The sequence below is a fragment of the Pelophylax lessonae genome (genome assembly GCF_965119305.1).
Source record: "Pelophylax lessonae genome assembly, chromosome: 2".
In the NCBI taxonomy this organism is placed as follows: domain Eukaryota; kingdom Metazoa; phylum Chordata; class Amphibia; order Anura; family Ranidae; genus Pelophylax; species Pelophylax lessonae.
The window spans coordinates 128555270-128699448 of NC_138769.1; the positions used below are offsets into that span (position 1 = coordinate 128555270).

Here is a 144179-nt window from a genome sequence, read left to right on the forward strand (position 1 = left end):
AAATCAAGACTGGATGACTTTCCAGTAGGAAGCTCCTCCAAAGCTCTGAGATGTTGATTGGGAGATGAGACTGACAACAACCAAGTCCGGTGCATTGACAAGGTTCCCAGAATTGCTCCCCAGCTCAACAGGAGGCTGGTATCCATCATGAGGAAACAAAAATAAAATAGGAATTAAGGAAGGAAGGAAGGAAGGACTCCCCTGATTATTGAGCCACCAGGCCAGGGATAACCTGGTTCTTGGTACCAAATATCAAGGGACCTGATTGACTTGTCCCACAATGACAGAATGTTAGGTTGTAGAGGTCTGCAGTAGATCAAATGGAACTGCCTTGAAGGAGGACCAAGACTCTCATTCAAAAGTGGAGAGTTGAATGACTTACAGACTGGGGAGCTTGAATCTGAGATTGGAAAATCTAAAATTTCTCCTGTGAAAGAAACACGCTTAAACTGTGTCTAGTACTAGATCCAACTACTCCAAATGATGAGTTGGTTCCAGTGACGCTTTCTGAACCGGCTACACCCAACAGCTAAAGAGTCCTTTGATGATGGAATAGATTCTAGGAGCAGGAGGGCAAAATGATTGCAGAATGCAGACATGGGCACCCCCAGTGGGCATGCTGCAAGCCACTGGCAGCCAATAATAGAGTGAGCTGAGGCACTCAGTACAGAGGGATTTTCCTCCTGTGTCTAGAATCAGACATGTTGAGACCGTGTGGTGGTACGTATGTAAGGCTCAGGAAGAGAGGCAAGACCTCATGTATTTATAAAACCTGGGCAGATGGTAGCAGGTGAGAGTCAAAAGGCCAGAGGTGACCACTGTAGGCAGGCAGCAGCCATGGATCAAAGTTTCAAATTTCAAATGGCTCTTTGCATGCAGGAGCAGCAGAGGGGAGATGCCTCCTCTGCACTGTATGGCAGAAAAGAGAGAACAGGGAGAGTGTGACACATACCGTGTCAGCTGAGTCAGCATAGTGTTAACCCTGACTGTGGGAGAAACCGACAGGAAACAGGGAATTTTAAAGGAGCCCTCCAACCTCTGAAAATGAGGAAGCTATCCATGCTCGGCCAGACCAGCCTATTCCCAAAGTGAGTCTTCAAAGACAGAGCAAACACTGAGGCAATGCCAATGGCTCTGGATCTGGAAAGTGAGCTGCAGGTAACTTTTACCAGAACAAAGTTTGGAAAGCTTTCCACAGAGAACCAAGTTCCCAAAGGTCACTTCCAGGCTATCCCTGTATCGTCCAGTCCAGCGGGGTCCAGAGGCAGCATTCTGTGCCAGGTTGAAGTCCATGGCACTTGAATCTATAACTGAAGAAACAAGCTCTAGCAGCCATGTAGAGAAGAAAAGTTGATTGGAAAAAAAAAATCCAAGAGTAAGAAAAAAGTGCTAGCAAAAATCAATTAGTCTTTATCATAGCAGAGGTGAAGAAATTATGTCAATCCTCCTAGGACACTAGCATAAAACTGACACATGCAGGTAGTAGGAGGGGTTAACCTGGGCTGGCCTACAGTTTTTTATTTGTTTGCCAGTTCTTGTCAGTTTTTAGTTATTCATCCTCTCATAGGTGGCAGTATTACTTGAAGTTCAAAGACTTTCTGTGTCCATCAACAGACAATAAATAAAGAGCCAGTGTACTAAGGACTCATTTACACCTGTGCGTTTTGCAGTGATAAAAAAGCATGGGTCATGAAAAAACATTAATTCCAATGAAGTTGTTCACATCTGTGCACTGTGTTGTAAAAAAATGTCTGATTTTACAGGCATTTACCTGCTTTTTCTGTCCCATTGAAGTCTAATGGAAGCGCATGTAAAACACACTAAAAACGTGTGTTAAAGAACACAAACAAAATGCAAGGAAAAGTATGTTCAAATTTGTTATAGGTTTTTTTTTTTTTGTGTCTGTTAGAGATTTTCCCTCATTTTCTGTCCCTTTGATGTGCATGAAAGAAATGTGGATGTGGCTATACTGGGATACTGTAGGTTTCAGTTTTAACCTTTCCTACCTACAGTATACTAAAAATATGTTTTCATCTGTATCTTTCACGGACCTACAAAAAGCATTCACAAACAAATATTAACTAGACCCCCATTTGTACACTATAACACTGACATGAGGGTTACCACAGCCTATTCTTCAAGTCATTTTAGGCTAAACCAGAATCGACAAGGGCTGTCCACCATTTTTTCATTGGTTTACTCAGTTGTTTCAAAAATGAGTTCGTTTTTACTCTTCAGTTCTGAAGATATATGTCTGTCAGTGCATCTCAAGTCTCTTTAATATCATCCAAGTTGTAGTTCAGGCCTACTGCCCCTTTAGGGTATTTCCACAGATCTGGATAGTTTGTTCTTTGACTTGTAACAAACGGTGTGACACAAATGCTAGTGATATCTGGCACAAAGTGTTATGTCATCAGGCTCCTTATTGGAAGTGGTGTGTCGGAGGGAGTCTGCTGGGGACACCTATTTGATATTTACAGCTCATGATGTCTGTCTTGACGTCCTCCTCTCACACAGAGACATCTTCTATGCCCGCTGTAAATGTAATTGAAACAGTTAGTTCATGATGACACACAGAGAAGATGAGATATCTCCCACTGTGACTGAGGTAATAGCACATCGGTATCACTGACAAGCAGACTGAAAGGAGGATAATTCCTTGTATTGACCCTGTCTCTCCCTGCAAGACATGTTGTCCACATGTGACAAAGCAGCACTAATTCTCTGTACTATGGATTTTTTTCTTTTTTTAAGTCTCAGACCTCCTAAAGCCCAAAATGAAGGAACAGTTAATGTATGTCCTCTCTGTCCTCTACAAAAGCTGTGAATATATTTAAGTCTCTCGTTTTTGATTTATGAATATGCTGCTGAGAATCAAATAACTTATTTCACACATCATTCTTCACTTGACAAACAGTTAGGCACATCTCATTTATTGCCGTATTTTCTATCCACAACCAAGGTTTTTGTTTTACTATTTTACAATGATGAATAAAAATATTGGGGCACGTGAACCCCTATAATCCAAGTCCAAAGCTATACCTACGTAATAAAAGAAACTCTGAATACCCACTGTATATATAGTTTTGAATGTATAGATAAAAGTATTTTACTTACTGCAAGATAGTGGTAAATATTTTCCCTAGTTATATAATATATATTGTATATATACAGTCATGTGAAAAATTTGTACACCCCATGGGAATTGTTTACTTTTTCAATACATTTAAACAAGCAAACATGAGATCTTCATTCAAACACTGCCTAGAGATAAGGTGATAGTCTTGAATAAAACCACATGGAAAATTGGTCTTCTCAATCATTTATTCAAAAAAATATCACAAGATGTAATGGAGTACTGTGTCAAGTGTAATTACCCCCTAGGTCTCATAAGCTGAGATTGCCCTCTTTTGGTAGAAATGACAACTTCTGGGCATTTTGCATAATTGTTCACCTGTCTCTGAAATCTGACCATTTATTACTGCAAAATTCCTTCAGTTGCAAGATGTCCATGACCATGAACTGCCTGTTTCAACCTATTTGGATTAAAATCAGGGCTCTGTGTAGGCCAGTTTTATAACACTCAATTTTCCCTTTTTGTGCCATTCCTTAGTGGATTTGCTAGTGTGATTTTCCTTGTTATTGTTTTGAAAGACCCGTTCCCGGTTCAACTTTAAATTTAGGACAGATGGCCTCTCATTCTCATCAAGCACCTTTTTTTACATTCTTTAATTATGGGTTTTTATCATTACAGAATGGAAAAAACAAATGGTACAACCCATTACAAAATAGCCTAGACACCTCATAGGTTGATCAGACCATAGAAAATATCTTCAGGCCGGATGAGGGTAGGCTTGAACTCCAAGGATACAGTTGAAAAGCATTAGGTATAAGCAGTGGAGGTCATCAAGCACACTTTGATATGATGCGGAATTCATAATTGATTCAATGACTGCAACCTGCCTAGGTCTTGAAACAGCAAAGCAACCATAAACTATAACATGTCTACAACCATAAACTATAACAGGTATACCACCATGCTTCACAGTTGGTATGATGATCTTCTAAAATGCTGTCGCCAAACGTATCTATGTTTGGTCCATCAGTCCACAGCATATTGGCCTTTGTTTATATGTTCAATTGTAAACTGTTGTCTTGTTTTAATGCTCTTTTTAGACAGAAAAGGCTTCTGGCTGGCCAAATGCCATTCAGGTTAAACTGATGTAATTTCTATCTGATTGTAGATGCATGCATGTTCACACCAATTGTTGCTAGAGTTACTTGTGGATTCCAAAATTAAACTTTGGAGTTCTTGGAGACTTCTTTTAGCATTAGACGGCCATCTCTTGGGCTGAATTTGATGGGCAGTCCTGGGCAAATTAGCGGTTGTATAAAATTTATGCCACTTGTACATTATTTTCTTTACAGTGGAATGACAGATTTCAGATAAATTGGTAATATGTTTAAGTCCTTTGGCAGACTTATAGGCATCCATAACCTTCTTCTGAGGGTTTTACAGAGCTCTTTTGATCTTGGCATGATACCACCATCCACATCAATAGAACAGAGTACACCAGACCCTGGATATCTCAGGTTTAAAAAAAGACAGGTTCTACCCGCATACTCTCTAAGGAGATTCTAATGAATGACTTTAAAGTGGTGGTAACTGTATGGGTGTACTTAGTTTTCCCTTTGACATATCTGCATTTTTATTTATTTAGATTATGATAATAAATAAATGGTGCCATTTTAATGTCTCATTAGTTCAAGTATTTTCCCTTTATTCATAATGGCTGTTTGAATGAAGATCTAATTTTTGCCTTTTTATTTTCAGTGGGGTGGCTATTACTGAATCCCTATTATTTCAAAATGCCATTGCTTATATATTGTAGCACATACCATTTGGAAAGTCTAATTAAAATGTGTTGCACTGTAATAAATTTATTTGAAAAATAAAGTATATAAAGAACTAAAATGTCAATAGTTTGAATGAAACCAGTTTTATTTTTGCTCCCGCTTTTTATATGACTGGCGGAATACTACCAGGTGTAAATAGAGAATATGACAGTATGCAAGAAAAAGGAAACTGGACATGAGCAGGGATTGAATTTACAATGCATTTGTTTGTGTGAACTCTGAGAGCCAAACACAAGATGATCAGACAATGTGCAAGTTGAAACGAAGTATTCCCTTCCAATTCATACAATAATGCGTAACATAATTTCCTGTACACTGTGCACAATCTCGCCTGCACCTCCTTTCTTTATCCATTATGTTACAGAGACATGCAGAACTCTAAAACATGTATTCTATAGACACTACTGAGAAAAACACACAGCTTTGAACAAAATGTTAACCAATAGCTATCTAAGAGCACCTTCATATTTTTTTTAACACAATCCCTTTAAAGACAAAGTTCACCTTTATAGAAAAAAATTACATGCACATTTTTTTGCAGAAAAAAATGTGCATTTATTATTTTTTCCTGCAGGAGCCTGGAAAGCATTGCACTTACAATCAGTAGTTCACAAATGCAATGTGAGACCTGCAGACAAATCCTCCGACTTTCAGTCCATATCTCTGTTTGAAAGCCAGAGGACATATTAGTGGCCTATGAAAGCGCTCATCAGTACCCCTGCAGCTCACAGAATCTACAAGTCCATCTGCTGTGATAGAAGACTGTACTTGTAGTTTATTCATTCACAGGAATCTGTGAATGAATGAGTGGCTGTAAGGGTGGAGCCCCGAACCGCTGCACTGTTATTAAAAGGGGGGGGGGTAGGTGATCGGGGGGAGGAGCTGGAACATGTTACAAGTTCCACCCTAAATAAAAGGTGGAACATATAACATGTTCCAAATATGAAGGTATTCCTTTAAACGAAGTGGCTACCAAGTATGTGTGTATTTTTCTAGATAGAATTTTAAAGTTATACTTTACCAGACTGATCATAAAAACTTGATACAAAGAGGAGCACATGAGAAAAATGCAAAACCAAATCTGGTTTCTGTGTTGCACAGCACTTAAAAATGTAAAAGAAACTTTGACGTGCATGCTAAAAAGATAGCCTGTGGGAATCAATGCACCTTTCACCAATAAAACGAGGAATATAAATTACAGCAAGGCAGAGTTGTGTCTGAGAACCTGTGTGCAGATCGCTCCCAGTGTTAAAAATACTGAAAGCTATTGTATAAGCATCTAGCAGAGGAAAGAGATGAAATATCTGAGATGTCAGTGTAAAACCCCATCCATTCTTTACATAGTTTTTGACATTCTCTCTTGGACTCAGGCCAACAATCCTCTTCACTGCCAGTTTCTCCCGCAGATAATGGCATAGGATTATGATTGCAGGATTTATAGAAGGAGTACATATATAATGGCTTTCAGGGCTTATTGCAATCAGCATTATTGACAGGAAACCTGGCATAGCTGAAATGTCCCTGAAGGAACTAGCTCATACATATTAATATTCACATACATACTTGTGGCATACTTACGTTTTACCGCTAGGAGAGTGTTACCATGGCAACATGCCACTGAAGTTACTGTATAGGGGTGGCTCTCCTCCAGTTGAACCATTTTAGGTACCCCAATCCCCTCGTCTCTGCGTCCTAGTCGTCCTCTGGCTCCTTTCCCCCATGTGAAGACTTGGCCATCTGCACAGACAGTGTCTATAGGAGTTAGTTAGTGGAAATCACTGTACCACAACATAATGCAAACAGACAGTGCTGCTCCCATGTTGTCCCCATAAAAGCCTTACAGTCACATGTCAAGACATGAAAGCAAGGAAAATACAAAACTCTGCGGTAACACACTTGTCCAAACACTGTATTAGCTTGTTTTTGTGCATCTTCCAGGGACTGTTCACGCACATTTCACAGCTTAAAAGAACATTTAGAAAAAAAAATGGAGCTTTTCTAAGGGACACTGAGTGAGAGCATCTTGGGCTTCAACCTTTTAACCCTTTTTCAACCTTTTTGTTGCAATGAAATTACAACTCTCTCTCTCACTGTCTAAACCAGTTTTGTGTTGCTTTGTCGCTTTCCCCTTGCTAAAACTCAGTGTTTCAAATACCGGGTTTCCCCGAAAATAAGACCGGGTCTTATATTAATTTTGGCTTCAAAAACCACACTAGGGCTTATTTTCAGAGGATGTAATATTTACGGTATGTACAATGACTATCTTCAAATGATTGTAACCCTAAAATAAATATCCTGATCCTTTAAAGCATGATAGACAGCACAGTGCTTGTGCTGTGTCATTTAGCCCTCTCTATGTTCTAAAAAGCCTAGAATAAAACAATAAAATGTTAAAAAAAGTTCTCTCCCCCTGTCAGCTCAGAAATCAGCATTATGACATTCTGTCCAATGCTTATGTTTATTCATTCCCAAAAATAAACCTTGGATAAAGTCATTGTAAAATTATGTAATCGATTTTGTCAACTTTATTGTGGAAAATACCTTATTTACAGCGCTGCTGTGCGCTCACGTGACCCTCTGGAGCTCTACTTTCCCTCTCTGAATACTGCAGAGGGAGGAGCTGAGATCAAGGATTTTACTAGGGCTTATTTTCGGGGTAGGGCTTATTTTGCAGCCATCCCTGAAAAACATCCTAGGTCTTATTTTCGGGGTAGGGCTTATTTTCAGGGAAACAGGGTAGTAATGCCTGGTACACACGATGAGCTTATCGGACCATGTTTTTTTTTTTTTGCATGGTAATCTCATAATAGAAATGAAGAGTTTACTAAAGTTAAGAAAATTCTGGTATGACAGAATAAAAAAATCGGAAGTAATGTAATGTGTTGTAGTGTTCTTGTATTGCATTTTCGAATGACAACTGTACTGATTAAATGAAAATCCTACAATCTGATATCATACGAAAAAAAATGTCCTGCATGTCCAATCGGATAATATTGGATGAACTGTCATGACCGGCTCTCGAAAGCTCTGTAGCAACAATCAGATTATCGTGCCATCTTTCCGGAATCTGTGATTTTAATTTTCTGATCATGTGTACGGGGCTTTACAAAGGGGCTCCTACTGCACAAAGCGCACAGGCAATATCAACAGTAAAAAGCTTAGGGCACACAGAATATACAGAACACAGTTCAGATTACACAACATATACAATGAGCGCATGCAACATAGACAGTAAATAGATTAGAGCTCATCTGCCCTTTGCCTATCCATTATAATGCATGTGCTTCTACTATGGAGGCTCTCAACATTTATAGTAAGGACTGCAGACAATACTAGGGTGCCGTGAAGTGGCTCTGCAGCTTACACATGTATTTGCAAATGTGTTAAAAATGAAACCCCTGTTTTTAACGCATAACGTTAGACAGGATAATTTGGTTTGTTGCAAGCTGGTCGGTAAGTTGAGCTGGGAATTTTCTTTGGTTTTATTTGACATGCGTTGCCATTCCATGTGCTCCTTGCTGCAAAGGCCAGTTAAAGATGGAAGCAGTAGCCATCTAGGGCTTAAACCTTTTAACCCATTTTCAACCTTTTTTGTTGCAATGAAATTACAATAACTTACATGATCTTATCTAGTCTCTCTCTCACAGTCCATACCAGTGATGTGTTGCTTTATCTCTTTCACCTCGCTAACGACACTACACAGAGTACAGGCAACATCAATAAGCACACAACGCACAGAGAGCACACAGCATACGCAGAGCACAGGCAACATAAAGAGTGCACAGCTCGGAGCACAAAGTAGAGCTTACCGTCAACATAGCATACACAGCATAAACAGCAAAACACATACAGTATCTCACAAACGTGAGTACACCCCTCACATTTTTGTAACTATTTTATTATATCTTTTCATGTGACATCACTGAAGAAATTACACTTTGCTACAATGTAAAGTAGTGAGTGTACAGCTTGCATGACAGTGTAAATGTGCTGTCCCCTTAAAATAACTCAACACACAACCATTAATGTCTAAACCGCTGGCAACAAAAGGGATTACACCCCTAAGTTAAAATGTCCAAATTGTGCCCAATTAGCCATTTTCCCTCCCCGGTGTCATGTAACTCGTTGTGTTACAAGGTCTCAGGTGTGAATGGCAGGTGTGTTAAATTTGGTGTTCTTTCTCTCATACTGGTCACTGGAATTTCAACATGGCACCTCATGGCAAAGAACTCTCTGAGGATCTGAAAAAAAGAATTGTTGCTCTACATAAAGATGGCCTAGGCTATAGGAAGATTGCCAAGACCCTGAAACTGAGCTGTAGCATGGTGGCCAAGATCATACAGCAGTTTAAAAGGACAGGTTCCGCTCAGAACAGGCCTCGCCATGCTTGACCAAGGAAGTTAAGTACACTTGCCCAGCGTCATATCTGGAAGGTTGTCTTTGGGAAATAGATGACGTATGAGTGCTGCCAGCATTACTGCAGAGGTTGAAGGGGGGGTCAGCCTGTCAGTGCTCAGACCATACGTCGCACACTGCATCAAGTTGGTCTGCATGGCTGTCGTCCCAGAAGGAAACCTCTTCTAACGATGATGCACAAGAAAGCCAGCAAATAGTTTGCTGAAGACAAGCAGACTAAGGACATGGATTACTGGAACCATGTCCTGTGGTCTGATGAGACCAAGATAAACTTATTCGGTTCAGATGGTGTCAAGCGTGTGTGGCAGCAACCAGGTGAGGAGTACAAAGACAAGCATGGTGGTGGGAGTGTCATGGTCTGGGGCTGCATGAGTGCTGCTGGCACTGGGGAGCTACAGTTCATTGCGGGAACCATGAATGCCAACATGTACTGTGACATACTGAAGCAGAGCATGATCCCCTCCCTTCAGAGACTGGGCGGCAGGGCAGTATTCTACATAAGGACCCCAAACACACTTCCAAGATGACCACTGCCTTGCTAAAGAAGCTGAGGGTAAAGATAATGGACTGGCCAAGCATGTCTCCAGACCTAAACCCTATTGAGCATCTGTGGGGCATCCTCAAAGGGAAGGTGGAGGAGCGCAAGGTCTCTAACATCCACCACCTCCATGATGTTGTTATGGAGGAGTGGAAGGGGACTCCAGTGGCAACCTGTGAAGCTCTGGGGAAATCCATGCCCAAGAAGGCAGTGCTGGAAAATAATGGTGGCCACACAAAATATTGACACTTTGGGCCCAATTTGGACATTTGAACCTAGGGGTGTACTCACTTTTGTTGCCAGGAGTTTAGACATTAATGTGTTGAGTTATTTTGAGGGGACAGCAAGTTTACACTGTTATAAAAGCTGTACACTCACTACTTTACATTGTAGCAAAGTGGCATTTCCTCAGTGTTGTCACATGAAAATATATAATAACATATTTACAAAAATGTGGGGGGTGTACTCACTTTTGTGAGATACTGTACACAACACAAAGCATACAAAAACTAGGGGTGGCCCACAGTGCACACACAGGACACAGCAAACAGAGCACAAAGACTACAGAAAAAGCTAGTTACAGTTTGGCAAGCAAACAATATGAAGCGTTTTCAAAAGCCATATATGCAAGGGAACAAGCTATTACGAAATATTTGCTAACTTGGCATCTTACAAAATACTATTCATGATAGGAAGACCTGAGTATGTGATGCCAAAACCTTTTTTTGTGTTGGTAATAGTAAGAATGGGTTAAAACACCTTATTGTTTTGTGGGTTGTGTCCCACTGAAAAGACTTTCCTCTACTTCCTGTTCCGGAGACGCAACAGGAAGTGAGGGAAGATCACTACAAAGTGGGGAATATCCATTCTTGACAGTTCTTCTCATCAGACAATCACCAGGGGTTTTCATCCGCTTCCGTCAATATCCGTTTTTTTGAACGGATGAAAGGCCTATTTTTCTACTGTTAAAAAAACGGATCCGACGCAAAACGGATGTAAACTGACAAATGGTCCGTTTTTCATCCTTCAGCATTGGTAGTGAATGTAAAAAAAACGGATGAAAAATGGATGAATACTTCATCCATTTTGACGTGACTGTACTGATGAAATGAACGGTCCGTAATGTGTGAAAGGGGCCTTAGTCAGCTTGCTGTCTTCTCCAATCCAAGCCCCTCGCCCCAACACTTCATCCTTGCAGCCTCCTGGGGCAGGGTACATATTCCAGAGGCTGCAGGACCAGACTCATATGCTGCCAATCCTTGACATGTATAGATGGGAGCCGGCTGTGAGACTTCAGGAAGTCATCGCCAGCTCCCATACCCAAGGTGGTGCTGCTGGAGGGCCGGAACCCAGCAAAAAAATTTGCTCAGGAGAAGACAGCGCTGAACTTCAAGGTCTGTTAAGTGTCTGTTTCTTTAAAATTATAAGTTATAATATTTCTAGATCTTGACTTTTTTTTTTTTTTTTAACAGAGTGAAGTTTTTCTTCAAATAAACCATGGCTTTCCAAATGAACCATTCAAAGAATGAGCACGCTTTGCGAGTAACACAAATTTGGAAGTCACGTCTATTACCGCAGTTACAACCACAGCATATAGGGCCTAACATACACATCAATGAAACCTGTGGTTTTCCAAAACAGAAATAATCAGAAGAACATCAGTGTTGATTTTCTCACCAGTAATGACTAATGTGAGTTTGTTGGTACACAGTACTGCACATCATCAGCTACACACTACATGACACTTCAGAACTGCATGACCGCAATTTGAGTGGAATAATTGTATTTACATACAGTGATTCAATAGTGAAGCTGGAAAAAAAAGTTACTAGAGTTTAATGTCACTCCAGCATCAAAGTCTCACAGTATGAGTGTACTACACTGCAACTATTAAGTGATCAATTTCGAATCTCACGTACCCTTGTGCAACATTTAATTGGTCTTTTTAACTGTTTAGCAAAAATAAGTACCAGACAGGAGAGCTCTTTTTATTAACCAATTTAGGAATGAAAATAATAAAATCAATTGCTGTTCATATCTGTTCCAATAAAGTGCATGGAAATGAAGAACAAATGACGTGATGGTAAACAAACATACCACATAGATATCTGGCTATGGAATGATTGCATAGATATATGTGATTTCAATAAACAAATATACATACATACATACATACCAGACGGAAACTGGTGGTCATAAACCTTTTCTTTCTGCTTTTTATATAAAAATGCAATCCATTTTACCTAGTCTCTGTTAGCATATCTCCGTTGTACATTCCGATTTCTGGCTGCATGTATTATCGATGTTGAGTGGTTTTGCACAAGTGGGTAAATACTGAACTGCTAGTCATACCTTAAAGCTGAACTCCAGGGAAAAAAAATGTTTGCTGTTTGCTGAATTCAGCTTAGTTACCTCTAAATTTTGTTATACTACATGCAGAGGGTTGCTGTGGATGCTTAAAAGTTCCGGTGTTCATACAGTGATAATATGGGATTGTGTGTTCTTGAACGCGTCCTTTCAGAAGATATCTTGTATTCTTTCCGTTAAATACAAGGCTTTCCAGATCGACTTACCCAACTTTATGTCCTTCACCACGCTTACATCACACCACTCAGGCTCGCCAGATACAGGAGGGGCATTTCTACACAATGTCCTATGTGTGGGCGGGATGGGGGCACCTTTTACCATTTACTCTGGAGTTGAAAACGCCTTTGAAAACGTCATCTGTGACGAAACGTCGTCAGGGCACGGCGTACTTACGTCATCTAACAGCGACCTAGAGAGTGCGGGCGAGCGAAGCCGTCCGGCCGGCGGCTGCACATTTTCTGCCTGACTTTTCGTGCTACACTGTAAGTGTTACTCCTTTTTATTATCAATAAATTGTATGGTTTTACGCTATGGGAGCCTCTCTTCTTCTTTTTTGATTGGGCAAATCTATGGTTGAAAGCGAGGATCCCAGAATTCATGTTTGGACCCCGATTATTGATTTCCATACAAGCTTGACTGAGTGTAACATCTGGTAAGAGGCGACCCCTACTGGTGCTTATCTGGTATTGCATCCTGTGTCACTTGGATTGATTTCTACACACTTGCTTTAAACTTGTTTTTGGTAAGAGGCTGATCTAGTTGGTGATGGTCCAAACACATATCTTCAACACTTTATCTTTCACTTGGGCTTATAAGTTAATTTTGTCTGGTAAGAGGCAACTCCAACTGGAATATTTTTTGCACCTTATCCTGCATCTGTTTTGTTAGGGTTATTCACCCCAAAATTTTTTTTAATTTTTTTAAAAAATTTTTTTGTTTCACTCTGCTATCTTGGTGGCAGCCTTTTACACGTTTCCCAATCTCCATTTTAAGTCACATTCAAGGTGATATTATAAATTTTTTGTTGGGTTTTACGCTATTGCGTTTGTTTGTATTTTTTACATGATCAAATGACCTCCGAGTTCATTGCTCACACGGGCCTGGATCATCCATCAAAGTGACAAGATTAAGCATATCCGCTTTATTCTTACCTCAATCTGGTAAGCGTACACTCTTAAGGGAGTCGAGTTCAGGATCTTACCCAAGATTTTTTCCATCTGTCATTAATATTGGGACTTTGTGGACTTTATACCTCCATAGATCACATTAGCGCAACTTGATTTATATATATTCTTTAGGGTGTGGTCACACTTGAAGTTGCTGCTTGTTTGTTTTATTCCTTTAGCGCGGTTAATTCCCTAATTTACTACGATAATATGGGATTGTGTGTTCTTGAACGCGTCCTTTCAGAAGATATCTTGTATTCTTTCCGTTAAATACAAGGCTTTCCAGATCGACTTACCCAACTTTATGTCCTTCACCACGCTTACATCACACCACTCAGGCTCGCTAGATACAGGAGGGGCATTTCTACACAATGTCCTATGTGTGGGCGGGATGGGGGCACCTTTTACCATTTACTCTGGAGTTGTCCGGAATTACAGGGTTTCTGGTCGTAGATAGTCCGGTTCTTACATGATAACATGGGATCCCCCTTGACGCTGCTCCTTATGCCTTGTCTCCTGGGGATTTTCCCTGAAACTAGCTTGGATAAGTACACCACTCAATTGCTACAAGAGACACTGTTTGTTGCCAGAAAACTGATAGCACGCCAATGGATGCGTAATATGCCCCCCACACTCAATGACTGGCTTCCTGAAGTGAACATTACTATTCCATTCAAGAAATTACTCTATGCCCACAGGGGTTGTCCTACTAAATTCAACAAACTCTGGGATAGATGGTTGCAGACCCCGGAGACGTGTGTCTGATCATCCTACTCCTTTAGATTTCTGTGCTCCTGTTAGTCTCCATTCCAATAACACCCCTCTGCTCCCTGTACCAGGCCTCCCCGAGTCAGCAGCCCTTTCTGTAATGTACACTGCTCTATATGGCACCCTTTTTTTTTTAATCTCATGTCTATTTAATCTACCGATTCTACTTGTCACCATTTTACCAATTTTTTTTTTTATACTGTCTTTGCATTTGCTCCGTTGTATTACTTTCATTGTGATTTTTTCAATAAAGAACCTGTTTGATTTAAAAAAAATACAAGGCTTTTACTGAATGGATAAGTGGAGAAGTCAATGAACATCAGAAGCTCACCTTGTCCATTTAGAGAAAGCCTTGTACTCAGTGAAAAAAATACAAGATGTTTTCTGAATGGAGCAGCTGAAAAGGGAGTGACCCCCCCCCCCCCATCATCACTGTATAAGTGGTACTTACAGCAGCTGAGTCAGAAAATCAAACAGATGCCATCCGGAGGCTCCTAACAATGTCCCTTCGATAATGGAAGAGTAGAGTGGGTTTTGGCCTGTGACATAAAGGAAAGTAAAATAATAAATAGAACCGGCGCTCAATCACCCCAATATATATAAAAATCACAGGAATAAATATGAATACACATCTAAGAACAAGCAAAGCAACAGCAAATCAATGTAAATAGGTGAACTGTAGTGTGCACAGTGCACAGTTCACCTATTTACATTGATTTGCTGTTGCTTTGCTTGTTCTTAGATGTGTATTCATATTTATTCCTGTGATTTTTATATATATTGGGGGTGATTGAGTGCCGGTTCTATTTATTATTTTACTTTCCTTTATGTATGTGGAGACACTGCTAGGAATTGGCTGCTAATCTTTGGGCCCCTATTGTTTCAGTTATTCTTACTTTATTTTTACTCTATTTAATTTCTTTTATCCTTTTACTACATCCGGTTGATGGTCAGCGCATAGGCTTATCCTACTTTTTGGCCTGTGACATAGCTTCCAGTCTTTGGAACACATGCTTGCACAGGGAAAGTGACAACCTGTGGAATGGCATTCTACACAAAGATTAATCAGCTTATCTTGGTTCTAGTTCTAGGTAAGTACATGTTTATATATGTTTTTAATTTCTAATAAATGGTTTTACACTATGGGGGTCTATTTGTTTCCATCTGGTTATGAGGAATGATCTGTGGAGGTGATAATTAAGATCAGTTCATAATAAAGGGTCAGACCAGCTAAGAATCCTGTGGGGAACTCAAAGAGGAGGAAAAGGAGAGAAGAACCCACATCTGACTGCAAAAAACAACAGCTTTGAGACCTACCTAATAACTACTGAGGGGTCTAAACATCTGGTGAGTGTATTCTCCTAGGGGTCACGAAAAAGGAATTACACTTGATTTGTGAAGGTGTCAGCCACAAAATGTTGCTTATAATGTGGATTTAAAGGCACAGTGGGTGTGTTGGATTTATTTGAGGACACAGTTTCACACATTGTGGAATTTAAGCTTTGTCATTTTTAACCACTTCCATACAGGGTGATTTCTGGCACTCCGCACCTACATGTAAAAAATAATCTTTTTTTTTTGCTAGAAAATTACTCGGAATGGATACACAGAGCTGTGCCATAGCAAGCTGCTTGCTGTGGGGGCACTCAAAGAAAGGGAGGAGCATGGAGAGCTGAAGAGGGACCCGAGAAGAGGAGGATACAGGCTGCTCTGCGCAAAACAACTGCACAGAGCAGGTAAGTATAACATGTTTGCTCATTTTATAGAAAAAAAAATGAGAATTTACAATCACTTTAAATCTCAATTCATTCTAAATGAGCTTACCCAAGGTCTTTTTGTTAGACCTTGATCTACATCAACCTACATTCTGATTATAACCCATAAAAAACTGTGTAGCTTATTTTGTGTTTAAGCTGAATATCCTGTGGTCATAAAGAAGCAGTAAATGTAATGACTGCAATGTAAGCCTCACCTGCACAAACAGCCACCGTGAAGGCATCACCACATGCCACCATTGTCACCTTTAACCCTTGTGGTGCACTGATGAGATAGGGCACTCTACTGTTTCGGTGAGCACTGGTGCCTAGTTGTCCATGTTGATTGCTGCCAAAGGTGTAACACTGCCTCCGGGCTTTCATGGAGAAAGTAAAAAATAAAAAGGTAAGGAAATGAGAGTAATCTTTGCAAAGATTCCACACTCATCTTTCATGTCTTGGTGTATTTGCACATACAACAGCTTGTCAACACAAATGTTAGCTTTAGAATGTCAAAGTGAAAAACTTTCCTAGTCATTCACAAAAGCAGAGAACTGTTAGTCATTCAGCTCAATACAAACACAAAATCCCATTGTAAACAAGCTGTTCTCTCACTTTTCCTACACATTCTACACATTGCTTGTTCTCTGGTCTTCCTACTGACCTGTTACTACAGCGGAGTGGGAAGTGCCCACATCTGCGCACAGAATGGCCTCCAGGTGCAGAGGTGCGGATTGGACTGGACTGAAGGTGTAGACCTCTTCCACTTGATCCTCAGAAGGTGGTTCACTAACAGTCGTTATCTTATCTAAGCCAAGCTTGTTAAACCTGAGAAAACCAAAGTAGTACCTCAATTTTATATTTATTAGAAACAAGTAAGCCTGTGAGAAGCCACATATTTAACACAAATATATGTAGAATATAGACCCCGTTCACACTGGGGCGACGCTACTTGCCGGGGCGACCTCACAGGTTGCGGTGCGCAGATCGGCCGCAGAGTGGCCGGCACGGACTTCATATCATTGAAGTCAATGCAGGTCGCTCCAGGTCGCCCCAAAAAAGCTCCGGACCCTTTTTCTAAGTCGGAGCGACTTGTGTCGCTCCTATTAGAACGGCTTCTCTATGGCAGGCGACTTACGTGAACGGGGTCTTAAGATATTAAAAAATATATATCATTATACAATAACAGATCATACAATGAAATTCAAGTGCAGCTCTCACAGAACATAACACAAACACTCAATTATCAGCATTTAAAAAATGCATAGGATTAGAAATACACACTTAAAAATAAATCACGTTACCTTATCCTAACTATTTAATTTACTGAACTTAAAGTGGAACTTTACCCATAACCCATAACAACTTGCGAAAAAAATGTTCTTTAGCAAGGAACATACTTTCCACATTAATTATTATGCTACCAACATTAGTGTGTAAATTGCCTCCAGCATTGATCCCGTTTCTTCTTGCTGGAGGTTACCATTTTGCTGAAGCCCAGAACCCTCGAACAGTAGTAAATGTTTAGGCTGCCAGCAGATTGGCTTCTACAAATTCAGCAGTGCCTAAAAAGAGAGAGCACCTGAGCATGTGCGGAGCAGGGTGAGACCGTATGTTACTAGATTTTAAACAGTGTATGCACTTATTTTTAATGTTTTACACATAACTACAGCGGTTAAAAAAAGTATTGAACACGTCACCATTTTTCTAGTTAAATATATTTCTATTGACCTGAAATTTTCACCACATTTCGGTAACAACCCGTGCAATCCATACATACAAAGAAACCAAAGCAAATAAGCTCAGAAATTAAGTTAATGTAATAAAATGGAACAACACAGGGAAATAGAATTAAACACACTTACTGAAATGTATTTACAGTATATACTTGAGTATAAGCCGACCCGAATATAAGCTGAGGCACCTAATTTTACCACAAAAAAACTGGGAAAACGTATTGACTCGAGTATAAGCCTAGGGTGGGAAATGCAGCAGCTACTGGACCCAAATGGACCACCATGAGACCCAAAACAGGGGCTTGCGGGCATGGTGCAGGGGCTGTAGACATGGTACAGGAGATGCAGGGCTGTGGGCATGGTACAGGAGATGGTATAGGCATGGTACAGGGATGGTACAGGCATGGCACAGGAGATGGTACAGGCATGGCACAGGAGATGGTACAGGCATGGCACAGGAGATGGTACAGGAGATGGTACAGGAGATGGTACAGGCATGGCACAGGAGATGGTACAGGCATGGCACAGGAGATGGTACAGGCATGGCACAGGAGATGCAGGGCTGCGGGCATAGTACAGGAGATGCAGGGCTGCGGGCATGGTACAGGAGAATCTCCTGTACCATGTCCACAGCAATGAATCTCCTGAGGAGATGCAGGGGCTGCGGAGGAGTCTCACTTACCTTTTGGTGAGGCGCCTTACATTCAAAAATGGCGCCGCCCGGCGCCAACACGACACCGCGCATGCACCGTCTGCCCGGGAATAGGCAAAAAGTATAAGCCGAGGGGGGCTTTTTCAGCATAAAAAAATGTGCTGAAAAAGTTGGCTTATACTCGAGTGTATATGGTAATACTTCGTACAAAATCCTTTGTTGGGAATTACAGCTTCAAGACGCCTCCTGTATGGAGAAACTAGTCACATGCATTGTTTAGGTGTAATTTTGGCGCATTTGTCCACACTTCAAATCTAGAAGTTTCTGAGGGTCTCTTCATTGAACTCTGATCTTTAGTTCTTTTTCGCAGATTTTCTATTGGATTCAAGTCAGGTGATTGGCTGGGCCATTCTAACAGCTTTATTTTCTTTCTTTGAAACCAATTGAGTTTCCTTGGCTTTGTGTTTGAAATCAACGTCTTGCTGAAATGTCCACCCTCGTTTCATCTTCATCATCCTGGTGGATGGCAGTAGATTTTTTTCATTTTTCCATTCATCCTTCCTTCAATGACATGCAGTTTGCCAGTACCTCATGCTGGAGAAACAGCCCCACACCATGATGTTCCCACCTCCAAACTTCACTGTTGATATGGTGTTTTTGGAGTTATGTGCAGTGACATTTGACCTCCAAACATGGCATCCAAAGAGTTCAATTTTGGTCTCATCTGACCAGACTATATTCTCCAAGTATTTCACAGGCTTGTCTTAATGTTGTGCAGAAAATTTTAAATGAGCTTCAACATACTTTTTCTTCAGCAATGAAGTCTTGCGTGGTGAGCGTGCATATAGGCCATGGTGGCTGAGTGCATTACTTATTGTTGTCTTTGAAACAATTGTACCTGCTAATTCCAGGTCTTTCTTAGGCTCTCCTCAAGTGGTCCTTGGCTCTTGGACAAATTTTCTGATAATTCTTTTCACCCCTCTGTCAGAAATCTTGCGAGGAGCACCTGGTCGTGGCCGGTTTATGATGAAATTATGTTCTTTCCACTTCCAGATTATGGCCCCAACAGTGCTCACAGGAACATTCAGAACTTTAGAAATCCATCTGTAATCAATGTCATCTGTATGTTTTACAACAAAAAGGTTGCAAAGGCCTTGAGAGAGCTCTTTGCTTTTAACCATCATGGGATGTTTCTTGTGTGACACTTTGGTAATTAGACACCTTTTTATAGGCCATCAGTTGAAACTAAACCAGCTGATATTATTTTGCACTGACAAGGGGCAGGAATTTTTCTAATTACTGATGGATTTCAGCTGGTGTCTTTGCTTTCCATGCCTTTTGGAACCTCCCTTTCTTCATGTGTTCAATACTTTTTCCCTGTGATTCAATTTTATTACACATAACTTAATTTCTAAACTTATTTGTTTTGATTTCTCTGTATGTATGGATTGCATTGGTTGTTACCGACATGTGGTGAAAATTTCATGTCAATAGAACCCATAGAAATATATTTACCTAGAAAAATGGTGACGTGTTCAATACTTATTTTACCTGCTGTATACCTGCAAAAGGGGCCAGTCTGAGGTAATCTAGCATGACTTCATTTTCTGACTAAAGTTCCACTTTAAAAGCTGCACTGCCAGAGAGAAATAAATGTTTTTAACTATTTGTATGAGCCCTAATGCTCCTTTAACAATTTCCCAACTGTAGCATTGCAAAAAAAAAAGCAAAAGAGTAAAGTCATCTTTGTGCCTCACCTGATGTTTCACTGGCGGCTCCTCTTATATTTTTCTTTTTTTCCTTTCTAGCATCTTCTATTCCCTTTCTCTCTTCCTCTGCACTAGACTTCCTGTCCCATGTTTTTATTAATCTTTTTATGGACTGACAGGTTACCAAGTGCCGGGCTTACACTCACCAGATGATTACTAAAACACCTTTTTTCACACGGTAGCCCCTACATGTTCTATTCTACCAGTTTATAATAATAGTTACGCTTAGGCCTCTGCACTGAAGATGGTCAATATTTGCGTTTATTACAATCTTTAATGTATGATTATGATAAGTGAATGGGCTAAGCCAACAAGTTCTTGATGACACTTCAACTATGTACTTGGCTACATCATAGACGTTTGTTTTGCATTTTAGGTTGAGTTCACACTTATGTGAATTGGATGTGGGTTTCTCCGCATCCAATTCGCAGGACAGGAGAGTGTGGCCGCTTCTCAACGGAGCCGGTTCACACATCTCCATGGCTGCTGCGGAGCGGATTGCACAGGTGTCCTCTGCGTCTTTGGCTCCATTTCAGTTCCGAATTCAGCCAAAAAGTCGGGCCTGATTCCACCTGAAATGGAGAACAGGGATGCACCGGACCCCTGCTGTGAGCCGTATTCGTATTAGGTGTGAACCCAGTCTTATTGTTTTTCTTTATATGTCAACTGTCAGGTAACACTGAATCTATGTCTATTAATGTAAGTGACGCATGCTAACTCTTGTATGAATTGCCTCCTTACCGCTACTGTCAATGTACAATCAGGTTTTTTTTTATTTATTTAATACATTTTTTGAACAAGGAAAATCAAAAAAGTATATTTAAACAATGCCATTTGCAGTCTATTTAAGGTCTGGTTCACAAGATGTGACTCCAGTCACACAGAATCACATGACAAAGGAAATCACTATGGTGCCTGTTCACAGCAATGTAGCCCGGCAGATTTTTGGAAAAGGGTCCGATGCTACTTTGGTGTGATTGCAGTACGACTTTGGCCCCACAATGGAAACACACCAAAAACGCATGTACATGCATTTTTGACATGTTATTGTAGGTTATTATGGCTCCTTAACCCTTTCATGATGAGGGTAAAACAAATCCTAACGCCTGAACACGGTTTTGCAACTTTGACATGTGTTAGTAAAACTGTACATATCATCACAACTACTTATTTAGGTTAATTATACCTTGTTTTTCTTTCTTTAGAACAAATTGGGCATTTATTTGATGGTATATGGTGATGGATATCCCCTGAATTTTTTTTATTATCTCTGTGAGAGCCCGATCCCAGTTCTGGGCGCATACTGCAGCACGCTCTCAGCACAAACAAATGTATGCATACGTGCAGCCCCACAGAAGAAATGAGGCTGCATATATGTGTGTTTTAATGATGCTGTTATAGTCTTTGAATGGCCAAGTACATTATATTTATAAAGTAGTGGCACTATAGTACTGTATATAATTCAATATTATGAATAGGAGGTGGTGCTCTTGCATGTACACTCCTAAAAATAAATCCACTAATGAGTATAAATAAAACACAACAGTATTTTGAAAAATACATTTGAATGTATAGTATAGATCAGGGATATGCAAACTGTGGCCCTCCAGATGTTGCAGAACCACAAGTCCCATGAGACATAGCAAGACTCGACAGCCACAAGCATGGCTCCCAGAGGCAGAGGCCTGATGGGACTTGTAGTTTTGCAACAGCTGGAGGGCCACGGTTTGCATATCCCTGGTATAGATGTTAATTTAATTTAGGTAGATGAAATATTAAACCAATTATAAGGTCAGTCCACCCGAAACTGGGATTCAATTTTTTAGTTAGATGATGAAGGGATGAATCTCCCACTTCGGAGTCTCACCAGTCCTGCATTTTTCATAATGTGTAAACCTAATTAAAATGTTAGACCTCCAAACTATAGGGGAGACTTGTTGCTGCCACAGTCCTCCAGTGACATGAGACACTATTGCTGATTCAATATTAGTTTTGGAAATTTAAATAAATATTAGAGTCTCTAAATTACCCTTGGTATGGAGCACAATGCATGAAAATGATTGGAATGCAGAGATCTAGATCGGGTTGTGTTTTCTATACAGACTAGATCAGGGTTTCTCAACCAGGGTTCCTCCTGAGGTTGCTAGGGGTTTCTTGAGCAATGGGCAATTTCTGCCTCTCCGATAAGTTCCCAATGACACCATTGTTCCTTTTAGCCATCTGTAAGAGGGTAATTCTTCCCAATGATAACAAGAGTAAGGATCATTCTTCCCACTGACTGTCACACTAATGTGTCATGAGTTGTAGATTTTTAATATTTTGAAGGGGTTTCCCAAGACCAGAAATTTATTTCAAGGGTTGAAAAGATTGAGAAAGGCTGGACTAGATTATCAGAACACAAGGGGTGAAGGTGAATGAAAAAAAACGTATGCTTTAGGATTTAAAAAGAAGAAAGCACTTACCTGGATGTGCCTAAAATGACTGGCATATAAAAAAAATATAAACAGCAATGATTATTATTGTAAATAAGGTGCGCCATCAAACCTGTTTCATAAATAAGACCAACACTGCTGATTCTGCAAATAACTGAATATTATCATGAGCAGCAGAACTAATACTTAGGGGTTGATTTACTAAAACTAGAGAGTGCAAAATCTGGTGCAGCTGTGCATGGTAGCCAATCAGCTTCTAACTTGCATGCAATTCTTTGCAGTGCGATTTGTGCCCATTCATTTTGTAGGGATGCAAATCGCACCGCAAAGGTTTGGTTTCTATATTGGAAGCATTTTAAGAAGTACTCATGAAAATATTCAGTATCAGCACCGATACCGGTATCAGTGCATCCCTAATACTGACCTTTCTTTTACTTCTCCCCTTCCTCCATTCAGCTGTAAGTAGCAAAGAATGAAAGCCTGATGTAAGCTCCAAAGTGCCTAGATGCAACAGTTATTTCCTGCACTCCCAGCAAAGGCAATACACAGGTTTGCTTTAATATGGAACACATCAATTATCAAACTGTTTCATTTTCAGAAATTATTTTTTAAGAGAATTTCACATGATACACATTATGGTGACCATACTGCGGAGTCTATTTTCTTTAATCAGGGGCCTGAAAAGGAGGTCCTGCATGGCCTTAAAAAGGTGCACCCACACGATTTGTGATGTGATTATTTTAAATAATCAATTGAACTAATGTGAATGCATGTTGTGCTGGTGACATGTTATCTTTTTTTTTTTTTAATGGGATACATATAAGCTGACATTCGTACAATGTTTGGGGCAGATGAATATTAGGACACAAAAATCATTAAGCCAATTTGGTATTACAAAACCTCCACTCTCCTGCAAGATTTGTCTGAAGTATTGAAATTCATAAAATATATATTCCAATCTGAATTTGTTACATTGGTAACAATGTTAATGCCCTTTGTATGCTATGTTTAGAACATACAAACCTGTTACTGCCACAGGCCAACATCTGATTGCCCACGGTCAGAATCATAGAACTGTCAATGCCACATACAACTCTCTGGGGTTCATAGTCCTGTGGGATTACCACCTGCTGGGGGGAATTATGAGATTCCTGGCTGCCTAACCCCAGTCTTCCTGCAGTGAAGAAAGAAATAAGATCAGTACAAAAGGAAACCTTGGATTAGACACATTGGACTGATGAAAAATGTAAATGCCCCCTCACCCTTCTTCCCCAGTGTATGTGCATTACCAACAAAGGAAAACATAAGATATGCACCTATTACTACAAATCCAAAACTAGGGGTTTACTCTTTACTTTAATTTGTGGGCACAGAAAATAATTATCTTTCAACCCACCCCTCCCTCCATATGTAAGTGGCTACAACTGGTGAATCGAGTGTTACCTTATGAAAAACTTATTTTTGAACATAGAGGTTGCTCAACTAAGAACAATAAAGTTTGGGATGCTTGGTGTTCCTCTGCTCCTACCGTAACGAACTCCTGAAAAATCGCCAAGGGTATTGGGTAACAATGCCATGAAAATGTCCATGCTCAACTGGCTATATGAATGTTTGTTCTGTTTCTTCTATATGTTACTGAGCATGTATATCAAGTCTGTTATCAAGTAGAATGCTGAATATTTGCTATCTTGGAAATATACTTTTGTACTGTATTATATCTCATTGTTTCCTACACTCATGTTGAGTGTTTTCATTATTGTGTCAAAGTTTTATATCTTTTTCACTAAAAATAGTTTAAAAAAGAAGAAAAAAATATATATCTTTTTTTAAATTACAGTGACGTGATACAGTATATCCATGGAAACCTAAAACAAGCAATTTATACAATATAATAATATAATTATTATTATTTTATAGAAGTCTTACCAGCTCTTATCAGTGCAAGATTTTAACTGCAGTGTACTATGGCATACAGCCTGGAGCTATCAATAATTAAAAAAAAACCCTAATGTTATGATGAAGCAGATCAAAAGGAGCTAAATATTTCTGTATCTATTCTAAAACCATCAGAAAGAAATTGGTCTAGTTTATAGGGGTAGACAAAGATGTATCGGAATTTTCAGCGCAGCCCTGTAATGGCACAGAAAATATTTTACACAAGATATTTGCTTTTCAACATTACAGTCCTCTGATACACTTGAATCAAGAATATAAGTTCGAATATCTATAACACAACTGCAGTCAAATCATTTTGTTTCAGTTTGGATAGGGCAGATAGGGTTAGAGCCTCCCAGGTTTTTATTGCTGTCTGTCCCTATTGAAGTGCTTTTATGTACTTCCTGTCAGGAAGCCTGGGCACAATAAAGATAGCCATGCATGAGAAAATTAATAGATTCAATCAATCGATGCTTTCATCCATTCTAAACGGCATAGGTGGATAAATATGCACTCTTGGCTATTGTATTCAAGCAGTTGCAGCTACTTGAATACCCTACAATGGTGGTGTTGACATGACCTCCCACAGCCCAATTCCTGCTGAATTAGACAAAATTTGAGCTGTGTACGGCTAGATTAAGGATTTCCAACTCACTATTTCCTATTATGCCGCTTTCTTATTGCTCAAACCAGCCAGGTGTCTTTCCAGCAATTTCAGTACTTCCTCATATTGTTCGAATGACTGCAGTGTTATAGCCAGTGAGTAAGTTCCATTAACCACTTCAATACAGGGCACTTTCACCCCCTTCCTGCCCAGGCCAATTTTCAGCTTTTAGCGCTGTTGCCAAATGACAATTGCGCGGTCATGCAACACTGTACCTACACCAAATTTATGTCATTTTTTTCCCACAAATAGAGCTTTCTTTTAGCGATATTTGATCACCTCAAGGTTTTTTCTTTTTAGCTTGAACAAATAAAAATAGACCGAAATGTTTTTTTTAAAAAAGTTTTTTTGTTTAGGTTATAACATTTTGTAAATAAATACTTTTTTTCCTGCACTGATGAGGCCGCACTGACAGGCACTGATGAGGAGGCACTGATGGGGTGGTACTGATGATGAGGCACTAATATGCAGCACTGAAAGGCGGCGCTGATATGCAGCACTGATGGGCACTGATATGTTGGCACTGATAGGTAGCACTAATATGCAGCATTAGTGGGCACTGATAGGTGGCACCGATGGGCCCAATAGTTGGCATTGATGGGCCGCACTGATAGGCACTGATAGGCATAAGTGGGTGGCACTGATAGATGGCAATGATGGGCGGCACTGATAGATGGCAATGGTGGGCAACACTGATGGGGAGGGCACTGGCAGGCTCCCTCAGCACTGATTGGCATCCCTGGTGGCCATGGGTGGGAAATCCCTGGTGTCTCTAGTGGCACCCCCCCCCCCCCAAGGGTCTGCACTGGTAATCAATGCTCTGATTACCAGCACAGACCCCCCCCCGTCATCAGGAGAGCCACCGATCGGCTCTCCTCTACTCACACCTGTCAGGTAAGCCGATCAATGGCACTTCCTATTTACTATGTGACCAGCTGTGATTGGACACAGCTGGTCACATGGTAAAGAGCCTCCATCATTAGGCTCTTTACTGAGATCAGGGATGCGGTATGTCAGAGTGACACACAGCAGCACTGATCGCCGCTCTGCGCGCCCCAGGGCGGTCCATCCTGCTGGACGTCATATGAAGGCCAGGATAGTGCAACCACCTTCCTGTCGTCATTCTGCTATAGGGCGAGCGGGAAGTGGTTAAGTAAAATGGCAGCTGTTTTTTTAGCAAGTCACCAGTGTGACATGGCCCATAGTGCAGCACCTAGGTTTAACGTCACCATTTTTATAAAAGCTTAGAATAGATTTTGGATCCAAGGCCATCAGTAAGCTGAGTTCGGGTGCAAAAAATTAGAATTTCACCAAAAAGTTAATTTATTTCAGTAATTCAATTTAAAAAAAAAAACTTGTATATTTTATATAGATGTGTTAGACAAAGAGTGATATATTTCTAGCATTTCTTTCTTTTAATTTTCTTTTTTATTTGGGGAACCATGTCATCTGCTGGTGTTGATCCACTGTGTTTTATCAAGTCCAAAGTCCATGCAGCCCTTTACCAAGAAATTCAACAGCACTTTAAATATATAAAATAAAAGTTTCACTTCTCGAATTGAATTACTGAAATTGATAAATTTTTTGATGATATTCTAATTTTATAAGATGCACCTGTACACTTGTAATATCGTGCATTTTGCATTACATTTCTTTTCTTTTTTTTTTTTTTGCAACAGGTACAATAGAGATTAAAATTAGCACTCATAGGAAACTTCTAGGAAAGGATTGGTAAAACCTAAAATGCATCTTTGCTTTAGGAAACATTTTATCAGTACTAGTCACAAAACGTGTATGGAAGAGTTTCCTTATCCATACTAAATCTGGCATTGCTTTTACATTACCTATAAAGCTGTGTGTAGACTATTACCCAATGGTATCACCTATTTCAGGTTATGGTTGTATTCAGCTGGATTTTTTGGACCAGAAATCAGCTTTATGTAAGAGAACCTTAAACCAGAATTCAATCTTAGTCTAGGTAAGTACCTGCAATGTTTATACTGTATATACAGTATCTCACAAAAGTGAGTACACCCCTCACATTACTTTATTATATATTTTCATGTGACAACACTGAAGAAATGACACTTTGCTACAATATGAAGTAGTGAGTGTACAGCTTGTATAACAGTGTAAATTTTGTTGCCCCCTCAAAACCGCTCAAAACACAGCCATTAATGTCTAAACCGCTGGCAACAAAAGTGAGCACACCCCTAGGTGAAAATATGTCCAAATTGGGCCCAAAGTGTCAATATTTTTTGTGGCCACCATAATTTTCCAGCACTGCCTTAACTTCCTTGGGCATGGAGTTCATCAGAGTTTCACAGGTTGCCACGGGAGTCCTCTTCCACTCCTCCATGACGACATCACGGAGCTGGTGGATGTTGGAGACCTTGTGCTCCTCCACCTTCCGTTTGAGGATGCCCCACAGATGCTCAACAGGGTTTAGGTCTGGAGACATGTTTGGACAGTCCATCACTTTTACCCTCAGCTTCTTTGGCATGGCAGTGGTTGTTTTGGAGGTATGTTTGGGGTTGTTATCATGTTGGAAAACTGCCCTGCGGCCCAGTCTCCGAAGGGAGGGGATCATGCTCTGCTTCAGTATGTCACAGTACATGTTGACATTCATGGTTCCCTCAATGAACTGTAGCTCCCCAGTGCAGGCAGCACTCATGCAACCCCAGACAATGACATTCTCACCACTATGCTTGACTGTAGGCAAGACATACTTGTCATTGTACTCCTCACCTGGTTGCTGTCACTCACGCTTGACACCATCTGAACCAAATTATTTTATCTTGGTCTCACAGGACATGGTTCCAGTAATCCATGTCCTTAGTCTGCTTGTCTTCAGCAAACTGTTTGCGGGCTTTCTTGTGCATCATCTTTAAAAGAGGCTTCCTTCTGGGACGAAGGCCATGCAGACCAATTTGATGCAGTGTGCGGTGTATGGTCTGAGCACTGACAGGCTGACCCCCCACCCCATTTAACCTCTGCAGCAATGCTGGCAGCACTCATATGTCTTTTTCCCAAAGACAACCTCTGGATATGACGCTGAGAACGTGCACTCAACTTCTTTGGTTGACCATGGCGAGGCCTGTTCTGAGTGGAACCTGTCCTGTTAAACCACTGTATGGTCTGGACCACTGTGCTGCAGCTCAGTTTCAGAGTCTTGGCAATCTTCTTATAGCCTATGCCCTCTTTATGTAGAGCAACAATTCTTTTTTTCAGATCCTCAGAGAGTTTTTTGCCACGAGGTGCCATGTCGATAACACCAAATTTAACACACTTGCGACCTTGTAATACTAATGAGTCACATGACACCGGGGGAGGGAAAATGGCTAATTGGGCCCAATTTGGACATTTTCACTTGGGGGTGTACTCACTTTTGTTGCCAGCAGTTTAGACATTAATGGCTGTGTGTTGAGTTATTTTGAGGGGACAGCAACTGTTATACAAGCTGTACACTCACTAATTTACATTGTAGCAAAGTATCATTTCTTTGGTAGTGTTCTTGAATACTTGCTGCTTCCCAAAATACCATAAATAAATACCTAGGCGCGAGTATACCACCGTTTTTCATTTTTCACTAATTTACATTGTAGCAAAGTATCATTTCTTCAGTGTTGTCACATGAAAAGATATAATAAAATATTTACAAAAATGTAAGGGGTGTACTCACTTTTGTGAGATACTGTATCTGGGTGAACATTTTGAACTATTCCTTTATATTTAGCAGCAGTACTTTACGTTTACTAGCCCTTTAAAGTAAATGATAATGCCACTACATAGAATAACTTAGAAGGTAATGATATATTCTCTGTTACCAGCAGTAGTTTGTTTACAGGCCCTTTAAAGTAAATAATAATGCCACTATTCTGAACAATTTTTGAGATAATTATATATATTTGGAAAGTATACAAAACAATGGGAAACCTTTGTAATCAGGAACTATGATGTAAATCTAAGGGTCACCAATGTACACCAGACCTGGATGTTCTGGTTCTACCTGTGTATAACTTACAACCTTTGCACCATGTGTGGTGTACCATAAAACTGTCAGAGTCTAAAGAACTGATGTTAATGTAGCTTAAAGACCAGAATGTAATAGCAGTGTTAGTTTTCAATCACAGAGGTGCTTGTCATACAGATTTATGCAGGCGGAGGTCAGAACAAGCCTTACCATTGTCCCCGCGGCCCCAGGAAAACACTTCTTTCTCATTAGAAACAGCAAGGACATGTGAAGCCCCGCAGGACACATGAACTATCTCATAACCCAGAAGAGCTTCTACAATCTTAGGCTGTAAGAGAAAGCAGAGGATGCCTTAAGTGTCATAAAGCCTATTATAATAATATATGCAATACTTTATAACCATTGCCCATTGGAGTGTCAGTGAGCAAGGGCCACAGGAAAAAAGCCAGGAACTGACATCGTAATACACAACTAACATATAGGACAAATATGTCAGGAACAGCTTTTAATGTGGTGCTACAATGACCTTCTCAAGCTGACCATAGCACAGGAATATAGATATTGCTCGGGCGATGGTGTCTAGATGGAAAATTGCCGACATCCCTAATATAAACTTCCCGCCGCGCCGGGGGAAGAGCGCATGGCTACAGCAGCCTACAGCTTCACCATTCCTCGTGGCCTTTCTCTACAACTTAGATACTCTTTTATACCTCGCAACTTGCCTTTCTGGGATCCTCGCGGGATAGGCCACAGAGGACTTAAACTTAATAAAATCATCAAATAAGCTACAACACAAATTTTACAAGGTCTATTTGCTGCTGGCTCTCTTACTCCCCCTCCCCCTCAGCTTTTTCTCCTCCCCCTGACTGGTGCGCTTCTTTTTAGCGCTGCAGATTCGTTGGACTTCGGCAGATTTTTGTATGCAGTTGCTTCCATCTGGAAACTAGGCGAGCGAATTGTATCCCAATTGACCTTCGGATAAAGGGTTCCACACGAAACGCGTCAGCTCTAGTTTTGGGAAACTTCATATGCTCTCGCCTTGCATGTTTCTACAGTGATGCATTTTTATAGCATGTTATGTTTCATGTGTTTTTTATACTTATTTTTGTATGTCATCTCTAACTTGTATGTTAACAATAAATCAATATACTTTTACATTCGTGCATATACTTCTACTACTCTAATGGTCAATTGCCATTAAAGTCCCTTCATAACACAGGAATAGAATGCTGCATAAAACAGTGCTGTATCGTGTGACAATTTCAAAGTATTTTCACAATAGGAATGAACAGCATGGGAGACTGGAGTGTCTGCAGCGGATGCAAAACTTGTCATGGCTGTGGCTTGGTGGTTACACTCAGCATGGATTGGAGGGGGGAAGGTATTGCATAACTTCAGGGGTCACAGGGGTCTCAATTGCGACCCAGTCCTATGCTCCCGGGGGAAAATGGAGGGAAACAGTTCCTCTACATGCCACCCTGACTCCCCTCCTATCCATCTCCTGCTGTCATCAGGCCCCTGTATGATCCCCCCCCCCCCCCTATCTGTCAGGATGGAGAGCAGGGAAGGGGCCGGTAAATGTGTCATCTATCGGCACCTTCCTTGTCCTAATGAATAGAGTCAGAATAGAGTCATGAATAGATTGTTTACTATGCTTCAGTTTGTAAATGAATGGGAATCTCTGTATAGAGCTATTCCTGACCATTCATTATGTGCTGCTGAGGCTGCAGAGAATGAGATTGAGGGCCTTGTCCTTAATCTCTTTTCTCAAAGGTGAACCATTAGAGGTCTGTTTAGACCCCTGATATTTCACCAAAGCCCCCCCCCAATGAGACTCCTAAAAAATGGTAAAAAAAATAAATTGTAAAAAATTTAAAAATAAATAAAATGGTAAAACATAATAAAAAAATAAAATAAAACTAAAAAACTACTGACACCAGTGGCCGAACTACCAGGATCGCAAAGGTCACACTTGCGACTGGGCCCTGGTGTCCTGCCACTGGGGGGGAGGGCCTTTATGGTTTCTTGCACCGGGGCCCTGAAGGTTCTAGTTGTGCCTCTGACATGGATATGTAACACTTAGTCTCACCCAACAGAAGTATAAGAGGCTGCCACGAAAGAAAAGTGTGAATATCAACTTTAAATGGCTGTTCTACCCCTTCAATGGTTCATTCTATTCAGCCTGAATGAACAGAGACCTTATGGGACCCTAATCTATATATTAAAATATTTTAAAAAATCTAATTAAACAATTAAAGTGGACTGACTGTAGGGGCTGGTGTGTACTTGTGGCTTCGCTTTGTTGTCTGGAGTTCTGTTTTAAGTTCTTAGCTAGACTAATTAGACAGCAATGAAACGCTTATAGAGAGCTGATCCATTTGGCAGTAACAGTAATATAACATATGTAAATGCAGACGTATGTGTCTGAGCAATATTTATTTGCCTAAACAAGCAGGCAAATGGGAATCGATGCCAAGGAAAGCATGTTCTTTTTTTTCATCATTATTAATTAGATGTCACAGCTTTGCAAATATTTCTGCCCATGTTGTGCAATAGGAACATATGCTGTTCTTTTGCTAATGTGGTATTCCTGGAAAGATACAGCTTTACAGCATTAATTAAATAGAAGTATATGTTATATAAAACCAGATACTGATATTTTTAAAGCACAACCTCAGGAAAAAAACAAATGCAATTATGTACACTCTGCACTTTGTTTCTCTAGCTTTGAGCTATACAAATGCATGTAATGAATTCTCCAAATTATGGTGGAGGATTCTGCAACAGAATGCAAGCTGTCTAATCGCTACTATGAATGAAAAAACTTTACTTGCTGTCAAAATCTTAATGGAAAATGCTGCTAAAACTTCAAGCAGTATTAAAATGTAAGATATTTCAACTTGGCCATCATTAGATGTGGTGACTGCATTTGTATTCTTTTTTTTAGCCTTTTCCCCTGGTGATCTGTCCAGCATCACACCTCCAGTATTAGAGTGCCTCTACTCTGGATGAAGGAGCACAGGGGGCACCTTTGGACAGCAGCATTGTCATTCTGGGGGGGGGGGGGTGATAGATGTACTAGCAGATTTAGCTACACTAACAAATTGAAGCCAAACTTAAGCTCACATTTGTAAGCGTTTTTTTTGCATGGACACATAGTCTAACATGGAGGGGAGTTAACAGGCAGCTCAAAACAGCTTAAACGCCTGTAGGAACAGCTTCTATGAGCTGCAGTGTGCATAAGGCCTAAGGCAGGTCATATAATAGTATTCATTTTTTTTCCATTTAACTGGTGGGTTAAAAAAAAAAAAAAAAAACAATTCCCCCATCCACACATTCATAGAGGATGTCGGAATCACTCCCACTGAGCTTTAGGCCTCATGCACGCTGGCCGTTTTTACAGCTGCTGTTTTTTGTTTCAGGCATTTTTTTTCTGCAGCCAATGAACTCCCCAGCATGTTATCCTATGTGTCCATGCACACATAGGCTGTTATCAGCAATTTTTGGCAGGGGCGTTTTCTGGCTGGAATAAACCCCCAGAACTAGTGGGTTTTAAGAGAAGTTTTTCAGCTGGAAAAACGTTCTAACTCTGATAAAAGCTTAAAAACATGGCTATTCAGCATTTATCAGCGTTTTTGTGTTATAAGCTTTTGAGGGACTACAGTTTCGCTATAAAAGCAACAGCAAAAAAACTCTGAAAAACGCAACTGAAAAAACGCTGCAAAACTCATTCTAAAGCTACAGCTTTCTACAACTAACGCTACTGGCATTTTTTATAACGTCCAGTGTGTGTGAGGGCTAAGTATTCTGCCAGTCAGGAGGTGGCAGAATACAATGATCAGGGTTGCTAGCTATAGCCATTAGGACTGATTGTTCGGGAAAAACCTGACAGGCTGGTTGTAAAACCAGCTAGCCCATACATGGATTAAAATTCACCCTGCTGAACCAGCAAAATGTTGATCCATATATGGCTGGCTTAAAGAGGTTGTAAACCTCAGAAAAAAAAAAAAAACACCTGAAAGACAAACACATAATGAGCTAGTATGCATCGCATACTAGCTCATTATAAAATACTTACCTTAGAACGAAGCCCCGCAGTGCCGACTGCTCACCTCTCTCACGGGTGACATGTTCGGTCGCCCTCCTTCCGGGTTTGCGGCATCCGGCCATCTGATGACGTCACTCCTGCGCATGCACGCGGGAGCCGACAATCACGGCACAGGGCTCTGAAGAAATGGCACGAGCGGCCGTTCCTTCAAAGCGAATGCGCCAGTGATGTCACTGGCTGCATGTAAAGTAAATATCTCCTAAACGGTACATGTTTGGTAAATATTTACAGTACCTATAGGTAAGCCTTATCATATGCTTACCTATAGGTACAAGTTGCAGAGGAGGGTTTACTTCCTCTTTAAGGGGGATTTTCTGATTTTCCTTACTTCATAGCTAAACTCCATCAACTGCTACTCCTCTTCCCAATGAGAGTCCTACTACAGGTCACTAAAGTCAGTGTGTATACAGTGAGGAGTGCCTTTTGTAAAGAATCATGCAAATCTGTGGTTAGGTTCACATGTGATCTGGGTGCAGTGTGATTTAGTTTATTTGAATGGGCTGAAATTGCGCAGGACCACACCAAAGGATGCATGCACTACTTTATAAAATGCACAGCAACTAGATTGCATGGTACTACTGTACCATGCGATCTGGGACAGGCAAGAGCACTGCGTTTACAACCTGGGTTTTGGGGTGTCGGTAAGTGAACACTGATACTGTCTGCAGGTCGCAAGTGCACTGCGTTTTGAACACGGTGTGGGAAACGGGCATGGAATGCGGGTTTCCTGCATTGCATACTGGTGTGAACTGGCTTTTAAGACAGTGATCATTGTGATCTGCCAGGTCCTGTGCCAATTGGCTGCCCCAATGCACCTGAGTCCATGTACCCGTCCCTACATGCTCATCAAACAAGGCTTTGCAGGGGACCCTGTACACCTATTGAGTACCCATTCACTTTATATGGGCTGCGTGCATGATGCTAAGTAGTATTAAAAATAAAAGCAGCTCAGTGTACTGAATGGAGCGGAGCGTATAAGTGAATGAACCCCAAAAGGTGATGAACTTACCTGTGTGACATCATTAAAATTAGTATGTCCCAAGCAACCGTTGCTCCCACTGCCAAAGGTCATAATTATACCTCTGTCTGGAGAAAACCAAAAACAAGGTTATGAAAACATTTCGATTTTAAAGTGCAAGTATAGCTACAACATTTTATTTTAGCTTTAGATACGAGTAGGGAGGGATTAGAATCCACTGTCAGTTTTTTGGGCCGTCTGTGTTCCCACAGGTAAGATTCTCCTTCTGTCACAGTGCCCACTGTCAGCGAGACAGAAAACGATAAGAAATCTAAATTTTTTGAGTTGTCACCAGAACAAAGGGTGAGGGTAAATCTTTCAATAGGGACACCTGTTCCAGTGACAGCTATCTAAAAGGAGAATTCCCATTACTTTGTACAGATTGTCATTCATTTTCTGTTGCAAGGAAGTGAAGAGTAACCTCCCAAACAGGATATATAGAGAAAAAAATAAACTGACAGGAGTGTGAACCCTTTCCTACTCCATCGAAAACCAAGGAAAAGAAAAGGTTTTGGCTCCCTTCATCCTGCAGATCCTGGATTATTTCAGAATTTAGATCTATAGGTAAAAGTCTCTCTTAGAGCCCCATATGCTTATACAATCTTACACTGAGGCCTGATTCAAAAATAAAGTTATTCACTATAGTAAAAATTATGTTTTACTCAGTTCTCCAAGCACTTTACAGCAGGACAGGGAGCCCTCTACCTTTTGCTCAAGAGATGAAGGTAAATCACACAGTAGATTTCCAATTTTCCTGGGAACATCCTTTAACCTCTATATATCTTTCGGCCATTTTAAAATGTCCAGGACCTAGTGGTTGTAACAAGCTTATGGCTGCATTGTGCCCCTAAAGACATCAGAACGACAAAAGGGGTACTGCAGTCTGCTTGAATCTGACTCATCCCGGAGTAGCGGCTTTCAGGTTTACATGTAGCAGCACTCTTATTACAAGCGGTGTGGAGCAGTTCTCATGAACTATTTACACAAAGTTCTTACTATTTTATACAAGTGAGTGCATATCTATTTTGTCTTAAATAAGAAGATCATGAATGAGCACTATGATATTTTTTCTTTCTTGAGCTTAGTGGCATCCAGCTCCTGTAAAAGGCTGAGTTTATGGAGATCAAGTGCTTTCTGGAGGTGCATTGATGTTTTGTTCACTTACCTGCATTAACCTTAAGAGTCTACATGGACTAAGAATATCTGTCTGTTCCTAGTTCTTTCCATATGCAAATGTGACCTTTATAATGGGGGATTCAGTGGAGCTTGTCATCACCTTATTTCTTTAAGTTTTCATTGATTGGGGGTCCATCACTATTAGGCCCTGTTCACACCTGAGTGTATTTCAGCTCACAAACTTCATCTCTGAAGTCTCAAAACGCCCAACTTCACTTCAATGGCCCCTGTTTACATCTTTTTTTCATTCTCCCCTCATTGACCTATGAGGCTGCAGGATCCCTGACCCTCTGTCTGGACAGTGCTGATTGGCCCTGTGCTGATCACATGCACCCTCCCAAAGAAAAAAATTCTCTAGCAATACACACCAAACCGAGCATGTGCAGCTTGCCCCTAAGGCTCTGTAATAGCAGGAGATTATTTGGGGACCGTGGAAGAAGGGGAGGGTCAGAGAAGACAGGATCAAACTGCCTTTTTACACTAAGCAGAGGATTAACCCCTTAGGTTCCACAGTGAGTATAGCAAGCATCAACAATTGCATATACAGACTGATTTTCCTGTTGTGGGTTTAGTAACACTTTAACAACTAGCAAGTTGAGTAAAAGGAGGGAGGCCTCAGTTACTGAAGTGTGAAGTACAATTGTTTTAAGTTGAAAGTGATACATCAATTGGGAGATCATTAGTTAGCAGTCTGGTTTGATACCATTGGGTATATTGACAAACATCATAGTATAGATTGTTGAAGAACTGTGGGCAAGTATTAAATGAAAGATTCTCAGACATCAAAATATTTTTGGACCTGTGATTCCTCATGGAGGGAGCTCTCCACCCATTCCATGCCGAAAACATAAGATAATTTGTCTATAAACAAAGAAATAATGGTGGCTTCTGGATCGTTTGATCTTGGGACAGGCCCACATGCATGGAACAGGTCCACATCAAGATGTCCACATTTCAGGCAGCAAGAAGAGGAGCTTAGGTCTATGAGGTGGGAGCGATGTGGAGATACTATATATAAGAGTGATGGAAAAGCCAAAGTATCATCTTGCAGTTTATTGTGGCTTTGATTGTGCCCCAAGATAAACATAATGCTTTTGAATGATTTGGAAGCTGGGGGAAATTCTTGGTCCATTTGGTAAAACCAGCCATAGTGGAGGTATAATCCAGGGGCTCCCAGAAAAAACTATTTAGAATGGATATTGCTTTTTCGTTTGGATTAGTATATTGTATTTATTATAATATAAATAAATATAATAATTCTAAAAAATTCAAGGCATCTCTGCACTCCACACACATATATGCAAATACAACTGCGCGCGTAGGTCCTCCACATGTTTGTAAAAAGCGATTGGGCCACACGTTGGGGAGAGAACAATGATTTATGGGCCATAATTTATGGTTAACTCTAAACTGATAACTTGTAAAGACTTCTGAACATTTTTCTCCTGACAAGAGAAAAGCAGGATTGAAAATGTGCCCAAAGCCGCATTTTATAAATAAGTTTAGATGTTCATTCATTTTGTTGGCCAGAATATTAATTTATTCTGCCATGTTAAATGAATGAATGCTCATGCCCTGAGCACGCCTAGCGTTTAGGCACATCTACACACGTTTAGGGGCATCGGGCATTTTTGCTGCCCAAACACTTCTCTCCTGAACGCGATTTTGGTGCATTCAGATATCTGCTCCTAAATGCCTGTAAAGGCCTATGTAAATTAGAGGCAGGAAAAAAACGCCCGTAAAATGGGATTTTGACAGCTGTGGTGTGCATGAGGCCTTAAAGTGTCACCTACAAAAAATGTTAAGTATCATGACTTTTACCACGGGTGCACACAATTTAAGCCTTGACATGTTTGGTACCTATTTACTCAACGCAACCCCATCTTTTCGATTTTACCAAAAATTGAGCATTATATTTTGTTTGTGTGTACTACAATTCTTTTATGGTATTTTGTCCTAAAACCATGCATTTCATCAACAAATGCACAAGAATTATAAAACATAAAAAATTGCAATGGCCACCATTTTACTGTCCAAGGCCTCCACTTTCAGAAAATATATAATGCTTATTTTCTAACAAAAATGCTGATTTTAACAATAGTGTAAAAAAATTGCCCCAGACAGCAAGTGGTTAAAGGAAACTTTTACCCAACTCAGTGTATACCTGTGAGACAAGCAGTAAAGAGATCTCCACATGACACATGTTTGATGGTGACACCAGACTGACCCTCCAGAAATCGGGAGATAAACTGAGGCTGAGCATGTTCTACAGCACCGGGCAGTGAAGGTGCACCAGTTCCTACAGGAGGTGCCTAGAAAATAAAAAAAAATAATAATTCTAATCCAAGTAAAAGAACAAATACAATTATTTGAATGTTAAACATCTCATATCTCATTTCCAAAAAGCACAGAGGAAGAGCAGACAGGCTAAGTCCCCATTCACATTAAGTGCAGGTTGGAAATTATGCGATTTCAAAGCTGCATCTCAGTGAGACTTCGGGTACGACTTTGAAGACATCTGTGCAGCTTCATGCACAGATGTCTATTCAAGTCGCATTTGAAATTGCCAAAGTAGTGCATGTACTATTTTTTCAAATTGATGCGGCACCGCAAAGTTGGCGTCGCATCAATTTGAACACTTGCATTGCTGGCAATAGGATGCAACCTGTCAAATCACTCCAATGTGAACGGGGGCTACATATCTGAAAGTGTGTCCAATGTGAAAAGGCCATTGCTCTGTGAGTCAGCAGAGATCGGAGAAATGGGCAGCGGGACAGGTAAGTATTAAGTCTTTTCTTTGGCAGGTTGTTACGTATTTTTAATAAAGGGACAGAGTGACTCTAAACTATGCAAATGTTAAATATGTATTCAGGTAAAAATTCATAGTGTTTTTGGTTGCAAAGCCCTGAGATGCCCAATGACTATTAAAGTCCTCTTTCACACAGGCGTCATCCGTTCAGTCATAAAAACAAAAAACAAATGAAATTGGATTCAGATTATGTCAGTAAACATCAGTTTGCACATCCAACTTTAGTTCAATTCAGTCTACATCAGTTTTCACTTCAGTTTAGTTTACATAAGTTTACCTCATTTTGTTTAGTTGTTGATCTGGACGTTGGCTGTTCCATTAAAAAAAAAAACCAGAACTGAACAGACGCAGATGTAAATAGATAATCATCCATTTACACCCGTTTGTTCATTGAAATGAATTGCTGTCTGTTTTTCATCCATCAATAGAAAGGTGAAATACAGACAGACGGAACACCCGTGTGAAGGGGCTGAACTGTAGTTTGGCATATAGGCACAAACTAACTGTCCTATGTTCCCACCATAACCTGACCAAATTAAATGTTTTTACCTATAGAAAATGAGGAGAGGAAGAGCAGATCAGTACATGTATATACATCTGAAAAAGGGTACTGCATGTAAATTGAAAAACTTTTTCTCTAGCTTTGGAAGGGTTAAAACTGTTTTTTTTTTCCTGCCACCTGGAGCTCCATTGGAGATCTGTCCTGACTTCCTGTCCTCCTGAGAAAGGTTTCACCAAACAGGAAGTGGGAGAAAATATGCAACAAGCAACACAAACAGAAATGAGAAATTAGGTACTTAAAGCAGAGTTCCGCCTCTCCCTCCAAAAATTAAAAGTCAGCAGCTATACATACTGAAGCTGCTGACTTTTAATATTAGGACACTTACCTGTCCTGGAGTCCAGCGATGTCGGCACCGCAGCCATGTTTCCATCGGCTGTCATGTTTCCATCGGGTGCTTCTGCCGCCGCCATTGCCTTGCGGCTTCACGGGTGGGTCCCTACTGTGCATGCGCGAAGTGCACTGCGCATTCAGATTGGTTCGGTGGCTGGGGCCAAACTTCCGAAGGACAGCGCCGCGGCGCCAACTCCCAGAAGTGGGGAAAGGTACCTGTCAGGAACAGGTACCCGTTCCCCCCTCCCCCCTGAAAGGTGCCAAATGTGGCACCAGAGGGGGGGAGGAAGCAAATGAGCAGAAGTTCCACTTTTGGGTGGAACTCCGCTTTAAAGCGGAGCTCCACCCAAAAGAGGAAGTTCCGCTTTAAGGAACCGTCCCTCACTCCTCTTGCACAATTGGCACTTTTGAGGAGTGGGAGGAAGCAGGTACCCGATTTTGTGTGTAGCTGCTTCCCACTTTCGTTCCATGTGCAGTGGCGCTCGGAAAAGTTCTCCTCCCTCCCTCCCTCCCCCTGTAGACTTCGGGGACATTGATAGGTCCCAGAAGACTGCATCCACCATTCACGATGTGCAGCGCAACTCGCACATGCACAGTGGGCACCCGGCTGTGAAGCTGCAAGCTATCACATCCGGGTGGGCATAGAGAAGATGCCAGTGTCGCAGAGAAAGGACAGAGGATGAAGACAGATAGGCTGAGTGTACCGCTGGACTGCGGGTACCGCTGGACCGTGGGGGCTGAGTGTACCGCTGTTTTTTAAAAGTCAGCAGCTACAGTTTTTGTACCTGCTGACTTTTATTTTTTCACAGGTGGCTGGAACTCCTCTTTTTAAGGGCACTGTCAATAATAGTAGGCTTTTTGCTTGACAATGCAGAGATATCAGAGAGTCCCAATTATATATACATGAAGTGAAAAAAAATAATAATTTGTGAGTGCTCCACTCTATCAGGAGGATCAGCTCCTGCGACTAAAAGATTGTAGTATGCAACTGCGTTCCGGGGATCTGCGTCACCTTTAACAGGACTAATAATAAACAAATCTGTTCATTAGCCTTGAAAGGAACAAAGATTCTCGAACTAAAGTCAAAATAATTTTTTTTAACAGAATACTTTATTAATCCCAAAGGCAAATTGGAGCATGTTACACCCAAATTTTGGATGTAACATGCTCAAACACATCACCCCTCACCAACGCCCCGCTCCGCTTTCCCTGATTCAAAGTGTGTTACTAGAAGGATCGCCAGGTGAAAATAAATTAAAAGAAGAAAGGAAAGCAATCACCATATTTAAGAATCAGTAAGCTGTGATATATTACATTTTCGCTTTTGAGTTTAATACCAGTATAAATCTGTTAGTTACTTGGGCGGGCCATCAACGGTGCAAATTTCTTTCCTGCAACCACGGGTTCCCCCATCAACAACCACGGGTTCCCCCATCAAAGCAGTGTTGACATTGGGTTCCCTCCTGCCAAGCAGTTGTCTTCTTCAGGTGGGGGGGGGGGGGCAGGGAAGCCCTCCCCGCCGGGAGAACACAATGATTATCAATAGCAGCTATAGCAGCCGCTTGCGATAATCGCAAGAAAATCCAGCAGGCTGGTTGTACCGGAGTTGATCGATCAATCAACTTGGTACATTTATCCTGCCCAATAATGGTTTGAATCTCGGCCGGTTCAGCAGGATTCGAACAGTCTATGGCCGGCTTATGCCAAGCTCATCTATATCTATCTAGCACTACCTTCTCCAAACAATACTGCTGTCCAATAGTTTATTGGTTGCTCCTTCATAGACAGAAGCTGTGTTACTGGTGAGATCACAGGCAAATAAAAAAAAAATAAAAAAATAGGAAACCAATGCAGCCAAATCTAAGGATTGGTAAAATGCTAAATATTATATTTGTTCCTTAAAATTCCCCTGCCTATGAGGCATAACCTTCTGAACAGCTCATAACAGTAACATATTAAGCGTTGTTACTAGAGCAACACATGGCTAGCAGAGAACTGCATTGGGATACATTCATTTAATTTTGTCAAAGTTAATTAAAAAGTCAGCTTGTTCAGTGCTGTAAATCAAGAGAGTTCTAGCCTCATATGTGGACAGGGTAGGGAAGGGTTAAATCCTCTGTTAAGTTATTATTAATACCTGGGTTTGTAGGTAAGATTTCCCCCTCACTTCCTATTTTAGTCTCAACAACAGCAACATAAATGTAATACTAATTCTTAGTTTAGCTTTTTTTTTTTGCTCTCTGTGTTCTCTCTGGAAATTATCCCTAATTTTCTGTTTCAAAGCAACAATGTATCCAGAAACTCAACAGGACCACAGACAGCAAAGATAAAATAAAGCCCTTCCTTCACTCTCTAAGGCTAGGTTTCCACTAGTGCGGCTACGAAGTCGTGCTACTTCTAGCACGACTTCGTAGCAAAAGTAAACCGCGGCTTCAGTTAGACTTGTCCCTCATATATAGAGGGAAGTCGCGCTCAAAAGTAGTACACGATTTACTTTTGAGGTCGCGGCAACTGAAGCCGCGGCAGTGGAAACGGGCCCCATTGAAAACAATGGGTTTTGACTTGCTGTGCGACTTGACATGTGTCAAGTCGCACCGCAAGTCGCACTAGTGGAAACCGAGCCTAAAACAGGGGTGTCAAACTCAATTTCATTATGGGCTGCATCAGCAGTGTGGTTGTACTCATAGGGCCTGTCGTATCTGGGATGCGCTACGTACAGAGTGCAGAGTTCAGGATTACGCTACATACAGAGTGCAGAGTTCAGGATTACGCTGCCTACAGAGTGCAGAGTTCAGGATTACGCTGCCTACAGAGTGCAGAGTTCAGGGTTACACTGCCTACAGAGTGCAGAGTTTAGGGTTACGCTATGTACAGAGTGCAGAGTTCAGGGTTACGCTATGTACAGAGTGCAGAGTTCAGGATTACGCTACATACAGAGTGTAGAGTTCAGGATTACGCTGCCTACAGAGTGCAGAGTTCAGGATTACGCTGCCTACAGAGTGCAGAGTTAAGGGTTACGCTGCCTACAGAGTGCAGAGTTTAGGGTTACGCTATGTACAGAGTGCAGAGTTCAGGGTTACGCTATGTACAGAGTGCAGAGTTCAGGATTACGCTACATACAGAGTGCAGAGTTCAGGATTACGCTGCCTACAAAGTGCAGAGTTCAGGATTATGCTATGTACAGAGTGCAGAGTTCAGGATTACGCTACATAGAGAGTGCAGAGTTTAGGATTACGCTGCCTACAAAGTGCAGAGTTCAGGATTACGCTACATAGAGAGTGCAGAGTTCAGGATTACGCTGCCTACAAAGTGCAGAGTTCAGGATTATGCTATGTACAGAGTGCAGAGTTCAGGATTACGCTACATAGAGAGTGCAGAGTTTAGGATTTCGCTGCCTACAAAGTGCAGAGTTCAGGATTACGCTACATTCAGAGTGCAGAGTTCAGGATTACGCTGCCTACAAAGTGCAGAGTTCAGGATTACGCTACGTACAGAGTGCAGAGTTCAGGATTACGCTACATACAGAGTGCAGAGTTCAGGATTAAACTGCCTACAGAGTGCAGAGTTCAGGATTACGTTGCCTACAGAATGCAGAGTTCAGAATTATGCTACGTACAGAGTTCAGGATTACGCTACGCACACAGTGCAGAGTTCAGGATTACAATACGTACGGTGTGCAGAGTTCAGGATTACGCTACGTACGCAGTGCAGAATTCAGCATTAAGCTACATACAGAGTGCAGAGTTTAGGATTACGCTACGTTCAAAGTGCAGAGTTCATGATTATGCTACATACATAGTGCAGAGTTCAGGATTACGCTACATACAGAGTGCAGAGTTAAGAATTACGCTACGTACAGAGTGCAGAGCTCAGGAGTTCATTACTTACAGAGTGCAGAATTCAGGGGTGCACTATGTATAGAGTGCAAGGTTTAGGGTGAGCTATGAACAGAGTGCGGGATTTAGGAGTGAGTTATATACAGAGTGCAAGGTTCAGGAGTGCATTACATACAGAGTTGAGGAGTGCATTATGTACAGAGTGCAGAGTTTGGAGGTGTGTTATGTACAGAGTGCAGGGTTCAGGGCTGTGCTGTGTACAGAGTGTAGGGCTTTGGGGTGCACTATGCACAGTGTGCAACCCTAAACCTCCCCTCCCCAAAGCTTACTGTTTTCTCTCTCAGATTCTGGAGATCTGGCCCCGCTGTGAGTGTGTGCAGGGATCTGTTCGATCTGGGAACTACTGAGAGCAAAGCTGTCTCTTGAAAACACAAAAGACTTCTGTGTTTTCAAAGCAGGGAGGGGAGGGTGAGGATCGGAGGTGGTGGAATGGAGTTCTGGCTGCAAGACTGGGTGTGAGAGCTACATGACAAGGCTTGGCGGGTCAAATTCGGCCTGTGCTTGCATGGGTTTCATCCCACACTTTAAAGACATGCTGGTAGGTTCATTTACTCCTGTCTAAATTGGCTTTATTATGTGCTTGTATGCATGCAAGGTAAAGACCTTAGATTGTATGCTCCTCAGGGAACTGATGTGAGTGTACAATATACACTGTGTGCACAATTATTAGGCAAGTGAGTATTTTGAATAAATGCTTAGATCTTGGGAGGTGATCACAGAACCATCAAACGTTTTGTTGCAAATAGCCAACAAGAAAAGTGTTGAGAAAAAAACATGCACATTAACTGCCAAAGATTTGAGAAGAATGAAACGTGAAGCTACCAGGAACCCATTATCCTCCAGGACTGTCATATTCCAGAACTGCAACCTACCTGGAGTGCCCAGAAGTACAAGGTGCTCAGTTCTCATAGACATGGCCAAGGTAAGGGAGGCTGAAACCTGACCACCACTGAACACATAAGTTGAAACATCAAGACTGGGCCAAGAAATATCTGAAGACAGCTTTTTCAAAGGTTTTATGGCCTGATGAGATGAGAGTTACTCTTGACAGACCAGAAAAAAGGGCCTGTGGCTGGATCAGTAATGAGCTCCACTTGACTCAGACTCCAGCAAGGTGGAGGAGCGGTACTGGTATGGCCTGGTATTATTAAAGATAAGCTAGATGAACCTTTCAGGTTAAAGATGGACTGAAAATCAACTCCCAAACCTACTGTCAGTTTTTAGAAGACCATTTCTTCTTGCAGTGATACAGGAAAAAGTCTGCATCTTTCAAGAAGACCATGATATTTATGTAGGACGATGCTCCATCGCATGCATTGAAGTACTCCACTGCGTGACTAGCCATAATATGCCTTAAAGATGAAAGAATAATGACATGGCCTCCTTCCTCACCTAACCTAAACCCTTATAAGAACTTGTGGCTCCTTCTTAAACAGGAGATTTACGGGGAAGATAAACAGGACACTTCTCTGAACAGGCTGTGGTTGCTGCTGCACAAAAAGTTGGTTGTCAACAGATCAAGAATCTTTAACAGATGAAAATAAACAAGTGAAATGAGAAAGTTTTCATTTGATTTTCTCCTAAGAAAGCCAAAACCTCACTTTTACTTTCTTAAATATTCGGGTTTGAGTTTACTTAACATTTTGGATTGACCGAGAGCACTGCAGTTGTTCAATAATGAAATAAATCCTCAAAAATACAACTTGCATAATAATTGTGCACACAGTGTATATGTAAAGCGCTGCGTAAATTGGCAGTACTATAAAAATACCTGTATTAAAATAAAATGATGGAAAAATAACAGGGTCTATTTGAATACAGTACTTCACATCAATAAAATAATGTATGATGTCTGTGCACATTACCAATCATTGTTAATTGTACATCACTGACCTATATAAACAATTTACATTTTTTAAGTAAATTTATTAGAAGAGACTGTTCTTTAAAAAGAACAGGGCTGCTGAACCATCATAGTTGGCTACCTTGGCAATCCTTCCCATTTCCAATTCCCTGTTACAGTAATTATTCAACTAGGGATAATGTACTATATGTGTATCCAAGGCCACATGAATGTAGCCCACTACTGTGAAAAGGATTAATAGAATTCCTTAAATGACTCTTTATGATACGCTTGCACATGCTTGAGATACTTAAGAATTACAAATTTCTCTTGGCAGATGCCTAGTGGTAGTAACCTGGGTCAGAGTTTTCTGATGCTCACCTCCCACATGATGAGCCTTCCAGACTTGGTGACTCCAGCTTTTTGTGTCCTTCCAGCTGATACCTGGACTACCTCTGTATTCAGCATGGGCAGTCGGAGAGGGGAGGTGATCCCACTTCCCCATGTGTACACTGAGGACAGTGGAGGAGGAATGCCTGTTTTTGCAGAATACCCAACACGGCCACCTGATCATAACAAATCAACACAAATATGACAGTTAACTGGAGCTCTCAATATAAAATTCCATAAAAAACATGCTGTGGCTAAACCCTGGTGATAATAAGAGGAAATAAAGGAATGTGCTAAAGAAAACTCCCTCTGGCATGCTAATAGGCACCTGTCATTTTAAATGAATGGACAGTAACTCTAGAGAAGTATTTCATTAGCGCAAACATGGGATGTTTATACTGGTGACAAATGATATTCATATGTCTCCTCAGGAAATAGTACATAATTCTTCAGATTTTCATTAGGAGATTTACAACACAGGATCAAGCATGAGCTGGTAGCTCACTAAATTATGTACAGCTGCAGTGTTGTTTTCCAGCAGAAGGAAGAAGGCTGAAGAGAGCAAATGACTAGATCATCCACTGTTTATCGCAAACTAATTTACAGGAATAGGGCACTACACTATCTAATGGCATGAATTATCAAAAGCATTACCCTGCAGTTCAAATCTGCTCACCTCGGGATCTGGCACTGGGGATCCGTCCAGCCGGTCGGCCCCGAGTCACTGCAGGCATTGCTGCCAGAGGCTTCTCCACCCTGCAGAGAAGAAATATTTGGTTATAAAAAAATGAAAAACGTAATTAACAATAGGTTAGACTTCCATTATATAGTACAAAAACGACCCCATAAACAACTACTGAGGTTAAAAAAATCAACGTTTAGGGTACACTCCTGTCTGCCCAGGACATTGTCAGCCATTTAAAAAACAAGATAGATACTTGATACTCACTGACTACAGGCTGACTACTGGCTGATACTCACCTCACCACCTGTACCCTAAACCCAATTCCCTTACAACTACACAGGTCATCCTCTTGCTCTATTCTACATCCTCTTATTCACATCTTTATTCTCTACCTCTATAATGGCATCTTTCCCTCCCTTCTAAAACATTTACTGGTTACCCCTATAAACAAAAAGCCCTCACTGGACCCCCCACCAGCCTAAACAGCCTAAGACCTATCTTTTACACCTATTTACCTTCAGCTCCTAGAACACCTAGTCTACAACCATCTGAGCTGCTACCTCACTGATAATCTTCTCAGGCCCTTACAGTCTGGCTTTTACCCATAACATTCCACAAAAACTGCCCTTCTAAAACTCCATACTAGCTGCTTAAACCAAAGGCTTCTACTCAGTACTCCCACTTTTTGACCTTTCTGCTGCCTACGACACAGGTGACCACAAAAAAATGAAATTTCCATGGCCTCCAATAGTCTGCTCTTTTCCGGTTCTCCTCCCACCTATCTAATGGCACTTTTCCACTGCAAGTACCGGCTCGGCTCTACTCGGCCCGATTTGCTTTTCCACTGCTGTTACCGCATGGTACGATGTTGGAACGGTTCGGTACGGTTTGGTATGGTTTGCTTTTCCACTAAAGTAGTACTAAAGTTAAGTGGGTGCCTGGGTGGGATAACAATGATTCTCTGACCAATCAGTGGCTAGTAGTGACTGCATGCAAAGGATTGTGGGATATGGTACCGGTATGGTACCTCTTGGAACCACAATCGAGGTGGTACTGTTTTAGAGTGCCGTACCGTTCGGTTCCATGCAGTGGAAAAGCGCCGCCGTACCGTACCGTACCGAACCGTTCCTACACCGTACCATGCGGTAACAGCAGTGGAAAAGCACAAAAGCGAGCCAAACCGTTCGGTTCCATGCAGTGGAAAAGCGCCATAAGCGTTTCTTCAGTGTCACCTACAACTCTATCTCCTCCTCTTTTCATCCTCTTTCTATAGGGACCCCTGAGGCTCTGTACTACAAGCCCTTCTGTTCTTCATCTATACCTCTTCCCTTGGACAGTTGAATACCTCGTATGGATCCCAAGATTATCTTAATTCACCCAAACCTATCTTTCTACTCCTTAGCTCACCTCTTCAGTATTCTTGCACATCACTAATTTACTAACTGACATTTTAGTATGGATGGCAAACCCCTTACTAAAACAACTTTCCTAAACCGCTATGATTCCTTCCCATCATACCAGGGTCTTAGATGCCACCTTCACCTCTGCAACATTTCCATTCCATTTCCATTCCTAACCAACAACACAACCAGGCCTCTAATTCACTTACTTGATATCACTCATATCTACTACTACATACTGCATCCTCACTGACCTACCTCTATACAGGCAAACTCCCTTTAGTTAATTATGATTGCTGATGATAGACTCCTCCACCTTACTACCTGCTCAGTGTTTGCCACCCCTCTCTACCTACCCCTTCACTGGTTTCTGATAGCCAAACAATTAAAATTCAAAATATTAATAACCTACAAAACCATCTACAGCTCTGCCTCTACATCACAAATCTCTTAAAATATCAACCAAACCATGGTCTTTGCTTCTCCCAAAACCCCATGCTCTCTAGCTCCCTACCCACCTATTCCCATTGTCGTGTGTAGCACATCTCTGGAGCCTCTCTTATCTTCTGGAACGCCTTACCCCAATCTGTTTGGCTATCTCCCACTCTGACTGTCTTTAGGTGACCCTTAAAATTTCATCACTTTAGGAAAGCCTTTCCTGCCTCAAGTGAATTTTACTGTCACCAACAGCTCATCCCCATACAGCAGGGTAGGCAATCTTTGAGAGTCAGAGATCTACCTGAACAACATAGAAAGGTGTGGTGCCATTATTTTTTTTTCTTAAGAAGTTAACTAGCAAGCCCCCAATAAAATGTAAAGACAACACCAAAAAAGTTTAGAAAAACTGAATAAAACTAATGTCATATTCAAAATATTTACTTAGCCTACCTTAAAAGTTAGATTTAGCAAAAACTCTGCATTCACTTCTATTCACAATTTTTTCGTGTTTAGGGAGTAATTGGTCACCCCCAAAAATCTGATGCAGGAATCCATCATGAAGGCAGAACAACTGGTACTGTAAGATGATGTGCTTAACTAGTTTCAGGCCTGGATTGCTTCAATGCTAGCCTGGCTGTCTGCTCTGAGTTCTGGCCAGTGTAAATAGTATGTAGGGCAGTGTTCAGGGGTCAGTAGTAGGTAGGGCAGTGTCCAGGGGTCACATGGAGTATTTGCACATATAGCACATGTTCTAATTTTCAATATATTTATTTTTGATAAAGTGTGGTGACACACGTATTCATTTATAGCAATTAGACTGGTATTTATTATTGTATAAAACTGGATATAGCAGTTAAAATCTGGAGGTAATACAGAGCAGCGCCCACACCCACTTTCTTTTTGCACATTTTTATATTAGACACCACCCAGGTGGTTAGTCTTAGTGGGGGCAGCAGCCATTTATTGAGTGAAATCACATATCTTTTTAGGCTTTTAAAGTGTCGCCTATGGAAAATTTGGTGCGCCAAAGTTCGTTGCCATTTCACTATTAGGTGAAATAGCAACAAACTTACAAAAGGATATTGATAAGATAGAACAAATCCAAAGATGTGTAACACAAATGGTGAAAGGTCTGGAGGACAAAACATATCAAGAGCAACTTCTGGAACCTAATATGTACAGTCTGGAGGAAGGAAGGGAAAGGGGAGATATGACTGATACCTTTAACCACTTCCATACAGAGCAGTTAGACCCCCTTCCTTCCCAGACCAATTTTCAGCTTTCAGCACTGTCACACTTTGAATGACAATTGCTCAGTCATGCTACACTGTAACCAAACAAAATTTTTATCATTTTTTTCACACAAATAGAGCTTTCTTTTGGTGGTATTTGATCACAACTGGGTTTTTTTTTCTTCGTGATATAAGCAAAAAAAGAGCAAAAATTTTGAAAAAAAAACACTTTTTTTTAGTTTCTATTATACAATTTTGCAAAAAATTAATTTTTCTTCATACATTTGGGCCAAAATTTATACTGCTACATATCTCTGGTAAAATTAACCCAAATTAGTGTATATTATTTAGTCTGTGTGAAAGTTATTGAGTCTAGAAGCGATGGTACCAATTACTGAAAATTGATCACACCAGATGTACTGACTGCCTATCTCCTTTCTTGAGGCCCTGAAATGTCAGGACAGTACAAATACCCCCCAAATGACCCCTTTTTGTAAAGTAGACAGTCCAAGGTATTTAGTAAGAGGCATGGTGAGTTTTTTGAAGTTATAATTTTTTCCCACAATTCTTGGGAAAATTAAGAAAAAAAATTTTTTTTCTTTTTTTTCCCAAAACGTTGTCAATTTATAAGCTATTTCTAACACATAGCATGTACACAGCAAAAATGACACCCCAAAATTCATTCTGTTACTCCTTCTGAGTATGGTGATACCACATGTGTGAGCCTTTTACACAGCCTGGCCACAAAAAGAGACTCCACGTCCAAGTAGCACCATAAGGCGTTTTAGGAGCATAAATACACATAAAACTTTCTTACTACCTATCACACTTTTCAAGGCCCTAGAGCACCAATACAATGGAAAAGTCCACAAAATGACCCCATTTTGGAAAGCAAACACTCCAACGTATATTCTATGAGGCATTATGGGTCCTTTGAACATGTCATTTTTTTCCACAAGTTTTTGGAAAATGTGGGAAAAAAATAAAAACTTTTTTTTTTTTACACAAAGTTGTCAATTTATAGGATATTCCTAACACATAGCATGTACACAGCAAAAATGACACCCCAAAATACATTCTGCCACTCCTCCTGAGTATGGCAATACCACATGTGTGAGACTTTTTCACAGCCTAGCCATATAGAGGGGCCTAACATCCAAGGAGCATCATCATGCATCCTAGCCACTTGCCTAGGCCTATTTTTGACATTTGGTGTTTACAAGCTAAAATCAGTTGTTTTGCTAGAAAACTGCTTAGAACCCCCAAACATTATATATTTTTTTTTAGCAGAGACCCTAGAGATTAAAGTGGAGATTATTGAAATATTTTTTATCACACCGTATTTGCGCAGCGGTCTTCCAAACGTAATTTTTTTGGAAAAAATTCACTTTTTTTAATTAAAAAATAAGAAACCAGTAAAGTTAGCCCAATTTTTTTCCATAATGTGAAAGATAATGTTACGCCGAGTAAATAGATACCCAACATGTCATGTTTCAAAATTGCGCACGCTCACGGAATGGCGACAAACTTTGGTACTTAAAAATCCCCATAGGCGACAATTTAAAAATTTCTACAGGTTGCCATCTTTGAGTTACAGAGGAGGTCTAGGGCTCAAATTAATCCCCTTGCTCTAACGATCGCGGCGATACCTCACATGTGTGGTTTGAACACCGTTTACATATGTGGGCGGGGTTTCCACATGCGTCGCTTCTGCGCGCGAGCTAACGGGGACAGGGCGCTTTAATTTTTTTTTTTTTTTTTACTATTTATTTTATTTATTATTTTTTATTTTTACACCGTTTAACAAAAAAAAAAAAAATTGATCATTTTTATTTCTATTACAAGAAATGTAAACATTACTAGTAATAGAAAAAGGCACGACAGGACCTCTTTTTGTGAGATCTGGGGTCAAAAAGTCCTCAGATCTCACAAGTACACTAAAAGATAGAAAAAAAAAAAAAAATTATTATATAAAATGAAAAAAAAAAAAAAAAAAAAAGGACATTCAAACCGGTTGCTAGGCAACAACATTTTCCGTAGCTCCGGTCCTCCAAGACCATAGAGTCAAGTGAGGGCAAGCTTGCCCTCACTCGACATCCTGTCTGTGAGGATCCGGGACCGGATCGTTTTCCCCGCTGCCGGCGGGTCCGGTAAGCGGGGAAAAGGACCGGACGCGGCGGAAGGGTGGGTGAACCGGAAGGGTGAACACACGGCGAATCCGCCGCTGGGACCACCCTTGTCGGAAAGCCAACCGTCCACCGTTTAAAAAAATACCAGGGTTATGGCAGCTATCTGCTACCATAACACCGGTATTTAGGTTTAAACGGAGGATGTATATAAACCTTTTTGGACTTGGACATGGTGGCTGTATGAAGGGTGACAGGTACTCGGGTAATTTGTTGGGCAGGTGACAGGCAGGTGACAGGTACTCTGGTACTGATGAGCAGGTGGCAGGTACTCGGGTACTCCAATAGGCAGGTGACAGGTACTCGGGTACTCTGATGGGCAGGTGACAGGCAGGTGATAGGTACTGATGAGTAGTACTGATACTGATAGGTGATACTGTACTGATGGGTACTGATGATCAGTACTGATAGGTGATAGGTACTGATGAGTACTGATGAGTAGTGATGGGTACTGATGAGCAGGCGGCAAGTACTCGGGTACTTCAGGCGTCAGGTACTCTGATGAGCAGGTGGAAGGTACTCGGGTACTCTGATGGGTAGGTGACAGGTACTCAGGTACTCTGATGACGGGTACTCCGTTGACAGGTAATCAAAGTATCCGAGTACCTGTCATCAGAATACCCGAGTATCCGTCATCAGAGTACCCGAGTACCCGTCATCAGAGTACCCGAGTACCCGTCATCAGAGTACCCGAGTACCCGTCATCAGAGTACCCGTCATCAGAGTACCCGAGTACCTTTCGTCAGAGTACCCGAGTACCTGTCATCAGAGTACCCGAGTACCTGTCATCAGAGTACCTGCGTACCTGTCATCAGAGTACCCAAGTATCTGTCATCAGAGTACCCGAGTACCCGTCATCAGAGTACCCGAGTACCTGTCATCAGAGTACCCGAGTACCTGTCATCAGAGTACCCGAGTACCTGTCACCAGCCCATCAGAGTACCCGAGTACCTGTCATCAGAGTACCTGATGGGCTGGTGACAGGTACTCGGGTACTTTGATGGGCTAGTGACAGGTACTCTTTATTGGGGGGGGGCAATCAGTGTGGTTGGGGTGCACTGTAGTTGGTAACTAGCTGTTACCACACTCTCTTCCTCACACAGGATCAGTGTGTGAGGAGGAGAACACGGTGACAGCTAGTTACCGTGTTCTCTGTTGACATTTGTGACCGGCTGTGATTGGACACAGCCGGTCACGTGGTAAAGAGCCAATTTCATTGGCTCTTTACCTAGATCGGGGATCGACTCTGTCCGAGGGACGAGCCTCGTCCCCGATCGCTGCTCTGCGCGCCCCCGGGGGCACGCATTGCAGAGAGAACGAGCGGCTCGTGCAGGAGCCGCTCATGTGATCGGCTGTGACTGACACAGCCGATCACATGGTAAACAGCCAATATCTATTGGCTGTTTACCTTGATCAGGGATGGGCTATGTCCGAGGGACGAGCCTCACCCCCGATCGCCGCGCTGCGCGCCCCCGGGGGCGCGCAGTAGCAGCTAGAGCGGGCGGACGTCATATGACGGCCGCCCGGAACGGTAAAGCCATCCTGCCGGCGTCATAATTACTATGCGCCGGTATGGATGTGGTTAAATACATCAAGGGGGTGAATAAGGTTCAGGAGGGCAGTTTTTTCAGTATGAAACCAAAATCAACATGGGGACATGATCTCAAACTAACTGGAGGAAAGTTCAAAACTAATCCTAGAAAGTATTATTTTACTGAAAGGGTATTTGATGCTTCGAATAAACTTCCAGCAAAGGTAGTGAGACATTCAACAGTAAATGGCTTCAAACATGCATGGGATAAACCTAGCTCTATACTCGGACTAAAAAAGGTAACTAAAAAAAAAATACAAAACATGTACAAAAAACAAAAAATGGGCAGACTCAATGGTCTTTTTTTCTACCCTCACTTTTCTGTTTCTATGTTCTAATATTAAACCACCTGCACCAATAGTTGCCATAGGGCAGTGATGGCGAACCTTGGCACCCCAGATGTTTATGAACTATATTTCCCATGATGCTCAACTAAACTGCAGAGTGCATGAGCATAATGACAAATGTAGTTCCAAAACATCTGGGGTACCAAGGTTCGCCATCACTGCCATAGGGCAATGACCTCACAGAGCAAATGCAATGAAATTCCGATTAATTTGGGGTTTGTTAAATTATTAGAAATCTTTCCCACCATAAGAAAAATCAACTTAATGATCATTCTGTAATTAGCAAAAAAAAAACACACCACTTCTTTGCATTAGAACAGCTCTTGCTTGGAAGGCAGCAAGAGTTTAAATGTGGAATTAGCAGTTTATTTTATGTAAAATAGAAGGGTATTTATGGTGCGTACATGGAAGCATGTAACAAACGATAGTAATCAATCAGATGTTTATATTTTTGCTTGCCCTGTAGCTGATTAATCTACAAACGTGTAAACTAACTGAAGTTTAGTTCAATAAGGTAATTTTTAGATACAATAGGCAATGCTCCATTTCTGTACTGTTGCCAGCAAGTAATCCACAAAACACACTAAGGGATGTTCACACTTGGCTAAATTTCTAAGGCTTAACAAACACTCCTATAGCATTCGTATGGGTGTTAAACTCATGTTAAAGAGCTTTACTATGGGCATCAGACTGGCGTTTTACAGGCGTTAATGATGAATTAAAAATGTTACCCAAATGTCCTATGGGCAGTTTTGAAGAGTTTGATGAGCATTAAGGCGCGATAAAACCGCTCCACAAACGCCTATTAAATTACAGGAAATAAACAAATCTTTACGCCCTGCAACTGCACTGCAACTGCCTGACAGACCATTTGCGAAGCGTTATCACAGACTTGAATGAGAGGCATTGAAAGGCTTCAAACAGCTCCTGACTCGACATGAGATATCAATTTTGAAGCAATGCAACGCTAACGCTTCACATTTTGATAGTGTAAACAGCGCTGTGTCCTGTCCATTGTATCATTTGCATACGTGTTTGAGAGGTGTTTTTAAGGCCTCTCAAATGCCTGCTTTCAATGCCAGTGTAAACTTAGCCTTACAGACTAGAAACTGAAGCAGAAGAGCTGGAACTGACTTTAATTATACTGACCTCATTTTGACACTGCCAATGTCACTGTACAGATTAAGAAGTGCAGGTATACAGATATGATGAGCCATGATCTCATTTAGCTGGGGTCTTTTGGAAGGGTCCAAGTTCAGCATGCTAAGTATAAGCTGTCGGAGTTCAGGACTGTATCGGTCAGAAATAGGCGCAAAAGTCCCACTCATGATCTTCAGTACTAAAGCAGGCAAGTTCTATACATAAAGGCACACACAGAATATTATGAGATTGTAAGCACGAAGAACATTGTACATTTACACTAATTGACAATTTACATTAATATCACATTTATTTATGCTTTGTGACTGTTTTAAGACTTTAGTATACCTTAAACTTGCTACTCACAACTATTCTGATAATCCTCTATTCTACACTCTGGCCATAGATGGATTGATTTTTTCGTTCAGCCATTGGGCCTCCCTGGGTAAGCTGAGAGCCTCCTATTGCATGAAATACCATCTCTAAGGTGATAGCACCCAACAGAACAACTTAGGTAGCGGAAATTGGATGGTTCTTGACTTATTTTCACAGTGTATAGCCACCTTAATAATCCAGTAAAGTAACCCAGCACAGCTATATTCCACTATGCTCGTGTATGTACCTTCAGGTTATAAAATGATTCTGTGCAGTGCAATGTCCAGCAACAAAGCATTTCTAAATATTAGGGTAGATAAGCTTACTACAGCTATGAGTTATATGAAAAACAGAAGCCCTGTAAAAATATTTTATGTTCCCATTAGGCATTTCTAGGCTTAATTTTATATTTTGACCAGAAAGTACCTTTGCACTGTAGATTTCAAAAAAGGTACTGATATGAAGCCATACATGCCACAAATTAAGATTAGTAGGCCCTTGGAAAGCTTTGCTAAGCCTTATTGCCCAGAAAAAATTGAATTTTTGTGCCTACCGTAAAATCAGTTTCTCTGACTTCATCAATGGACACAGCGCTCCATAAATCATAACTACTGTGTTATATTTCCTCCTCCAGGAGTAGGACTAAGCGGAACAAAAACACCTTGCTATGCCCATGGGCCATCATCAGCTTGGTATATAACCCCCCTCTCTGCTCTATGTAATCAGTTGAGTAGCAAGCAGTATTAGTAGCAGTATTAGAAGTATTAGAAGCAGTATTAGAAGTCTCAGAACTCCATAGAGGGGTGGGTACTGTGTCCGTCGATGAACTCAGAGAAATGGATTTTAGGCATGGTAGGCACAAAAATCCCATTTTCTCTTTCGTTAAATCATAACTACTGGGATGTCCAAAAGCAGTGCCAAAAGGAAAACGAGGGTGGGGAAAATAACCCAAGGCTAAACATAAGTGCCCTTAACCAGGACACAGGAGCCTTAACTGGGTCAAAGGAGCCCCGTCTGAAAAAATAAAAGTTTAAAGAAAAACAGCCCCTCTTAAACAGCAGCCTGCAAAACTCTGTGGCCAAAAGAAGCATCCGCAAATGGCAAAGTATCTACCTTATAGAATTTTGTGAAGGTATGCACCGACGACGAAGTGGCCACCTTGCAAACTTGCGATATTGATGCCTGATGACGGAAGGCCCAAGAAGCACTCAGCGCCTGAGTAGAATGCGCCGTAACAGGGAAAAGTGGAAGCTGACCTTTAATAGAATAGGTCTGAGTCACCGTCTGCCTGATCCATCTGCAGATGGTACCTGAAGAAGCGGCCAGCCCTTTTCTTGGTCCGTCCATAACCACAAAAAGCGAGTCTGCCCTCTGAAAGGACTCAGTAGCTGCCAGATACACCCGAATCGCATGAACCACATCCAAGGTATGCAAAGCAAATTCCTTGGGATGAGCCAGCTTGGGACACAAGGAGTGCAACACAATGTCCTCATTCAAGTGGAAGTCAGAGACAAATTTGGGCGGGAATGATGGACAGAGACGAAGAACCAATTTATCCCTATGGACCACCAAATAGGGACTGCGACAGGATAATGCTGCTAATTCCAATATCCTACGGGCCGAGGTAATAGTCACCAAGAATGTCACCTTCTGGGATAACGTAGACAAGGGAATCTCCCAAATATTCTCAAATGGAGGTTTCTGGAGAACTGAAAGCACTAAATTTAAATCCCATGGTGGCAAAAGAGACCGTACAGGTGGAGCCACATTTTGAAACCCCCTGAATGAGGGTACAAACTAAAGACTGCGTGGCTAGGGGTCGCTGAAAGAAGATTGCCAGGGCAGACACCTGGTACTTAATCGTACTCAAGGCCAACTTCTGATCAATGCCCTGTTGAAGAAAGGTTAAGATCCGAGCCACAGAAAAGGATCGAGGAGGAGCGCCAATTGACTCACACCAAGAAATGTACGCTTTCCACGTACAATGGTATATCTTGCTTCAAGACGACTTCCTCGCCTTCACTATAGTAGGGATCACTGATCCAGACAAACCTCTATCTCTCCATTAAAACCAGGGACTGTAAAGTAGGATGGTAGATTAGCCCTTAGAACAACTAGTCTTCTCTTAGAGAAAGCCCCTAAGGGACCTTTATGGCCACCAGACTGATTGGAGGATCCTCGCCCTTGATTCCTCACAGGAACTGCGGAAGAAGCCTGAGCCGAGGATGATACTGGCCTTACCGTAGCCCTTGGACGCCTGCAGCTTCTGCCAGAGGAACTCGTGATCTCACCACGAACTTCGGTATCCTCCTGTGGAGCTGAAACTGCATGTAGGACTGTGCAAACAGAACTGTCTTAAAGGTGGATACCACCAGACTCAGAACCTGTATGCAAATCGGGAGAGAGAACTATTTGTGTGACAGCAGCCGGTGAATCACGGCCTGTGGTTCCTGAAATTAGGCCTAGGTAATTCAATTCCCTGGACAAGGCAAGTGGGGACCTTAGGTAGTTCGGACATTATCTGAACCTTTGCAGGAGTTAAATCCGCACAAGAAGACTCAGGACCTAAAAAACCTAAAAAGAACAAACTTTGCCCCCCTTTCTGGGTACCACCAAAAGAAACATTTTGCGGATCTCCTTGACGCCCTCAAAAAACATCCACGGGGCTGGAATCCAGCGAAGTTGTCCCCCCACCCCAATAATGGGTGAGGACAGACCTTTATGCTGAAGGGCTCTTGTCTGAGGGTCCGGAGAAGCTAGCTCTAGGCTTACTAGACCAAGGTTGTTTGGAACCTCCCGTGGAAGATTTAAAAGATCTATTTCCCTTATTCTTCATCCCAGAAGCACAAAATAATTTTCTATGGGCCGAGAAGGAGGGCCCCCGCCTGCGACGAGGCTCCTTCCCTTTCCTTGACTGTGGCAGGAAGGAACTCTTTCCCACGGGATACCCTTAAAGCGGTTGTATCCCGCTTTTTGACACTTTTACCTACAGGTAAGCCTATAATAAGGCTTACCTGTAGGTACAAATAATATCTCCTAAACCGGCATGGTTTAGGAGATATTTACAGTGCATGCAGCCGCTCGCGCGAGCGGCGCATGCGCTCTGAAGGTCCGGGGGGACCTTCAATTAAGTTGCCGGGAGCTTGCCGGAAAAATCACTCCCGCGCGCATGCGCGGGAGTGACGTCATCGCGGCTCCGGCCAATCAGCGCGCTGGAGCAGTCTCTTCCGGCCAATCAGCACGCCGGAGCCGCCGAACCCGGAAGAGACGACGAGGGATCATGGCAACGCCCGCATCGATGTCCGGGGGTCCGTGTCGGGGCTTCGTTTTAAGGTAAGTTACACATAATGGGCTAGTATGCGATGCATACTAGCTCATTATGCCTTTGTCTTGCAGGTTTTTTTTTTTTATTTTTTTTTTTTATAGGGTTTACAACCGCTTTAATTATGTCATCCAGGGTAGCCATATACAGGCGATTGCCTTGAAAGGACAGATCAATGAGAGTTTTCTTAGCGGCTTGGTCTGCGGACCAATTCCTAAGCCACAGCATGAGCCTAATCACCACTGGTGAAACAGAAAATTTGGACAGCACAGGAGCTGTATCCAAAGCTGCATCACAAATAACCTGTAGCCCATGGACCAACTGGTCCACTAAATCAACATAAGCAGCAGGGACCTGCTTACTCCCCAGGCCCTGGCACAAAAGCTTGGCCCATTTAGTTAGGGTCTGAGACACCAGGGCTGAGGCAAAGACTGGCCACAATGCCAAACCAGCCATAGTAAACATGCTACGTGCCAATGTCTCTGCTTTCCTGTCAGCCGGGTCCTTAAAGGACGGGGATTCTTCTACTGGGATCATGGTTGCTTTATTCGACCTGAAAACAGGAGGGTCTACCACTGGTGAACTAGTCCACTTTTTTAAAAGTGACTCCTCAAAAGGGTAATGTAAAGCAAAACGTTTGGGGACCACAAAGGGTAATTTTGGTTGTTCCCATTCCTTACAGGAAAACCTGTCAAAATAAGGCACATAAGGAAACACCTTTTTAGTACAAGGTGACTTATGCATACCAAATGACACAGCCACGTCCGTGGCTACATCAGCCGCTTCCTCACTTTGTAAAGTCTCACGCACTGCAGTGATAAGTACGTCTTCTCTTTTTATTTGCTGCTGTGACCATGGATAAATCATCCCCGCTACTGGATGGATCTGGGGGTGTGATATTAAGTCCCCCTGGACGGGCCGCGTCCATGGCGGCATCAGGCTCAGAATCAGATGAGACAGACTTAGCAGGGGAAGGCGGGGGACGCTTCCTCCTGGGCCTTTGCCCACATGCAGTGCAACCATGGGAAGCAGGGGTTCCGATGGACCTGCCACCTCCATGAGGGAGTCAGTGGGGGAGATGTAACCCTGAGGCTCCATAAGGAAAGGAAGACCTTGCAGTACAAAAACGATCTTTTGGCACCACTAAAGGATCCCCTCAAGGCTCAGGGTACCTATCAGCAGAGAGAGCGAGATAACAAGGACCCTCAAGGACTCACCCTACCGACCGGAGGAGCACCAAGAATTCGAACCCAGCATCATCATGGACGCCATCCCTGTTCATATGTTCCGGGCACAGGAAGAGGAAACTGAGGAGGAAGAGGAGGAGCTTCGGCATGCCCAAGAGATTTCGGTCGTCTCCAATGTCTCCCGGACTAAGGGAAAATGGCCCCTGTGACATCATGGGGCTACACAAACATGGCTGCCACCTGTACACCAGCCAGACTAAAGGAAAATGGCCACCATCAGCTAAAAACACTGAAGTATGCTGCCAGGATCTTCCCTGCGCCCTCTGCTATGCTGCACCCTCTGCAAGGGGCACCCCACCGAAGATAGGACACACGTTAGAGTAGACTCCACTGTGCACTCTGCACCAGTCTCTGCACTGGGACCCCCCTGCACTATACCCACACTGCAAAAATTAGGGCATGCACCTAGGGGTCTCCTACACTGGGACCCCTTGAGACTACCAGGGCAAGACAAACACTATCCCAGGACCCTTACAGAGTGGGGATAGCAGGGGAGACCCCAGGGGTTTCTGCTGCATTCTCTGCCCTGGGACCCCCACCAGATTCCAGGGGGGAAAGGGAGTGGGGGAAGCCTAGCTCACTGAGGGATTTCAGGATGGGAGGAGGGTACCTGCAGGCAGATCCGACCGTCACTGGAGGTTACCCGCGTCCACCCCAAAAAAACACCAAAAGGGGAGGAGCGAAAATGTATTTACCCTTCTATGGTGCAGGTAGTGCCCCAGACAGAATCCTCACCACCGAAGTAGGGGAGCTGTTGGCCAAGGGACCACTGCAACTCAGACCAAAGCCGGTCGTATGCAACCCTGCGAGAAGTTTAACTCACAGGCCAGCCTCTGTCCATGAGACTATGTCATGGCTGACCAAGTGCGTAGCTGCGGTCTGCACGCGCTCGCTGGCTGGGCTGGGGGGACCACTGGATCTCGATTATCCAGCCCAGCCCGGCAGTTGATTGTAGATCTCCCGAGAGAAAAAAAAAAAGATGTAAGGGAGGAGAAACAATTGCTAGGACCAGAGATCCCACCCAGGAGCCTAGATCCTTACTCCTGACTAGACAGATTAAAACTGATTACCTGGAGCAGAGGGGGGGGGGGGGGGTTTATATACCAAGCTGAGGACGGCCCATGGGCGTAGTCAGGTGTTTTTTTGTTCTGCCTAGTCTAACTCCTAGAGGAGGCAATATAACCCAGTAGTTATGATTTATGGAGCGCTGTGTCCATCGATGAACGAAAGAGAAATATGATTTTTCCATCTGACATAACAAGATAGACAGCAAATTTGCCAGAGCACAGACCAGATGAATTGATATTGGCCCTAGATGTGTAAACTGGTAAGCTCAACTGAAAAAAATCCCCAAATTTAATTTCCTAATAGTGATGAACAATGAAAGTGGCCAAAAAAAACACTTATAAGGTCCTTAGATGACAACAACACACTGACTGTACCTGCCATACCTACTGAAGTGGATAAATATCAGTATTACCCAGTTGCAGCTTTTACTAGATAAGGTGACAGCTTCCTGTTCTGTTATGGCGGTTCTTGAGCATATTTCCATGTACTGCGAGATAGCACATTGCCTTTATAGTTTGCTCCTGTTTTACAATGCTGTGCTTGTTTTCTACATTTTTTTTCATTGTACTGGATGTCTTGCTTATGTGTTATACTGCGGCATGTTACTTGTACAATGACTTTCTTATGCTCAATAAAGATTTATTTTTCTTGAAAAAAAAAAAGATAAGGTGACAGCTAACAAATGAGCTGGATAACAACCTAATGTACTGGACAATAGGGTTACATAGATGCCATTTAAATGTCACAAAAGCCTACATGTTTTTCTACTGCACTATCAAATTAACTTGGTATTTTTTCATCTAGAATAGATTATAGTGGAGGCTCACCGAGAATTAAATGAACACTGAGTAAACCTGGGCCTCACTTTAAAAAAAAAAAAAATCCTATAATTATACTGCACTTCAAATAAAATGTGGCAATTGGCCATGTCACAAAACAGTTCCCAGAAACACGGAGTCAAAAGGTGACCAGATAACATAACTGTCTGGAAGTAATGATATTTCACAGAAAAATAAAGGTTCAGGTATCAGGTGTGAACCTGTCACTGAGATACTTTGAAAGATAAGTTATTTCCACAGGGAAACATTACACAGGGTTGTTTGGCTGCACTTGCATGAAACTGTCACCCGGACCTTACTCTTGTAGAAGGAGTCTTAGGTTTCGTGTCGCAAGCAAAAATGTAAAGTCTCAGTATTAGGAAGGTTAAACAGTAACTTCATAAGCTTCAGTAAACATGATTTTGTACCTCTGAAATATGTTATCCACTCTCAGACTGTTTCATATTTCTAGCTTTTTACGTCCTACAAAGTACAGTACAGTAACAACTGTACAGACACCTCTAAACAGAACAATTTTGGGGAAAGAATTACCGGTTATCCATTTTTCTAGTAAAATCACTACTGTTTTTCTAAAATGAGACTGCTGCTATGATGTCTACAAAAGTCATAACCACAAAAAAAAAATCAACTGATGTGATTGTCCACTTTGCACCCCAATCATTCTACAGAAAATCATGAGGTGGTCAGACTCGTTTTATGTATAAGGAACCTTATACTGCAACATTCATAAATACATTGCTTTGTATTTCTGGTCATTTTCACAGGATTTTTTTTTAAATGGGTCTCCTCAGACTGTATGTCTGGCTTTTCCCTTAGAAGATCCCACTGATCCATGTCTTGTGAGTTTATAACCCCAAACCAGATGGTATCTATCTACAAGTTTCAATGTGCTCTCTGATACGTAAAGTTCTAAAATAGCTTTGTCTGTCCTAAATGAAGACAGGGGTGACACCATAAGGCACAGTTAATCAAGATTTGCTCTTACCGGTGCCTCAAATGCCCTTTTAAGACTTGCAAGTTCATAAAGGACACATCCGAGTGCCCAGATGTCACTTTTCTGGTTGTAGGGCTTTCCTTCACATAGTTCTGGAGAGATGTAACATGGAGTTCCCACAACCTGCCGGAAGACATTAAGTAATTAGTATGATTTCACATACAATAAGAGGGTGATACTTACTATTTTGATGAAATAATCATTTGTGACAATAGCTAATCAATAGTTTAAAGCAGATTTTTCAACATCTTTAACATCGATAAACCCTCAAAGTAACTTTGAAGTCTTAGGAAACCCCTGATGAAAATTACTATTTCTAAAGATCAGGGTACACTGGTGTGTGACAGGTGAGTTAACATAAAAAATAAATAAAAGAATAAGTCTCGATTCACACTAGCGCGACTTGTCAGGCGACTTGTCAGCCTGACAAGTCGCGCTCCCTCGCGGTCCACTGACCGCTACAGGACCCATTCTAATAGGAGCGACACAAGTCGCTCCGACTTAGAAAAAGGGTCCTGTACTACTTCGGGGCGACCTCGGAGCGACTTGCATAGGTTTCCATTATGTGAAGTCCCTGCAAATCGCGCCAAAGTCGTGGTGCATGGGAATGCACAAGTCGCCCCCGAAGTAGGACAGTCGTGCCGCCCCAGTGTGAACCAACTCTGAGGAATGTGGCAAAGGTAGGTCTGTTGTATATACCAAAATTATTTTTAGTAATATTATTGAATTTAAAGGATAAGTTCACCTTAAAAAAAAAATGCACATCTTTTTGCAGGTAAAAAATTTGCATTTTTTTTTTTTTTTTATACTAGGCGTCTTAAAACATTGCACCTATGATCAGAAGATCACGAGTGCTATGCAGGGCTCTTGCAGACTGTTTAAAGTGGAGTTCTACCCAAAAGTGGAAGCTCCGTTCATCTGCTTCCTCCCCCCCTCTGGTGCCACATTTGGCACCTTTCAGGGGGAAGGGGGAACAGGTACCGTTTTTTGACAGGTACCCATCCCGTCCCCACTTCCGTGTGTCCCCGTCAGGGGGAGGTACCTCGGAAGTTTGACCGCCCTCCTCCTTCCGCCGCCGCAGGGCCAGTTAGAAAGTGCAGCATGCTTTGCGCAGTAGGGAACCAGCTGTGAAGCCGAAAAGGCTTCACTGCTGGTTTCCCTTACCACGAATGGCAGCGGCAGCACCCGAAAGCTGTCCTGAAAATCGGCTGGGGTGATGGCATTGTTGGATCCCTGGACAGGTAAGTGTCCTAATATTAAAAGTTAGCAGCTACAGTATTTGTACCTGCTGATTTTGAATTCTTTTAGTGTGGGGGGGGGGCAAAACTCCACTTAAAGCTGTCTACTTGTACCTCATACAGGCAGGCAATTACACACTGACAGGAAGAATCAACGAACTGCCTAGATCGCTCGACAGCACCCTGGCAGTTCACCCTGGCCAGATCCCCCACTCGCTCTCACAAAGGGGGATCAGGGGGGGTTTGCAGGGGCTGCTGCAACAGTAATATGTTACACCCTAAATAAGGGTGTAACATGTAACATGTTACGAAAGCTAAACATTTCCTTTAAACGGATTTTAATTGCCACAAAAGAAATGAAAACGTTCCTTTACATTGATAGTCAGTGGGAGAAAGGCAACCTTACATTGTGATCATTGGGAGAAGTTCTCCCTACACTGGTTATCAGTGGGAAGAATGCTACTTACATTGGTGGCCAGTAGAAAAAAGAAAAACATCCCCCCTTACAGATAGCTAAAAAGATCACTGGTGTTGGTTGTCAATGACTTTAGACAAGAAAGTGCTAATTTCTCAACAAACTCCTAGTCACTTCTGGAGGAACCTTAGAGTTCCACTAAACCCTGATAGGTAAAGGCTGATGTAAAGACACAAGGCAATCACATAAGAGAAATATGTAACACAGTGGTAGCCACAAAATTCCATGTCCAACTCTCACCAAGGACATTGAGTTTTCATAATTTCCTAATATTTGTGTGTACTCTCCGATGTTCTAGTTTGCTCTCACAAGAAAACGCTGTTTGGTTAACTGGCATCTACTAATTTTAGCCCTGGGGTGTGCTTGTATGATTGTGGCAGGCACATTAGATGGTAAGGTAATTCTTGGGCAGGGACTGATGCAAAGTAATCTATGCGTTGGGCAAAAGGTTAGGTTGGACCCAATACCAATGAGAAAAAAACTAAAGAATAGATACCCGTATTTATCGGCGTATAACACGCACTTTTTCCTCCTAAAAATGGAGGAAAAAGTAGCTGTGCGTGTTATACGCTGATATAAAAAAAAATGTCCAGAAAGCAGCGCTGAGAGGTAGAAGGGGGCGAGCGGCGCCGAGAGGTAGAAAGGGGCAGGCGGCGCAGAGGAGAAGGAAGGACGCGCTGTCATCGGAAGTCCCGCCTCCTATGCCGACGTCAATCATAGGCGCCGGGACTTCCGATGAGAGCGCATCCTTCCTTCTCCTCGGCGCCGCCCGCCCCCTTCTACCTCTAGTAGCTGCTTTCTGGAGATTTTTAAAAGTGATGTGTATAGTGGCGCTGGCGAGGCTGCAATTATGGGCGCTGGCGAGGCTGCAATTAAGGGCACTGGCGAAGGCTGCATTTATGGGCACTGGCAAAGGCTGCATGTATGAGCACTGGCGAAGGCTGCATGTATGGGCACTGGCGAAGGCTGCATGTATGAGCACTGGCGAAGGCTGCATGTATGGGCACTGGCGAAGGCTGCATGTATGGGCACTGGCGATGGCGAGGCTGCAATTATGGGCACTGGCGAGGCTGCAATTATGGGTACTGGCGAAGGCTGCATGTATGGGCACTGGCGATGGCGAGGCTGCAATTATGGGCGCTGGTGAGGCTGCATGTATGGGCACTGGCGAGGCTGCATGTATGGGCACTGGCGAGGCTGCATGTATGGGCACTGGCAAGGCTGCATGTATGGGTACTGCAGTGACGAGGCTGCATGTATGGGCACTGCACTGGCGAGGCTGCATTTAAGGACACTGCGCTGATGAGGCTGCATTTGTGGGCACTGGTAAGACTACATTTAATTTAAAAAAAATGTTCTGAGTTTAAAGCTGTTTATATTAAATTTCAGCTTTTTTCCTGAAATTTCTGCCCTAAAATTTAGGTGCGTGTTATACGCCGGCGCGTGTTATACACCGATAAATACGGTACATATCTATTTACTAATGCTAGCAGCATAAGGAATAAAAAATAGTCAATGTTGATTGAGAGAGTGAAGTTCCATTTTATGAGACATATGAAGCATTAAAAGATTCTTAAAGTTTAATCTGACTTGCAGAAAAGATTACATTTTACAGAGCATGGAAAATCAGGGACATTTCCAAGGGCAAACCTTTCAAATCTGGGACAGATCCCTAGAAAGCAGAGACAGCTGACAGCTGTGACACTGAAATGTCATATTTGAAAACATATTTTCAGTATACATCACGTGTCTAACCTACAGATGTCTCTGGTTCTCCTAGTTCCAAATCAACATGAAGATTATGTAATAGTAAACTAACAATGAAGAGAAAATCAACAATTTGATCTTTAGTCTAACCTAAAATTAATTTTGTTATGAAAATGTTTATATTACTCTGGCTGACATATTTCCATTTAAGATAACCCTAAAATAATGCCCTAACTGCTAATCCCCCTCCCTTAACCCTTACCCTACACTTAACCCTAACACTTAAAGCAGAACTTAAAGTATAACTAAAGGCAAAACTTTGTTTTGGATAGAGTGGAGAGTTTTTATTGTTGTCTGTGCCCCCGTTTACCATTATCATTGAAAGTGAAAGTAAAATAAAATTCTTACATTTTTGGTTGTCTCCAGAAAAGTAATAGCGGGGAAATCTTCCAATGAGGACACTAGTTCTGATGACCTTGGGCCCCAAGTATTTCCCTTTAATTTGCTGTGATTTCCTCTCACTTCCTGTTTGGCTAGGGCAGTAATGGCAAAACTTGGCACCCCAGATGTTTTGGAACTACATTTCCCATGATGCTCATGCATCTGGGGTGCCAAGGTTCGCCATGACTGGGCTAGGGGATGGGAAGTGAAGGTAAATCTCCACAATGGGACACAGATGGCTGAAAAAACTGACAGGGGATATAACCCTCCCTTACTAAAATGAAAAAGAAAAAAGTTTTGCCTATAGTTCTACTTTAACCTACAACTGAAAGTTGCGTTCATCCTCCTCCTTTCTCTCTCCTCCATGGGTTAAAGGAAAGAAAGTTGCTCCATTCCCCCAATAACACAGTCGGTGTTGATGGGGGAATTCCTCCTGCTGCGCTAATGTATCCTGACAGTGGGAGGTTTCCCCATCGTTACAGTACAATGATCATTGCTGGTGGCTATAGCATACATGGTATACATTTAGTCTAAAATACACGAGAAGCCTGTTTAGATCATTTAGTACTTAGTTCTCATGGGGGTTAATCATCTTCATTAGGAAGGTCCCTTAATCTCCCACTCTCTGGTCTTCAGGAAAATAGCCGCTGATAGTCCTTCCCTTTTCCCTTTATAGAGAATAGGGGAAACAAAGAAAAATTACTTAGGCAGACTGCAACAAAATGGCACCTGCATTCTTGTCTATGAGAGTCTACGTTGGGCTACAACAAAATGGTGCCCTTAGGATGCCACTGGGTCACATACTCCTTGAAAAAGTCACGTGACGTGTGACGAAACATGTCGGGGCGGGGCCTGTTTAAGTTAGCACACACACACACACAGAGGAAGCTTGTACCCTGTTTGTTGGTTGCTGTTATAACATCCAAGTGATCCTTAAGAGGACTGCAAACCCTAGATGTGCTATGCATGCTGTCTGAGTGCACCAGAGCCAGTGCACTGTAAAATGGGAGTTTTTACCTTTTTTATGTTTTTTATTTAAGAGATTTTTAAACGATTCAGCACTATGTCAGTTTTTCTGATTCTTTTTTTGAGCACCACCACTAAGGATTGTTATAGAACATGGTGGATGCATTAAATAAGTATTTATCTACCCACCAGAGGATTTTTATTCCCCTTAAAGGGTAAGGCACATGTTGATCTGCGGAACGTCAAAGTGGAGGTGAAGGTGGAGGGGCACTGGAGGTGTTATGCAATCTTTGTATTGAACTCACAAAATATTCTTTGTACTTTGTACTAATTCTTTCGTTTAGTACTTTTGGACTTTGCTTATTATGTGTTAATATTGCATATAACACTGTTGTATATGCACACTATTGTTTATAACACTGACACTGGAATCACAGACGTGTCATGTTTTAACGTATTTGCTGATTTTATTGTGCATATTTATGATTTATTTGCATATCATAAGTCATTGTAATTTGTTTTAGTGGTATTGCACGCCACACTTTTCACATATTTATTTGTAAAAACATTTGAAAACCATTTAGGCTCCGTTCACATGTAGGCGTTTTGGGGCGTTTTTGGGGAGTTTTTCTGCTCTAGGATCAGCTCTCAAGACGCCCAACAAGACAAATCCTATTCATTTCAATGGCCCCTGTTCACATCTGAGCGTTTTGACGCTGTGAGCAAAACGCCCAATGCTCAAAAAAGTACATGAGCTTCTTTTTGGGCAGATTACAGGCGTTTTCCATTGGTCTTTATTCAATCTAAAAACGCCTGCACAAAAATTGCGGTAAAATCGCGGTAAAAAATTGCGGTAAAATCGCGGTTAAAAACGCGCAAAAACGCTACGCTCAGGTGTGAATGTAGCCTTAACATTTTCCTTCCACTACACAATAATGTGCCACTTTGTGTTGGTCTATCAAATAAAATCCCAATAAAAACATTTACATTTTTGGTTGCAATGTGACAAAATGTGGAAAATTTTGAGGGGTATGAATACTTTTTTAAGGCACAGTAAGTTGATTAAATAATTTCCTTTTTCCCTTTTGTTGAGCAGGGGAGGCCACACACTGATTGAATTTGGATCAGCGTATGGCCAGCTTAAGAAGGAGTCTGGTGGTTTACAAAAAAAAGTGTAACTGCACTGAAAGTAATCTGCTGGGAAAACATTTCATATATTTATCTAGCACTCCCCCAGGCTAGGTCAATAGCTACATTGGCCAAACACAGTGAAACTCACTATATGAATGGCCCTGTCGTCTGAATGCTGAGCACAAAAAAATCTATTAGTGTATGGCCAGCTTTAGAACTAGGGGGAATCACGTGGCTAATGCTGTTTTGCATTGCATGTTTCATATTTACCTGCCTAAAGATAGTGTTACTGGTTTAGATAGGAGGTAGTGCTGTCTTCAGAATCTGAACTGGCAGCTCATCCAATAAAAGAGAAGCCTGAAAATTCAGCCAGAACTACTTCTGACAAGTTTTGCTGACACCAAGAGAAAAGAGGTAACAGGGAAGGAATCTCCAGCTGATTGACAGCCAAAGCTCTGTTCCTGTGTGCTGTGTAAAGGGGGTGTGTTCCTTTCATCCAACCAGCTGTCAGAACTCTCCTCACTGAGCTCTGCAGAGTGTAATTTCTGCCCTCTGCCCTCCGCCCCCCTGTTTTTTTTTTTGACAGCTCAGACAAGCTTTATACATTTTGGTCTTTGAACAGATGTACAGTAGAGAAGACGACAGATAAACAGGTACAACTTATGTAGAATTTGTTTCACCTCTGTGTATCACCCGAGGCCAGTCACTTCACTGGGGATACTTAAAGGTTTACAACCACTTTAAGAAGGATGCACGGCCTATGTTGATACAGTGGAATCCAAGACTAAAAATGGGCAGCACATTAATAATTAAAGACTTCAAATCTTTACTGAGATCTTAATTGCAATGACAGCATAGAGGACATCAAAACCACCAATGTTTCAGAGACACTATGGCCTCCTTGCTGAAGGTGTCACCACCACCTCTGATCTTTTAAAGTGGAACTTTAGTTAGTAAATTAAGTCCTGCTAGATCACTTCAGTCTGGCCATTTTTGCAGGTATTGCTATGTAAAACATAAAAAAGTCCCTATACTGTTTAAAATCCAGTAATACTGCCTCACCCTGTTCTGCCCATGCTCAGTTGCTCTCCATTTTAGGCACTGCTGAGTTTGTAGAGGCCAATTTGCTGACAGCCTTAAAGCAGAATTATACTCTCCTATCATTTACAACCAAGAAAGATGCTTCTGTTTGAACGAGACTGCCATGGTGCTGCACATTTGATCAGTTATGACACCAGTCATAATTGATTTGATTGTGTTGAGGACACAATCAAATCAAACTGTTTTTTGAAACTGGCAAATTTATGGGTTTAGTTCCGCTTCATGATTTACTGCTGTTCAGAGGCTCAGGGCTTCAGCATAATGGCAGCCTCTAGCAAGAACAAACAAGAACACTGCTGGAGGCAATTTACAGAACACACTACTTTTGGTAGCATACAGTAATTATTAATGTAGAATGTATGTTCCTTGCTAAAGAACATTATTTTTTATCAAGTTGTTATGGGTAGAAGTTGTTATGGGTAGTTCTACTTTAAGGCTAGCCTCTGATTTTAATCCGTAGCACCCTCCTAGGTAGGTGTTAGTGAGAGAGTATAGTTTTGAGCCTTATCTGCTTACCAGAGGGGCTGCAGGTAAATCTATATTGTTCTCTGCCTACCAGAGAGCAGGATCTGTTAGTGAGGTCTTCTCATTGTGCTCAGTATGCAATTCATTATGTTCAGAGGAGTTTTTCACACTGGCCCAATAGGGAGACATGTTGGACAGTGGAAGGAAACCTGACAAATGGATGCATAGGCTTTGATACAATCCTGGTGATTGGCAGGGGGCAGGTTGCCTCGGTGCATTCTGAGATACTGTATAAAAGCCAAGAGCACATGTGCTGCGGGATCTTTGGCTGGAAAGCAGAGTACCGGAGGGAGGGGGCGGCTGCCTCCTCCTCTGTAGCAGTGGCATGCGGTCGCAGAAGGTCATCCTGAGGGCCAGAGGAACAGATGAGAGGAACTGAACCCAGAGGTCCAGGAGAGCTGACTGAGGGGGGAGACATTGGAGACCCCGGGACCACAGTATCGTGAGTACAGGGAGTCGTGTCAAGGGGCCTGACCTGAGGGGGGCCACCCCACGTGTAGGATAGCCAGTGGATGGGTGTCAGCAGCGAAGCAAAAGAGGATGCTAGTAAGAATGTCCTGAAGATAATTGCTAGTCCACCAAGTCGTCTTAGGAAAAGAGACTAAATTCCCAAATTCATCCATAGTGGCAGGGTGAATCAACAGCCTGGGTGTACCTGAAGATAAGAGTCCTTAACCACTTGTGCAGAGTTGATTTGGAGTATCCCACTATTCCCTTTTCCTATCCCTAATTTATAATAAACACAAAACAACCAAAATACCCCTGGACTGATTATTGTAGCAAGCCAAGGAAGTAGAATGTAAGGACTTGAAACTGACATTTATGTATGCTGATAACTCAGGGGGACCCGAAAATGTGAAATCTGGCAGTCCTTACGGGGGCAGTGCTACAAATGAAACATGCTATAATCAGAAATAAGAAGGTTGAGACTAACTACCACATCCAACATGAACTACACGAAACAAAATTATAAACGAAGCACTTTAGTTTTTTCCCCTATTCTTCATGAGCTGAACTCAAAGATCTAAGACATTTACTATATAAAAAGGCCTATTTCTCTCAAATATTGTTCACAAATCTGTCTATATCTGGGTTAGTGAGCACTTCTCCTTTGCCAAGATAATCCATCTACCTCACAGGTGTGGCATATCAAGATGCTGAATAGACAGCATGATTATTGCAGAGGTGTGCTTTAGGCTGGCCACAATAAAAGGCCACTCTAAAATGTGCAGTTTTATCACACAACATAATGCCACAGATGTCGCAAGTTTTGAGGTAGCGTGCAATTGGCATGCTGACTGCAGGAATGTCCACCAGAGCTGTTGCCCATGAATTGAACGTTCATTTCTCTACCATAAGCCGTCTCCAAAAGGCGTTGCAGAGAATTTGGCAGTACATCCAACCGGCCTCACAACCGCCGACCACGTGCAACCACACCAGCCCAGGACCTCCATATCCAGTATCTTCACCTCCAAAATCATCTGAGACCAGCCACCTGGACAGCTGCTGCAACAATCGGTTTGCAAACCAAAGAATTTCTGCACAAACTGTCAGAAACAGTCTCAGGGAAGCTCATCTGCATGCTCGTCATCCTCATCAGGGTCTCGACCTGACAGCAGTTCATCATCGTAGCCGACTTGAGTTGGCAAATGCTCACGCGTCTGGCACTTTGGAGAGGTGTTCTCTTCATGGATGTATCCCAGTTTTCTTAGATCTTTGAGTTCAGCTCATGAAAAATGGGGCAAAACAAGTGTTGCCTTTAAAATTTTGTTCAGTATATAATCCAGCAATGTAGATAGTAGAGTGTAGGATAACCAGCTGGTTATCTTGGTGGTGGAGCCACTAAGATGGCCGTATCCTAGAGGAGCAAGAAAAACTGAATTTTTGTAAAATCTTACCGTAAAATTCCTTTCTCTGAGTCCTCCGACAGTCGCCGCCCCTCACATAGTCTTCACCAATGGGTATTGACTTCCGCTCCGCAGGAGTAGCTAGGCATAAGACTTGTTAGAAACAAAAAGATTTTAGCATAGACACACCCATGGGGGCTGTCCCACTGGTCAATACCCCCCTGAGGTAAGCCATCCCAACTCAGTTTGGTAGCATGGCAGTAGGTGTACAAGAAAAAAAAACCAAAAGAGGGGCGGGGGCGGCGACTGTCGGAGGACTCAGAGAAAGGAATTTTACGGTAAGATTTTACAAAAATTCAGTTTTCTCTTACGTCCTCCGACAGTCGCCGCCCCTCACATAGTCTTCACCGATGGGATGTCCCAAAGTAGTGCAGAAATGAGGGGTGGGAGACGCAACCGTAGAAAAGGCAACGCAGTACCCACATCAGAGAAAGGAACCTTACACGCACAGTAAGAGAACCTACTGGGCAACATAAACAGGCTCAACAGGAGCAACAGCCCAGGAAAGCAAATAACCCAGGGTATAAACAACCCCAACAGCCAGGGACCCACAAAAAAACCAAGGGTCCCCTATGGCACTGCCGCACTGACAACTTTGCGGCCAAAGGAGGCATCAGCTGATGCCAGAACATCAATCTTATAGAATTTGGAAAAAGTGTGCACCGACGACCAAGTCGCCTTGCACACCTGGGTCACCGAGGCCTGATGCCGGTAGGCCCAGGACGTACTCATTGATCAGGTAGAGTGCGCCTTAACAGGGAAGGGCGGAACCCGCTCCTTCAAAGCATAGGCCTGTACAATGGTCTGTCTGATCCATTTGGCAATGGTTGCCGCAGACGCAGCCATGCCCTTCCGAGGTCCCTCAGGAAGGACAAAAGAGGGAATCCGTTTTCCGAAAGGATTCAGTGGATGACAGGTAAACTTTGATCGCCCTGACAACATCCAAGGAATGCAAGGCAACCTCCTTAGGATGCTTAGGCTTCGCACAGAGCGAAGGCAAAACAATGTCCTCATTAAGGTGAAAATCAGACACCACCTTAGGGAGAAATGACGAATTAGGTCGCAAGACCACTTTATCTTTATGAACCACCAGGTAAGGAGAGCGGCAAGATAATGCCGCCAGCTCCGACACCTTGCAAGCCAAAGTGATCGCCACTAGAAAGGCAACCTTCTTAGACAGCAGAGGCAACAATATCTCCCAGATGTTTTCAAAGGGAGAACGCTGCAAAGCGGACAGAACCAAGTTCAAGTCCCATGGAGGTAAAGGCTCCCTCCGGGGAGGGGCCAAATGTCGCACACCTTGAATGAAGGTGCGGATTAAGGAATGAGACGCCACAGGGCATTGAAAAAGAACAGCCAGTGCAGACACCTGGCCCTTTATCGTGGCCAGCGCCAGTCGCTGGTCCACACCAGTCTGGAGGAAAGCCAGCACTCTCGACACCGAGTATGAACAAGGAGAAAACCCCCTGGACTCACACCAGGCAAAATAAGCTTTCCAGGTACGGTAATAAATCTTACCAGACGAGGCTTTTCTAGCCTTGATTAAAGTAGGAATGACCTCCGGGGAAAGACCCCTGTCTCTCAGGACCTGGCTTTCAACAGCCAGGCCGTTAAAGCCAGCGACTGTAAAGCAGGATGTAAGATCGGTCCCTGAGACAGTAGATCTTCCCGCATTGGCAGCCGCCAAGGAGGCTCGACCGCTAGGTGAACAACGTCCGCATACCAGGACCGGCGTGGCCAGTCCGTAGCCACTAGAATCACCAAGTTCGGTTCCGAGGCCAGCCTGCGAATGAACTTGGACAACAACTGAATCGGAGGAAAGGCATACATCAGACGATACTGATGCCAAGGGGCCACCAGCGCATCCAAGGCGTCTGCCCAAGGATCGCGCGTTCTTGCCACGAACCTTTCCACCTTGTGGTTTAGCCGAGACGCGAACAGATCCACGTCTGGGGATCCCCACTTCGCACACAGCATTTGGAAGACCTCCGGGTGCAGGGACCATTCCCCCTGATCCAGGGTCTGGCGGCTCAGATAATCTGCCTGCCAATTCTCCACACCCGGAATGTGAACTGCCGAAATCGCCGGGACATGAGTCTCGGGCCAAGACAGGATGTCGGTCAACTCCCAGGCACTCCTGGTGCCCCGTTGGTGGTTCATGTAAGCCACAGCGGTAGCATTGTCCGTCTGTACCCGTACAAGACGGCCCCGAAGTCGATCCGACCACTGGAAGAGACACAGTTTGATCGCTCTCAACTCCAAGATGTTGATTGGAAGGGAGGATAACTCCTCCAACCAAGTGCCCTGGGCAGACAGGTTGCCCAGGACGCCACGCCAGCTGGCTGGCATCCGTGGTAATCACTGTCCACAGAAACGGACAGAAGGACTTTCCTTCCGACACCGCTGGGGACTGGAGCCACCACAGAAGATCCATTCTGGTCCGGCGACTCAACGAGACCCTCAGATCCAAGGACTGAGGTAGTCGGTCCCACCTGGCCAGGATCTGCGCTTGGAGAGACAGAGTGTGAAACTGAGCAAAGGGTATCGCCTCGAAGGCTGATACCATCAACCCCAGGCACCGCATACAGGTCCTGAGTGACGAGGAATGGTTGTCCCTGAGGGACCTGATCTGGTCCTGAATGATCCGGAGCTTGTCCTCCAGCAGAAACACCTTTGCTTGAGCAGAGCCCAGAACCATTCCCAGATAGGGAAGACGAACCGAAGGAGACAACGTCGACTTCTGAACGTCGATGGTCCAACCGAACTCCTGGAGCGTCTGTACCGTAGTCGTCAGATCGCACAGCAGTGACTGGCACTCGATTTTAACAGGAGATCGTCCAGATATCCTAAGACCGCAATGCCCTGTGCCCGCAACAGGGCCACAACAGGCGCTAGCACCTTGGTAAAGACCCTTGGAGCCGAAGCGAGACCGAAAGGTAGCGCTACGAACTGATAGTGGTCCTCCGCAATGGCGAACCGGAGGTACCTCTGATGACCCTCGAAAATGGGGACGTGCAGGTACGTATCCTTCAGGTCGATAGAGGCCAGGAATTCCCCTGGACTCAGGGAGGCCACCACCGAGCGGAGGGATTCCATGCGGAACTTCCGAAAGCGCACAAAGCGATTCAGAGCTTTCAAGTCCAGGATAGGACGCACCTTGCCCTCTTTTCTGGGCACAGTGAACAGATTGGAGTAAAACCCCCGAAACCTGTCCCGATGAGGCACCGGGACAACCACCCCCTGGGCAAGGAGGTCCTGCACCGCTCGATGCAGGTCCTGTAGGCGCCCTGGGGTCAAATGAAGATTTGAGGGAAAGAATCTGTCTGCCGGTCGTGAAAGGAATTCGATCTTGTATCCTGATGGAATGATCTCCTGAACCCACCTGTCCAGAATTCGGAGCAGCCAAGGTTGGAGGAAACCGCGCAAACGCCCCCCCACCCCCGAAACGGGTGAGGGCGCCCCTTCAGGCAGAGGCGGACTGAGCCGCCGTAACGGCATGGCCGGGCTTTTGCTTGCCCATCCAGGGCTACTTCTGGTCACCTTGGCCCTTGAAAGGTTTTCCATTGTTTTGTGGCTTAAAAGGCACGAAAGGACCCGATTGGGTCTAAAGGCGGGACCCCGCTTGCCGCGAAAAGACTTGTTCTTCGGATTCTGGGGCAGCAGAGTGCTCTTGTCCCCAGCAACTCCTTTCACCAAAGTATCCAAAGCCTCGCCAAAAAGGCGAGACCCAGCATAAGGAAAATCAGCCACCGTTTTCCGTGACGTCTGGTCAGCCGACCAGCTCTTCAGCCAGATCAGTCGACGGTTGAGCACGGCGACACTAGACAGGCGTGCAGCCAAAGGGGCCTCATTCAAGGCCGCATCGCACAAATACATGACCCCTTGATTTCCAACGTAGCAGGTGGGGCAGAATCAGACACGAGAGTGCGTCTAAGCACCTTAGTCCAATCCGCCACCGCCTGAGCCACCATGACAGAAGCGAAAATAGGTTTGAGCATGGACCCCGCCACCGTGTAGGCATGGCGGGCCAAAGACTCCAACCTCCTGTCCGTAGGATCCCGGAACACCAGGGTATCCTCAGCGGGAACCAAAGTAGCCTTGTTTAACACGGCCATCGTGTGAGGGGGCCACACACCAGCGCGCATCCGTAGAAGGCGCAAAGGGGCAAAGCAGTTTAAACCGAGTAGGCACCGTGAAAGGGCGTTTTAAACTGCGCCATTGTTCATTCACTGTGTGATGAAATTCAGCGGGGCAGGGAAACACCTGCGCCGACTTGCGGGTCCTATGAGTCCCAAATGAGGACACAATGCCCGGAGGAGTGGGCTCATCCTCCAAATGTAGTGTTTCTTTCACAGAAGAAATCAACGCGTCCATACTCGCGCGTTCTTCAGGCGACCCCGGGGGAGAATCATCAACCCCCTCCACCTCCGCCTCCCCCTTAGACCCCAGAGGGTCCAGGGGCAAGCGAGACCCTGAAAAGGGCACGCCAGCCACATCACCATGTGAATCAGAGGAGAAAGATAATCTAAGCCTTTTCCTAGCAGCTCGTTCAGCCATTAACACCTCCATTTTTGACACCAAAGATGCCACCACAACGGCCAAATTAGGTATAACGGGGGGTTCAGCAGGACTGGGGTCCCCCACCAAGGCTGGGGGGAATTTGCTATCCTGAGAATCCATTGCAAAAACAATGAGTAAAAGTACTGGCCCTTTAAAAGCGCTGCGGATTGCGCAGCCCACCGCTATACACCTATATGCACTGTGTACACAGACCCCCCAAAAGGGACTAAACTGAGCCAGGAGGGATAGAACAGAGAGTGTTACCACACCGATCGCTGCTCCAGAGGAAAAGGAAGTGAGGTCACCAGAAGCTGAACTATATGCTGCAAGGCTAAGGGAAAATGGCTGCCCATAGAAAAGAATGGGAGGCTTTGGCAAGATGGCCGCTGACATGTGCTCGGAACGATCGTTCTGCCACACACAAGATGGCGCCAGATGGCGCCAAAACCACTACATAGCATAGCTAATGTAAAGCCCATAGTGAAGCCAGACATGCTGCCCACATCCAAAATGGCGGACCGTGCGTTTTTTAGCCGCAGCGGCCGCCTCACACACAGTCTGCACCTCCCAAACACTGAAGTGACACAGGAGAGGGGCCCCCAACACCACACAGCGCCAGTAGTGCATTAAAGGAGACCCCCGCAGGGGTCGTATCAGGGAGCCCCACAAACGCACAGACATGAGGGGACACACAGCAACACAGGACTGCCACCCCAGACAGAGGCCCCACACAGAAAAGTACTTACCTGTACGGGATAGCGTGGGGTGCCTCTATTAACGGAAAGCCTCTGTCCTCAGATGACAGGGAATGCCGTCAGCCAAAAACGTAGGACACTTCAGCACTCAACCGCATAAGCGTCAAGTGAGGTAGCCACCTCACAGGCTGCATCCCTGCTGCGAACAGGGATGGGTCGTTCATAGTGCCAGGGCGAACCATAGCTGAACGCTCGATGGCGGGCTGGGGATCCCTCTGACCCTCGGCCCTGGAGAACCTTCTTCATCCGAAGATCCGACTAAAACTAAAGCTGACAAAATAAACAGCTAGTAAAGCAAAGAAAAAAAACTGACATTCTTGGAAAAATAAAAATCATAATAGAAGATTAGAAGGCTGAGATTGTAGCCTCAGCACAGGGAAGCCTATCTACTCCTAACGCTAGGCAGAGACAAACTGAGTAGGGATGGCTTACTGCAGGGGGGTATTGACCAGTGGGACAGCCCCCATGGGTGTGTCTATGCTAAATGTTGTGGTATTCCACAAAGGATTCAAGGAATCAAGGTATTCAAGCCAGCAAGTTAGATTATTGTCAATAGCTGCACACAATTTTATTATGGTGTGTGGCTATTAGGATGACAAGTTGAGCTCTACCAAAAACTTGATATGACAGTACATCTTACATCATCTTGTATCCAACTTGGTGCAGGCCAATATGTAAACATAATACATGCGGAAATAAACAATTATGTCTGTCAATATCTAACAGACAACCTGGAGAAGCTGTCACATTATGAATATATTGCCATGACGTTCCGATGACAGCCTGTACATATTTACTATGTGAGGGTCAAAGTCCACACAGCACAGGCTGGCTGAATTAGAACACGGGAAGGGTAAATATATGCAAGCTTGCTCCTTTCACCCAGTTCCCTGACAAGGAATTCTCAAGTCATCAACATCAATGATGAACAGGAATAAAGGAAACAGAGGCGAAGGCTAGGCAAGGCCATACAGAATCAACAATTAGGATATTAAAGTAAATAATGACGATGTTTTTGTTTTTATTTATGCATCTCACGATGCTTTGACATTTTTAATGAAATAATAAAAAAAAATATCAAGGCTGCATTTTCTAAAGAAAATAATGGTAAAAGCTTACATTGCACTGAAGTGTAATCAGCAGTACACATGCTGAATCACAGCTCAACACTAATCTTTATAATAGGTTCTGCACCAGTGGTCATTTTCTACGTCAATTTTCAATTTAGATTTAGTCATAGTCTTTTGACTAAAAGGCCATTTTAGTTTTAGTCCTCTATTAGTCATCTGAATTGTTTTAATTTTAGTCATATTTTAGTCGGCTAAAACCTCCAGTACATTTTATTCTACTAAAATCGAATGGGTTTAGTTAACCACTTAGGGACCGGAAGGTTTTACCCCCTAATGACCAGGCCATTTTTTGCGATACGGCACTGCGTTACTTTAACTGACAATTGCGTGGTCATGCGACGCTGTACCCAAATAAAATTATTGTCCTTTTTTCCCACAAATAGAGTTTTTTTTGGTGGTATTTGATCTGTGATTTTTATTTTTTGGGCTTTAACCAAAAAACGAGCGACAATTCTAAAAAAATAAAACAATATTTTTTACTTTCTGCAATAACACATTCCCAATAAAAAATAAAAAAAATCGAATTTTTTTTATCATTTTAGGCCAATATGTATTCTGCTACATATTTTTGTTAAAAATAATCCCAATAAGTGTATATTGATAGGTTTGCACAAAAATTTATCGCGTCTACAAACTAGGGAAAAGATTTATGTAATTTTTATTTATTTATTTATTTTTTTTTACTAGTAATGGCGGCGATCAGCAATTTTTAGCGGGACTTCGACATTGCGGCGGACAGATTGGACACATGACATTTTTTACTTTTCTGGGGGGACCAGTGAAATTACTACAGTAATCAGTGCTAAAAATATGCACGGTTACTGTACTAATGACATTGGCAGGGAAGGGGTTAACACCAGGGGCGATCAAAGGGTTAAAACTGTCCCAATGGGGTGCTTTCTAACTGTGGGGGATTAGCTCATTGGATGAACACAGAGAGCTGTGCTCCTAAGAAGGAGGAACACAGGATCCCTGTGTTCATCACTGACAGAACAGAACAGAAGTCTGCCGTGTTTACATCGGCAGGCCACTGTTCTGTCCCCATGGGGAGTGATCCCCGGTGCTCGGCGGACATCACGGCCACCGGACCCACTGATTGACTCCCCCTTTAGCTAATCGGCACGTGCGCACGTGCTCACACTGACTGCGACAAGTAGCGACGTACATGTACGTCGTTTCGCGCAACAGAGCCGACCTGCCGCAGTAAAACTACAGCGGTTAGTCGGCAAGTGGTTAAATTGCAATGCATTTTTCTTGAATTTCCACACTCATTATACAGTATCTCACAAAAGTGAGTACACACCTCACATTTTTGTAAATATTTTATTATATCTTTTCATGTGACAACACTGAATAAATGACACTTTGCTACAATGTAAAGTAGTGAGTGTACAGCTTGTATAACCGTGTGAATTTGCTGTCCCCTCAAAATAACTCAACACACAGCCATTAATGTCTAAACCGCTGGCAACAAAAGTGAGTACACCACTAGGTGAAAATGTCCTAATTGGGCCCAAAGTGTCAATATCTTGTGTGGCCACCATTATTTTCCAGCACTGCCTTAACCCTCTTGGGCATGGAGTTCACCAGAGCTTCACAGGTTGTCACTGGAGTCCTCTTCCACTCCTCCATGACAACATCACAGAACTGGTGGATGTTAGAGACCTTGCACTCCTCCACCTTCCGTTTGAGGATGCCCGACAGATGCTTAATAGTGTATACACTAGGTGAAAAGGGCTAAAAACCACACCATAAATGACACACTAGCAGCGCTGAATCATATGTCCCAACATATAATTAAAATCGGTATATGGAAAAGAGTGTCCATAAATAGAGTTCATGCACTGTGCCCGAATGTCCTCTAGAGATGACAGTCCAAAGTAGTCTAGATCCTCAAACGATCGTCACACAAAGGACAAAAGGGACCCTTCACCTCACCACAGTGCACACGCCCTCTGTTGAAGTCACTTGATGACGAAACGCGTCAGAGCATGGTCACGGGGTCACGAAGGACGCCTACGTCAGACGCCGGACCCGGATGTTCGTGTCAGCTAGGTACCAAGCGGCGGGCAAACAGTACGGGGACCGGCTGCAATACGCAGGTTGACCTTCTGCCTTATTCATGCTTGATATGTTGAGTTTTATTGTAAGTGCAATTGCTTCAGGGGTATGTTTTTTGGGAAAATAAAGAGGTTCCATTTAAGTAATATCACGCTATGAGACCTTATTATTCTTTCATGCATTACGATCTATCGATTGGCCCCATGTGAGATCATCCCATTCAATGGTCGTTAGACTGTCTGAGATATACCAAGGTTTCTTCTGGTGGAGTTTGGTTCCTCATCCAGGGTTCCGTGGTGGTCGGATGGTCCGGCATCAGCCTGTTAACGGCAGTTTTCTTGGCTGATATTTATCGTGTATCTGGTGAGTTCATAACCTAAGGGGTGTGCACCGTGGTGAGGTGAAGGGTCCCTTTTGTCCTTTGTGTGACGATCGTTTGAGGATCTAGACTACTTTGGACTGTCATCTCTAGAGGACATTCGGGCACAGTGCATGAACTCTATTTATGGACACTCTTTTCCATATACCGATTTTAATTATATGTTGGGACATATGATTCAGCGCTGCTAGTGTGTCATTTATGGTGTGGTTTTTAGCCCTTTTCACCTAGTGTATACACCTATATCTATTCTGTTTGTTTTTATAGCAGCTGCTTTTATATTTTATATTTATTAATGCCATTGATATCATTTTAATGTCATTTATTGCTTAATCACCGGGTGAGCAAGTTCTAGTCCCTCCTTTCCCCACATCTGCTTTCTTGCTCCCTTTTATAGATGCTTAATAGTGTTTAGGTCTGGAGTCATGCCTGGCCAGTCCATCACCTTTACCCTTAGTTTCTTTAGCAAGGCAGTGGTTGTCTTGGAGGTGTGTTTGGGGTCGTTTAATATGTTGGATAACTGCCCTGCAGCCCAGTCTCCAAAGGGAGGGGATCATGCTCTGCTTCAGTATGTCACAGTACATGTTGGCATTCATGGTTCCCTCAATGAATTGTAGCTCCCCAGTGCCGGCAGCACTCATGCAGTCCCAGACCATGACAATCCCACCATCATGCTTGACTGTAGGCAAGAAACACTTGTCTCTGTACTCCTCACCTGGTTGCCACCACACATGCTTGACACCATCTGAACCAATACATTTATCTTGGTCTCATCAGACCACAGGACATGATTCCAGTAATCCATGTCCTTAGTCTGCTTGTCTTCAGCAAACTGTTTGCAGGCTTTCTTGTGCATCATCTTTAGAAGAGGCTTCTTTCTGGGACGATGGCCATGCAGACCAATTTGATGCAGTGTGGGGCAGTCGGAGCACTGACAGGCTGACCTCCCACCCCTTCAACCTCTGCAGCAATGCTGGCTGCACTCATACATCTATTTCCCAAAGACAACCTCTGGATATGGCGCTGAGCATGTGCACTCAACTTCATTGGTCGACCATTACGAGGCCTCTTCTGAGAGGAACCTGTCCTGTTAAACCTCTGTATGGTCTTGGCCACCGTGCTGCAGCTCAGTTTCAGGGTCTTGGCAATCTTCTTCTGCCAGCGGTTTAGACATTAATGCCTGTGTGTTGAGTTATTTTGAGGGGACAACAAATTGACACTGTTATACAAGCTGTACACTCACTACTTTACATTGTAGCAAAGTGTCATTTCTTCAGTGTTGTCACATGAAACAATATAATATTTACAAAAATGTGAGGGGTGTACTCATTTTTGTGAGATACTGTATACTCCTGGAGTAAAAATCTTATACATGGTATTATTTATGGTATTAAGGTTTGAACATGCACTAAAGACATAGATTTAGCCATTGTGATATAAATATAAAATTTTGACATCAAAGTTCGAAATGCCATTTTAGTTTTAGTCACCTGAATTGTTTTAGTTGTATTACTTGCAATGCTGCTGACTGATAGTCACTGGATCTCTGCTCTATGGTCAGACTGTCTGCTAAAAACAGGTCACAGGAGAAGTAGTCAAGCGAGCTTTGGCTGTACTTCTCCTTTAATCTGTCGAAGGTCATAATGTTATGACTGATTGGTGTGTATGGCATTTTTGCTTTTGCCCATAGTCCCACTTTAAATGTAATCAGTGGATCTTTGTGAGTTGATGTATATACCTCCCAAGGGTCCTACCAATACCAGGAGATCAGTTTAAATAGTAACAGTATACAAAAACCTACCTAGTGAATTTAGTTTTTTTTTCTAGTAGTCAATGGAAACTACATTTCACACTCTTCTTGGGTTTCTTGTTCTAGTATTTGTTCACGGGAATGCCTGCTATAGATACATACTTACAAAAGTTACATTAGATTATATTTACTCTAAATATAATAAATGAAGTTCTCAATTTCCATGAGGTGAACAAATGCAACTGTAGTGTTTGGTTTCTGTAGAATAGAATGAGACAAAGAGGAATCCCAGGAATGGATAATTATGTGAGAAAACCTATGTAAGTCACCAATAAAATATGTAGAAAAACAATGTTTAAAATGAAATATGCTGAACATCATAGGAAATGACTATAAAGGCATAAAGTTATTTTGCTAAAAATATCAAGTTACCAGAAAAACAGCTGTGCTTAATGCAAAAGAGAATGCAGGGTAAATATGTCATGAGAGAATTAAAGCATATCTAAACCCAAAAAACAAAAATGTAATATACCACAACATACCAGTCCCAGTCCTTAGATGTGGTGTTTTTTTTTTTTTTTTTTATTCCCAGGCTTTCTTGCTTTATTTTCACCAGTTAATCCTTTAGATAACACACTACCTGTCCCTAGGACAGTTTTTCTCAACCAGGGTGCCATCTGATTTCCCCCAGGCTACCATGAGCACAGGACACAGTATGCCCCCGATCAGCATTGTATTTAGCATGGCGTGTGTGGGCTGGCTATCAGCACTATAGGAACCTATGATGCTCTAGGGCCAGGATGCATGGCGTCATTCATTGCTATGCTCACCTGGACCATGGCAATGCATGACTGTGATCCAGGGCAGGCAACAAGTAGGACTGCTCCAATCAATCAGAAGAAGACAGAAGTCGGCCTCCTCCACCCTGCCACCTTCAGCCACACTGGTGGGGCCAAAAGGTAGGGCTCAGATGTGAAAAGGGGACTGTGTGATTAGGGGAAGGGGGTTCTGTAATGGAAGAGGCCTGTGTGACCAGGAGGCTTTGTGGTGGGGAGATTCCATGTAATGGGGCACTCTATGGTGATGTGGAGACTTTGGTGTGACAGGAAGGCTCCGGTGTGATGGGGGGGGGGTTAATTTATAGGGGGGCTGTTGATGTTGATGACATCTGATGTGATGAAGGGACCTCTGATTTGATGAAGAGACATCTGATGTGAATAAGGGACCTCTGATGTGATGAGGGGACCTCTGATGTGATGAGGGGACCTCTGATGTGATGAGGGGACCTCTGATGTGATGAGGGGACCTCTGATGTGATGAGGGGACCTCTGATATGATGAGGGGACATCTGATGTGAAGTTAATCTCATCAATGCGGTTGTGTGCATTGTCCCAGGCTCAGGTTTCCCACTGATAAGTACCGTTTACATTTTTTATATTTTAGACGTGGGTGCCTCAGGATTTTGAATACTTTTAAAGAAGCTTCTGCTGAGCAAAGGCATAGAAACACTGCTCTGGGTATGTATGATGCAGCCACTATTGCAACCCAAGCAGAGCCACTAACATGTCTGCTTTTTTTTTTATTCCCATCACATTGTGGCTGATGAAATCAATAGTTTACATAGGGGAGGTAACTTTCCTAGTGCATCATGGCTGCAAGCAATGAATTGTGGCTTTGCCCCCACAACCTGATAGGACCGATTAACTATAAATCAAAGACAGAACCGGCTCGCAGCATTCTCCTTCAACTTTAACCAGGAAGTCAATTAAGCATCTTTCATTGGTGAAGTAGGAGAACCACATCTCCTAGATGTTGGTCTAACTCTGATGGCCTGCTTGGCAGCTACCTTTTCATTAAGGAAAGCTGAAATCTGTGCTTGGTCCCGCATGGCTTAGGGCAGGGTCATTCAGCATCAACATGTACAGTTACCTCCTACATTTGTAAAGACAATTAAAAGAGCCTGCTCTTCATAAGACCTTCCTGTTCCGGAAAACTTAAAGCGGAGTTACGCCCCCTCCACCCCCTCCAGAAATTAAAATTCAGCAGCTACACATACTGTAGCTGCTAACTTTTAATATTAGGACACTTACCTGTCCTGGAGTCCAGTGATGTCCGCACCGCAGCCGATGTTTCCATCGGCTTTCGGGTGCTGCTGCCGCCATTGCCGGTAAGGGAACCCGGTGGTGAAGCCTTGCGGCTTCACATGCGGGGGTCCCTACTGCGCATGTGCGAAGCACGCTGTGCATTTGGATTGGCCCGGCGGTGGGGTCAGGAGGAGGGGGCCAAACTTCCGAGGGATGTCGCTGTTCCTGGAAGTGGGGAAGGGTACCTGTCAAAAACAGGTTCCCCCCCCCAAATGTGGCACCGGAGGGGGGGGGGAGCAAAAGAGCGCAAGTTCCACTTTTAGACAGCGCAGTGCTGAGTGTCCCCTGAGACTATTCGTCCTCCCAGAACACCTTCTTTACGCTTTATTAGGTGAACCCGGCTCAGCTCATGACAGCAAAATTTGGAAAATTTGTTGTGCAGGAGCATACTCACAGGGCGGAACACACTATGAGAAAATCAGAAGAAAAAACCTGTACGACTGATCTTCATATAGTGTGTACACAACTTTCGACATCCAATTCAGACTTTGAAAACTAAAATTTCCAAAGGGACAAACTCCAAAATTTTTCTCGTACATGAACAGATGAACGATATTGGTTTGTTTAAAGTGTACCGTTTTCGTACGACAAAAATCAGAAACAAAAGACTGTGCATGATCAGAAACAATAAACAACAAATAAAAGACTTTGTCGTATGAGAATTTGCGGCATGATTTTTTTTTCTTGCACACTCCCGTATGAGGAGTTTGTTCCCACTGCATGCTGCCATGATGCGCCAAGAAAACAGAAAACTGTACACTCACCTTTCTGGAATTTTCCTTTCTTGCATTAATTTCATGGCAGCAAGCAGATTCACACCCAAATGGTGAGAATTACAGAGAATGCTTTGAGCTGGTTTGGTCTTTGATTTATAGTTAACCAGTCCTATCAGGTTGTGGGGGCGGAGCCACAACCCATTGCATGCTGCAATGAAGATGCACCAAAAAAGGAAAACTACAAAGAGTATACAATTTTCAGTTTTTTTGTCCCTAGTGCAGTTCCCAGGAAGTGACAAGGTCCTCATTGGCAGACATTGGAAACTGTAGAATTTTGGGTTTTCCATCTATGGGTCAACCAGAACAAGAATCAGCATGCACACAGAAAGCAAAAAAAAATGAGACAATCTTTTCCCATTCTATTCAAAATAAAATAAAATAATAAAGGCCTCTTGCATACAGTATCTGCATTTTTCAATGTAATTTCAGGCATTTATGTTGGATGAATTTGCGTGCATCTGTGCACATTTGTGCATATTTACACGCATTCATTTTTGATGAGTAAAAAAAAAAAAAACGTTGTATTGAGCTTTTTTAATCTGCACTGTGCAAAAGGTCTTAGATATTCAAACACAGAACAAAATGATACCTTTGATTGATGATCGCTAGCGGCTGCTATAACCATTAGCAATAATCACTGTTTTCCCCCAGTGGGGGGGGGGAAGGTGGCTGTGGAAGCCATCCCCACCGGGGGAAAAAAGTTTCATGCGGAAGAAGACAATGGTCTGGCAGGAGGGATTCCCACATCAACACTGCCTGTGTTGATGAGGGAATTGAGTGAATTACAGGTTGCAGGAAAGAAATTTGCTCCGTGTATGTACAGCTTTTCTAAGCAAAGCATCTATATAAATCCATGTGTGAAGTTCAGCCATTCAGAAAACATTTTATACTTTTACACCATGGAGCTATTCCATACATATCTGTATGCTCATCAGTGACTTTGAATTATTGTCCTGTACTTACTGTATAAGCCTTACTCTTGCTACTGAGAATTTTTGATATGCCAAAGTCTCCAATCTTGACAATCATTTGATGTTTATCCAGCAGGATGTTCTGGGTTTTGAGGTCCCGATGAAGAATAAGCTTGTTGTGCACATGATGGAGAGCAAGGAGGATCTGGACGAAGAAGTGTAGAATAGTGTCTTCATCTAGAAGGGAATTACAGCGTTTCTGGATGTATTCGGCTAAAGTGCCACCTGCAAACCAAGAATGCCATATTACTTTCTAATTATTTCTGTCAAAATCTTTTATCTTCTAAAGCAAGTTTTAAAAGCTGTATTTCAGTGAACACACATACTGAATGGTTGATAAAAATGTTTACTAAAAATCAATTTCTGAAGACATTTTAACTCTTATAATTGCATGCTGTGCCACATCTCCATGATCATAATTTATACACAGATCTCTAGGTTTGCCCTCTAGTGACTACCTGCATGTAAGACAATCAGCATACTTATATGTTTGTTAGGTGTTCGTATTCATGTAGCACATCTAAAAAAATTAGATTTTTCCTACAGCTTACCTGTAAAATTATTTTCTTGGAGTACATCAAGGGACACAGACCAGCCATAGTAATTACTATATGGGTTATACGCCACCTATAGGTGAATGGACACTGGCGACTAAAATGACAGGAAGTCCCCCTCTATATAACCCATCCCATACAGGAAGTACCTCAGTTTTTTAGCAAGCAATAAACTTCCCAGACAAGAGGGGAGGGACCTCTGTGTCCCGTGATGTACTCCCAACAAAAGGATTTTACAGGTAAGCTGTAGGAAAAATCCAATTTTCTTTATCATACATCACGGGACACAGAGCAGCCATGATAATTACTATCTGGGACATCCCAAAGAAATCCACTTGATGGGAGGGGAACACTGAATATGAAAAACCACCATCACTTGAAAAGATCTACATAACTGCCTGCAGCACACTGCGGCCAAATGCAGAATCCTCTCAGGCCCTAACATCCACCTGATAAAATCTTGTGAATGTATGTACTGAAGACCAAGTAGCGGTCCTGCAAATCTGAGCCATAGAAGCTTGATGGCAAATTGCCCATGAAGCCCCCACTCTGCTGGTAGAGTGTGCCTTTACCCAAAAAGGTGGAACCTTCCCCTTTAAACCATACACCTGGATAATAACCTGGCGAATCCACTTAGAAATTGTAGGCCTAGATGCTGCCTGCCCTTTCCTGGGCCCTTCTGGCAGCACAAACCAAAAAATTGGTCTTCCGAATCTGAGCTGACATCTTCAAATAGACCTTAAAAGCACGCACTCATGGAGAGAATGTAATAACTTTTCCTCTGCTGTTTGAGGATCTGGAAAGAAGAAAGGTAGTGTAATGTGTTGATTCAAATGAAAAGCAGACACCACCTTGGGCAAAAACTCTGGGTGTGGCATAGATCAGGGAGAACTGCTCCCAGGGAGTCACCAAGGCATCCACTCCGACTGCCAGCGGATCCCTGGTTCTGGACGCAAATTTGTCCAACTTGTTGTTGAACCTGGACGCCAACAGATCTACGTCCAGAACCCCCCCCAGCGTTGACAAATCAATGCAAAGATCTCAGGATGTAAGGACCATTACCCTGGAAACATCTCTTCGGAACTCAGAAAGTCTGCCTGCCAGTTATCTATTCCCGGAATAAAAATTGCCAACAGGCACCGAACAAATTTTCCGCCCAGGATAGGATGTGACCCACCTCCTTTTGGGCTGACTGACTTTTGGTGCCCCCCTGATGGTTGATATAGGCTACAGCCACAGAAATGTCGCATTGGACCCTGATGGGGCAACCCCATAGTCTGGTAGTCCAAAACCTTAAAGCCAGACAAACTGCTCCAATTTCGAGGATATTGATGGAGAAGCTCCTTTCTAACCAGGATCATTTCCCTTGGACAGTGGCTTCCTCCAGAACTGCTCCCCAACCAGAGAGACTGGCATCTGTAGACAGAGTCACTACCTTCCAGACTACTGGAAGAAAGTATTTCCCACTCTCCAAATTCCTGGCTACCAACCACCAACCTAGACTCTGACGTACCCTTTGTGATAGAGACATGCGACAATCTAGGGCAAGGATCTCTCGTGGAGCCACAGCTAGCCCAATGGGCAAAGCCATGAACTGAAAATGACGGTCTTCACATCTCTGTATGGTTTGGGGACTACAAAAAGGTTTAAGTAGAAGCCCCTGAATTTCTCATCTTACAGAACCTCTGTAATCACTGCTTGTGACCTCAGATGGTCCAGAGCCAGGAAAAAGGATTTTCTTAGAGGATCTGCAGGTATGTTTGACCTTACAAACCGAGGATGAGGAAACACCCAGAAATTTAGTTTGCACCCCTGCAAGACTGTGGAAACAACCCAGCTGTCCTTAATCACTTCTACCCAGGCATCCGAGAACTGTAGTAGCCTTCCCCCTACCCAACTGAGTGGGGGCGTCCCTTAAAAAGGTAGATTTAGAGCTAGGCTTGGTAGGCCTCTGGACCCAGGGTTTCTTCTGCCCTTGCCCTGGAGGTTTGGCTCTAGATCCAGACAGCTGATGTCGTCGAAACTGCCTGGGATTAGAAGTACTGGGAAGTTGAGTGTTAGACACCTTTAAAGAAGGAAGTTTACTTCTCCTCTTAACTGGTAGAACCACACTCTCCCCCCCCCCCCCCCAAATCTTTTGGATATATTTATCCAGATCGTCAACAAATAGGCGTTCCCCATGAAAGGCAAAGCCAGCAAGTAACTTTTTACATGGCAATTCTGCAGACCAATTCTTTAGCCACAGGATTCTGTGCATATGAACTGACAGAAGAGCAAACCATGACATCTGCTGTACGGAGTCCTTCAGAGCATCTACTGCAAAAAACAAAGCACAAGGTAAATATGCTAAATCTTCAGCAGACTACCCCTGAGTAGGAACACTGTCCTGTTCACCACCTAATACTGTCTTTCAAAGACTGACAAACTCCTATAGCTGCCACTGCTGGTTGTATTGCAGACCCAGCAATAGCAAAATAGTAAAAATTCCAATTTCTTATCTGCTGGGAATTATCTACAGGACTGGTTAAATTTCTGTTTACAGAAGAAATAGCAGCATCAACTGTAGTCCATTTCTTTGTGAATTTTTCCTCCATTGGATCCAAAAGAGAGAACTTTTGGGAGGAATAAAAACCCTATCAGGGTGATCCCAATCAGCATACACTATCGGCTCTAAAAGCGGATGTAAGGGAAAAGCCTGAGAGTTTTGTGGAGGGCATAATGAGCCTAATGAAGAAAAGAGACTTTTCAGAAGTGTCTAGAGGAGGTAACTTAAATCCAGACCGGACCATTTCAGTGAGAGACTGAATTAACCATCTCTGGGATTGAGAGGCCAAGAATGGCTCCTCAGACCCTGACTCCCCAGAAGTAAAATCCTCAGCTTGACCATCTACTAGGTCATTTACAGCTACTTCTTTCACATCCTCTGGCTAAAGCTGACACCAAATCATCCTTAGTGATGTAGGCTGAGACAGAAGCACTAGGATGTAGCTACTATGCCTGACAACAGTAATGGCTCAGATTCACCAGTCACCTCTGGCCTCTCAGGGGAGGTTAACACAGAGGACGCACGGCTAGGATCTTCCAATCCTGAAGGCGGCACATTTGTGCCCCTTCCCGCTGTGCGTCCCCCCCCCCCCAACACTCCTTTTCTGGGAGGTCATTGCTCTGCACAAGAACTTGAGGTACTACTTTAGTGTACTCAAAGCTTATGTCAAGCTGTACCAGCTTATCACATACACAGCAGAGTACAATGCATCACGGCCACGCCCCCCGCTCCACGTGCACGAAAAATAGGGCCGTACTTGCGCGCGCCCCTGAAGTCCTACAGCACGGCAGGGAGTGGCCACCGAAGTCGCTCCCTGCAATCTGAGCCACAGAGGATAAGCAGATGTGTGGGGGGGATATATTAGATCCGCTGTGCGCCAGGCTTCAGAGGGGTTGGCTTGTGCAGAAAAAATGTGAGGCATCCAAGGTATGCATACCACAACTGAATACACATCGCTGCCCTCTAGTGGAGACATAAAAACATGGCACCCAGTATACGTTCAATTTCATAGGTAACAGTGCATCTTATTTAAAGTAAACTTACCAGTCCTGCCGCAGGACTCTGCATATAGCTAGAATCGATTCTTCACCCATCACGGCGGGTCCTGTCCCTTGTGGACCTTCAAGGAGTGGGTCTCCCTATAACTTTGGGGCCACTTCCTTTGACCTGTAGGGCACCCTGCCGGATTGCCTTTGGAGTCAGTCTTACCAAGGGTCCAGATCCCAGGGTCCAGCGCCCAAGAGGGTTGCATTACAGGCAATACCTCGCAGTCTCCCTCTACCAAGGCTCAGGTACCATCATTTTAGTCTTCCACTTTTGGATGGATCAGATTGCCAATCCCCTTGGATCCTGCAAGATCTTATTAGGGACTGTAGCATAACCTTAAAATATGGAGAGCTTCTCCAACCATGACCATCATCAAGACACTGGCGAAAAAAAAACTGAGGTACTTTCTGTATGGGAGGGGTTATATAGAGGGAGACTTTCTGTTTTCTTAGTTGCCAGTGTCCATTTACCTATAGGTGGCATAAAAAAGAGATAGTAATTATTATGGCTGCTCTGTGTTCTGTAAAGAAAATTGGATTTTTGACTTACCATAAAATCCATTTCTCTGATGTTCATTGACGGACACTGCTCCTGATCTTCATACTATTTGGGTTATACTGCCCCCTACAGGAGTAGGACATTAGGCAGAAAAAATATCTGGCTATGCCTATGGGCAGTCCCAGGGGGTATACTTCCTCTCCCTGATATAGGTACTCAGTTTAGTTAAAAGCAGTTTCAGAAAAATTACAACTTCACAGAGGGGTGGGTGCTGTGTCCATCAATGAACATTACTGTAGAGAAATAGATTTTTTGGCAAGTCAAAAATCCCATTTTCTCTTTCGTTTATTGACGGACACAGCTCCTGATCTTCATAACTATTGGGACGTCCCAAAGCAGTGTTAAACATGAGGGGTGGGAACAGCAAGAAAGTTCCCAAGGCTAAACTGTAGCCAACCAGGCAACAGGAGCTCAACCAAAACAACTGAAGCCCATCTGAAAAAATAATACCCCCTCAAAGAGGATCCGGTCATCTAAACAGCAGCCTGCAAAATCTTGCGGCCAAAAGAAGCATTCGCACATGCCAACACATCCACTTTATAAAACTTTGTGAAAGTGTGGACCGACAACCAGGTGGCCGCCTTGTAAACTTGCGTCTTTGACACCTGATGACGGAAGGCCCAGGAGGCACTAAGCGCCCTAGTAGAGTGCACCTTACCAGGTAAAGGAGGGACATGACCCTTGATGGAATAGGCCTGAATTAGCGTCTGTCTGATCCATCTGGAAATGGTCGCAGAGGGAGCGGACAACCCTTTCCGAGGCCCATCCATGAGTACAAATAGTGAGTCTGACTTCCTGAAAGACTCCGTAGCTGCCAGATACACCCCAATTGCCTGGACCACATCCAAGGCATGCAAGGCAATTTCCTTCGAATGTTTAGGCCTGGGACACAGGAACGGCAACACAATGTCTTCATTCAAATGAAAATCAGAGACAACCTTTGGGAGGAACGACAGACAGGGGCAAAGAACCATCTTATCTCTGTGAATCACCAGGTAAGTGAATGACAGGATAACGCCGCCAGTTCAGACACCCTGCACGTAGAGGTAATAGCCACCAAAAAAGCAACCTTCTGAGACAGTGTAAGCAAGGGAATCTCACAAAGATTCTCAAATGGAGGCATCTGGAGGACCGAAAACACCAAATTGAGGTCCCAAGGCGGCAACGGAGACCGCACTGAGGAACCAAATGTCAGACACCCTGAAGAAAGGTATGAGAAATATGGAAGAGAGGAAAGCGCCTCTTGAGTGTTGTAAATAATTTACTGACAATAAAATAGTAGTGACTCACATGGAGGTTATAATTATCGTGTAGGGCGTCACGCTCCGGAGGCTGGATGTATGCTGAATCCAAGTGGTGTCCGGCAGTCCGGGAAGGCTATGGAGACCTGCTCTGGCGTCTTCCGGGTGGACACGGTGGAGAAACCTGAACAGCGGCCGGCGGCGTCTGACGTCACGGATGCAGAGAAGGGCAGTGAGGGCAGGCTGGGCTTCACAACGCGTTTCGGAGCATGCTTCAATACCGGGTTCAGGCATGCGCACTCCTTTCTCAAGTGTCACTATTTTATTGTCAATAAATTGTTTACAACACTCAAGAGGCGCTTTCCTCTCTTCCATATTTCTGATACAGAGTTGCTTCACTCCTCCGGTCAGCTGCCCTGAGTGCCCATCCCTCCATCCATCCCTGGGACTACCCTGGATTCCCCTCCCTTCTTCTGGATTCAGGATAGCCCACCACAACTGTTGGTCTAGGGACTTGCACATGGACTATTAATCCCCTCCTTGTGCCCAGACTTTCACTGTGAATTTTATGTGATGCTGCTTTTATTGTGATTAACCCCGGATATATATCCACATTAGCAGCCATCCTATTTTCAGCACTACCTGAGAGCGCCAATACTCCTCCCTGAAGAAAGGTATGCACCAGGGAGTGTGTGGCCAAGGGTCGTTGGAAAAAGACCGCCAAAGCCAAAACCTGGCCCTTGATGGTACTCAAGGCCAATTTCTGTTCAACCCCCCTTTGAAGGAAGGTCAAGATCCGAGCCACCGAGAAGATGCGAGGATGAACCTCAAGAAACTCACACCAGGCAATATAAGTCTACCATGTACGATGATAGATCTTCCTAGAAGTAGATTTCCTAGCTTTGATCAGCATAGGAATCACTGATTCAGATAAACCTCTATTCTTCAGCATCTGGCGTTCAACAGCTAAGCTGTCAAAGCCAGTGACTGTAAAGCAGGATGGAAGATTTGTCCTTGGGAGAGCAGATCCTCCCTGAGAGGAAGCTTCCAAGGAACGTTGGCGACCAGCCGGACCAGATCGGCGTAGCAAGCTTAGCAAGGCCAGTCCGGAGCCACTAAGAACAGAATCCCTTCTGCCTCGATCCTGCGCAGAAGTCTTAGCAGAAGCTTAAGAGGAGGGAAGGCGTAAATTAGACGATGAGCTATCACTTCAACACCTAAGGTGCTGAAGTAAAGCTCCGCATTAGAAGTGGTGGATTTTGATTTGAGTCCTTTCTTTTATTATTGTCTTTTATCCATTCACACTGTACTGGTTTGTCAGTGTTGTAAACATATTTTATTAAATTTTTATTTTCTTGTACAAAAGTTTTTATTTTAAGAAAAGGCATAAACATACATCAAAACACAGTATATGTGTACAATTTGAGAAAAAAAAAAATGGAACGCAGGAAACAGGTAGAAGCAAAACATGATACATCCATAGCGCGTAAGCCATCCTTAAAACATCGCAGACCAAATAAAGTTTATCAGCAAGCAGAAATTCGTAGACAGGGTCCCCCCTAGTGTCTTATAGTGCAATAATAACAGAAGAAGAAGTTCTAGTACGTTCCAATGAGCAAACAGAGGCTGGGCCTGAGTCCCGGTTCACACTGAGGCGACCTGGTCGCCTCACAGGTCGCCTCCCATAGGGAAGCTGCGGACCCGTTCTAATAGGAGCGACACAAATCGCTCCGACTTAGAAAAAGGGCCCGGAGCTTCTTTGGGGCGACCAGGAGGCGAACGCCATAGACTTCAATGTTATGAAGTCTGTGGCGGCGGTGCGAAGTAGCGTCGCTCGTATGTGAACGGGCACTTAAAGTACCGAGCCAGAGAAGAAAACAACACTAAAAGACAAAAGAGAGAGAGGGGAAAGAAGGGGTGAGAAAAGAGGACAAACAAAGAAAGAAACGACAATATGAGAAGACTAAAGAGAGGGTGGGGAGAAGGAGGGAGGGGAGAACGGGTCCTGCGGGGCAAGCGTCCAGGGGGCATTAAAGAGAAAGAAGGGTGGTCTGAAAGCTGGAAGGGGCAACGTTCAAGATCCAGGGGTCCCACACCTTAAGAAATTTAGCATGAGAATCAGAGACTATCGCAGTCAATTTTTCATTAATCAGAATATCATTCATACGGTTCTTGACCGCTTCAAAACTAAGCAACGGGGTCTTCCAAAATCGGGCAATTGTTAATTTCGTAGCTGTAAACAAAAGCTGAGCCAGCTGATGTTGTGCACGGGTCAAGTCAGGTATAGGTTTACACAGGAGCGCCTCATACGGGTCCCTCTTCAGGGTGACCTGAAAAATATTACGGAGCAAGACATAGATCCTGATCCACAGTCTACTCACCTTGGGGCATGTCCACCAAATATGCGCCATGGTCCCCTCCTGAGTGCATCCGCGAAAACACAAGGGAGAATACGCAGGTATAAATTTAGCCAGTCTAGCTGGAGTATAATACCATCTGTAAAATACCTTATAAGCATTTTTTTCCAGAATCAAGACATTTCGGGAACATTTAGAGAGAGCTGCCGTCATGTGCTGCCAGTCTTCCCTGTCCAACCTACTCCCCAATTCCAGTTCCCAGTTAGAGTGATAGACCGTGAAAGGGGGTGTATCGCAGGCAATTACATTTTTATTTTCATACTACACCATGAGCCATTTCTTTTTATTCATACTTCCTCATATGGCATGTTGAGCTATCTACTCTGCTGGAGGAAAATCTCTGTGTTTTATATCATCGGATCTCCAGGCTTTTCAAGATCATGAGTTCCATGAATACATACCTTATTGCTGTCCTATAACTTAGACAGCATTGAGCTCTGGTGAGTTTAAAATTTACCTATACGGTGGAGGATACATCTGCACTAGTGATTATAACGGCATATTACTGCACTGGGACACTTTAAATTAGCACTCAAATAAACTTTTTCTTTGAACTTTTTTTCAGCTGTTGTAAGTGTATTTTATATCCCAGCATTGGGATACTATATATATTTTGTGCACTTTAATGCTTTTGCACTTTATTGTCTTTTTGAGTGCTGCAATATTTGTATTTATGTAAATCAGACGATACTGACCCCAGGGGGCCACCAGCGTCTGTGGTGTCTGCAAGAGGATCCCATGACTGGGCCACAAACCTCTGCACCTTTCTGTTGAGCCAAGACACCAACAGATCCTACTCGGGGATGCCCCAGAGACACAACTGATGAAACACCTCCGGATGAAGGGACCACTCCCCTTGGTCCAACGCCTGCCGACTGAGGTAACCCGCCTGCCAGTTTTCCACCCAGGGAATGTGTACGGCGAAGAAGGCTGGAACTAACTGTTCTGCCCATCTTAGAATGCTGGCTACCTCCAGAGCCGATTGAATGCACACTGAGCATCCCTGAAGATGATCCATCCAATGGTCCAGACACAGTCTGATTGCTCGGAGTTCCAAGATATTGATCGGTAGTCTGGACTCTTCAAGTGTCCAGATCCCCTGAGCAGAATGTTTGCCGAGGACGCCTTCCCAGCCAGACAGGCTGGCACCCATGGTGACCACTGTCCAATACAAGAGGAGGAAGGATTTGCCCAGACGAAGCGCCAGAGAACGAAGCCATCATATCAGAGACTAGTGGTGCACCGAAATTTCGGCCACCAAAATTTCCGGCCGAAAATGGGCTTATTCCATTTCGGCCGAAAATGGGTTAAAGATGCCGATACTAAATATGGCCGCCGCAGGCGCAGCGCAGGTTTCAAAAGACCTGCCACTGGCCGGCGGCCCGCCTCCCGGTGATGTCACTACTACTACGATGTGCATGAATGAACTAACACACCGGATATCTCCGCTGACAGGGAAGTGAAGCGCTCACATAGTTATAGCTATTAGCGGCCGCTCGCCCGCCCGCCCGGTGTGTTAGTTCATTTATGCACATCGTAGTAGTAGTGACATCACCGGGAGGCGGGCCGCCGGCCAGAGGCGGGTCTTTTGAAAGAAAGGACACAGGAAGAGCCGAGTGAAAGTAAGGAGATTGCATTGGGATGGTGAGGGACGCCGAGGGGGGGGGACGCTGAGGCAGGGGGGGGGACGCTGAGGCAGTGGATGGGGCGCTGAGGCAGTGGATGGGGCGCTGAGGCAGTGGGGGGGATGCTGAGGCAGTAGGGGGGATGCTGAGGCGGGGGGGATGCTGAGGCGGGGGGGACGCTGAGGTGAGCTTACCAATGGTATTAGTATTATGCAGCATGAGGGGGTTAATGTATTGCCACTGCTGGTCACTGATGAATTAGTGACCGACCAGTGGCAGTTAATTAACCCCTTTGTGCTGCATTAGTGCAACCAGTAGCAGTGCAACCAGTGTTAATTAACACTGATACTGGTTGCCCTAATGCAGCACAAAGGGGTTAATTAATTGCCACTGGTCGGTCACTAATTCATCAGTGACCAGCAGTGGCAATACAGTAACCCCCTCATGCTGCATAATACAAATACCATTGGTAATTAAATTAACCACTATACTGCGACAGGGTGGCAGCTACAGGTGTATGCCTGCCTGTTTTTGGTGTATGCTCCTGTTCTATCTATTTTAAAATCATTTGGGGGGAAAAAAGTCATTTTCGGTTTCGGTTTTCAGCCAAGGGCATCCTGCATTTTCGGTTTTGGCCCAGAATTTTCATTTCGGTGCATCCCTATCAGAGACTCTTTTGATCCCCGACTCAGCCGGATCTGATTGTCCAGGAACTGCGGAGTCTTGTCCCATTTGGCCAGAATCTCCCTTTGCAGGGACCTCGTAAGGAACTGTTCAAACAGAACCGCCTTGAAGGTAGACACCATCAGGCCCAGCACCCGCATGCAAGTCCAGAGGGATGACCATCTTCTGTACAGCAGAAGACGAATTGCAGCCTGCAATTTCAGGAGTTTGTCCAGAGGAAGAAGCACTCTGGCTAAGGCCGAGTCCAGAGTCAGACCCAGATAGTCCAGCTTTGTGAACTAAACCATAGCAGACTTCTGAAAATTCAGAATCCGGCCAAACTCCCACAGAGTTAGTATGGTGATCTTCAGGTTTTTCACCAAAGCAGTAGGAGACTCCACTCGCAGAAGGAGGTCATCCAAGTAGCCCAGTACCGCGATCCCCAATTGGCGTAACAAAGGTAGCACCAGTGCTAACACTTTTGTGAAGACCCAAGCAGCAGAGGCGAGACCAAAGGGTAACGCCACAAACTGATAATGCTCCTCTCCCACAGCAAAGCAGAGAAAGGTGCTGGTGACTGGCACATATCGGAATGTGAAGGTAAGCATCCTTGATGACGATAGAGGTAAGAAAATCCCCCTGAGGCAGGGATATCACCTCCGTGCGAATGGACTCCATTCTGAACTTCTGCACCCGCGCAAAGCAGTTCAGCGTCTTGAGGTCCAGGATTGGAAGCACCTTGTCTTCCTTCCTGGGAACTGTAAACAGGTATGAGTAAAATTGAGTGAGGCTCCTCACTCTGATCTCCTGAGAACATCACAGAGGTGACAAATACATCCCACTTCCTTCCGGTGTCGCTGACACCCCACCAAACTGATGGTTTTACGCTATGAGGAGTTCTTTGTTTTCTTGGGCAGCTACATATTGGCCTAATTGAAATTAGACGAGATAATGACAACTATCGGTAGAGATTCCTTATGGTTATTACTTCTCTGCCTGTAGGACTCTTCACCGCTGGTAGTAGAGTCCATTTGTTTTGGTAAGCGCTCCTGATTCTCTTTGGTGATGGTTGCACTCAGGGTGTCAAGTTTCCAGTTTCAGAACACAGGCTTCCCTTGGATACTGACTTTTATTCAGAGCACTTCTGTTGCTGATTGATGAACTTACCCACTTGCTTTTTATTATTTATTTATGAAGTTTGTTCATTATTGCCAGTTTGCACATGCATATTTTTGCACAAATGATTTGCACTTAAACCACTTTGGTTCATTGCACATTATATGGTTGCATCTTTGTTGATTGCTTGCACATTTGCTACATTACACTTTCACTAACACTAAGGTCCTTTTCACACAGGCGGACCGTTCAGATCCGCCTGTCCATTTTTTTGGCGGATCTGAACGGTCCCCCCATGAATCCCTATGGAGCATCGGATGTCAGCGGAGACATGTCCGCTGACATCTGATCCGATTTGTCAAATCTGGATAGATGGAAACCCTATTTTCCATCCGTCCAGCGGATCGGATGGGATCGGATGAGAACAGACCGACAGTCCGTTCCCATCCGATTCCCCCATAGAGATGTATGGGGAACTGACAGCTGTGTCTCCGCACACAGTGCGGAGAACAGCTGTCATCCTCCTGCTCAGCGGGGGATCGGCTGATCGATCCCCTGCTGAGATAAACGGAGTCCGTCCAACAGACGGATAGTGTGAAAGAGCCCTTACACTGACAGTTACTTTATATACAGTATATTTTTAGACTCTATATTGTATGTTTAGTGTAGCCCTTTAGTGGGCATTCTTCTCAACATTTGGTTTAATTTAGCGCAGCACTTTTTTCTATTTCTTTATTTTATAAATAAACTGTGTTGCAGTGTCTGCATCTCATTTAGATGACATTGGTGCAGTAATTTTTTATATTTAGTGATACTAGAAAAATGTCTACTTAACCACACTTGACATGCCTAAACGCCGCTTTGTAATGAAAATCTACAAACAGATACTAGGAGATAATTGCAGGCATTTTATTCTTTGCATATCTTTTTTTCTTCCTCTCCATTCTTTTCTAGTGGCCAATTTCACTAAGGGCAGAAGAATCCATCTCCCACTACTTCATATAACTCTGGATCTGCCTCCCAGACCATGTGATCATTTGAGTGAAAACACTGGTGATGTGGTGATGTAGTCTTCCCAGGATGCATCTATAAGACTCTTGCTACATCACCAGTGCCTCACTCAACAAGGAAGTGGAAAAACTGTATTGTAAGTAATAGCAAAAAATGTAAAATAATTTAATATCAGCAAGCAGAGCTGTGTGCTGATGGGATTTTTAGTGAAAGAGGAGAAAGGTGTGCTTTAATAATGTCGGTGCTTATGAACTAAATCATAAAAGGTGGAACTGTTTTGACTGAAACAAGGACATGAGAGTGGTAAGGCCTGAGCTGTCAATAATAGACAAGATGAAGCCACATTCCTGTAATTATTGAAGAATCTGTATTACAAAACAATGACCGTCCTTATGTCAATAATCTGAGTCACTCTGTTTTCTGACCTGAATTTACATAAGCGGCTGGTTTCGGTCCTGTTATCATATTACAATATAAGTAACAAAGCAGCATAAAAAGAAAAAGAAAACAAGTCAGATACTTTCTGCTGGGTGTAACCGATGGGGGTGACACATAAATGAAGGAATTAGAATAATGATGAACCAATTATATTACAGCTTATTAACTAGGATAGCATTGATTTTTCATTGGATTTCAATGTTATTTTTTAAACGATTGCATTTAAAAGCTGAATTGCACAATGGGTTTTAGGCTTGTGTCAATAGTTTGTTATCAGTTTGAGACACTTCTGTGATCATTCGGAATTCAGTGACAGGAGCATATGATCTGCTGACCTCCTTCTGCCCTGCTACAAGTGGGTTTTGTATTCTCATGGATTTTTATGCAAAACCCATTGGAAGCGAACAAAAGCCATTGAAACAGGTTCTATGGCTAAGTTCACATGGACAGCTGGGGGAGGCAGCAAAAACCGGGGGTTGATCTTCGATTTTACCACCCCCGACTGCCTACCTACAATATGACATGGCAGCCACACAGGTCTGTTTACGTTGCTGATGCTTTGATTCTCAGTGCAGCAATTTTTTTTAAGCATGCTTAGCAAAAACAAATGTTATCCAAATGGCTGCACTTCCAAAAAAATCATTCAATTTATTACAAATTTAAAAATACCAAAAGCAGCAAACCAGACACTGTGGGAGCGGGGGATAAAGTCAACGCATTTCATGCTAAGTAGAGCTCACTCCTGACACGCATGAGTCATAAGTAAGTGCTAGTTAGCATGAAATGTGTCGACTTCATCCCTTGCTCCCATAGTGTCTGGGTCGCTGTTTTTGCCATTTTTACATTTATAAATAGGTGGATACATTTTTCTGAAGTGCAGTTATTTGGATCCTATTTGTATTCGCTATGCATGGTTGGATGAGCAGAGCTGGCACCTGAGGAAACAAGAGATAGAGAGGATTGCAGTGGTGGATCCACCTGAAGCAGCAGCATATTCATTGGATATATTTTAATTCAGCATGTTGAGTTTGATAAGCAGCATTGACTGTCAAACAAGCCCACTGAAATCTAATTGGACTGCTGCAACCGCATGCCAAACACCGCTATGGAGGTTGCAGCAAGGTGATTCAATGTAAAATCCCCATTGTGATTGACAAAAAAACTGGCATTCAGAAGGCAGCATTATATCTGTAAAGCAACTCTAAACTGCTTATGCAAAAGTGATCTACTACAGATCACTTTTCAGAGGGTCAGTAGAGTCTGCTGCTTGTGTGAACGAGCCCTGAAGGTGTCAGTATTTCCATATAGGTCTATACATTCCTTGACATTGAGTGCAATAGCTGGCCACCAATTTTCCCAAAAAAAGATCATGGTACAAATATGCAGATTCATATTGGGTTCAAAAGAAGTTTGGGATTTAAAAACAAACATGCATTCATACTTACCTAGGTGGATGCAGCATTGGTCCCCTGCCCCCTCCACACTGAGAACTGAGCGATCAAAGACTGCCGATGGTTCAGTTCTCGTTCTTCAGTGAGCAAATAACCTGTAACTGTCAGTCACTGGCTCCCTGCTCTGCACCTCCAGCATTTTAGCATGCTGCCAGCTGATTATGGGTCACAACGGTGCAGAACAAAGTGCACTCTTGTAATCCCCAGGAGAAGTGGATCCAAAACAGCTTTGGCCCTATGTTAATGTGCACATTTGTTATTATTATGTTTACATTATTTTATTACAGTATGTTATTACATTTGTTACGTTATTATTATTATTATGTTATTACGTTTATTATTATTATTATATATAATAATATAATATTATGTTATTACATTATATTAATTATGTTATTTAATGTGCACATTTGTGCCTGTGTAGAAGGGGAACACTCAACAGAGATCTCTGGCCCTCTTCAATAATAAACTTGTAAAGATGAATCATAGTTTGCCCTTATAAGCCAACAGGCAGCTTTAGGTATGTCACCAATGAATTGGTAGCCTTAATGTGGGAGCCGAGACAGACCATTCAACATGTGTGAATTGAGCCATTTTTCCCCGATCTAAACACTGGATAAATGCTAATGAAGCACTGGAAATAGTTTGTTTACTCAAACCAAGGTTTCTAGTCTAGTCAAGCTAACTTATAGCATATGAGCGGTGAAATCAAATCATGAACTTTTTTTAGGTCTCACACTAGGCATTTAACCCCGATGTATGAAGCGTTGGATGCTCAGGGCATAAGGACTCTGCGTTCCAAGTATTCGTCCCTGAGTGAATACTGCCCTAAATTTAAGTACCATTGGGTAAACCATCCAGCTGAAGCAGCAGGCTGCTGGCAGTGGGGTTGGGTGGTGCACCTGTGCCCCCCACCCGCTACAAAACCCTGGAGCCTCAAATGCCTATCCGCATTGAATTTACAAACGGCTAATTATTAATTTTTTTGTCTTTATGCGGCATTTCCGGTCCGGCCGCCTAGGGGATATCGTCACAAGGCGATTCCCATGAACTCCTGGGATGTCAGCATCATCTATCCCAGAAGTTCATGGGAATCGCCCTAATACTAAAATCTTGCGGGATTTCGGGGGGGGGGGGGGAGTTAGGAAGGAAGAAACAGTGGCATTACTGCGCAGGTGCGAGATTGGGAGGTGCATGCTCGGTAGCCATCTGCATTAAATCCTGGAAATAAAGACAAGCAGGCTTCAGATGCCCACAACTGTAATGGACCCTGACAGCTTCAAAGATCAGGTAAGTTTTTAATGATTGAAAAAAAAAAAAAACAAGAAGGAACAAATTAGTGACAGTATCCAAATGTTACAATAGAAGTGGAAACAATAACAGGGGAGCATTTATAAAAAATTTAATTGGGGGACTGGAACTCTGCTTTAAGCACTGGGGCTAGATGCTGTGTGCATAAGGCCTTAAACAGCACTATTTTCTTATCTAATTGATGCAGGGAGAAACTTATTTTATTACTTCCCGTGACATCATAACCAGGCTTTTAAAATTCTTGCAGTCCTACTGAGGAACTACCTACAGGATTTATATAGCGCCGACAGTTTATGCAGCGCTTTACAACTTGAGGGTAGACAGTACAAATACAATACAATTTAATACAGTAGGAATCAGAGGGCCCTGCTCGTTAGAGCTTACAATCTAGAAGACAATACTACTTCTCAAAAGAGCCCTTTTCTTACACACAGTGTGTGAACAGGAGCCAAGGCACCGCATTGTTTTGCTGGAAAGAAATCAATGTATACATGTGATGTGGAACAGAGAGGGGTGGATGATAGATGGGGTTCTGTAGTCAAGCATGACAATGCTGGTTGGAATTTCTGTACAGAAAAAGCACTGTGTTGTCAGCTCAAACAAGAAGTTGGACGCACACTTGATTTCAGACAGATAAGTATTTTCCTGTATTTGCTGCATTTTTAAAGAGATAAACATATCTGTTTACAAGCTAAATGCACAAAAAATGAATTTTAAAAAAATGAAAGCTTAGAAAATGTTTACAGCTGTGTAATATTGCTTCCTTTAAGCTGTAAGTAAACTTTATTACACTGGCACTGCTAAATTAATTGAACAATAGAGTTTATGAAGCACAGACGATGAGGAAAATCTGAGCTCTTACAACAATTAGCATACCGATAACATCAACAAAGACCTGGTCAGGAAAAAACATTACTGGTAGCTATTTTGTAGCTTTAGAGAAATGTTTAAGTCTTTCGGCATATGGTTTTTCTCCCAGAACCATTCCAGATGTACAGTAGTAGTAAGAAGGTGATAGAGGTTAATGACAAGTTTTCTCGGAAAGTAAAGGCATTCATGGCTGGGCTATAGACAAGTAGGCTTTGTATGTGACAACATGGCCTGCTTGTCCTCTAAAATATCTTCACATGCCGGTTCACACTATAGCGATATCAGATGCACCGCGACTTCGGCACGACTTGCACGGACTTCATAAAATGAATGTCTATGCAAGTCGCTCAAGGTCGCCCCGAAGTAGTACAGGACCCTTTTTCTAAGTCGGAGCGACTTGTGTCGCTCCTATTAGAACCGTTCCTGTACTACACTATGGGACGCGACGGTGCGTGACTTGTCAGGCTGACCAAGTCGCCTGACAAGTCGGACTAGTGTGAATGGAGACTAAGACCCCGTTCACACAAGGGCGACGCTACTTGCTGGGGCGACCTGTGAAGTTGCGGTGACATATCATTGAAGTCAATGCAGGTCGCCTCCAGGTCGCCCCAAAGTAGTACAGGACCCTTTTTCTAAGTCGGAGCGACTTGTGTCCCTCCTATTAGAACGGGTCCTGTGCTAATCAATGGCAGGCGACCCACCGCGACTTGTCAGGCGACCAAGTCGCCTGACAAGTCGCGCTAGTGTGAATGGGGACTAAGGCTGCTAGATAACTATAAACAGAATATTTTACAATGTATCATTTCCTTCTTTTAGATCAAAGGAATGAACTTCCGTCTGTAAGTCAGAGCAGTTTAAAGCGGAGTTCCACCCTGGTTATACTTTTTTTAATAAAAATACCCCCGGGACAGTCAGGGCTAGTAGATTCCACAATGGCTAGCCTCTGATCTGTCCCGGTTCGCACTTACCTTTTAGGAGAAATACTTACCTTGAAAATGTATTCTCCAGCACTGCCATCTCAGGTGTGGGCAGCTTGAAGCCAGCGCGATCCTCTTCTGCGTCCTCTTCCTTCTTCTTCGGTCCCACGATGCACTGCACCGGCCCCGCCGTCACTTCCGGTGCGCGCGCATCATCCCTCCACAGCTTCTGGGCATGCCCAGAAGCTGTTTAGAAGGGAATGACGTGCGCGCCCCGGAACTCACGTCGGGGCTGGTGCAGGCGCATTGATTCCTAGGAGCGATGACGTTCAGCTTCCAGGAATCATTGCAAAAGCCAGGAAGTGACGAATCGCCGTGGCCGCCGAGGGGAGGAAGAAGGAAGTAAGGTGAGTATATTTTCTCTACAAGGTAAGTAAAAAAAAAAAAAAAATTGCGATTATCTATTTGTTTTTCAGGTGACCCGGAGTGAGAAGATGGAGGTAAGTATAAATTTAGGGTGGAACTCCACTTTAACCTCTTAAAGACTAAGACTTTTTCTGACATTTGTTGCTTACAAGTTAAAAATCACTTTTTTTCGCTAAAAAATTACTTAGAATCCCAAAACATTATATATATATATTTTTTTTAGCAGAGATCCTAGAGAATAAAATGGTGATTGTTGCAATCTTCTATGTCACACTGTATTTGCGTAGAAGTCTTTCAAGCGCAGTTTTTTGGGGAAAAAATACACTTTAATGAATTAAAAAAAACAGTAACGTTAGCTCAATTTTTTTGTATAATGTAAAAGATGATGTTATGCCGAGAATCATGAGAGAATTGTGATCTTTATTCTAAGCAAAAGAATTGTGATTCTCATTTTATCCAGAATCGTGCAGCTCTAGTGTGTACTAGGATTTACAATCCGATGTTACTATGTTAGTACAGCGATCTCCCCACTGAGCTATTGTGTTCTGACAGGGGGACACAGGTCTTACCCCTCCCAGAATACACAGTTCAGCGCTCTCAGCCATAGATGTTTAGATGGCTTCTGTCAGACCGGCTGCCATACACACAAGCTGAATGTCAGCCGGTTCCTAAGGAACCCGGTGATACTGCCCAATATTCGGCATTTAAGACTGAAAACCTAAGGACTTCACAAACCATTCGCAACTTTTGGGGTTAGTGACTTTAATCAGTTAATAGTCACTAAGGTAAAAACGTCATTTGCAGAAAAAAAAAAAAACAGGTACAGGTATTTGGCTGCAATTTTTACAGATTAATGTATATTGTATGAATGCAGGTACCTCACCATTATTATACAGATGAACACATTTGCAGTGGTAAAACCGGTTTACTCACCAGGAGCATACTCCATTGCAATCATAAGGGCCTTGTCTTCTAAGAAATTCTCATAGTATTCAATAATGTTTGGATGATTTAATAGTTTCAGCACTTGACATTCATTCTGGGCTGCAAGTCGCTCATCTTTGGTCATTTGCTCCACAGGTATTTGTTTGATGATCACCAGCTTCTGGTCTGCTTTTCTCAGGCAGAGGTGCACAATCCTGCAGAAACACAAATATGAAATACCTGCTAGAAGAGACCCCACAGATCACTGAAGAACTACAGCAAATAACCTGTATGACATTGGTCACATGCTACTTTCATAAAACATTATATTTTATGTAACGATTCTAGAAGGTTATCATAAATGAATCCAAACTAAATTGGTGCTGGAAGAACTAGCAATGGAGCATTGCCATGTAAGAGAAGACAGAGGGTGAATACAGGTGGTCACTTTGTGCGAACCATTTTTAAATTTGACAAAAAAACTTGTTTCCTGTTTACCATAATAATTTCAGATGAGCGTTGAGTGCCGGTTTACACTGATGCGATAGAAGATATCACATGTGATTCGCACCGCACTGCTATGCATTGCAAATCACATGCGATGTCTTTGCAATGCAAATTCAGCTATACAGATTGTTATGGCTGAATTTGCATCGCATTCGAACCAAAGTCGCGCAGGACCCTTTATTTGGTCTGCACCAGAATCGGATCACATGGGTGTTCACAACTATGCAATCCGATTCCTGTCCGAATTGACAGTTCGCACTGCAATATGCAAACTAATCTAAGGCGGTCACTAACTTTGTATTGACACTCCCAGCAGTTTGCATATGGCAGAGTGAACTGCCTGCGAGTTGGGTGCGATGTGGGAACCCGCAGTGGATTTGCAGGCTTCCCGCATTGCACCAGTGTAAACCGGCACTAAACACCCATGCGATCCAATTCTGGCGCAGACCAAAAAAAGGGTCCTGCACGACTTTGGTCCAAATGCGATGCAAATTTAGCCATACAATCTGTATGGCTGAATTTGCATTGCAAGGACATCGCATGTGATTTGCATAGCAGTGCGGTGCGGTGCGAATCACATGAGATGTCTTCCATCGCACCAGTGTGAACCGGCACTTACGCCACGTTTCTAAAACACAGAAAAAAATAAACAATTCAGAAGCTCATTGATTGTATAAAGCGATGTGTAAAAATGGGATTTTTGACTTACCGTAAAATCCATTTCTCTGATGTTCATTGACGGACGCAGCTCCTTTTCTTCTTAACTATTGCGTTATACTGCCCCCTACAGGAGTAAGACACTAGGCAGAAAAAGAGTCTGGCTACGCCTATTGGCAGTCCCAGGGGGTATACTCCCTCTCTCTGCTATAGGTGCTCAGTTTTGTTACAAGCAGTGTCAGAAGAATTACAACTCCACAGAGGGGTGGGTGCGGTGTCCTTCAATGATCATCAGAGAAATGGATTTTACAGTAAATCAAAAATCCCATTTTCTCTTTCGTTCATTGAGGGACACAGCTTCTGATCTTCTTAACCATTGGGACATCCCAATGCAGTGTTAAACATGAGGGGTGGGAACAACAAAAAATTCCCAAGGCTAAACAGTAGCCAACTAGGCAACAGGAGCTCAACCAAAACAACTGGAGCCTACCTGAAAAAAACAATACACCCTCAAGGAGGACCAGGTCCTCTAAACAGCAGCCTGCAAAACCTTGCGGCCAAAAGAAGCATCCACAGATGCAAACACATCCATTTTACAGAACTTTGTGAAAGTGTACACCGATGACCAGGTGGCCGCCTTGCAAACCTGCATCACCGACGCTAGATGACGGAAGGCCCGGGAAGCACTGAGCGCCCGAGTAGAGTGCACCTTGAATAGGCCTGAATCACCGCCTCTCTGATCCATCTGGAAATGGTCGCAGAGGAAGTGGACAACCCTTTCCGAGGCCCATCATTAAGTACAAATAGTGAGTCTAACTTCCTAAAAGACTCAGTAGCTGCCAGGTATACCCTAATTGCCCGAACCACATCCAAGGCATGCAAAGCAATTTCCTTAAGATGTTTTGGCCAGGGACACAGGGAAGGCAACACAATGTCTTTATTCAAAAATAAATCAGAGACAACCTTTGGAAGAAACAACGGATAGGGGGCGAAGAACCACCTTATCTTTGTGAATCACCAAGTAAGGTGAATGACAAAATAACGCCGCCAGTTCCGACACCCTGCGCGCGGAGGTGATAGTCACAAAAAAAGCCACCTTCTGAGACAGCGTAAGCAAGGGAATCTACTGAAGATTCTCAAAGGGAGGCTTCTGGAGGACCGAAAGCACCAAATTAATGTCCCAAGGTGGCAACAGAGACCGCACTGTAGGAACCAGATGTTGAACACCCTGAAGAAAAGTACGCTTCAGGGAGTGTGTGGCAGAGGGTCGTTGGATGAAGACCGCCAAAGCCGACACCTGGCCCTTGATGGTACTCAAGGCCAATTTCTGTTCAACCCCCTGTTAAAAGGGATGTCAAGATCTGAGCCATCGAGAAGGACCAAGGATGAACCCCAAGAGACTCACACCACGTGATGTACGTCTTCCACCTAGGATGGCAGATCTTCCTAGAAGCAGATTTCCTAGCTTTTAACAGTGTTGGATTCACTGATTCAGACAAACCCCTATCCTTCAGCACCTGGCTTTCAATAGCCAAGCCATAAAAGCAAGTAACTATAAATGGAAGATTGGCACTTGGGACAGCAGATCCTCCCTGAGAGGAAGCTTCCAAGGAACAACGGTGACCAGCCGCACCAGATTGGCGTACCAAGCTCAGCGAGGCCAGTCCAGGGCCACCAAGATGACCGGAATCCCTTCTGCCTCGATCCTGCGTAGAAGCTTGAGAGGAGGGAAGGCGTAAATCAGACTATACTGACTCCACGGCGCCACCAGCGTGTCTGTGGCATCCGCCAGAGGAACTTCTGCACCTTTCTCTTGAGCCGAGACACCAACAGATCCACCTCGTGGATGCCTCACCGGCGACACAACTAATGAAACACCTCCGGATGAAGAGACCATTCCCCCTGGTCAAACGCCTGCCGACTGAGGTAATCTGCATGCCAGTTTTCCACTCCAGGAATGTGCACGGCAGAAAGGGTTGGAACTAAATGTTCTGCCAACCTGAGAATGCCGGCTACCTCCAGAGCCACCAGGACACTTCTTGTGCCCCCTTGGTGATTAACATAAGCCACGGCTGTGGCGTTGTCTGATTGAATGAGCACTGGACACCCTTGGAGACGATCCATGGTGACTACCATCCAATACAAGGGGAGGAAGGATTTGCCCTGCACCAGAAAACAAAAGCCACCAGATCAGGAACCCTTTTGTACCCCGGCTCAGCTGGGTTTAGTTGTCCAGAGACTGTGAATTATTGTCCCAATTGATCAGAATCTCCCTTTGCAGGGAGGTCGTATGGAACGGGACCGCCTCGAAGGTCGACACCACCAGGCCCAGCACCCACATGCAAGTCCGGAGGGATGACCATCTGCTGGACAGCAAAAGGCGAAATGCAGCCTGCGGTTTCTGGAGGAAGGAGTACTCTGGCTAAGACCGAGTCCAGATTGGGATCCAGATAGTCTAGCTTCATAAAATAAACCAAGGCAGACTTCTGAAGATTCAGAATCCAGCCAAACTCCTTCAGGGTCCGTATGGTGATTTCCACCAGCACAGTAGGAGACTCTGCTCGCAGAAGAAAGTCATCCAAGTAGCCCAGGGCCACGATCCCCGCTGACGTAACAATGCTAGCACCAGGGCCAACACTTTCGTGAAGACCCAAGGAGCCGAGATGAGACCAAAGGGTAACGCCACAAACTGATAATGCTCCTTTCCCACGGCAAAGCAGAGGAAGCTCTGGTGACCGACACATATTGCAATGTGAAGGTAAGCGTCCTTGATGTCGATGGAGGCATGAAAATTCCCCTGATGCAGGGAAGCCACCACCGTGCAAATGGACTCCATTTTGAAGGGGATGCTTTGGTACTATCTAAAAAGAAAAAAATGCCAGGACCAGAGATCCCAGCAAGGAACTAGGTCCTTACTCCTGACTAAGCAGAAGAAAAAAGTGCCTATAGCAAAGAGAGGGAATATACCCCCTGGGACTGCTTATAGGCAGCCAGACTTTTTTTTTGCCTAGTGTCCTACTCCTGTAGGGGGCAGTATAACCCAATGGTTAAGAAGATGAGGTGCTGTGTCTGTCAATGAACGAAAGAGAAATTTATGTTTTTTTTTTAAGGATCTAGACAACAATGACCCATTTACTCATAGCCTTCAGATGGCCATATATTACCTAATAGTGGCAGCTGAGCATTTTAATTAAGGTTAGCAGTGATTGAGCGACTATCGGATCATGTAAGGGTCAATCAGAGGGCAAACATAAGCTGTTGTATATGTACCAATATAGCACACAGAGAACATCTAACTTTTTTTTTAAATCGCTATATGAAAAGAGGATGAACCATTTAACCACTTCAGCTCTGGAAGGTTTTACCCCCTTCATCGCCAGGCCGTTTTTTTTTTTCTATTCAGCACTGCGCAACTTTAACTGGTAAGTGCACGGCCATGCAACACTGAACCCAAATTAAATTTATATCACAAATAGAGTTTTTTTTTGGTGGTATTTGATAACCACTGGGTTTTTTTTTTTTTTTTTGCTATTAAAAAGAATAAAATGTTTGAAAAAAAAAAAAACAATATTCATAGGCCAAAATGTATTTTGCTACATGGCTTTGGTATAAAAAAAAAAAAAAACAATAACTGTGTATTAATTGGTTTGTGTAAAAGTTATAGCGTCTACAAATGAATGGTGTACGTATATAATACTGCAATTTTTTTTTTTTTTTTTTTTTATATTAGTAACAGCAGTGATCAGCAACTTATAGTGGGACTGTGATAGTGCGGCAGAAAATCTGACACTCACTGACGCTGCAGAGGGAACTGACACTGACATCACTAGTGACACTAATACAGTGATCAGTGCTAATACTATACACTGTCACTGTACTAATGACACTGGCTAGGAAGGCGTTAACAGCTAGGGGTGATCAAGGGGTTAGCTGTGTACCTAACAGTGTGTAATACAGTATGTGCTGTTTTTACTAAGCGATCTTGTTGTTTTTTCTCCCTACTTTGCAGGGAATAGAAAAAACTGCAAGACCGCCTGTCGGTGTGCAACACCTGGTGTCACTCAATCCCCCTCTTAACATCAGTATCCAGACAACCATATGCATGCGCAGGGGGTGTGCCAGGTGTGCCTGGGCACACCCTAATCACTCTGTGGAGTGCTAATTCCCCCTACTGCCCGGGCTTCCCTCCTTGTTGTACCCCCTGCAGTGCTGCTGACTTCCCTCCTCTACTCACCCCCTGCTGTGAGGGATGTTTCAGGATGGAAAGTGAAGGAAGGGGCTAATGTTATTTACCAGCCCCTTGCTTTTCCAAATGAACACAGCAAATACACTCACTCGTGTTCATTCACAACTGAAGCATAGCAAACTGTGTTTACCATGCTTCAGATTGTGAACGAACAGGAAGCCGCCCAGCACAGAGCACTTCCCATTCATTTGGTTGAACTGGATGGACTTGTTTCTTTTTTCAACCAGATTAACTATGTGGCTTCACAGACCCATTCACTGTCCAGTGCAGCTGAGGCTGCAGAGGAAGGCACGTGTGTTTGAGCTCTGGGGTGCACACGGTAATGCAATAGGCTGCGCACCCCTATGCAGACAACATAAGTGTAAAGAGGAAGTGTGTGCACTAACTTCTCAGTCTAGTGACAGTCGCATGAGTATGCCGCTGAGTATACATTAGGCAGGCGCGCAAATACAATGGGATGCAAGTTGGCGAGCATGCTTATGGATTCTTATTATTGGTGGGCGCTCCTTTCAGAGAGATCCTTTGAGGTTATGTGCCCGCCTAATGCGTTCTGAAAACAAAGCAAAGCTGGCTGAAGGCTCAGAAGGCTGCCAAACAAAGATAAGTGCAGAAATTCATATATTGAAAATGTTATTTTTATCGGTCTGAATAACTTGACGCTTGTCTATTAAATTGGTGACTGTGGACGTTTATTTTCACTTCAGGGGCTCTTTTACACAGGTGGTCAGAGGGTGGTATAAAAAAAAAGTACCATAAACAGCTGCCACATTCTTATATTTATAGCTGAACTGAAGGTAACAATCCTCCCTTGCAGTGGGGCTGACCCCTTCATTGCAAAGGTTAAATGCTTGTCTAAGGGCCACAAAAAGTACTTTTACTTACCTGATCCTCCTCTCCTGCAGGCTCCTTCCACACTGCTAGACTGAGCCTCTTCTCCCCCATGCTGTGGTGGTTGTGCGTTGTCTAACGTCATCAAGTCCAATGCAGAGCCCATAGCCTTACATTAAATGTGAGGACACCCAGAAAAAGTCCACTGCCACAGTATAGCGGAGAAGAGGTGAGCCGGAGAGAAGAGCATCAAGTAAGAAAAACTGCTTAGCAAAGTCCCCTAAACCTAAATTAGCATTTGGCCCCTTTCACACGGGGCGGATCCGTTTTGACGGACTCCACTTGCTCAGTGGGGATCGCTCTGCTGATCCCTGCTGAGCAGGCAGATGACAGGTCCATCTCCACTCACTGTGCAGAGACGGAGCTGTCAGTGCCGGGTCACACTTATGCGATGCGGGAAGGCTGCAAATTCGCAGCCTGTTTCCGCATCGCAAACGCACCCCTGGCAGTTCACACTGCCATATGCGATACGCTGGGGGTGTCAATGAAATGTTAACGACACCCCCAGTTTGATCGCATATCGCAGTGCGATCTGACAGTTTGCACAGGATCGGATCGCACAAGTGTGAACCACTGTGCGATCCGATCCTGATGTGGCTGAAATAAAGGGTCATGTGCGACTTTTGTGCGGGTGCAGTGCGAATTTAGTCATACAAAGTGTATGGCTGAATTCGCACCGCACAGCCGATTGCATGTAATGAAGGAGCAGTGCGCTTCGATATTACATGCGATCGCCGCAGCCACAAGAATGTGAACCGGCACCCAGAGTCCCACTCTTCTCTATGGGGAGATTGGATGAAAACAGACAAGAGTGTCCATTTTCATCCGATCCAACCTGCTGGACGGATGGCGAACGTATCGCTATCCGTCTGTTTTCAGCGGATCTTGTCGGATCGGATGCTAGGCAGTGACCTCCGCCTCCCCATTGAGGAGAATGGGTGGCCCGATTGGATCCACCTAAAAAATGGACAGGCGGACCCGATCGCTCTGATTGTGTGAAAGGGGCTTTAAAGTATAACTAAAAGCAACATTTTTTTTTCAGTTTTGTATAGAGTGGAGAAGGATTAGAACCCCTGTCTTCATTAGGGAGATTCATCCTCTTCTAAATATCCTGTTAAATATTATCACGGAGAGTGACAATAAAAAAAAATCCTAAATTTTGGGTTGTCACAAAAACAGGAATAGAGGGGAAATCTTCTAATGGGGACACTAGGTCTGGTGACAACCAGGAATTGCCTCATTTAGGAGGGATTTCCTCTCACTTCCTATTTTGGCTATTGGTCAGGAAGCAAAGGAAAACCTCTCCAACTAGGCAAAGATGGCAACAACAAAAAACTGACAGAGGTTATAACCCTACCTTATGCCAAAATGCAGCAAAAAAGTTTTGCCTTTAGTTCTACTTTAAAGCGGAGTTCCACCCTGGGAACGTTTTTTTTAATAAAAATACCCCCGGGACAGTCAGGGCTAGTACATTCCACAATGGCTAGCCTCTGATCTGTCCCGGGTTGCACTTACCTTTTAGGAGAAATACTTACCTTGAAAAAGTATTGTCCAGCGCTGCCATCTCAGGTGTGGGCAGCTTGAAGCCAGCACGATCCTCTTCTATGTCCTCTTCTGTCTTCTTCGGTCCCACGACGCACTGCACCGGCCCCGCCATCACTTCCGGTGCTGCAGCGTCATCCCTGCACAGCTTCTGGGCATGCCCAAAGGCTGTTTAGCAAGGTATGATGGCGCCTGCACTGGAACTGACGTCGGGGCCGGTGCAGACGCATTGATTCCTGGGAGCGATGACGTTCAGCTCCCAGGAATCATTGCAGAGCCAGGAAGTGACGACTCGCCGTGGCCGCCAAGGGGAGGAAGAGGAAGTAAGGTAAGTATATTTTCTTCTAAACGAGGTAAGTAAAAAAAAAAAAAATTGCGATTATCCATTTGTTTTTCAGGTGACCCGGAGCGAGAAGATGGAGGTAAGTATAAATTTAGGGTAAAGAGCTGTCAGTGCCCACACAGTCAGTGCAGCCATCTGAGGAACTGAAATCCCCTTCTTTCTGTAGGGCTTCTGGGATGAGTCAGAGTGATTCTGATTGGTCAGCGGTGGCATGTGGCCGCTTTGAGTAATCATAGTTGCTCTGATCTGTCCTGGAAGCCCTACAGAAAGAAGGAGAAGAGAGGAGGAGATTTTAACTCCCTAGCCCACTACCATGGCTGAATGGGTGCTAACAGCTCATTACCCGCAGAGGTAAGTACAGCTGAGCCCAGGGTGGGGGTGGGGAGGGGGGTGTACGGCGTTAGGTCACCTTTTCTGAAAGCTTACAAAACGCACACTTTACCCCTCTGCAGTGTGGGGCCAGCTCCACTGCAATGGAAGATTGTTACTTTCCCTGGAGATGGGCTTTAACTTTTTATTTCATTCCATTTTGCATCTTAGTAGTGCTGATCTCCTCCAGCCTTTTCAGCCACTTTTAGGCCCATTCACACTTATGCAACTTGTCATGCTGACAAGTCACAACCCATTGCTTGCAATGGCACTCAATTAGATCGGTGGGACTTAAAGTCGCAGCGATTTTGAAAAGGTGTCTGCACTACTTTGGTGTGACTTTTGTCCAGAGAATGTAAAGGCGCAATGGAAATCCTGCGACTTTGGAGACGCACTAATGTGAATGGAGCTCTAGGGTCCCATGTGTAAAGTAGAAGTATGGCGTCAGCACTACTGAACAGAAGGGGGGGGGGGCCTAGTCACATGACCTGTCAAAGTCACGTGCCCCCTCACATGCTCCATCTAGTGGCTTGGATGTTCTGATTGCCGTATAAAACGCAAGTTGTGGTGTAACTCTGCCATGTAGAGAGGATGTTGACATCTCTGACATAAATCCCTCCAGCGCTGGCTACTCACTATTAGAACGGCTTCCTAATAGTGACAACGGGGGAGCCAAGCGCGCCTGCACAACAACATGGCCACTAAGCAGAGGGGTGACAACACCCTGTGTGCCTGTGAGAGACAGTTGTCACCCTTTAACAGGAAGTGACCTTTTATGTCCAGATTACTTTAAACAAAACCAAAGCTTTTAACAGATTGAAAACTTTTTATGAATAAAACTGAGATTTCTGTGATTGTTATTTATTCTAATATCAAATGTGCGCTCTTACTGATTACATAATACATATAAAAGAGAAGAGAAGGGGGTGAGTGTGGATAGGTGGGAGTTCTGACAGGAAAGGTCACCCCCACACCGAGCATGCTGGGACTAGTAGTTCCACAACGGCTGGACAAGTCATGACTAATGCCCTTCATTCTCCCCACGCTGTGTTCCCGAGGACAACCCTCCTACACCCTAACAAGCTCACCCAAATGCCCCTCGGCCGACCACCCGGATTCTCTGGTATTTCTCCATCTTGCAGACCCCGGGCACAAACTTCCCTCCGTTTCCATGGAAACAGTTCCGACAAAGCCTACGGCGGCTCCGGGGGGACAAACAGCTGCAAAGCCTCTGCTATCGCGGAGGGGAGCTGTGATTGGAGCGGGTCAGGGTCACATGACTACTGGGGCCCGCTACTCCCTCTGAGTGAGTGGGCACAGTGTGGGTTGGGTTCGGGTCTCGGTGACTGTAGAAGAAAGATCTGTATATAATAAAGAGTTGTCCTATAATAAAGATCTGTATATAATAAAGAGTTGTCCTATAATAAACATCTGTATATAAAAAAGAGTTGTCCTATAATAAAGATCTGTATATTCCCCCTATTCCTTCTCTACTGAACTGTATTGTAAATTGTGCTGTCCCCTTTTTAGTGCATAAACTGTTGGCGCCATATAAATTCTGTATAATAATAATATATAATACAGAGTTGTCCTGTAATAAAGATCTGTATATAATAAAGATCTGTATATAATAAAGAGTTGTCCTATAAAAAGATCTGTAAATAATAAATAGTCCTATAATAAAGATCTGTATATAAAAAAGAGTTGCCCTTTAATAAACATCGGTATATAATAAAGATCTGTATACGATAAAGCTCTGTATATAATAAAGATTTGTCCCGTAATAAAGATCTGTATAAAAGAAACATCTGTATATAATAAAGATCTGTAAATAATAGAGTTGTCTCCTGTAATAAAGATCTGTATATAGTAAATGTCTGTGCAAAATAAAGATCTGTATATAAGAGTTGACCTATAATAAATATCTGTATATAGTCCCCCTGCCCTGGGGCTGCCTGAACGTCAGCAGCACCCGCACACGTACACGCTCGGCCATTCTCAGGCAGACGGCACATGCGCAGTGATGTGATTTTCAAATGTAAGGCGCCTCACCGATAGGTAAGTACGACCCCTCCTCAGCTCCTGCATCTCCTGTACCATGCCCGCAGCACTGCATCCATCTCCTGTACCATGCCCGCAGCACTGCATCTCCTGTACCATGCCCACAGCACTGCATCTCCTGTACCATGCCCGCAGCACTGCATCTCCTGTACCTTGCCGCAGCACTACATCTCCTGTATTATGCCCGCAGCCCAGCATCTCCTGTACCATGCCCGCAGCCTCCACATCTCCTGTACCATATCTGCAGCCTCTGACGTCATTCTGTACCATGCCCGCAGCACTGCATCTCCTGTACCATGCCCGCAGCACTGCATCTCCTGTACCATGCCCGCAGCACTGCATCTCCTGTACCTTGCCGCAGCACTACATCTCCTGTATTATGCCCGCAGCCCAGCATCTCCTGTACCATGCCCGCAGCCTCCACATCTCCTGTACCATATCTGCAGCCTCTGACATCATTCTGTACCATGCCCGCAGCCCCTGCATCTCCTGTACCATGCCCGCAGCCTCCACATCTCCTGTACCATATGCGCAGCCCCTGCCTCTCCTGTACTATGTCCGCAGCCCCTACATCTCCTGTACCATGTCCGCAGCCCCTACATCTCCTGTACCATGCCCACAGCCTCTGCATCTCCTGTATCATGCCCACACAGCCTACGACCACCTCCTGTACCATGTCCGCACTTTTACCGTTTTTAACCGGAATTTGCTTAAATTATATATGTATACTATATATATATATATATATATATATATATATATATATATATATATATATCTTAAGCCCTTTATGCTTTCATATCTATCTTATCTATAATAAACTCTTCAAATGTGCTTTAAAATGCATGGTTTTCCATTTTATGAACAAGGATCCCCTGCTGGAAGTGCATGCATGTGCCAATTGGCTACAGGGGGAGCTAATAAGTGGGTCCGGCGGCTGTGATGTCCGCTGGGCACCCGCGAACGCTCCCCATGGAGACAGAGACTGTTCTGTCATTAATGAACACAGGGATACTGTGTTCCTCTTATTAAGGAACCCAAGTCTCTGTGTTCATGCAGCAAGCCTATCCCCTACACAGTTAGAAAGCACCCCCTAGGGACACATTCAACCCTTTGATCGCCCCTGGTGTAAACCCCTCCCTGCCAGTGTCATTTTTACAGTAACAATGCATATTTTTAGCACTGATTACTGTAGTAATGTCATTGGTCTCTCCAAAAGTGTCAAAAATGTCAGTTACGTGTCCGATCTGTCCGCGGCAATGTCGCAGTCCTGCTAAAAATCGCTGACCGCCGCCATTACTGGTAAAAAAATAAAAGTAAATAAAAAGGACATAAATCTCTCTCCTAGTTTGTAGATGCAACTTTTGTGCAAACCAATCAATATACACTTAGCCCCCGTTCACACTGGGGCGACCTGTCAGGCGACCTGGTTGCCTGACAGGTCGCCGTAGGTCGCCTGGCATAGAGAAGCTGTGGACCCGTTCTAATAGGAGCGACACAAGTCGCTCCGACTTAGAAAAAGGGTCCGGAGCTTCTTTGGGGCGACCTGGAGCGACCTGCATTGACTTCAGTGTTATGAAGTCCGTGCCGGCCGCGACTTCACAGGTCGCCCCGGGAAGTCGGATCGCCCCAGTGTGAACGGGGCCTTATTGGGTTTTTTTACCAAAAATATGTAGCAGAATACATATTGACCTAAAATGATGAAAAAATTAGATTTTTACATTTTTTTTTTATTGGAAATGTTATATAGCAGAAAGTAAAAAAAAAAATGTTTTTTTTTTTCAGAATTGTCGCTCTTTTTTTTTTTGTTTATAGCGCAAAAAATAAAAATCACAGAGGTGATCAAATACCACCAAAAGAAAAATGTATTTGTGGGAAAAAAAGGACATCAATTTTTTTTGGGTACAGCGTCGCACTTGTCAGTTAAATTAACGCAGTGACGAATCGCAAAAAATAGCCTGGTCATTAAGGGGGTAAAACATGACGGCCCATAAGTGGTTAAAGGAGAATTGTACAAAAAAAAAAATATTTAATAAACCCACGAGTGCTTTTTTTTACCACTACTATTCCTGGCTTTTGACATTTACAGATGCAACAATTTGGATGAAAGGTTTAGCACTGGGAAACACTTTTTGATAGATAAAAAGTGCATTTTACATACAACTACAGGCAGTCCCCTGTAGGGTTGCCACATAATCCCTTTAAACCAGGACACATAATAATTACACAAGTTCTGAGGCTAATATAATGCACATAAGGCACTGTGTAATTAATGGGTTTCCTGGTTTAAAGGGATGAGGTGGCAACTCTGGTATCCGGGTTACAAACAAGATAGGTTTGTTCTTAAATTGAATTTGTATGTAAGTCGGAACCAAAAAAAAGAATGTTTAAGGTTTTTGGATAGCATAGGGAAGGGTTAAAACCCCTGTACCATTTGTTTTGCTGTCTGTACCCCTGTTCAAAAGATTTCACCTCACTTTCTGTCCCTATAACAATTGGATTTTGAACATTTTGTGTTGTTAGGGAAACAAGGACTGGTGATAAAGCTTCAGTGGAGACACCTTTTTCCCATAATAACTCTTACAGGAGTGAATTTCCCTTCCTAGGGGGAGATTTCTCCTCACTTCCTGTTGTCTCCCTCCATTTGTAAGTAGGAGACATTTGTAAGTCGAATGTTTGTTTCCCGGGGCCTGCCTGTATATAGATCAGACCAAAATGAGGGACAAATGAGGGAGGAAAGAGGGACAGAGGGACTTTGTTCAGAATGAGGGACAGTCCCTCGAAATCAGAGACAGTTGGGAGCTATGCCACAGATCACAGTTCATGCACTGTGCACTGCATCTCTATACAGTCTCTTGATGTAAGGGCCCTTTCACACCAGCATTTCCGTTGTCATTTTTTTCAGAATCCAGACTGAACCACACTGAGGGGAATTTATTAAAACTGGAGCAGCTGTGAATGACGCCCAATCAGGAGATAAAATGCAAATCTCTCGTGCTAAGACTAAAATGACACAACATTACCTTATGGTTAAGGGAGATTTAGAGGATCTAGTAGGTCTAGAGACACTACTCACTTATTATGCTCCGAATAGGGACCAGTTCCTCTTTTTTTAAAAATCTACTCCAAAAACTGTCCTCCCTCTTTGAAGGAACTTTAATAATGGGTGGGGACTCCAATATCGCATTAGATTCATCATTGGATAAAAACAATGGTGAAGCCTACGCGACTGGGCACTAAATTTGTGAAGCTCTTGCATGATAGGGATTTAGTGGACATTTGGTGAGAATTCAATACTACAAAATGCGATTTTACTTATTACTCTCATGTCCATTTGACGTATTCTCGGATAGACCACATCTTCACAACCATGAGGTCTCTACCTCTATGCACGTCTTCAAAGATTTTGGAGACCCTCTGGTCACATCACTCCCCGGTAGTAGCCCTCTTCTCTTCTTTGCAAAGTTCAGTATCCTCCCGTACCTGGCAGCTGAATAAATCTCAACTCAGCGATCTGGCTATTGGCCTTGATATCAAGATGGCTCTAAAGGAGTTCTTCTCCCTGAATGATCCAGCACATACACCCCCTTGTGCACCTGGGCCGCTCACAAGATCACAATTAGGGGTATTTTAATTAAATTGGCCGATAGATACAAAAAACATTATAATGCTTTGCTAAAACAAAAAGAGGACAACCTAAGAGCCCTCATTAAAAAACACAAACGCAACCCCCAGACAGATTTACGTGGTCAGATCGAGGCCGCCCGACTGGAATTAAATGCATGCCTTACTACTAAGGCGGAAAAACAATTACGCTGGACACAAGCCAAGTTTAAAGCCTAGTACACACGTAACGAATATCCGCCGACCGGTCGTCCGTCTTTTGTCCAGAGTTGTGTTTTGTTGGTTGGAATGTGCTCTAGACTGCACTGGACTTTGTCGACCGACAGAATTCTACTTCAGAAGTGATGTCATGTGTTGGTTTGCTTTCTTTGTGTTCTTTCTTCTCTGAGCATGCCCAGTCTTGCTCATAAGATTTTTCCCTGTCGAAATCTGTACTGACTGCACGAAAATCGGACGTGTTTTGACAGTGGACAAAAATTTTATAGCCTGCACACCAGATTTTTTTCAGCCGAAAAGTCGGAGTCGGAAGCATCATACTAACAAGCCGAAAATCGGCGGATCGGTCGTCGGACAAAAATTCCCTGCCGATTTTCCAACGCGTGTGTACGAGGCTTTACTCACAAGCTGATAAACCAGGCAAACTCCTAGCGATAAAACTGGCTCCCAGATGCCCCCCTCAAAATCCCAAACTCAGGAAATCTGATGGCTCCTATACCCAAAATCCTAAACTGGTGCTACAATCATTTCAAACATACGATGAAAATTTATATGGTGACAAGGGCGACACTGCCCAATTGGAGTTCGAAGATTTTGTCGACCAGCTACCCATTCTGACCCTTACTGATGAATATAGAGACATCCTAGAAAGGGAAATCACAATGGAGGAGGTGTTGGCTGCCTTCAAATAAGCCCCCTTGGGCAGAGTACCAGGCCCGGACGGATTTACAACCCTTTTTTACAAAAAATTAGCTTCTTTACTGGCCCCTACCTTAACACAATTTTTCAAAACCATTCAACAGGGTGACCCAATAGACGCTGACTCAAATAGAGCATTTATTACCCTTACCCCTAAACCCCACAAAGACCACAGTGATGTAGCCAACTATCGGCCCATAATAACTTTAATTAATACGACCTGAAATTGTTCACCAAAATTCTTACAAATTGCCTATCGATGTTTATTGCTGACTATATACATTCGTATCAGGTGGGCTTTTTGCCACATAGATAGGCAGCCGACCAGGTCCACAGAGCAATTGACCTTGTTTCCATACTTCATTCTTCTTGGGATGAATTGGACGGTGATGCTGCTGTCCTTAGACATTCGCAAAGCCTTAGATTCCCTGACATGGTTCTTCCTTTTCCAGGTATTGTCGAGATGGAATTTTGGTCCCAAGTTCTTGGCCTCGCTACACTCATTATATAGTACACCTACTGCTCAGATAGTTATGTTTGGCCATAAATCAGACCTAATACATATCCTATCGGGTACCCGGCAAAGATGCTCGCTATCCCCCATTTTGTTTGTTATAGCTATTGAAACCCTCGCAATTGCAATTTGCCACAATCCAGACATTCTGGGTATAGAGAGCGGGGGTAAAAGTCACAAATGCGCATTATTCGCAGATGACCTGTTGTTATTTATATTTTTCCCCCCCACAGAACATTACCAAACCTGATGTCTCTACTGAAGCGTTTTGAAAAAATCTCGGGAGTTATGGTCAATTATGATAAATCAGAGGCGTTGAATATCAAATTGCCTCGACTCTGCGGAGTATTCAAGATCAGTTCCCTTTTCAGTGGCAGCAGACAACCCTCCACTATTTAGGGATTCGACTGACCCCCAACATCTCATCTCTCTACAAAGCTAGTTATCCGAAATTGTTCGACAAACTACTAAAGCAGGCATGTCCAGCCTGCGGCCCAGAACCGCAGGCAATGCGGCCCACTGCCCCCTGACAATTATTTTATTTTATTTTTTTGCTGGGGAGGAAGGAAGTCAAGTCAGGGGCACCTCCACAGCGACTTCCAACTAACTGTAGGCAGAGGCTGCCTCGGAGGGGCGAGGGCTGCCGGATCACAAACAGAGTGGATATCTCCTGCTTACCCGGCGGCCGCTGTCATACGAAGCCCCGCCTCCTGGACTGGCTCCTATGATAGACAGCACATTGGTGTAATCCAGCGGCTCTCCTTTCTCTTCATTGCAGACTGCATTGGATGGGCACTCACTGGTGAGGCTGCATTGGATGAGCATGCACTGGTGAGGCTACATTGGATGGACACTGATCAGGCTGCATTGGATGGGCATGCACTGGTGAAGCTGCATTGGATGGGCACACAATGGTGAGGCTGCATTGGATGGGCACTGTTTAGGCTGCATAGGATGGGCACGTACTAGGCTGCAAGTGCCGTGCGATCTCCCAGCTGCCACGGGAGACTTAGGATGTCTGCAGTCAGTGACAGAGCGGCTGCTTCCTGTATAGTTCTGACTCTGTTACAGGCAGAGTGATATGAAATGCACCCCTCCTCCGCCTGTGACAGGAGCCATACAGGAAGCAGCGGCTCTGCTCTCTACTGTAGCCGCTGCTTCTTCCAGCAGTACCCGCATGACCAGCAGTAACCGCCAGCAGTAACTGCACCAGCAGTACCTGCCAGCAGCCTGCAAAATAAGTAGAAAAGGTATGTGCATTAGCGTGTGTAAATTGTTGCAGTATGTTTTTTAATAACTAGTTGTGTTTTGTCAAAATATGTCATGTCCTTGTTCATACATGTATGAATAAGGACATGACATTTTCTGGCTGCCTAAGTCATATGTGCTAGGGGTGCAACTAGCCCCCAGCACATAACTGTAAATATCCCAGCATGTGCAGTGTTTCTGACTCAAATTACTGAAGTGGTCATGGTGGTTAGAGTGTTCCTCTAATATCTCTCAGAAGAAGTAAACCTCCGTATACTGATTCCATTTCATTTGATCATCCTCTAGTTGTGTTAAATTAGTGCGGGGGGGGGGGCACAGTGGTGTTTTATTACTTAAATACATTAACTATAGTATATATTTTATATGCGGCCCTAGAAGTGTTTCTCTACACTCAATGTGGCCCAGAGAAGCCAAAAGGTTGGACACCCATGTACTAAAGGATGCACAGATGTGGTCTGATGTGAATTTGGTCCATATTCATGCCATGCAACAGTTTCAATCAAAATTTTTCCACTATATTTGGGATCCCAAGGGTTCCAGAAAAGCCCAGGCCACAATGTATGCTCCCAAAGATTCCAGTGGTTTAGGTGTGCCTGACCAAGTGTGGGATACGAGCTGCAGACGGTGGACGTTACATTCCGCACAAACTCCTGTTGCTCCCCTTTTTGGAAATCCCCTGTTTCCACCAGGTATGCAACCTAATAGATTTGGCTGGTGGCTAAACAAGGGACTGTATCATATAGGTGATTATCTTGATCACATAGGCATACGCCCCCCCCCCCCCCCCAAACTTATTACACAGGCAGCCCTGAGATGCCTCTAGCAGAGAACTTCCTCTTACCCAACAAATTTACCATTTTCTTAAATCTCTGCAAAAGGAAAACTTGGACATGACAGTTCGAACGATGTTTGAAAATAGATGAATGCAGGATGCTGCTCAGCGCGGGTGTGTCTCCATGCTCTATAAACTACAGGTAAACCTTGGGTGTATAAAGGGATAGGGAATTGGCGCTCCCCAAGGGGGGCCAATTGGGCAGCGCCAATTCCCTATCCCTTTATACACCCATTGCTATATTTTAGGGAGGCTGCAGCCCTTTCATTCCCCTACATTTCCATAGCGCGGGTTTCCTTTCTTTATCTTACAGGTAAACCTTGCCGATAGATTATCCTATCAGATGGTGTGGTGGGAGGGCGATCTGTCTATTACCCCTGAGGTGGAAGAATGGCATTCTCAACGTTGCCTTAATTGAGGCAGGATACAAAGTTCAGGCCAGATGGTATTTAGTTCCAGAACGCTTGTTCCCGGGCACCCCAGCCTACTATTTCAGGGGTTGTGAACAGATAGGTACACTGTTACATGTGTGGTGGACATGCCCAAAGGTTCGTTGTTTCTGGATGAGAATCCGTTCCTTCATTTTTCTCAGTCACACAGGTCAATATCATTAGGGGTGCGAGTATCGCCCTGCTAAATAAGCCTGTCTAAAATATTCCAAGACATACTCAAACAATAATTGTGAGTGTCCTACGGGACAAACTATTTTCGACAAAATATGGTCCCCCTGGTTTGCCTATTTACAAGTTCCGGAAGAACAAACCAAAAACAAACAAATGTGTTGACGTGCGGGACACCCAGACGGACGCACCCACCTACTCTCTTTCTTTTCTTTTCCTTTTCTTATTCCTTTTCATCACTCCTCTGACACCTACCAGTCTGGAACCATATTCTTTAGGTTTCCCCTTTCCTATCTCGAGGTATAAATGTTACAATTGGAGATCAGTTACCCCATAAATAGATCCGTCATCATAATAGTTGGAAATGTTTAAAACTTGCTGAGAGCCAGATTCGCTGGTTGTGGGCATCCCTTCGGGGTAGTCTATAGGCGCTTTTCCACTACATGGTATGGCTCGGTTTGGCGCTTTTCCACTGCATGGTACCGCATGGTACGTGTTGGAACGGTTCGGTATGGTTTGGTACAGCGGCGCTTTTCCACTACATGGTACGGCTCGGTACGGCTCGCTTAAACAGTACCATCTCGGTTGGGGTTCCAAGCGGGCCGTACCTATACTATATCCCACAATCCTTTGCATGCAGCCTTGATTGTTTGTCACTACTAGCCACTGATTGGTCCGAGTATCGTTGTAATCCCACCCACTTACTATTTTAGTGGAAAAGAAAACCGAGCCGAGTAGAGCCTATACAGTGCTGAAAGGTGCCGACTCGTACCACGCAGTGGAAAAGCAAACTGAGCCGAGCTGGGCCAAGCAGTGCCGAGTAGAGCCGAGCCGGTACTTGCAGTGGAAAAGTGCCATATGATCGGTGGGTGCAGGTCGAGACAGTTTTGATCTCAGGGTCTGGGGCATCAATGCTCCATATAAAGCCTTAAGCATCGATTATAAAGATATTCTACTACTAGTGACTAGATTGTTCTTATTGCTCCATATCTGTTTTCCACAAAATATATCCCCACCTAATTTATTATATTATGTTTGATAACTAACCAAACATCCTTGACCTCTGAGAAGATATGATCTGCTTTCTGAGTTTCTCTGTTGATCTGTTCCTTGTACCAATGCATCAATACTCTATCTAAATAGGGCATTCAAGGATTGTTCGATGCTCTCTATTTTACAGCACTTTTGTTACTTTTATATTGTCTAAATATTAATAAAAAATGATTGAAACAGAAAAATTGCTGTGCAAATACAGCGTGACAAAAATTTCAATGATTGCCATTTTTTTCGCTAGGGACTAGGGAGCAATATTCTGGCAAAAAGATTATGATTTTTACATGTAGGAGAGAAATGCCAGGATTGGCCCAGTATGGAAGTGGTTACTGGAATTCAGCCCTGTTTATTGAAGGGCCCCAATGGCTGCATAATAAGTGGCAAGGGGCCACTGGTTGAGCACCAGAGACATAAACAGATGTCCCCCTATGACTATTTTCTGCAACAACTAAAGAAATTAAAATGAAAAAAGCAACAACTAAAAACAAAATGGACATGAGGAAGACAAATGTATACAAATGTAAACTGTACTACAATTTTCATGCTTTTTTCATTCAGTTTTTCTGACAGAACTGATGACGCTTGTGTGAAAGAACCCTAACTAATACATTAAAAGATGTGTCCTTCATGTGATCTTCACATCATCACATCATCATGTGGACTCCAGTCTTAGTTCAAGACAAAAATCCTTTGTTAGGTACAATGTACATTATATTTTTGAAGATGACATTATTTATCTGACCTCTAAGTGCTTACTCCATGAGATTGTGAAATGCAGTGTTTTGTTTTGTGCTTGATATCAATGCTATTTGTGCTGTTATTATGTGACACAGAGAATTAAATTGGCTTCCACTGATGTGTACACAAGATCAACCGATACCGGAGCCACATAAAAAATTCCAACACTGGCTGCACAGCAACACCCAACACAACCATTGTAAATGGAGAGTATGGCAAACAGCTACTTCCATGTTGTTATCTGTAAAGCATTAATTTAGTTGGCTTATATTGCTCCCAACAGGACAGGCAGAGTAGAAAAGTAAGTGCCAGTATGTGGGGGAAAAACAAAACTAATCCCCTATAAATGCTGGACCTGTACTAAAAATAGAAGCCTTCCTCAGACAACCTGTATGCAGGAGCAGTTGACTTTCCCCACTGCAGGTGGGGCTCATCTGCCCTGTAGCTGGAGAGAAGGTCAAGATGAACACAGTTCCTCTATGTTTTCCTGGGTCACTGGGGAAGCAATCTGGTTGGATGCTCCTGTCCCATGTGACTCTGGAAGTCATCTTGGGTCAGGCAGAGCCTAGTTAAGGCCCTGGCTCCCATGGCACACATTTTCCAAGTTGGTAGAGTAGGGACCAGAGCCGGTACAAGGCAGAAGGGGCACCTGCCATTGGTGCAGTGTCTCTGTGTAGAAGCAGGGGGCGCACTTAGAGCTCCAGCAGTTCCTTTCTCTGTACAGAAGCCAAAAACAAATACAGGGAAATAAAGTGTTTTATCTTATCCCCTCACATGATAACAGAACACTCTCTGCACAGCTCAGCCCAATTTATTGCCAGGCTGACATAGTCTCCCGACCTCCTGCTGACACAGGCTGCCCAGCGCTGCTGTCCTTAGTGATTAGTGCACTGCTTGCTGAATGTGTCTTCAGTTGCCAAAACCTCATACATTACAATACAAACCACCAACCTGACCAAGGAGATGCAGCTGTTCTTTACACGTTATGACCACAATGCTTTGCGCCCACAGCAAAAAATAAATGGAACAGGGCTACTGTGCAACTGCTTGCAATTCACACATCTGCAGTGGGTCAGTGAGTTAACCACTTGCCGACCAGCCGCCGCCTATATACGGCGGGAAGTCATAAGGTTCCCGCAAATTGTTGTACCTGTACGGCCAGTGGCGTAGCGTGGGGGGTGCAGGGAGGGCCGGCCGCACCGGGCGCAACATCTGGGGGGGCGCATTCGCAGTGACACTCTGTCTGTCTGACTCTGACATACACAGTTCACACACTGTCTGCGGCTACCTCCATCTTTAGGCTGGGAGATGTCCAGCGCGGCCGCCCTATGGCTGAAAAGGGCGGGTCAGGGCGGGGCTGGACTGTGACTCACCTGTCCATTGGTGTAGGGTGGGGTGGCCTTGCAAGCCAAGCCCCGCCTATGCCACCTCTCCTCACTGCTCAGTCAGTTTAGCAGCGAGTGAGTCAGCAGCCTGGCGCTGTCACAGAATGTTTTTTTTTTTTTGCATCACCTGATTAGAGCCAGAGGCTCTAATAGGCTTCAAAAAAGGGTGGACCCGGGGCACAGAGCAGTGCGCCCCGAGCCCACCCATTGTGGGACAATAGCGACAAAATTTGCTATTGTCACACGGATCCTCCTCCTGGCCAATCAAGAAGCGGGTCCGAGACCCGCTTCTTGATTGGCCGAAAGGAGAACGCATGCCATTGGCCGAGGAGGAGGCGGGAGGACTCGAGGAGACACGGGAACCGAGGAGAAGCCGCTGCTGCAGGTTAGTCTCTCTACATTGAAGGGGGCACAGCACGCTGGTCACTGCATTGATGGGGGCACGCTGGTCATTCTGCATTGAAAGGGGGCACGCTGGGCTCTCTGCATTGAATGGGGGCATGCTGGTCTCTCTGCATTGAATGGGGGCACGCTGGTCTCTCTGCATTGAATGGGGGCACGCTGGTCTCTCTGCATTGAAAGGGGGCAAGATGGTCATTCAAACTTGTATTTAGATGCATTTTACTTTAATTACATCAGTATTTTCATAACAAACAAAACATGTGCTTAGGGGGTAAGGGTTTTAACTAGTTTTAACTAGTAACTAATCTAGTGGAAGAGACTCGAGTGCTAAAATCCCGCGGGTTAGGGGGCGCAAATTACTTGCCTTGCCCCGGGTGCTGACAACCCACACTACGCCACTGTGTACGGCGGTACGCAAGAGCGATCCTGGGAGCGCCCACTCGCCAGCAGGGAAGCCAATCCACGGGGCCGGCGGCCCGCGATTGTCGTTGGGCACCCGCGATCGCTCCCCGTGAGGAGAGAGTGGCGGTCTGCTGTTGTAAACACAGCAGAAGGTTGTTCTCTCAGCTATCAACACAGAGCTCCTGTATTCCTGCCAGTGTCATTACAGTAACAGTGCATATTTTTAGCACTGATTACTGTAGTAATGTCACTCGTCCCCCCAAAAGTGTCAAAAATGTCAGTTAGGGGTCCGATCTGTCTGCCGCAATGTAACAGTCCAGCTAAAAATTGCTGCCATTACTAGTAAAAAATAAATACATAAAAATGGCATTAATATTTCCCTTAGTTTGTAGACGCCATAACTTTTGCACAAACCAATCAAAATATGCTTATTGCGACTTTTTTTTACCAAAAATATGAGACAGAATTCAAATTGGCCTAAAATTATGAAAAAATTAGATTTTTTAATTTTCTTTATTGGGAATGTTATATAGCAGAAAGTAAAAAATATATATTTTTTTTTTCAGAATTGTCGCTCTTTTTTTGTTTATAGCGCAAAAAAAAAAAAAAATGCACAACCGCGCAATTGTCTGTTAAAGTAACGCAGTGCCGAATCACCAAAAATGGCCTAGTCATTAAGGGGGAAAATCTTCCAGTCCAGAAGGGGTTAAAGTGCTTGGAAACCCACTTTGATTACTTTTACCTATAGGTAAGCCTATAACAAGGCTTACCTATAGGTGCTGTAAATATCTCCTAAACTTGCACTGTTTGGGAGATATTTACATTACATGCAGCCGATGACGTCATCGGCGCATGCGCTCTGAAGGAACGGCCACCCGTGCCGTTTCTTCAGAGCCCTGTACCGTGCTGTCACGTGGCACCGGCCAGTAATACAATCGGAGTCCGCAGACCTGGAAGGAAGACAGGCGAAGATGGATGCGGCCGGCAGTGGGGACATCGCAGGCTGTGTTGCAGGTAAGTGTCACATAATGTGCTAGTATGCGATGCAGGGGGAAAAAAAAGAAACAAAAAGGAAGAGTTTACTTCCTCTATAAAGAAAGCAGGGAGGAGGTGACATATTGCCTCCTCACCGCCTGTCAAACAGCCTCTAAAAAGTGATCTGCCACATACCACTTTTCTGAGTGGCAGCAATGATAGCCACACATCTCATTGGGCCCTTTCAGCGCAACTTCCTCGCTCAGGGCCCCCCTAGATCTCTGTAGTTCCGTGCACCCCTCAGAGCCCACCTCCCCATCCCTACTTCCTCCCACTGACCATCCTCCTCAGACTGACATTAGTGATGGAGCACCATTTTTTTCTCTTAGCAACATGACTGATACAGGGACATTTTTTTCCCCACCACTGTTTTAAACCGATATTTGTGTTTCAGTTTTAAACTCTTCAGTTTCCTGCAGTGTACCACAACAATTTGGACTGTTTCGGTGCATACCACAAACATTACATACATTTCGCTATTAGCCCTGCCCCCTCCTCCCAGGTAAAGGGGGGGGGGGCGCAGTTTGCCATCTTTGCCCTGGGCGCTGGATGACCTTGTCCCGGCACTGGTACAGGTGCCCCGCCTTTTAGGGACAGTACTAGCAGTAGAGAAAGGTTCCTGATGAGGAGGGAAAGAGAAAGGTCGCCATATTCTGCTCTATTTTCCTCTTCAATACTAAACACTTTCATCCTCTTCCTGCCCAGGCCAATTTTCAGCTTCCAGTGCTGTCACACTTTGAATGACAATTGTGCCGTCATGCAACACTATAATTAAATGAAATTTTTATAATTTAGATAGAGCTTCTTTTTGGTGGTATTAAATCACCACTGTTTTTTTTATTAATTGCTAAACAAAAAAAGACAGAAAATGTTGAAAAAAAGCGTTTTTCCTAATATCTGCTACGAAATTTTGCAAATAAATAATTTTTCTTCATTACTGATGTGCGCTGATCCGGCTGCACTGATGGATGGGCACTAATAAGGAGGCACTGATGAAGTAGAGGCCCAGCCGGTGCACGGGAGGCGGAGTTCTGGGAGGACATCCATGGACGCCCTCCCAGAATAGGAAGCCCGCGCTTTAGCTGTGTTTTGGCTTGAATTTGGGTGGGAAAAAAATTAACAGCCCGGGAGATACTAGCTCTCTTCACAATACTGGTAACTGTGAGTGCAACCGGTTGGGCAACCTTCCCACCGAGTTTGTTGTGAACTGTTTCTGTAGTATTTTAATACAAGTTTTCCATTGCACCTAGCTGTGTCATTTATTGCCACCCAACCTCGCTGCACCCCACCTGCAAACCTTTGACCTCTGGGATTCTGCACCAAAAAAATAACCATAATGTAGTTCAATCCAACAGTAAACTGTCTTTACCCCAGTTATAAGTCTTCCCTCAGCTATGCACAGTTGATTTGTAAATTGTAACCTCAACTACTGATGCTCACAATGCCAAAAGTAAACAGAAGGAGCACTTCTGCCTTTCAGCAATAGGGTCCATGGTTCAAAGCCGAGTCAGGACACTATCAGCATGGAGTTTTCATGTTCTCCCTGTACTTGTGTAGTTTCTCCAGGTAGGTTAAGTGACTTCTGTCTAAATTGGCACTAATAGGTGTATGTATGCATGTGAGGTCCTTGAGAATGTACAATATATGTGTAGCACTACCCCCTAGAGGACTGCTGAGAATTACACTCTCTGGATTTCCCTGGGTTACCCTTAGCAACTAGCAGCAGATAAACAGCAGTGAAAGTTCTTGGCTCAGTCAATAATCAATACAGGGGTTGTTGGTTTTGTGGTTTTATTGAGAACTTGGTTAGGAGAAGGGATGAGTGGGATACTCCAACTGACAACTATTCACAATGGTGAGGACAACTGACTTTAGAATGCGGCAAGGCCACTGCTTCACCCTGCCACTGAAGTGAAGATAGATCAAATGTTCCTGCTTGAATTACTCTTCAGGGTTCTAACTTGGCACCCCCTTTCTCACTTGCTGTTTGTGCTGACAACCCATCCACTGACTCTCCACTGGAGTAGTCCGCTTCCTGGGCAGACCCCCGGCAAGCTTCCCGGTCAGCTTTCATTGACCTTCTGGCTCAGCGCCACACTCCTGGCTCACAAGGCCGAACGCCTGTGACTGCTATCCACAGCAGTAGAAGGAGAGACAAATGTCACCCTCCTTCTGGGACCTGGCTTCCCGCCCAAAGACACCCTTCCACATGTGCCCTTGGCTTTTAAAGCCTATCTCAGGATGCACCACTTTTCTGTGCCAACCCACTGAGATAGCCACAAAAGCCTGTGTGCCAGTGGCTGGGTTTCCTCCACTGTCAAACAAGCCTCCCTACTGGACACAGTGGGGACACTCCCTCAGCACAGATGAATCACACATGGACACATGCAACATGCCTAACTAATGACCAGGCTCCCCTGATAAGCAGAAGGAGATACTAGGCTTTACCTATTTAGCACCTACCTAGGAGGGTGCTACATAAGTAAAGCACTACATAAATTGTTGGCACTCTATAAATACCTGTAATAAAAAAAAATAAAGTAAACATAACCAGACATTCTGGACATTTACAGTTCTTTATAGATAGGTTGGGTAGCCGAAGATATTTTGGTTACATAGCTACATAGTTAGTCAAGTTGAAAGACGATACAAGTTTATCCAGTTCAACCAGCAGCAAAAAAATAAAATAGAAAACCTCCATATAAAGAACCCATTACCAACAGCTGATCTGGAGAAAAGCAAAAAAAACTCTATAAAATATTGTCCAATTTGCTCCAGTGGGAGGAGAAAATGCCTTTATGATCATGTGAAGGCAATCAGATATTTATTGATCAACAGTATCTGATGTTATGACCTATTCTTGTTACTATCTTGGTTATATTTTGTGCATTTATGATTCTATTCAACTGCTTTTTAAAACAATTTATTAACCTGGCCAGCAGTAGTGAAGGAGTCTATTGCACATTTTCAAAGCTCTTACTGTGAACAAGCCTTTCCATATGTGGAGGTTAAATCCCTTTTCCTTCAGATGTAAAGAGTGCCTCCTTGTCCTTCCTAATGACCTGAAAGTAAAAAATAACTCTACACCAAGTTCACTATACAGACAACTTAGGCCCCTTTCACACTGGCGGAGGCAGGGGATCTCTCTGCGGATTCCTGCTGAGCAGACAGATGAAAGGTCGTTGATGCAGAGTCCTCTATGGGCTGTCGGATGGAAACAGACCCCCTGTCCATTTTCATCCAACTGTCATCCGATCCGCTAGTTGGATGGGGAACGAATCCCCATCCATCTGTTTTTAGCGGCCAGAATAAGGACAGATTTTGGTGGGTGTCAAGGGATCTGCCGCTCCATAGAGAGCAATGGATGGTCTGTTCGGGCGGATCCACTTGGTCTGTCCATGTAAAAAGGGACCCTATGTATTTATACATGGTGATCATAATAATATTAATCTTTCATAGCTGAGCTCACCCACGTCTCTTTATCAGTTTGATTGTCCTTCTCTGCACTTTCTACAGCTCCCCAATGTGTTTAAAATGTGTGTGGTTGCACGATTTGCTTAAAGGATACTTATTTGGCTTTCAGTTTTTTAAGGTTATTACAATTTTTTTTTTTTCATGGTGTGGGTTTTATGCCTCGTACTCACGCAACGATTATCGGCCGACTGATCGTTCGACTTTTGTCCAGTGTTGTTGTGTTGGTTGAAATGTGCTCTAGACTGCACACAAATTTTCTCGGCCAACAAAAATCTACTTCAGAAGTGATGTCATGTGATGGTTTAATTTACGTGTGTTTTTTCTTCTCTGAGCATGCCCAGTCTTGCTCATCAGATTTTTGTCTGCCGAAATCTGTACTGACTGACGGAAAATCGGCCGTTGTGTTGACGGCCAACAAAAATTTTATAGCCTGCACACCAGATTTTATTCGGCCGAAAAGTCGGAGTCGGTTGTCGAAAGCATCATACTAACAAGCCGAAAATCGGCCGATCGGACGTTGGCCGAAAATTCCCAGCCAATAATTGATTCGTGTGTACGAGGCATAAGTCTTAAAAACAGGTCTGAATACATACACCAAAGATAGATATCAACAAGGTTAGCAGAGGAAGCAACAACTAGGCTCATGGCTCTTTACAGGCGCTTTGCTTGTATTCGGCACGCGTGACTCCAGTTCCTGTCTTTGCACCAGCTAAACTATTGTAATTTATTAGGCTTTGTGTATGCAGAGCTTGTCCTGACACCTGCACTGAACAGATCTTCCTGGTGCTCTTGAATAGGGCTTAATATTAGCCTATGAGAAGTGTGTCGGATATACACATGACAGCTCCTGAACACAGCCCAACTGAAGTGTAAACTACTTTGTGTCATCCACTTGTGTGGACATGCTGCTTGGAGCTTCCATGAGCAGAGCAAGCATGCTTCCTGTAGGCTAAGCCCTATTCAGAAGCATCAGAAACATTCTTTCAACCTGCACTCAGCAAATCCATCATGCATAGGTCTCAGGTGCACAGCAGAGTGATTGTATACAAAAACTCTCACCTGGAAGAGGCTTTTGTGCTTAAAGGTTTGTTTAATGATGTAGTATCTAAAGTGTAACCGCGCTAGTGAAATTAAATAAGAAATTAGGTGAAAAATATATATGATAAAATATATATATGAGTGAAATATATAAAAAATATATATAGATAGATGAATAAAGCAGCAACTTCAAGTGTGATGGCACCCAAAGGAACAGTAGTATAAATAAGTCGCGCTAAGTGATTGTGTACAATCAGTGTATCAATAAATGAAACAAGATAAATTGATCTATAATACCCAGAACATATATCAATCAGCAAAAAAAGGAAACCAACACTAAAGTGTTACAAATAAAAAGTTCAATAGAGTCTGTATTGTTGATCCAAACCCAGATAATAAATCCACCAACAGTGTTTGTCCACAAGGTATAAAGAGTGCAGATAGACTGGAAAATCACCAATGTGCTAATCCACCACCAGTATTACATCTGCTTACCAGATACCGGTGAGGTGTGTGCCTGTAAATTAAACCCCAGGGGCTGCCAGACTATGATAAGCCTGTGGATGTTGTAGAGCAGGGGTGTCAAACTCAATTTCATCACGGGCCGAATCAGGATTATGGTTGCCCTCAAAGGGCCAGTTGTATCTGTAAGACTGGATGTCCAGAGCATCCCCCCCCCCTCTTCACCATTAGAAGTCAAGAGTCACTCACCCTCCCTTACATGACAGTGAGCCCCTGAGTCTAGAGGAGGACCAGAGGAGGGCTGGAGACCACTGAATGCTAAGACCAGGGGAAGTGGAGAGGAGAGGGTGCTATGGCTGCAAAGAGAGGCACAGGATCTCTAGGAGGAGATCTGTCTTCCTCTCTGTTGCGGACTGCTGAGACGGTGAAGGGGGGGGGGGGGGTTGGGTAGATTCAAGCCTCTCTTTGGCTGCATGGAGAAGTGCAGGATCTGGTGGATGAGTTTTGTCCTTCTCTCTGCTGCTGACTGCTGAGCCAAGGTGGGGGCAACAATGAAGGGGCAGCTGCAGGAGAGGTGTGAGGGCCACATGAAATGGCTTGGAGGGCCGGATTCGGCCCTGGGGCCTTGTGTTTGACACGTGTGTTGTAGAGGGATGGCGCCAATTCCAATGAGACCCAGGAGACCGCTTGATATCCCACAGTGATGACCAACAGATCAGCGCTAATGGATAAAAAGAAGAGTCTGTGACCAGAGATGTTGATCAGGTATATTCACCAGAAATTCCACAGGGCTCATAAGGCGTAATTACCAACTACAGAACTTCAGGGGGCATCTCTTCCCGGCATGGCCCAGGCGAATACTGATTTTTTAATGATGTGTATGGTGAATGTTTTTTTAAAGATGAGTTCCAGGTATGGTAAATTTATACATAGTTACATTGGCCCAGCTTGGACCTAAGTAGATATCCATGTAGCATACTTGGCTGATGCCCCTGGAAGCTGGAAAGTAGACACTGCTACTCCAGTGATGTCTGCTTGTTTCTGAGTCCTTTCTGGTGCATTATGAACACAGGAGGTCCGCTACTCAGCATGGGTGCTATTTAGAGAATGCTTTGCATCTTTGTGAAGGAATGCAAAGAGTTCTCTGAATGGACACTTTGTCAATTTAGAGAACACTTTGCATCACCTCCCGCCTTTTCACCTCCTTCAATCAGAGAACGTTTTGGCATTATTCACACATGAGCTGAGTGGCCTTCATCCTGTGTTTAGAATTCAGCAGGTTAGCCGCGCAGCATGGGATCTGGAAGCAAGTAGAGATCACTGGAGTAGCGGTGTCAACTTCAGTGATTTCCAGCTTCCGGGGACTTTGCCTAGTTTGGTATATGGATAGTTCATGGATGGTCCAGCTTTAATCAATGTAACTTAGTACAAACTATACAATGTAGTGCGGACCTGGCAGAGCTAGTAAGGGAATAGAACACGTGTCTCCTGAAACGTATCAGCTTTCCAACCGGTGTATGACCCTCGTCACTGGAATTGTATTAACATGTGTTTTACTCTTTTATGTTTGTGAGTATGCTTTTGGCTATTTTAATACATTTTCAAGGTGTCTTAGGTATTGCAGTAGGCGTTTGCGTGGTCATAGCCGTGTAAGGAGATGGAATGGTGGTTTTGAGCAGAACCATGGCTACTGGTACACTCAGACCTGCTCGGCTTTTCCTGGCATGTTCCCTTATTGGTAAATTTTCATGGCACTGCTGAGCCTAGCAGTGCACCCAAAAAAGCCTTGCAGTTTCATGTCAGCTGTCTGCTTGTAGGCAGGTGCAGTCTATGTTCTCTACTGCAGGTGGCAGTTATTTTCAGTGGCATTGCAGGGGGAGAGGAAGTCAAGAGGAACACAGTTCCTCTATGATTTCCAGGGTCACTGGGGAAGATATCTGATTGGATATTGCCACCCCATGTGACTCTATTAGCCATCTTGGGTCAGGCAGAGCCTGTTTAAGGCCCTGTCTCCCCGGGTTAGTGAGCATTTTGCCTGTGGGTAGTGTAGGCCCAGGTCACCCATCACCTGTCCTACAGGGACAGTGATTAGGGGCAGGGAGAGTTCCAGTCGAGAAGGGAAAGGATTGGGACACACCATCCTTCTGGAGATCTCCTCATTTGGGTCAGGACCAGCCAGGCTGTATTCCGCCCCTCAAAACAGATGCTATCGGCACATCTGAGACCTGCTCTGCTGATATTGCTGATATTGCCATGAGTGTTCCCGATTGGGTGTCTTCCCACTGGGTTTGTTGTGCATCACTGGATTCTGCATTAATACAAGTTCTGTTCTCTGCAACTGGACTCTGTGGTGTTGATGTACTAAAACTGGAGATTGCAAAATTTGGTGCATCTCTGCTTAGAAAACAATCCGCTTCCAGTGTTTTTTTTTTTTGTCAAAGCTTATGGTTGCCATACACTTTACGGAAAATCAGCCGAAGTTCAGTCATTTGGACAGTTCGTTCATTTTTCGGCCAATTAATAGGCACACATCTGTAATCGGTTGTGACGTTTTTGAGCAAAAAAAAAACGAAGGATGGGTTTGGAAAATTTCTGCCGAACGAACGATAAATTGAAAGGTTAATGTGTTTCTCGTCCAAACTGTTTGCACTAGGTATTTGTGAAAAAATGAACAAAAAAATTGATTCATTTATGTCTATTGAACGATTTAATCGGCCATTCTGCACTCATGGCAAAGTGTTCGTTTTTTCGAAAATTAGTTTGAACGATTTTTTGTATAGTGTATGGCCGGCATTAATTGATCAGTTAAAACAGGCATGTCCAACCTGCGGCCCAGAACCACAGGCAATGCGGCCCACTGCCCCCAGACAAATTTTTTTTTTGCTGGGAAGGAAGGAAGTTGAGTCGGGTGCACGGCCACAGCGGCTTTCAACTAACTGTAGGCAGAGGCTGCCCCGGAGGGGAGAGGGCGAGTGCTGCTGGATTACAAACAGAGCGGGGATCTCCTGCTTACCCGGCGACCGCTGTCATACAAAGTCCCGCCCCCTGGACCAGCTCCTATGATAGACAGCACATTGGTGACATGGAGGCAGGACTTCGCATGACTTGCAGAAAGCTATGTAGACAACTAGAGGGTACCGCGTTACCATAATCCCTAAACATAGGTTTAGAAAGGAAACCCCCTAAGTAACATGTGGGACTTTAAAGGTAACAGTGGGTTCTATCCATAAAAAATATTAAATGTTGTTGATCTAAAATATTTAAATTTTATTGAAAATTGATATCACTTATATTCAATAGTATTTCTCCAATGTATATACAGGGTATTATAGCTTGTTACACAGATAATAGCTCATCCATTGCATTGTAACGATACATGATACAAACATGGTGTGACTCAAAGGAGTGATACACAATCCAACGCGTTTCGATATATGTGTGAACTATAACATTCAAATCTTCATCAGGGATTCTGATTCCACTCCTGAAAAGAGTACAACATAGTATAAGCTTCATACATTTTATCAACAGTGTACGAAAAACATTTTTACATGCGTCTGTGACTCTTTCCTAGAGGGAACCAAGAGAAAAATACCCGAAACACCACCTCCCCCCCCCCCCCCACAAAAAATTCCACCACATATCTGATGATCTACACCCTGCTGTATATCGCCTTGTAGGTATCCTGTATACTCTAATGGAGGCTAGAGACAAGTGTGCAAAATTCCTGCTTCTTATTCCTATAACAATAAGTATGTCCATTAGCTGATATATTTTTCCTCCAGGGGGAGCGGAGCAAAACAAGGTGACCGAAAAATAAGTCTAGCGAAAGGGCTCACCTGATTTCTATCATCCAGAGAATTACTATTTAAAAACATACACAGAGGTATAAGTAGAATGTAATATTCCCCTCTGTTCCAACGCATCAAATCAGCATTTGTTCCTCCTCCATCTATCATAGAAAAACGATAGATAAAGATAGGGATTACCCAGCTAAGGGCCTGGCGAGAAACTTGTTCAAAGTTTACATGGGTTCACTCTTTATGTCCATATCGACTATCCTTACCTTGACACGGGGTCTCGGTCCAGGAGTTTTTAATCCATAGTAAAGTAATCTATATTCTTGAAAGGAGGAAGGGGCAAATCCAGAGCCCACTTATAGAGGAGAGCAGTTTCCGAACCTTTTTACAGATCTTGATGATTTAATTTTCTGTAATGAACGAAAGTATAAATATACAGGAATCTTTTAAATATATAAGCATATAATCTGTAAAAAAAGGGGGGAAGCAAATCAAACCCTCTTTCAAAAATTTGTGAAGTGACTAATACTTGCAGCAACATTTACCTTGGTTTTCAAACTTTCGCATGACAGCAGTCGCCAGGTAAGCGGGAGATCCCCGCTATGTAATCCAGCGGCTCTCCTCTCTCTTCATTGCAGACTGCATTGGATGGGCATGCACTGGTAAGGCTTCATTGGATGGGCATGCACTGGTGAGGCTACATTGGATGGACACTGATCAGGCTGCATTGGATGGGCATGCACTGGTCTGGCTGCATTGGATGGGCACTGATCAGGCTGCATTGGATGGGCACTGATCAGGCTGCATTGGATGGGCATGCACTGGTCTGGCTGCATTGGATGGGCACTGATCAGGCTGCATTGGATGGACACTGATCAGGCTGCATTGGATGGGCATGCACTGGTCTGGCTGCATTGGATGGGCACTGATCAGGCTGCATTGGATGGGCACTGATCAGGCTGCATTGGATGGGCATGCACTTGTGAGGCTGCATTGGATGGGCACTGATCAGGCTGCATTGGATGGGCATGCACTGATGAAGGTGCATTGGATGGACATGCACTAGTAAGGCTGCATTGGATAGGCATGCACTGGTGAGGCTGCATTGGATGGGCACTGGTGAGGCTGCATTGGATGGGCACTGATAAGACTGCATTGGATGGACATGCACTGGTGAGGCTGCATTGGATAGGCACTGATCAAGCTGCATTGGATGGACATGTCCTGGTGAGGCTGCATTGGATGGGGACTGATCAGGCTGCATTGAATGGGCACACACTGGTAAACCTGCATTGGATGGGCACTGTTTTGGCTGCATTGGATGGGCATGCACTAGGCTGCAGGTGCCGTGCGATCTCCTGGCTGCTGCGGGAGACTTAGGATGTCTGCAGTCAGTGACAGAGCTGCTGCTTCCTGTATAGCTCCAGCTCTGTCACAGGGGGAGTTATATTAAATGCACTCCGCCTGTGACAGGAGCCATACAGGAAGCAGTGGCTCTGCTCTCTACTGCAGCCGCTGCTTCCTCCAGCAGTACCCGACGTCATGACTAGCAGTACCCGCATGACCGGCATTACCTGCCAGCAGTAACCGCACCAGCAGTACCCGCCAACAGTAACCGCCAGCAGTCAGCAAAATAAGTAGAAAAGGTATGTGCATTAGCTTGTGTAAATTGTTGCAATATGTTTTTTAATAACTAGTTGTGTTTTGTCATAATATGTCATGTCCTTATTCATACATATATGAATAAGGACATGACATTTTCTGGCTGCCTAAGTCATATGTGTTGGGGGCTAGTTGCACCCCTAGCAAATAACTGTAAATACCCTAGCATGTGCAGTGTTTCTGACTCCTACCACTATGACCACTTCAAATCACTGAAGTGGTCATGGTGGTTAGAGTGTTCCTTTAATATCTCTCAGTAGAAGTAAACCTCTGTATACTGATTCCATTTAATTTCATCATCCTCTAGTTGTGTTAAATTAGTGCGGGGGGGGGGGGGGGAGGCGCGGCGGCGCGGGAAGGGCACAGGAGCATTTTATTACTTATGCGGCCCGAGAAAATTTCTCTACACTCAATGTGGCCCATGGAAGCCAAACGGTTGGACACCCATGAGTTAAAGGCTGATTGGCTACCATGCACAGCTGCACCAGATTTAGCACTTTCTAATTTTGGTAAGTCAACCCCTGTGTTTTTATTGCCACCACACCATGCTGCCCAAAAAGTCCCACTGAAACAGTTGATGATCATCAGCAGGGATCCAGGGGTGGGAAACCCTGATGTTTAACATAAACCAAACAATAAAGGTTTGCTAACGCAGTCCCTATAAATATGGCAGTACTGCATCCCTTTTCCCAAACTGACCACTGTGTATTGGAATATTTTCCTATCTCCATATGAATTAGGAGCCACTAGGACCAACACAACCTTCTCTTAGGCTGGCCACAATTTCTGTCAATGGGCCAAAATTCTAATCGTGGGTGGCCCTGTCGCCACAATCTGTGTGCCAGCTGTCAGAATAAAATAGCCATCAGGGAAGGTTTAGTTATCCACCCTCTTTAGCATGGAGCGGGTAATCGAGTGATATCTCTCATTCAGCTCACTAGTGTGTTTGCCCAGTTTTAGAATAAACCAAAGAACAAATGTTCTGTTTTTAATAGAAAAAGAGGGCACAATTGATGATTAGTCATTTAGAAATGTTCCAATTACTGAAATACCATTGATATTCTAACCCTTCTAACCCTACATAAAACTTCTAACCCTACATAACCATTTTCGTACATGACATATCTGCCACATTGCTTGCGTTATTGGGACGCAAATGGCCAATTATGCATTATGTTTTAGGGCAATAGAGTCATAATTAGCACATTTTTTTTTATTGGTTCTGTTACGTTCAGGCAATTAACATTTGATAAAATTAGAAGGATTAAGTCATAATTTTCTAAGAGCAAACCAGTACACAATGCTGTTGTCCTTATCTATTGAGTCTCAAGCTAATTAAATGCCAGTTTTATTGCCTGTGTAAAGCCTGGTCACAGTGTGATGACATTCTGCTGCTTTTTAATTGCCTTGGCTAGTGGCAGTCATTTGCCACCTTCAGAGAGGTGTTTATAGAAATATGTGGGTGGGGGAGGGGAGGGACTGCACCTTCTTATATTCTATACTATACATGAAGTGTCCCTTTGTATTTCCAGCAGTCACTGCTTGAGGCCTTAACCGATACCTTGAGTCCCATAGCCTGCTGAGAGCTAAGCACATCAAACAGGAGACACTGGTCCCGGTAGGCGGGTGGCTGCTAAGAAGTCACCTTGCATTCCAAGACATCATCAAAGCAGGCTCTGTGTAATAATCCTATTACTGTCCTGAGAAGGTTCATTCCTTGGCTGATTAATCAAAGTACTGTAACATTATTGAAATGTACTAGAATCATCAAATGGGGGGCCGGATTTAAAGAAACTGCAGCTTCAAACATCTATGACGTGTTTCAGTTTCGCCGCGTTCAAATCAATTAACTGGCGCTGCGGCGAATTGGCGAGTAAAACAGCAATAATGAATTCCGCCGTCAGCGGGATTCACTTACGATCGCGGCTTCGCCAATTCGCAAACTTATGTCTTCCTGCTTATAGCAGTTTCACATAGCGATGTGGGCTAGTGGATTAGTGCACACATCACATGTCTGTAATTCATCTCCCTCTGCTGTAGGTTCGAGGCTTACCATCTCCACCTACTTTTTTTATTTTCTTTTTTTGTTTATATTGCTAAAATGGAACGGATTACATCATATATATTGCTAAATAATGTTACACTCAGAAGCGCTTGCAAGCTTACACCATTTTAAGTGTTTTTTTGATCTTGTCTGTGTGTCGAATCGATCTTATGAAGGAAAGTACCAAAGGCAAGTGACCAAACCCCTACCCTACTTCAGGGCAAGATGAAACCTCACAATTTTACCATGGTCTTCTTCCCACATTCCATACAATGTTTAGTTCTTTAGCTATATGTGCTTTTTAGCCTTAACACACTCCATTTTTTCCACCATACAGCTTTATTCTGCACAATAGCTAAGTGCTTTGCAACTTCACTGCAGTTCACAACGTCATGGGTTCAAATCACATCACTACACTTGGGATCTCTTTTCACTCTCATTTTTTTAAACAGTTTTTTTAAACTATCTTGAATTTGGGGGGGGGAGGGGGGTGTCCTACCCAAATTTCAAGCACATCAATGGAAACAACACAATTTTGATTTTATGAGTGTGGTCCTAGTTTTATCGAGATGCAATTCTTTACATATTTACCATGGTTCTTACAATTTCTTGACCAATAAACATAGGTGTCTGATATTGGACTCTCTCCATATTTCAACAACACAGGCCCTCATAGTCCAACACTACATTTGCCTCACACCTCAACACAACACTGTCACATCCCTACTCTACATTACAACCCCTCACATCACCAGTACAAGCAGCATGCAAAGTGCAAAACTCCGGCCTTGGCAGCTTAATGGGCCATACACTAACAATTTGTCTAGACTTTTTCCTGTAGACTTAACCAAACCATATAATAGAAGCTCAAACCTCAACACTTTCAATTTGGATGCAATCAGGCAGGCCCTTGCACTACATAGAAAATGTCAATCGGAAGGATAAAGTCTTCTCTAAATCTTACAGTGTGGATGGCCCTTTTGTCTGTAGGCACCCACACAAAACAAAAAAACACATGTTCAATTCTAATGTATTTATTTATTTGAGAATGACAGCAGAAGGAGGGATGCAGCAAAAGAATATTGTCACTCTCCAGTCCGTGTGCCTTTACAGCGCCAGACCACGATCTTTGCTCCATGGCTACGGGATTCTGATGTCTTCCACAACTTCCGGCAGAGTTCAGAATCCATTCTGCACCTCTACCAGCTCATAGGGGACAGGCATGGCAAGGTTGCTGGGCAGCTTCCAAGCCACTTTCGAAGTTCCAGGGTGTTCATGTTGGTCATTGGCCATGTGCCTTACCAAATATCCACTGACCACAAAAGAAAATGAGTGGAGTCCATCAAGGTGGGTTTCTACCACCTACACCCGCAAGCAGTACCACTCCTGGAAAAATAAAACAAAGGATAAGACATTTCATTATGAAAATCACATCTTAATGCCTGTTTGCTTCATTCTGAACTTCATTTAATTTCGACATCACGAGTGAAATAACACATTTTATGCCAACTTACACAAACCAGAAATCATTAATGTAAACATTTGAATACACACCTGTGACGCCAGACAGCCCATCACCACAGGCTTCCCATGGTACGTGCCATGATTCCAAGATGTTGATGTTCTGGAAAATTACAACACCATAAGATACCAAGCAGCCGTTCATGTTATCAATAACTACACAGGTGGCATAGACACAAATAAACACCTGCCAGCTCTTCTCAGCCCTTTACACTATTCACAATACCAACATGTTTATGGTTAGAGGTGCATGTTTTTGCTCAAGTAACACAATTTTACCAATGTTGACTACACTTTATCTACAATGGCAAGTGTCATTGGCAGATGATAATCACCCTCTGTCTCCCTGTGAGTGGCACCTCTGCTAACTAGCTAATTAATACACATGCCCTATCTTGACCGGTTACAGTACTTACATGTAAAGTGGCTAGCAACCAGGGTATTCCGGGTGGCCATACCGGCAGCGGTGCTCCGCCGCCTGGGGGCCGCCGGCTGACGGACCTCTGGCTCCCTCTCCTCCGTCAGCTCCCAAGAATCATCCCGGGCAACGCACATGTTGTGCAACACGCAGCACGCCAGGATGATCTTGGAAGCCTTTGTAGGAGAGTACAGGAGTTCACCCCCAGGCCGGGCCAAGCAGAGAAACCGGGACTTGAGAAGACCTATGGTCAACTCAATGATACTCCGGCTTCTCCGCAAGGCCCTGTTGTAATTCCTCTCTGCTGGGCCCTGGGGGTACCTGATTGGAGCCATCAGCCACGTCAGCTGCGGGTAACCAGCATCCCCTGAAAAATAAGAAAAATATACATTAGTTATTCATATCATGTGACTTTAGATGACTCCTCAAAATGGGAGACAATTAGGCATTTTACTAAACAACCTGCTCGTCTGTTTGCAAAAAATCATATGAAACATCTCAACTCTGTCTAACTGCCTAAATCACTAATACAAATGGGAAAAAGGACACACAAAGTGGTGGGTTTCTCTTGCAAGTTACAACTTGGCCCCTATTCTGTTCCTATTACATTAGCCTAGGTCTTACTTCTGGAATATATCTGCAACTAGAGTGAGGAAACCAATATTGACTCACTTATGCAAAGTACTTTGGGGATATGGCAATACCATTGGAATCATTTGTAGGTTTTCTTTGGGTGGCTAGAGGACACCATTTACACATTGGTTAACCACCTTCATTGGACTCAAAGACAACTTTGCAAATCTTTCTTTTGTGAGCTGCTAAGCTGCTGATCTGGTTGTGTGTGAACAGCCTGACAACTAATAACACATCCATTTTAGGTAGGCTTTGCTTAAATCAGGGTGTACACCGATGTAGCTTATTCCTATGTCTATGTAATCTTACAGTTTATGTTGTTAAGACAAAATACTTTACCAATAAGCCACCCTTCGGGCATTTGTCCACTTTCAAACACCTCGTACAGAGTACTTGTTCTTAACATACTGGAATCATGGCACGACCCTGGGTGACCAGTGTTGACACTCATGATGCGCTGTTTGGCGTCACACACTAATTGGACGTTCACAGAGTGGTACTGCTTGCGGTT

General features: G+C 43.7%; 1 protein-coding gene across 1 annotated transcript; it reads right to left on the minus strand.

Annotated features, from left to right (window-relative positions):
* Positions 1–2018: 2018 nt before the first annotated feature.
* Positions 2019–114967, minus strand: NEK8 (NIMA related kinase 8). Its single transcript, XM_082246900.1, has 15 exons — positions 114855–114967; positions 105224–105429; positions 86093–86325; positions 62075–62206; positions 54248–54453; positions 45896–45975; positions 45211–45395; positions 37554–37701; positions 34205–34281; positions 29298–29415; positions 23539–23689; positions 16591–16754; positions 16145–16303; positions 6496–6654; positions 2019–2535 (listed from the first exon to the last, which is right to left on the minus strand). Exons 1-15 carry the CDS (start codon positions 114899–114901, stop codon positions 2510–2512), a joined length of 2091 nt encoding a protein of 696 aa, XP_082103026.1. The 5' UTR covers positions 114902–114967; the 3' UTR covers positions 2019–2509.
* Positions 114968–144179: the final 29212 nt, after the last annotated feature.

Coding starts and splice junctions, on each gene's coding strand:
- NEK8 (XM_082246900.1), bottom strand. CDS start 114,901: ATGGAGAAATACCAGAGAATCCGGGTGGTCGGCCGAGGGGCATTTGG. Junction 45,396..45,895: donor CCCCAGTGCCAGATCCCGAG/GTGAGCAGATTT, acceptor TGTTATGATCAG/GTGGCCGTGTTGGGTATTCT. Junction 2,536..6,495: donor CACTCTCCTAGCGGTAAAAC/GTAAGTATGCCA, acceptor TTACATTTACAG/CGGGCATAGAAGATGTCTCT.